This window comes from Furipterus horrens, unplaced genomic scaffold (assembly GCF_987537825.1).
Source record: "Furipterus horrens unplaced genomic scaffold, mFurHor1.1.pri manual_scaffold_8, whole genome shotgun sequence".
NCBI classification, from domain to species: domain Eukaryota; kingdom Metazoa; phylum Chordata; class Mammalia; order Chiroptera; family Furipteridae; genus Furipterus; species Furipterus horrens.
The window spans coordinates 81,742,891-81,864,786 of record NW_028327178.1 but is presented as its reverse complement, the minus strand read 5'-3'; the positions used below and the strand labels follow the sequence as shown (position 1 = coordinate 81,864,786).

Here is a 121,896-nt window from a genome sequence, read left to right as displayed (position 1 = left end):
CTTTGGTTTTTACTAACCTCCTATGAAAGGTAGCATTTCCCTCAGTTATGAACACAGACACCAAACCATTGTAGCACAGGAGGAGCTGTGTATTTGTCACCAGTAGAAATCACATTATACATAGAGAAATCTCAGAAAGTCATTTCCACTCCTCACTTTGAAATTATGGTAGACCTTCACAAGATTTTGTTATGAAACCATTCCCCCCGCTCTTCCCCCAAGAAAGAGTCCATAGGCTCCAGAGAGGTAAAAGGGTCCATGGTGTGAAATTAGGCTAAGAACTCCAGGGCTAATGGCTACTTCAGCTGCCACTAAAAGTGACCAAACCTGTCAGGTTGTCTGCTGAGGAAGGAGCTGAAAAGGCTCATATGGCAGATGAGATAAATATTTGGTAGCACTGATCAAGTGTTTTCTAGACCCTGGTATGGGTGCTGGGGACACATCAGTAAACAAAACAGGTAAATATCCCTGCCCTCAGAACTGAAATCTGTGTGTGTGTGTGGTCTGTTTGGGTTATGATTAATGCTAGGAGCCTTGGTTAGCACATTTAAGATGGATCATATAAGACCTTGAAGTTAGCCTTGACTGGTGTGGCTCAGTTGGTTGGAGCATTGTCCCATATAGACCGAAAGGTCACAGGTTTGATTTCTGGTCAGGGCACATAGCCAGGTTGCAGGTTTGATCCCCAGTATGTTTCTCTATCCCCAACCCCCACACATTTCCATTCTTCTCTTCCTCTCTCTTTAAAAGCAATAAAAAAATGTCCTTAGGTGAGGATTAAATTTTTTTTTAAAAAGACCTTGAACTTCTTTCTAGCTTTATATTTTTTAAATGCTGCTGCTGATGACACGTAATTATCGAAGCATTTACTACCTGAGCAAACCCTTCAAGATAAGGAATAACTTTGCTTTGAAAGTAGTATATTTTGATCCAGAAATCAGCAACTCTCATTCTCATAAGTCCTCACTTTGTCCTTCATTATCTATTTCTGTAGGAGATGTTATCAGGACCCCACCCACATTCCCTCAGCCCTTTCTGACAGTCACTTGTGAGTTTCCATGTATGCCCATGGCTTCCTGTGCCTCTCTCTCTTTATCAGAGAGAACAAACTGCCCATGTATCTGGCAAGATGGAAGCTCGAGGAGTTGAAGGAGCAGGAGCAACTCTCAACCAATGAGGATTAGGAGATGGTGGATAAATACTAAGCATATTCACCCCCAGAAGGACAATTCTGGAGTGTCTCTCCCAGCAGGTCTCCAGTGGAATTGAGCTCCATCATGGCAACCCATTCATTAAAACATTTTTGTTTTAGTTGTTTAATTTCTCTCTCCTCGTTGAACTCCCATTAAGGTAATATGTTTATATGAGTTGGAAATACAACTCAAAATGCACACATTTCAGACTCAAGTTGACCAACTTGACTGCACAATTTGAGTTTGCACATTGTCATATCACTTTCACAGAATTGTTCCTGCTTGTACATTTTGTACCTACTTGCACCAAATTTATCTTTTCTCTGCCTGGAATCTCATTGCCATCTCCTTGATGACACAGCACTGTTCCTGTAACCAGTTTGAGCTAGGAATCTGAACTCACTGAGTTGTGAACTTCATGCAATAACTTTATTTTTCCAGCAATGTCTACTGAGTGTGTTCTTCCCAGTGGGTAATGGGGGTACACCCATAACTTAGTCCAATTCTATCTGTCAGTTAAAAAAATCAATGTCATTCTAATTCAGAATAACCCCCCTCTCCTTTACTTGGGTTAAACTTGCATCAGAGAAAGATAAAGAGGTAGCAGTGGACAGGCAGGGGCAGTAAACACGGTATGTGCCCTTATCACCCTTTCTTTCTTCGAAATCCCTGTGCCAAGTCATAGGGTCCCACACTAATACATGGCCCAAATTCATAAGCAACAGTGGGAAGGGAGGTTCTGGTAACCCATCTAGCTGTTTTGGAGATGCTGTTGGAAGAAGGATCGATGCGTGAATTTCATTTGTGTCAGCCTAAAGCCTCGTTGTTTAGAGTGGTCCTGGTGTAAATGGTACATGTAGTTTTCAGTCAGGTTCACCTCCATCCTGACCCCTTCACCCTGCAGAAAAGCAGCCATATCCTCCTTTAGTTCCCCCCATGGTGCATGCCTCCAATGCACTCTCTAGGTTGGGCATCCCATAGCTTAGCTAAGGGGGTTGCCATGTTTCCTGTCCCTTCTCCATGATCCATCATAGCTGAAGGAAGCTGCTACCTTCTTCCATGACCTGCAGTGGCTCAGGGGACCTGCCTGGGGAAGGTTATCTCCATCCTTCTCTTCTCTGGCAGGTGATATACTACATCCTTCCTCAACATGCTATCTCAGGCTAACCTGAGGGTTTTCACTTTCGAATTTTCCAGATGAGAAATGAACTCTTTATAGACAAATGTCCCTCTCAGCTTCTTGAGTTAAATGTTAATGTCTCCTCTGTTACCCAAACAAGAAGGGGAGGGAGGTAACACTCTCTTCCATATTATCAAAGAACTCTCACCACACCTTCATGAACCCCAGAACATCTTCTCTTTATGTCTTTTGTTGATAAAAAGCCTTCATATCAGTTCAGGATCTTTGGAGCTGGGAAGTAAAATGGGAATCTTTAGCTATAAATCTGGCTTTCCTTGAACTTGAGCTTTCAGAATTTAATAATTACTTTTCCTCAGTAGTGGTATCTACACCATATTCTTACACTGTAATCTCTTGGGATGGGAACATTTGTCTTTGGCTCATGTCATCATGATGTTACATGTAACTTCATACCAACTCATTTGCACTCCCCAAGATCATAATGAAACCACTCTTGGTTACTCAAAAAAACAGATTTGGGAAATCAGTAGTTTCTAATAACACAATGGGAAAAAGGCAAACATTTATTTTTATTTGCAAGTGCAGTTTCTGCCAATAGTTAGCGCTCACAAAACCTTAAGCTACAGTAGCTTTTGGTAAACTCAACACATAGTTTAAAAAATACTGAGTGATAAGAAAAATTACAGAAAAATTTCCATTACACTGTCAAAAAATGTTTCGAATCCAAAATCCACTGTTTTCTGCAATGTTTTTGATATTTGTTCTGGTTAAAAAAAGATATTTTCTTTTCCTTTTCTTTCTACTACATAGTTCTGGCTAAATTCATAAATCTGTTCCAGGATCTTTTAGGACTGTCTTTTTTTGGATGTCTACTGTTTTTATTGTTACCTATTTATATTAATATTTTAATATTTTACATAAAACATTGAATTGCTGAGTTTTAGGAGATAAAATGACAGATTCTGTTTATGGTGAGGCATTTCCAGTTTGGGGGAAGACTGAAAATCTAATCAGTAGAAGGTCATTTTATGCCTTTTTTTCCTCTTAACTATAATAAATAATTAGCAACCTATTAATTACAAAAAATTCTTAATTATGCTTAGAGCAACCAGAGCACTTTCACAAATTTAAATTCATATTTGTTACAGTATGCAAAGTCATTAAGAAAAGCCTCTGGTTTTCCAGTTTGGTAACAAATGGCTTTTGTCTGATGCATAATTAATAGAAACTAATGATGACTATGTAGCTCTTTCAGAGTTTTAAAGGCAAATCTATATTGGCCTACAGTTAACATGCAAATTCATCCAACAAGCAACACAAAATGTATTGTAGTAGTCATTCATTTTTATCAACATTTGAGAAGATCTAGTCAGCAGCACAACTCTCCTATGTTGGAAACACATAACGTGGTCACAACTGAAGCAGGTCACACCCTTCCTAATTAACCCTCTAGAGTCAGTTCAGACTTCCAGCATGATACATGAACATTAGTGATTAATACTGTGGTACAAAGGTAAATACGGACAAGAGTTTGGTGTGTTAGCATCCAGTTTTAAAACCAGTGACCAACGAAACCAAACAACTTGCCCTGTTCTATCTCCTTTCCCTTTGTGAGAATGGAACATTCTGAAACATCCAACCTGGGGAACTGAGTCCAATGATCCTAGCACTGGAATTGTTCCTTGGGAGGGAAATTTGGCCACAAGGGGATGTCACACCCATTTGAGACAGAAACTGGTTTGTCACTAAAATACCCTTAAAGGAAAATGTGATTTGTCAAAATATTTTGCTTTATCCCAAAGAGCAGTTTGGTGGTATATTGTGGCTCAAATTTTTTTTGGTTGGATAAATGAAATGTGTACCACCATCACCATCACTCTTAATTCTTCCATCACATAAGACACTTGTTAAAGTAAGAAAGATATTCTACTAAAGCTGATGGTGATTGAGAGTCATTCAGTATTCAAAGTTCCTAAAGAATTGTTGGTTCTCTGAAAGGGATAAAAAAGTAGGAAAGGCTTTGTTCAAACTCTTGCTAGTAAACAAGTATTACCTCAACTGATACAATGGCTACGCGACATCAAAGTACTATAAATTATCAAAACTATCGTACAGAAAAATTACAAATTCATTGCAAAATACATTACACTGCTACCATTAAGAAAAAGTGCTTTTTGTTTTCTTTTTTTTTTTTTTTTTTTGCCAGAAAAGTATTCTTTCAATATAGAAAATCCTATGCATTACCCTGCATGTGGCTAGGATATATCATAACAGAGTTTGTACTGAGTCCTTCTGATATGCTGGATGAAGGGCTGAAAAATATAATAATGACTTATGAAAGCTGTGTTCCCAATGACCATGCCAGCTGTCAGTGGAGAGATGCCTGTTTAAGACACAAGAAGATGCCCTGGTCTGTAGAACCCTGCTGGTCATCACACTGTCCCACCAATCAGCTGATTAGAATGCGCAGGCCTTTTGCATGTTCTGTGGTTTCCTCTTATTCTCCTGAATTATTTTCCTGTCTTCATCTAGCTTTGTCACCCAAATCAATCCTCTGCTCAGTGATGCCTATATTGTCTCATGAGGGGAACAATGCAAGATGGCGGACCTGCCAGTTTCAAGAATGGATGTCCAAGGAGTTCCTGGGCTGTGGCTCTTTGAGAGGGTTCCCTCACCAACATCAGGTCTAGGAATCCCCGGAGCATGGAAGAAACCTGTGAAAACATTGATATCACACTCATTTATATTGGGTGTGACACTATTTTGACACAGAGAGCCAACTCAGTTCCCCTAAAATGGTTTCCCAGCCAATTCCCAGAAATGTCATTCTATCAACATCAAATTCCATAAAATCAGCTTGAGGAGAGAGATGTTATGGAAGCAAAAGCAGGTATTGCTTTTATTAACACATGATGTTTTCCTTACCTTCTTCAAGTTTGAAATAACAGGACTAAATGATAGTATGATGAAAAATAACAATTTATTTACTAAATAAAGTTATAATGATAATAGTGATAATAGCAGCTATTATAAGGTGCTTACTATGCACAGGCACTGGTCATACTTGTTTGATGAAGAGTGGTATAAACATAAAATAGTTTTATTTTCCTAACTACCACAGCCATTTAGGCTTTGTGAAATCCCCTTTTGTGAAGACAAACAAGCTTCTGTAAGAATATCTGACACAGATAGCATTTTTCCCCTTGTATTTCTTGTAATTTAATTTTGAGGAATAGCTTACATACATTCAAGTGCATAAATATTGAATATTAAGTGTATGTTTTATAGTAGGTATTTTTACATATATTTTTACTATTTATTCTCCATCTCTACACAAATATTGAACATTTCCCCATTCTTGGGTCCCCTTCCTGTCAATACTCATCTTCCTGCAAAAGGTCACCACTATCCTGGCCTCTAGTAGCATGAATTAATTTTGCCTATAATTTTCCTTTATAGAAATGGAGTCATAGGGTCATATACTGTCAACTTTTCTGTGTTCAGCTTCTTTCAGCCTTCATTGTGTCTGTGAGATTCATCCCTGTGTGACAAAAGTTTTATCCTTTTCATTGTTGTGTAGTATTCACTGTTGGATTATACCACACATTATTTATCCTCCATTTGGGAAACAACCTTGAACAGTTTCCAGTTATTGACCAGTTGGATTAAAGCTGCTCTTTTACATGAGTTTAGAGAACATCACACTCATTTATATTGGGCGTGAAACTACTTTGAAACCATACTATTTTAACCACATTCATTATTTAAACTTAGTCCAGTGCAGGAAGAATTTCAATCTCCTGTTCAATTCAAGTAGTCTCTTTTTTTTTTTTCCTTTGCCAGGCCCACATACCCTATATGAGTAATTCTATTGGGACTCTTCCCTAAGAATTAGGGGTAAGGGAAGAGAGGTCGCTATCATTACAAACTAGTCTCCCCTAAAAGACAGCCCCACCCCCCTTCTCTTATTGTCATGAGGGAGATGAGAGGAGAAGTGTGTGTGGGGTCAGTGAAGCACTGGTCCTTTCAGAAAGCCCTGCCCCCACTGGTGGTTGCCTCATTTTAGCATCACGTTTTCTGAGCTTGCCCTTACTTGTCAATCCTTGGAAAACAGGAAAGGTGTTACTTGGTCCTTTGACCATGTTCTTCATTGCCCTGCATGGTCTAGCCCCTGCCTGCTTCTCTGACACTAGCCTTTCTCCTCGCTCATGTTGTTCAGCCATGTAAGCTGTCCATCCTGACGTGGGGACTCTGCACTTGTTGTCTCTTTGCCTGGGACATGTTTCACCCAGATCTTTGCATGACTTGCTTCTTTCCATTCACATTTCAGTTTGGGTGATCCCTCCCCAGAAAGGGCTGTTTTCACTCTTCAACTTAAATGAGCTCCCAATTGCTTCCCCTGTACACTCCATCACATCACAGTGTTTTATTTGTTTCATGGCATGTACCAGTCTCTGAAATTATTCTGTTCATCTATTTGTTTGTAGTTTGTTATCTGCCTCCCCAACTAGAATGCAAGCTCTATGAGAGTCAGGAAACCTGTGGCCTTGTACAGTGATATCCCCAGCAATTAGAACAGTCTCTTGCATACAGTAGGTGCTCGATGAGGGAGTGTTGAGTGGGGCACCTGATTTACTCTTCCAGCAAACCCTATGAGAATACCTGATTGTACCCCCTTTTACAAATGAACTTCAGACATGGAAAATCTAAATTCCTTGGCCAGTGAGCAAACAGGAAGAGCAGAGATTTGAGTCCAAGTGACCCTAATTGCAAAGTCCCTGCCCGTAAACCAGGATCTACTCCTGGATGTGATATGCCAATTTTCAGGGAGATTGAAAAATCCAAGAAAATTTTAAACTTCAGAAACTGATGCCACTTCTCACCTTGTGTAGGTCCTTCACTCGTGGAGGTAAACTGTCCCGGATCCTCCTCATTGCCTGGAGGGGAGGCTCGTTAAAATAGGGGGGCTCGCCATCAATCATTTCTATCACCATGATCCCCAGAGACCAGATGTCCACCTGTTAGGCACAATCTTCTGGTTATTTTAGGCAAGGAGAACATTTTGCAATGTGGGATGTGTACAGGGAAGCAAATAGATTCATCCTCATTCACAAATTAATGTGGTATTTATAATCTCTCAATATTTACAACACAGATTTATAGGCTAAATCATGAGTTACCAAGTGTTTGCTCTGAGCCTTCATTTGCTCCTTATAGACAATGTCAGTGAATATTCTGACAATTAGAGACACATGGATATCCTAATGTTCTGAAGTTTAGAACTTTATGTTTTTTAACCTATTGACTTTGGTAGTTAGCTGTCTCTCAGAGTAAGTGAAAAAAACATTCAAACTTTTATGTTATGAACACAGAGAGGAAAGTTACAATTAAACTGTAAAAAAATAAGAAGAGTTTCTGAAATATTCATAATAAACTGCAAAGACCTACATTGCACAACACAGTATACTCTGATTCTTGTGCTGATTTGATTTTTAAAAACAGTTCTCCCCCACCTCTGCTTTGGGGTTCTTTCATTTGTGTTTAAAATTTTGAAGCAGCATGCACAAAACCCTGCTTTATAAAACCATTTTCAAGGAATAGAGAAAAGAAATGGAAGAGATGACAAGCAGTTCTTTCTGAGTAAAGAATGGGGAGTTGGGATGATGAAAGGCCCTTGCTGTGCTATAAATTCCCAGTTCCAGTCCTTTCCCTGTTAGAGGCTCATTACACTTCTTATCAGTTAGCTGCATTCCTGTTATAACCCTGGTAGTGACCTTCACTGAGAATTTATGTTCCTGGCACCATAGTGAGAAAAATAAGTTGAGCACTCATCCAAGGGCAAGCAAACAAGGGAAAGAGAGCAGAGTTTGCCTTAACTTATGCTGGTACTCACTGATCCATGTCACCTCTTCTGTGTTGCTTCTCCTCTCTTAGAATCACCTTTTGCACCATAACATATTGAAACACTGTACCCAGCTGGAGTGAGCTCCTCACCTCAATGTGTGTGGTGCTTGCATGCTTCAGAGTGTCTACTCACGCTAGTCTTTCTCTAGAAGGTCCCCATTTTCACAGATCTAAACCTTATCTGTAAAAAAATTATGAGCCATTGTTTCCATTCCAGAAGAAACAGAAATTGTGCTATATTCTGAAATATAATATTCACCTATGGTGTGTTCTATTGGAAAACATTACTGCTTATCTAATTATTACCCCTATTTCATGGAGTTTTCTCTGACCCTCTACCCCTGAATCATCACATCTGCTTGTCTGCGTGTGTCTCTGGCCACTTTGCAAGTTGTATTACCTTGCTCTGTGTATGTCTGCCACTGAGGGTGGGTTCAGAGTTTGAATCAATGTCTTCAATGTCTCGAAGTGTCCATGATAGGATCTCAATAAATTCCCCTAGGTTAGTGTTGTGGCAATATTCTCCCTCCTGCCACTACTTACTCTGTGATAAGTCTAGTGAATGGGAGCCAACTTTGGGGTCAAAGGTCATCACCCTGCTCTCTTGTGATCATTTACTATATCAGAACCACTGTGTCCCTGAGCCTATTTAGGCCCTGCCTTCCTCAAACAGTGGCTGTCATCCCCCTTACCTCTGTCCCATAAGGTAGCCTAGAAATCACCTCAGGTGCCATCCAGTAGGGAGTGCCAACCAACGATTTCCTCTTCGGTACCTCTTTGGAAACTTGAGCACAGAAACCAAAGTCAGATAACTTTATCTGGAAAGAAAAGGAAGGCAACAAACCAACAACTTTAAAATACTGGCTTGAGGATACAGAAATATAGAGAGAGAGACTTTCAAAGTCAAAACAAAAAAGTCTTTATGGGTCTTAGAAATATTGGCAAAGGGGTTGTCAAATTCTTTTATTGGAAAAGCATGAGCCATTAAAAAAAAAAAAAAAAAACTCATGGCTTCCCCATGTAAATGTTTAAACTCCTGCTGCTTGTATCTTTTATAAAACAATGAAACTGAAACAGTTACAAATTAAATATACTGCAAACAACAAATACATTAAAATTCAAACTCACAACTTTAATGAAACAGATGAGTATAAGTAAATTGCTATTCTCAGTGAGAGTTTTATACAAACTGCTGCAGTTAAGGTTCTTTTGCATTGAGCATATTTAGATTTCTAAGTACCATGAAATATTCAAATAACCAACCTTATTTCTGCAGTCAAATTATTTCAAGACCTCATTTATATAGGATGCTTTAAATATTGGCTCCCCTTTTCTTTTTGTTTTCCTCCTTTGTCCACAACAATCAAAAATTGTTAATGGGAGCATCAAAGTGGAAATAATGGGCATCGAAACTGAGTGTTAGCACTTGGTTACCAGGGGTGTGAGGTGGTGACCCTAATGAGCCAATGTATATGTATATAATTTACCTTAGATGTTATTTTTAAAAGCCTGAAAACTCTTGCACTGAGCTTTTAAGAATACTCGTAAGAATATGCTGCAGCTCTTAGGCATCCTGATAGTTTATATATTCCAGGTGACAGGGATTTACTTTATTTCTGGAAGGCATGATTCCTGTTCATGATTGTCTGTTATGAACTTCAGATGGCCTCACTGAAGAGGACTGCTACTTAGGGTTGTTGGTGATGTGATAGAAAGCATTCAAAGACATCAGTGTTTCAGGCAGTGGTTGGCAGTGGTTCAGAATGGCCATTTGAAATTCAAATTTCTATAGATCAAAGGTAAAGGTAAAGTCTCAAAGACATAAATTCTTCCTTTATTCGCTTCATACCTCTCTGAACATTTCTCAGCCTTTTGCTCTGGCTCTACCTATGCTGCCTATACCTTAAATTTGGGGGCTATCTAGGATTCATGTCCAAACTCTCACTTCTTCTCTTTTTTACATACTCTTGCTGGATACTCTTTTGCCTCCCATGCTTAATGCAGACTTTTCTCCCCCATTCTAAACCTATACTTCCTTTTAGTATATGTTTCCATATGGAGTTAATTTTTATAAAGAGTATAAGGTCCATATCTTTACCTAATTTTTGCATGTGGATATCCAGTTTTTCCAGCACCATTTGTTGAAACGGCCATTTCTGCTCCATTGTATTGTGTTTACTCCCTTGTCAAAGATCAGTTGACTATATTTATATGGATTATTTCTAGGTTCTCTATTTTGTTCCATTGGTTTATTTATCTGTTCTCTTGCCAATATCACACTGTATATAAAGCTTACAGTCTGAATTGTCACTAAAGTCAGCTAGTGTCAGTCTGGCAACTTAGTTCTTTAATATTTGCTGCCTATATATTGTGTTGATCTTTTGCCTTTCTGTGTAAACTTTAGAATTAGTTTATGAATATCCACAAAATAACTTGCTGTGATTTTGACTGGGATTGCATTAATTTATAGATTGAATTGGGAAGAACTGACATCTTGACAATATTGAGTCTTCCTGTCTATGAACATGGAATAGCTCTCTATTCAGTTCTTTGATTTCATTAATCATAGTTTTGCTTTTAAGATCTAGTACATATTTTGTTACATTTATACTTAAGTATTTAAACTTGGGAGGGGGCACTAATATAAGCAGCACTGCATTTTTAATTTCAAATTTCACTTGTTCATTACTGGTACTTAGAAAAGTGACTGGATTCTGTATATTAATTACATATCCTGCAACCTTGATATAATTGCTTATTAGTTCTAGGAGTTCTTCTTGTTGATTCTTTTGGATTTTCTACATAGACCATCATGTCATCTGTGAACAGACAGTTTTATTTCTCCCTTCCCAATCTGTATACATTTTATTTTTCTTGTGTTATTGTATTAGCTAGTATTTCTAATATGGTGAAAAGGATTGGTGAGAAGGGACATTTTTGCCTTTTTCCTAATCTTAGTGAGAAAGCATATTCAATCCTTCAGCATACTTCAAAGTTCAATCACTTCTCACTTCCTCCAGAATTTTTCTCAGGAGTCCATATTAATCTCTCCCCTCTCCCAATTCGAGAGAACGCAGCAGTCATTCAATCTTGAACTGTTTTCTGATGCTAATTTTGTTCCTCTGGAGAGAAGTGATATTCCTTGGAGGCAACAGCTCTGCCTTTTACTTGTGAAGCCTTACTGTGTTCCTTAAGAGCTGGGAAGAAAGTAGGTACTCAAAAAAACATGTTGCTAGATAGATTTTATTTTATATTGACATATATATACGATAGCAGGTCATGTAATAGACACATTGGTGCTCTTTCTGAAACCACCACTGACTATTGATGACAGCTATTTCTAGAATCAAAGTTAAACTGCAGATGAAATAGGGTAATGTTTTAGAATTTTTAATGTGTTTTTTCTTCTTCCATTTCCATGTTCATGATTTTCTCTCTGATCAGGAAAATGTCAGTGGTGGTGTGGTTTGGGGTGAAGGAGATTAGATTGCTCCAGATAAGTGCTAGAGAAAGATGGCTATTGAGATGACTTTCTCAATAGCTTTGGCACCTCAAGAATCAAACCCAGATTTCCATGTGGTGTGAAGAAGAGAGCTCTGGGGCTATGGCAGCTGGTCTATAATCCTTGGTGCCCTATTTTAAAAGGAGTCTACAATTCAGACAAGTGAAAAATCTTACAATGCCCTTTAGCCTGGGATTACTTGCAGGAGAGAATGAAGAGCAGTGATTTGATTACATCGGGCCTCAACTCTTTATTATGCATCACTTCCCAGCACCCCAAGCAGATGATGGTGAGCTTCAGATATATCTGAGTAGCATAAGTCCCTACACAAAGAAGGGAGAGTAGAAGCCACATGCGTCTGTCTTCAGAGGCCATATTCAAAATATTTAATAACCAGATTCATCTAGATCAATCAGAATCTACACCTAAAATTAAGTGGTATCCTGAAGTTATAGTGGGGGCATTACCATCTTTAATGAGACAAAGGGGTCAGATACTTCAATGACTTGAAATAGTAAACATTAACCAACAAGCATGAAAATATTGCAGTATTTTCACAATGAATATAGCTATACTAGTGACTACCAGCTGAACACCAGCCTTGGCTATACCGAATCTGGCCTCAATGAAGAAATGGCACAAACAGAGAGGATGGAAGTGGACTTAAGGCAATGTTACCAGTTTCCATGAAACCATGATTGACTCAATGAAGACAGCTGTTTTCAGAATCAAATATCTGAATCACATACAACCCCACACAACCAAGGGAGAGGATCTCTGTGTGGTGTGCAGGAAACCAGAAGCTCCATCAAATCTCGGTGAGGGAATGGGGAAGTGCCCAGTTCAAGCCTACAGTTGAGATGAGGAGTCAGCCCCAAGGACTGCTTGTGGCAAGAGGCTGGTACTGTGAGGTTCAACAGTGGTATACTCCTGAAAAGCCCAGCAGCTGATGGGACCTGTTACTCTTCAGTGGTCACCAGTCCAGGTAGCAGAATAGGCCACTTTTGTCAAGGCAGGGACCAGAGAGGAACAAGAAGATAGTCTTCTCTCCTTTAATCTGAGGTCCTTAATCCACATTTGTCCCTTATTCTCCCAGACTCCACCTTGAGAAAAATGGGGGTGCTAGATGCAAAAAGGGAGTAAGTGATGGACAAGTCTAAAAGACTGAGGTTTAAAAAGTATCAGTTAAACTTTATAATAATGTGGTTGAACTTCGATCGATAATGTTTAAATTATTTAAGCATACTAAAACTAATAGATTGAATTTTAAAAATTTTTGAAAAAAATCAAGTCAGTGGAACTTTGTGAAGAAGTCTAGGTAAGTTTTAAAACTCAGTGAAATAATAACTGTGCATGTGCATATGTGTGCAGCTATTTCCAGAACTTGATTATGAGTAAATCTGTAACCCTACTATACAGATGGTAGAGGAGGAACAATTTTGCTAATTTTGTTTGCCTGTAAATTTAAGAGACCTGCATGATTAAGGAGATGAATGTATTTGCATTTTGGTATTGACACTTTTTAATGCCAATATCTCTAGTGTGCTTTCTCTTTATGGACACACACATACCAGACTAATAATTATCTCCTGACAAAATGTAAGATGAGAAATTGAAACTCGACACTTGGAAGCTAGGCCTATTTTATTGTAGGAATGTAAGTGCTTCTGCATATATATTTTTTACTCATTCAAGTACTTAAAAGAGACAATTTTCTGAAAGGACATAATTGCACACAACATTCATCCAAATAACTCTGCAAGTAGATAATGAGAATTCAAGTAATGAGTATAATAAGGCATTGTAGGCAGATCTTAAAAGCAAATCACATGGACTAAGCTGAACCTTATTTTAGATAGAATTGTACAATGTGCCTGCTTAGGAAACCACTTCTGTCCCGCTAATGGAATTAAGCTAAGAGAACTGTAGCGAGCACACAGCCCGCTCCCTAAAAGGAGGAGATGGAACTTGTTTCAAGAGCGCCAGACAGGGAACTAGAGCTTAGAGCTCAGACAAAGCTGCTATTTAAACCTGAGATCCCATCCATTTCCACTTGTCCTGGCTAGGAATCAGAGGCCCCACAAAAACATGGGAGGCAGGGCAAAAGAGGCTATTCACAAGACAGCTATAGGTTTAAAATAGAATGTAAATTACATACACTCTAAAGAATTCTTGCTCTGTTCCAGGTTTTTGCATGGAGACTTTTGAGCCTGGTTGCTGAGTGCTTCCTATAAGGCAATGGTTCTCAAGATGTGTAGCATTGACATGCTCTGGGAACTTGTGAGAGATGGAGGTTCTTGGGTACCATCCAGACTGACTGAATCAGAATCTCTGGGAGTGGGGCCCGAGAATTTGGTTTTTCACTAAGGTCTCCAGAGGTCTGGATGCTCACTAAAGTTTGAGAACTGTTTTAAGAAGAACAGTGACTCAGAGACAGAGGAACTGAGAGAGGTAATAGAAGGAACCAGATAGATGATGATGCCCCAGCTCAAGGCCCATTTCTTCAGCTGCCACGCACAAGAGGAGAAGGAGGGTGTCCCAGTGGCTAAGCTGGAACAGCACCAAGGCTTCAGCCAGTCCCTGTGCCACCTGACAGAGTGAAGAGCAGTAGGAACTTGCCCAAGACTACAACAGTATTCGAGTGGGACTCAAATATGAGTCTCCTGACTTCCTGTGCTGCACTTCCTGCATTAGGAAAAGTAACCTCTGTGGAGTGGCAGTGCAGGGAGGACAGATAGAGACTTGGTGTATCTCAGAGACCATTGGAAAGAAATTAATTTAATTTGTTAATCCACAACCAGCCCTACAAGAAATATTAACTGAGCTTTTCAGGATGGAAGGACACTAGATAGTAACTTGTATCTACATACGTAAGAAACACCAGTAACTATAATTATAGATGCAAGTTAAAATACAGAATAAATGTAATGTTTGTAAAAAGAAAGAAAGAAAAAAGAAGGCAAGAAAGAAAAAAAAAGAAAGAGAAGAAAGAAAAATAAACTAGTTAACAGCTCCAAGTCTCTATTTAAGAAGAGCATTTGGGAAATAATCTTTAGGTCTTCTAATTATAAAATTCTAGTTATTTGAAAGACAACAAAACTCAAATGTCCAAGAGAGCCAGACAAATAATATCAATGAATTAAATGGTCCGTGTGAAAAACAAGGGGTACACACCCTTGGAAAAGAAACATTGACTTTCAGCTGACTGTCAGGGGCACAGCGAAAAGGGCATGGGACAGTCAGTCATAAAGTCCTGGTTGCCATTCTATGCCCCCTTACCTATTCATTACCACCCTCTTCAACTCTCATGGCCAATGGAGCACAGACACCTCACATTGTCTGTGGACATTATATTAGTTTGGGCTTCCCAGAAGCACACCCTGAGACAAGGATTCAGTGCTGGGGAGATACAGGGAACACTAGCCGTGAAATGGGGAAGTTTTACCAGGAAGGGAAGGCAGTCAGTCCAGGGTTAATTACCCATCAAGTTACCACAGTGTGAACTAGATCTTAATCCTGCTGAGGAAGTCTGGGAGACTGTGGAACACACTTGCCTCAGCCACTGCATCCCAGGGTGAGAGCTGCAGTATTTACACACCAACTCCCAGCGTCTGTTTCCGGGCTGTTCCTGGGGAGTATGGATGTTCATTCCCTGGAATTTCCAGCCTGCTTTGTACTAGGAAAAGCAGGCGATGGGTGGCCAGAGCAAATCCCTGGTAAAGAGCTGCAGGTGGTGGCCTGTGGCATTGGGAGGAGGAGCTGGTGAGCACCAGCACTGGAAATTATGGGTGGGGTACCAGCAGCATCTCCTAGGGTGCTGCTCACCCTCATCACACCACCTCCACTACCACCATGTGGGAATTCAGCCACAGCACTGTCAGATACTTTGATTTTTTTTGCAGAGAAAATAGAAATCTGAAATTTTACATGAAAGCTCACACTTTTTAAATTGTGGCAATCAATTTATAGTAAAAAAAAAAAAAAAGAGCATAGATTATTTGTGTGTGGCCCTATTTTGAGGGGTAGGGAAAGTGGGGGGAGAGAGAGAGAGAGAGAAAGAGAGAGAGATCACTTTGTTCTTCTACTTAAAGCACAAATATGCATCCATTGGTTGATCCCTGTACGTGCTTTGACCGGGATCAAACCCGCAACCTTGGTGTATGGGAAGGACTCTCTAACAAACTGAGCTTCCAGGCCAGGAGTGTCACTTTTTAATAAATGCACTTGGCTTATTAGGTTTGGATTTCATTTCAACCAATAATCAATAAAAGTTAATCACTCACTGTCTCATCGCCCCTGAGTAGTATCATCTCTCAAAGGCAAGCCCCAGGCCAAGGACAGATTGTGGATGAAGCTACTCAACCCTTAACTGCAAGGGTGGGGTAGGGCTCACCCTCTCTCTGAGAATCTCCCATGAATCTTGTTCACAGCTTACGGTTTTACACAAATTTCTTCATGTCATTCTTGCAACCACTCTGTGACGTGCTATTTATTTCCCCTTTCATATCCCAAACACCACATACCCCTTACTTAAGACAAATTAGTGACTCACTAGATATTATTTCGCCATGAACAAATAATGATCAATTTATTTTCAGTTGATAGCAAATAATTTCCCTTCTAGATGTTGAAGAGGCCAGAAAGAATTTATCCTTTTAAACCTGAACAATTCACTATCTTAAAACTTTTTTTGAAATAATTAGGTTTCAAAGAAACGTGCACCCAGCTCTCACTAATATTAGCATCTTATACAACTATAGTTCAATATCAACACCAAGAAATCATTGTTGGTATAGTGCATAGAGCTTATTCCAATTTCATCAATTATATCTGAAGTGTACGTGTGTGTGTGTGTATATGCTCTGCGATTATATTACATTGTAGCCTTGCATGAGCACAACCAGGATCAAGTACTCAATGGTACCCACACCATAAGAAGCTCTCGTGCTACCTCTGTATAACCACACACTCCTAATCCCTATCTCCTGGCAAACACTGATTATCTCTGTACATTCTATATTTATTTCACAAATGTCACATAGATGGAATTATGCAGCATGTATATTTAGATACTGGCTTTTTTCTCTCAGCATGCTTTCCTCAAGGCTCATCAAGCATGCCTTATTCATTCCCTTTTATTGTATTTCGTTTTTGGCTGAGTGGTATACCACAGTCTGTTTAACCATTCTCCCTTTCAAGGATATTTGGGGAATTTCTAGGTTTGGGTTATTATTAATAAAACTGCTGTAAACATTTGTGTGCCACTTTCTTGTGCAGAAATAAGTTTCCATTTTTCTGAAGTATATGTCACATGGTGAGTCCATTTTTAGTCCTGAAAGGAAATACTTATTTTTCAGAGCAGCTACACCATTTTATATTCCCACCACCCAATGTATGAATAAAGGGTGTTATTGCTATTTTTTATTTTAGCAATTTTGATAAATGTTTAGTGGTATCATCTAGTTTTAATTTGTATTTCTCTAAGGGCTAACGACATTGAACATCTCCCAACAGGAAGAGAACCCAAGACACCCTGAATGACAGATATTTCCTGAAATGCCAACAATATTGCCCCATCCATGAACTCTTCTTACCATACGACTCAATTCTTCTCACCAAGAAAGGTTCTATATACTGCACTGCCCGCCCCACCCCATTAAATCTGAAAGGGCTGTGACTATGGTGGAAGGGCACCTTATAACTTTGAGGCTAGGTCATAAAAATGTCATGCACTTCCACCCTGATTTCTTGGGACACTCAATTTTAGAATCTAGCCTCCATGCTGCCTGGAAGGCCGCATGGTGAGGCCACATCATAGGTGTTCTCGCTGACAGCTCCCGCCAAGTGCCAGCTCTCAGCCAGCACTAACTACCTGACTGTGATTGAGGAAGACTTCTAGATGCGTCATCTGACCACACGTCAGAGCAGCACTGGCTAGGTGAGCCCCGCCAACTCTCAGAGCCATGTTAGGATGCTAAAATGACTTTTGATTTAAGACTCTCAGTGTTGCGGTGATTTGCTATAATGACAGTAAATGAACAAAAATGTCTTCTTTATAAAACTCCATGTTCTAATAGATTAGGATAAACTGTGCTCTCAGTCTTTTCTTTGAGTAACCACATTCCCTCTAAAAAAAAAAAGAAAAAAAAAGTGTTCTTTCTCTCTAGAAACCAAAGAAACCCATTGAAGTCGATATGGTGCATTGTTCTGAAATGTGAACGAGGACACTCTGGCCGAAGGAGCAGGATCCGCTCAACATGCAGCCTGTATGCTCTTCCTGGAATAGTCACATCCCTGACAGCCACAGGCTCCACCCTCCCAGACGTCTCTGCTATAATGTCACCCCTTCAGAAGGGCCTTCTCTGACCCTCTATAACTGACCTCCTCTGTCCTATCCCACCCTCTTTATCTTGCTTAAATTAATTAATTACAGCAACCTTCACACTTATCACCGCCTGTCTGGTGGTGATTTTATTTGTGCATTTTCCTACTTGTTTATTGTCCCACCTCCATGCCCCTAATGAGCTTAATGATGTAGTGATTTTGCTTAGTTCCTTCTTAGGACCTAGAACAGTCCCTGCCCCAAGCTGACTTTCAGGTAGTATATATTGTATGAGTGACTGAACAAACAATAAGATTGAAAGCTGTGAATTTTTCATTGGCTGCATGGAAATGCAGGCAATGTTTGAAACACAAGTTCTGTCCTTGAAAATGATGCTGATGATTTAATAACCTTTAATACATTGTGGGGGGTGATATATTTAAGGAAGCTGATTAAATAATGAATTATTACCTTAGTCTCGTGTCTGATTTTGACATCTGATGTGTACTTACAGCAAGAAAGCCTTTGTCACCCATCTCCAGAAACAAGGAAAGAAAGCCTGGCTTGAAAGTGCTCTGTTTTGCTTTTTTTCTGCATGCACCAGTCCCCACAGCCAATTTGTAGACCAGTTTCAATGCCTTGCAAACTGCGCTCTGAGTTCGCGGGACCTCGCCTTGGCCTTTCCTGAGTCAGGCCAGGGAAGAGATACAACCGTTTTCCTATAGCTCTCCTGTTCTGTGGGAGATTGTGCAAAAATGGCAACATATTTGTCCCTTTCCTGTATTCACCTTCTTTTGCAGTGTGACTTTGCATCTTCTCCCATCAAGAGGGAAAATCTCTTTCCTCAACCATCTAGGCTTGACCTTGTGACTTTGGCCAAGGGACATTGGCAAACATGATGTAAGTGGTGGGTTCTAAAGTGTGTGTGCATTGGGGCTTGCCTCTGTTGCTGCTCTTGGGAACCTTGCCACACGCAGCACATGACTAAGCCTGGGCTGGTCTGCTGGGAGATTAGTGACATGTGGCTATTACCTCCAATGTCCTGGCTGACAGCCAGCCAAGCGCCAGGCAAATGAGCAAGGCCATCACCTGCAGACTGACCACACATAAGACAGATAGCTAGCTCTGCTGATGCCACATGGAGCAGAGATGAGCTGTCCCAGCTGAGGTCAGCTCATATGCTGCTGACTCAGAATTATGAGTAAATGTATGGTTGTTGTTTTAGGCCACTAACTGTAGAGAGTTTGTTATATAGCAAAACTGACTGCTATATACTTTCTTTTAAAATTTTTAGTTAGAACAATGCAAAAGGCAGGATTTAAAACTGTCTAGTAAACATAATCCCAACTTTGCAAATTATATATGTAATGTCTATATGGAAAATAATACAATAATTAATAAATAATACAAGAATGAACTCTGTGTTTTGCATACTCACAGCTGTAAATCTACTTAAAAAAATCTTTTTCTGTAATAAAATTGACAATTCTTTTTTAAACAAAAGAAGAAAAGCCAAAGGGCTTGGTCATTTTCCTCTGGCTTCCCTCTGACCATTCCTTGGCAAATTCTGATGTGACATGAATGTTTTCCACATGGCTGATGTTGCTAGGTTGTAGCAGACAGGTCATCAAAGGGACAGCTGGCTCCATTCATCCCAGGGCTGTTACCTCTGGTGGAAGTTTCAGGGATGTTAAAAGGACCTAAATATTGAAAATTTATTCTTTGAAACTCTTCTATTTAAGCCTTCTTTGGAATGTCAACTCATTCTTATTATGGCTATTGAATTCTATGTTCTTTGGTACCATGGTGTGGCTGATGAGTTTCAACAGTATCCCTGGATGGGAAATGCAGAAATCCGGGCCTGGAGATATGCTAGTGTGATAAGTATCTTCGGTTTGTCCTGGATCTATTCTCTTATCTTCTCTGAGCCCTGGGAGGCCAACCTGTGTTGACTTCACTGATGATTTCTGATTTGCTTTAGCCAATGGAGAGCACCAATAGTAGATTGGAAGGAAGGAACAGAGTGAGGTTCACATTGTTTATTCCCCCAGCTCCCATCCTGCAGGTTCACTGTGGTCTGGCTTCCAGTCAAGACCAGACTCCTGCCATGCAGCCCTCTTCACACAACAATGTCTATTTCTAGGTTCTAGTAGCCAGTTCCCCACCTCACCTGTTCAGGTAAGAGTGACACTCCATTCTTGAGTACCACACTAATCCTTATGCACTTTTCTAATCCTTAAGACTTTTCTGCCTCTGTCTACACCTTATTTAAACTCTCCTCAAATGGTCCACTGCAGTGTGACATCTGTTTCCTGTAGGGACTCTGACAGATACTGCAGACATGTATAGTCACAGAAGAGGGTGGAAAAAACCCTAGAAAACACCACCTACTCCAAAAAAAATAAGAACCTGGCAGAAAAAGAAATTTCCATAGTTTTCATTACTTCTTGCACTCATTGTTAAGGTGGAAAATTGTCCATCAAATTCAAGCCCCAGATAATTCTGACTAACAGGATGACACAGAGGATGGTGATTTCCTTTTTGTAAGATGTCTTGGAAAGACAGTGGGTAGCTTATGACTAAAAAATGAGAATTATGAGAAAGTGTTCTCAGGAGAACAATACCCATTGATGGACTAAGTGATGAGGTCAAGCATGGAGGGGCCAAACATGAAAAGCTTACCCGTCCATCGCTCGTCAGGAGGATGGAGTCACTCTTTATGTCCCTGTGAATCACTCCCTGATCGTGAAGGTAGGAGAGAGCTCTCAGAACCGACAGACACACAGTAGCTATCTGTTCTTCATTCATTCTAGAAAGAAAATAACATTTAAGAAGCAAGGACAGATTTAAGAACATCTTTGAAATGATCAAGAGAGCCAGCTCCCTTGAGTTCTGGTGAATCAGCCCATGTCTGGAAAACCTATAGGCAAGGAAAAGGAAGTCTTTGGGATCTGATTCACAGAACCTAAGACTGGGCATGAGGATGACAAGAGCCAAATATAAGCCAAAGGCCAGAGACCCTCATCTGCTGGTTTTTTGCTTTTTTTTTTTTGTTTTTTGATCATTAATGAAAATGTACTTCCTTTGACTCTTACAGGTAATTCCTTAGTTATTGCCAAACCTCCAGGGTCCTACAGAGAGAGTGCACTGAATAGCATCAATGTTCCAGGTATGTCTGCTAGGTGACCCTGAGCAAGTCCTTGAACTTCCACGGGTCTCTTTTTTCTTATCTTGGAAATGGGGACAAACCACAGTTCTCTCCAAGGCAGGACTCAGACAAAGTGGTCTTTGGATATCTGAGACTTGCCTTGCCTCTCACTAGCCTGCCTTCTCCCTCCTTCAAGAACTGGAGATTTCTTATGCTTCTGTCAAGAAGGAAATTAGACCTAGTTACTTCCTAATAACTAAGCGTGGATGGGTGATACTTTAATAGATTGACAATGGCAATGAGAAAGGCGAGTACAGCACTGGACATGTGCTCCCACATTTCATGGTTGCTCCCCTCCAGAGAAGGTCTTTATGGTTTCAGATGAGATTACACAAGTGATATATGTATTTATTTCTAATCCATGACTTCCTCAATGGAATGTATTTGAACATGATTCATTTGATACAAAATAGGAATTGAAAAGAACCTTGACAAATGGAGAACCCTGGAGATATGTGTAGCTTGAAATTTTGTCTCATTTTAGCGGGAAAACAATAGCATATTTTATTCTTCGCAGGATTTCCCAGAGCTTTCTTGCACCCTTGCATTCCCCCTATTGTTGTTGGATTCATTAATGAATTTTGTGCCATTTCAGTGACATTAGCTAATATTCAATGCTTCTCTTTCATGGCAATCCTCTCAACTTTTTGACATTTTATTTACCAGCAAGACTGAACTTAAATTATCCCACATGTAATATTTTGTATGTTTGTTCCTTAGAACATTGCTTCTCCAAATGTGGTCCAGGAACTATAAACTTTGGCATCACCTGTAAGCTTTTATTTATTTACTTATTAAATACAATTTTATTGATTATGCTATTACAGTGGTCCCAATTTTTCCCCCTTTGCACCCCTCCACCTGGTACTCCCATTCTCTCCAGCAATACCAACTTTTAATTCATGTCCATGGGTCACGGATATAAGTTCTTTGGCTTCTCCATTTCCTATACTATTCTTAACTTCCCCCGGTCTATTTTGTACCTACCGATTATGATTTATAAAAAAAATTTTTAAGTATATTTTATTTATTATGTTGTTATAGTAGTCCCGACTTTTCCCCTTTGCTCCCCTCATCCCAGTCCCCTCTTCCCCCAGCAATCCCACCCCCCTTAGTTCATGTCCATGGATATGCATATAAATTCTTTGGCTTCATCCTTTCCTATATTATTCTTAACTTCCCCTTGTCTATTTTGTACCAACCAATTATGTTCTTGATTCCTGCACTATTTCCCCATTTCTTCCCCTTCCCCTTCCCAGCTGATAACCCTTCAAATTATCCCTATACCTATGATTCTGTTCCTATTCTGGTTTGCTTAGATAGATTTTGTTTTTATTTTCTAGATTTAGTTGTTGATAGTTGTGAGTTTGTTGTCATTTTAGTGTTCATAATTTTGATCTTCTTTTTCTTAAGTTCCTTTAACATTTCATGCAATAATGGCTTGGTGATAATGAACTCTTTTAGCTTTACCTTGTCTGGAAAGCACTTCCTCTGCCCTTCCATTCTAAATGATAGCTTTGCTGAATAGTGTAATTTTCGTTGTAGGTCCTTGCTTTTCATCACATTGAATACTGCTCGCCAGTCTCTTCATGCCTGCAAAGTTTCTTTTGAGAAATCAGCTGATAGTCTTATAGGCACCCCTTTGTAGGTAACTTTCTGCTTTTCTCTTGCTACTTTTAAGATTCTCTCTTTATCTTTCACCTTTGGCATTTTGATTATGATGTGTCTTGGTATGGTCCTCTTTGGGTCTAGCTTGTTTGGGACTCTCTGTGCTTCCTGGACTTGTACATCTATTTCCTTTGCCAAATTTGGGAAGTTTTCCTTCATTATTTTTTCACATAAGCTTTCAATTTCTTGCTCTTCCTCTTCTCCTAATGGCACCCCTATGACTTGGATATTGGCATGTTTAAAGGTGTCCCAGAAGTTCCTAAACCTTTCCTCATTTTTTTCAATTCTTGTTTCCTCATTCTGTACTAGTTGACTGTTTTTTTCTTCCTTATATTTCAAATCATAGATTTGAACCCCAACTTCCTTCCATTCACCATTGGTTTTGTGTGGATTTTCCTTCGCTTTACTTAGCACAGCCTCCACTTCTTCCCTTATGCATTTGTCATACTCAAGCATATCTGTCAAGCCTGTGAGTATCTTTATCATCAGTGTTTTGAACTCTTCTTCTGTGAGGCTGGCTATCTCCTCATCGCTTAGTTCTCCTACTAGAACTTGATCTGTTCCCCCTTTTGGGCCATACTTCTCTGTCTCCTCATCTTGACAGGCTCCTATGTTTGTTTGCCTCTGTGTCTTAGGTAGAGCTGTCGCTTGTGTTACATTGTAAGGGGCAGAGCCTTAGGGATTCGTCAGTACAGGGTGACCCATTTCACCACTTTGTGGTGCTGTATGTGGGAGAGGGGTCTGAGAGGGAACAATGCTGCCCTCTCAGCACTTGCCCCTTTCCCAGGCACTTCTCCCACTTTCATATGGGACTGGCACCTCTCTAGCTGTTGCCCTGGCCATCATTCCCAGAGTGGGTGGGTCTGCGGATGTTCTAGGAGCATGGGAGCCCTTTAAACAAGCAGACTCTGCTGAGAGACCGGCAGTTTCTTCCTCTGCCCCAACCCCCACGGGTCTGCCCAGTCAGAAGCAATGAGGCTTGATTTTCCCAGGTGCTGGGACTGTGAGCTGCGTGGTCCAGTCAGAGCTGGGAATGCTCCCAGGTGTCCCTCCCCACTTTTTAAAATGTGTGACTGCACTTTCCGCCAGATTGCCATTGCCACTGCTGCAGCCACCACCACACCGCATCCACTCCACCCTGGCTCTGCCCATCCTACCTGTCTGGATGAGTATTTCTTCTTTATATCTTTGTTTATTGGACTTCCATGTAGCTTGATTTTCTGGAACTTCTGGTTAACTCTAGTTTTGAGGTAGTTGTATTCTTTCTTAGTTGTGGAGGGAGATGCAGCATGTCTGTTTAGGCCTCTATCTTGGCTGGACTTTTGTTTTTTAAATTTTTGATTTATTTATTCTATTACAGTTGTCCCACTCCCTCCCCCCATTTCTCCCCCTCCCCTACCACCAAGCCCACTCCTTCTCCCACAGTCAATCCCCACCTCATTGTACATGTCCATGGGTTATTTATACTAGTTACTTTACTAAACCATTCCCCTACTTACCCCCAATTGTGTTTCTTAATCCCTGCATCTTTTCCTCCATTCTCCTCAGTATACCCCTCCCCGCTGATAACCCTCCAAATAATCTCCATTTCTATGATTCTGTTTCTGTTCTGGTTGTTTGCTTAGTTTGTTTTTTTAGCTTCAGTTGCTGATAGCTGTGAATTTGTTGCCATTTTAATGTTCACAGTTTTGACCATCTTTTTCTTAAATGTGTCCCTTTAATATTTCATATAATAAGAGCTTGGTGATGATAAACTCCTTTAGCTTTACATCATCTTGGAAGCACTTTATCTGCCCTTCCATTCTAAATGATAGCTTTGCTGGATAGAGTAATCTAGATTGTAGGTCCTTGCTTTTCATCACTTTATTACTTCTTCCCAGCCCCTTTTTGCCTGCAAAGTTTCTTTTGAGAAATCAGCTGATAGTCTTATAGGCACCCCTTTGTATGTAACTCTCTTCTTTTCTCTTACTGCTTTTAAGATTTTCTCATTATCTTTGACCTTTGGCATTTTAATAATGATGTCTCTTGGTGTGGTCCTCTTTGGGTTCAACTTGCTTGAGACTCTCTGTGCTTCCTGGACTTGTGTGTCTATTTCCTTTACCCAATTAGGGAAGTTTTCTTTCATTAATTTTCAAGTAAGTTTTCAATTTCTTGCTCTTCCTTTTCTTCTGAAACCCCTATGATTTGAATGTTGGTATGTTTGGAGATGTTCCAGAGGCTCCTTAGTCTATCCTTGTTTCTTTTGTTGTTGTTGTTTTTTAATTCTATTTTCAGCTTGCTGTTCTGATTGAATGATTTTTCTTCATTATGTTAAAATTGTTGATTTGATTCTCAGCTTCATCCCCTCCACTGTTGATTCCCTGCAGAATTTTCTTTATTTCACATAATGTAAACTAAACATCTGCCTGGGTCTTTTTTATGCTGTTGCCATACTCAATGAGTTCTTTGAGCATCTGGATAACCAGTGTTTTGAACTCTGCATCTGGTAGGTTGGATATCTCCATTTCATTTAGTTTGCTTTCTGGAGTTTTGTTCTGTTCTTTCATTTGGGCCATATTTATTTGTCTCCTCAATTTGGCAGCCTCCTGTATTTCTTTCTGTGTATTAGATAGAGCTGCTTTTACTCCCTGTCTTAGTAGTGGGGCCTATGTAGAAAAGGTACCTGCAAATTATGTAGGGTAGAGCCACAGGTGATCACCAGGGTTGGGCAACCTGTGTCACTGCTTTGTGGCTCTGTATGGGGAAGGGCTCAGAGAGGGTACAATGCTGCTGCCTGGCCTCTGGAGTTTTGCCTAGGAGGAAGCTGTCTCCTGGCACTCACCCTGTTTCAGTCACTTCATTTTCTCCCCATATGCCACTTGTGCCCTTCCAGCTGTTGCCCTGGTGCTAAATCCTATAGGGGATGGGTCTGCATGAGCCCTAAGTCTATGTGGGCACTTTAAGAGGAGTCTCCTGAAAATCTGGCTGTTTCTTCTGCTGCCCCAACCATCACTGGTTTTCAGAGCCAGAAGTTTTGGGAATTTATCTTCCTGGCACTGGAACCCTAGGCTGGGTGGTCTGGTTTGGGGCTGGGATCCCTCGCTCCAGAGGTAACCCTCCTGATTTTTATCCACCACACTTGAATGTAGTACTGCCTGATCTGCTGCTTCTCTATGCTTCTTCTCTCCATGTCTGCTCCTACCCATCTCAATGAATGGCTTCTTTAAATCCTTGGTTGGCAGACTTTCGTTCAGCTCTATTTTCTGATGGTTCTGGGTGATATTTGTTTTGTAGTCTAGTTGTAATTTTTGACCAGAAGTCCTATTCTCTTTACTTTTTAAATCCTTGCCCGAAAATATCCTCCATCACAGCACTGGAGGCCCAAGCCTGGAGGAAGGGTGTGGGGAGAGTTTGCCCAGGAGAGCTGTTGGTTGCTCCTCCTCACAGCTGTTACTTTAGGCCGTACACACTGACCCTGTTCCCTCTCACTCATTCCTGTCCCCACTTTGGTATTTTTTTCACCACCTGGAAGCTTTCTGTAATGCGGAGTATTACACTCCTCTACATTGAATCAGGATTTGTATTTTAATAATATCCACAGGTGATTTGCATATTTAAATTTGAGAAGCACTGTCTTTCCTTTGCCTTTGATGCCCATTTCCTTCCACTTTCTGTCTTAGTAAACTCCTATTTATCTCTCAAAACCCACCTCAGATTTCACCTTATAATGGAAATCTTTTTTGAGTCTCCCTGATAAGAGACATTCAGGTATTCTTCTTCTTCTTCTTTTAATAAATATTGTATTGTTTATGCTATTACAATTGGCCCACTTTTTCCCTCATTGCCCCCCCTCCACCCAGCCCACCACTCACTTCCATAATCAGTCCTCTCACTGTTGTCCATGTCCATGGGTTCTTTATATATGTTCTTTGAGTAATACCTTCACCTTCTTTCAATCAGTCCCCACTTCCCTCTTCCCCTGTTACAGCTGTCAGTCTGTTCCTTGATTCTATGTCTCTAGTTCTATTTTGCTTATTAGTTTTTGTTCATTAGATTCCCTTTATAAGTGAGATCATATGGTATTTGTCCTTCACCAACTGGCTTATTTCACTTAGCATAATAGTCTCTGCTTCTCTATCCATGCTGTCACAAAAGGTAGGCATTCCTTTTGTCTTTATGTTGAGTAGTATTCCATTATGTAAATGTACCACAGTTTTTTATCCACTCATCTACAGATGGGCACTTAGGCTGTTTCCAAATCTTGGTTATTGTAAATAGCACTGCTACAGACATGGAGATATATAAATTATTTTGAATTGTTGTTTTGGAATTCTTCAGGTATATTCCCAGCAGTGGAATCGCTGGGTCAAAAGGCAGTTCCATTTTTAGTTTTTGAGAACACTCCATACTGTTTTCTACAGTGGCTGCACCAGTCTGCATTCCCACCATAGTGCACCAGGGTTCCCTTTTCTCCACATCCTCACCAGCATTTGTTTTTGTTTGTTGATTTATTAGTAATAGCCATTCTGACAGGTGTGAGGTGACATCTCATTGTGGTTTTAACTTGCATCTCTCTGATGGCTACTGATGTTGAGCATCTTTTTTATATCTATGGAACCTCTGTATGTCCTTCTTGGAGAAATGTCTATTCAGGTCCTTTGCCCATTTTTAATTGGATTATTTGTCTCCCTTGTGTTGAGTCATAAAAGTTCTTTATATTTGTGCTACTTATCATACCTTTCTAATTCTGCACAGGTAGTATAATATATTTCTAATCTGTGACTTTCTTGAGGAAATGTTTCTCAGCCTTATTCTTCTGTGACTTCTGCATCCCCAGCATATTGGAAAGAGCCCCACACATAAAAAATGATTGAGCCCTGGCTGCTGTGGCTCAGTGGATTGAGCGTCGGCCTGCAAGCCAAGTGTCGTTGATTCAATTCCCAGTCAGGGCACATGACTAAGTTGCATGTCAGGTCCCCAGTTTGGGGTGCAAGTGAGAGGCAACCACACAGTGATGTTTCTCTCCTTTTCTCCTTTCCCCTCTTTCTACAAATAAATAAACAAACAAATGAACAAATTATTTTTAAAAAATTGATAAACACTAGGTGAAACTAAAACATCAGGGAAGTATGTAACAATGGTAATTAACCATTGTTACTTGCCAGACTATTTAAACACAGAATTGAAAAATGTCTCTGTGTTATACAGATTTACTATTATGACATAAAACTTCAACTAATCTTCCACCTGCTTCTTCCTTCCCCAGGTACACTTTCTGTATCAACACATAGCAATGGCATGGCAACTCGGGAGAATGAAATTGAGTTTTAAATATCTATGTAGAAATGAAAAATTCTACTGTTTGTCACCAAAACTTCATTTTTAGATTTAAAATCAATAGGTATTAATGAACTTCTGGAAGGCAAGGAACATGTTAATTGAATAAATGAACTCTACATGTATGATGTTATAACAGCACTTTGGGAATATGAAAGAAGAGGGTAGCCAGGTCCTGGACTTCAAAGTGCTTACAATTTATGAAGAGTTCATAAAGATAGTCATTGAGGTATCCCCCCGGAGGAGAATAATAAATACCTTGAATTTTTTGTCTGGACAATAAAGAAACTTACCTGGTATGAGTAACGATGTCTGTCAAGGCACCACCTTCTAGAAATTCCATGACCACCCAGAGCTCATCGCTGACAAGGTAGCTATTGTACATGTCGACCACATTGTCATGGTGGTAATCCCGCATTATCACAACCTGGGCAAATGGAAGGATACTCTTTGACTTGTGACAGTGAAATTTGGCTTCTTGTTTTATTGGGATGACATTTGTGCTGTGAGTATAACTGATTGTGAGTAGCTAGTAGAGATAAAGGGAATCAAGTTAGTAAATTTAGAGAAGATGGTGGGTCAACCAGACATTGGGTGGGGGAAGAATAAGGAGAATGAACAGAACCATGACAAGTCAGCATCCACAGAGAGAGGTGAGTTGCCTGTTCTGGGGGTGTGTAATAAGATGTCCCTAAGGATCTCCTTTAGAAGGCACTTTCCACACTCTAAAGTTAGTTAGCCTGGTAAACGTATCATTAACTCACGGTTAATGAATAAATGGTGAGTCTTACAAGTGAATGAAGTAAACTGTTACTAGGGGTGGGTCCACATGATACCAACTTAACTTCTTGGGAGAAAGTCTGAGTTGAATTTGTGAGAGATGTGGGCTGACTATAGAGGATGGGTCTTGAAGGTAAAGACAAATATGACTTAGGCATAAAAAAGCCAACTGGAGTCTGTTCACTAGAGAAAAATTCCAGGAATTGCTGCTCTGCAGCTACTTCTGGTGACATTTTTAGAGTAAATGTTAAATAATAAATTATAGAGTTTTTTATTGAAATTATATTCACCCTGTCTGCTCTGGCACTGTGGGAAATAAGTTGCAGAAATCAGAAATTGTGGACTGGGAAGAAGCTGAAGCCCACTCACCTGGTGTTCTCTCTGAGGTTCAGAGCATGCTAAAGAAATGAACACCTTCAGGAGCTGGAGCTACCACAGAAGAGGGTCCAAAGTCACAGCAGACTGCATTTTTTAGTGTCTGTTTATTGCTCTGAGAGCTCTATGTGGGTGGTACATTCTTTGCTGAAGACTGACATATTATCTAACATTGGAATCCTAACTTGATATCTTTAAGATTTAGAGTTCTTATCCACAAAAGCTCCTCTCTCTCTTCAAGGCACCCACAAAATCATTAAACACTTCAAAATGTTTTGTCCCTGGACACAGGTACTCATTTGTTCCACCTATGTGCCTTTGAGAACTCTCAAGTGATAAGCAACTTAAAAATTAAAATGAGAAGCGGAAAAATAGGTACAACAAATATATAGAAAAGGGTTAGTTCCTTAACATATCAAGAGCTCTTACAAATCAATAGGACAAATGCTACCACCCTAATTGAAAACTGTGTAAAGACCATACAATTCAATGAAGAAGTTAAAAAATGGCCTATAAACATTTAAAAATAGATTCAACTTTGCTAGTAACAACAGTGTTAATTAAAGCAGTTTGACTTATTCATGTCCATCAGATTAACAGAGATAACATGATAGTATCCAATGGTAGTGAAGATAAAACAGAACTATTGGTGAGGTCCAAATTAGTACAAACTCTCTGGAAATCAAAACTATATATAATTTCTATATGTAGAAAAAATACAGAAATGAAATACTGAAATATCAATATAGTCTATTTCTTGGTTGTGGAATATGAGATTTTTTAAAAGAATATTTTCCATATTTCCTACAGGAAGAATTCATTATTTCTATATTTGGGGAAAAATGTTTTAAAGTTCCTAAAGAGTGATAGTCTGTCCATTGGTAAACTGACCTCTGTTTATTGTGATTTTAAAAACTTGGCTACAAAGGGTATACAGGGTAAAATGAATATACACCCACATAGACAGAATAGCATGAGGCTTTGGAATCTTCCATCAACCTGCTGTATGACTCTGGGCTAGTCATTTAATTTACATGAGTCCAGACTCCCTTGTTGCTATGGTGATGACATCTTTTTGTCTCTTACAGTTGTGAGAATCAAATCAGATCAATGCTTGGCACAGTGGCTTATACACATGAAGCCCCTTATAAAGGTAGCAGCCATACATGCATAGAGAGAGACTAGGAGGAAGGATTATGGGAAATGCTACTTTTGTATTTATATTTTTTCTGTTTTCTGAAGTCCTAAAATGCACATGTACTATTTTTGAAACAGTACATGTCATGGGAAATAAGTGTTCTATAGGCAAGAAAGGATGATCTGAACATGACGTCTACCTCGTTAAAAAGGAGTTCTCGTCTCTGCTGCTTTCGAAGGTCCATTTTCTTCACTGCAACTTGTTTCCCTGTGTGTTTCTCGGTGGCAATGCACACAATTCCAGTCGACCCTTCCCCAATTTTGATAAAGTTGTCCAAGTATTCTCTGGGGTCTCCCGGGCTGACTACCAGCTGCAGGGCAGCCCGAAACTGTTCGTGGGACACCCTGGAGGGCTGCTGGTCTGATGAGGAGCCCCAGCTCGGTGGGGGGTAGGTGCTAGAAGAGATGCTGAGAGAGCTCAGGTAAGAAGCTGTGGAGATGTACTGTGAGCTGGTCTGTAGGGAGGGGTGGTGGTACAGGGTGGCTTTGTGGTACCCAGATGGGTACTGGTGGCTGCTTGAAGAGTAGGCCACTTTGTTTTGACTTTGAGGTAGTTTGGCGGGGCCCCTGGGGTAGGTGTCGGACCCTGACAGTGGAGGGCTGAGGACCATCTGTGCTCGATCGTAATCCACCTGGGAAGACAGACAAGGATGGAGAATATTCACATGTTGCATCCGAATACCACAGCCAGTTGGTTGGTGAGCTAATACAGGGCTGGTATAATGAAGAGCACCACTGCACAACCTGGTCATGGGTGAAGCTTACCTTTCAAGGTTCTGGGTCATCCCTGCTTCCACCCTTTATATGACCTCCAAGCTCCCCATCCAGGCTCTTTCCTCCCCTTTCCCTCTCAAATTCCCCAGAAAGCAGACTCTAAGACCTGGATTTGAATGCAAGTAATGGAACATGATCTCTGGAGTTATGAAGTGAGATAGGGTAGAGGTAAATGTCAATAAAAAGTGAGTTTTTATAAGCAAGTTTTATAACTAAGAGTATGATGGTTAATTTTATGTTTTAACTTGGCTAGACTATGGTACCCAGTTGCTGGGTTAAACATCAGCCTGTTATTACAATAAAGGTAATTTTTAGATATGATTAATGTTTCAATCAGTAGACTTTAAGTAAAATAGATTACCCTCCTTAATGTGAGTGGGCTATGTCTAATCAGTTGAAGGCTTTAAGAGGAAAATTTGAGGTCACCCAAAGAAGAGGGATTTTTGCATCTAGATAGCCCTCAGACTCAAGACTACACCAACTCCTACCAGCATTTCTAGCCTGCCAACCAGCCCTGGATATTCTAGACTTTCCAGCCCCTACAATCATATGAACCAATCCCTTAAAAATCTCTCTCTCTGTACACACACACACATACACACGCACACCTTCCTGAACTCCCATGCTAAATGGTGGTATATGCTATCCACACACCTAACATAGTAGATGTATGTAAAAGGGAAAACATGACTCCTGTGCTAATAGGTTTGTAATAGTCCCCCGTCATCCATAGTGGATACATTCTAAGAACCCCACTGGATGCCTGAAACCCTGGATAGTACAGAACACAAGATAGACTATGTTTTTTCCTATGCAAATATACCTTTTCACTTAAAAGAAGTATTTTATGACTTCTTTTCAGTGTATTCAAACTGCCAGCATCACTAACCTTGCACTTTGGGGCCATTATTAAATAAAATAAGGGTTACTTAAATACAAGCACTGAGATACTGAGACAGTTAATCTGATAACCAAGATGGCTACTAAGTGACTAATGATGTGGAGGTGGTGGGGGTGGAATATATCCAGCATGGGGATGCTGGACAAAGGGATGATTCATGTCCCGAGTGTGACAGAGTGGGATGGCATGAGATTTCATCATACTACTCAGAATAGTTCAATTTAAGACATACAAGTTGTTCACTTTGGGAATTTTCCATTAAATATTTTCATATGGTGATTGACAACTGAAACCAGAGAAAGTGAAACTATGGATAAGGGGAGCTAGTGTATAGCAATAAAGTAAATATATGCAATGTTTTCACTAAGTACAAAATAGTTGAGCATAATCAAATTTTGCAGGAGCTTGTGTGTGAAAGGGAAATTTGGTCAGCCCTCAAAGAGACTCCAGCAAAGAACATTCCACTCTGATTTGAAGAGTAGGGAATCTTCAGGACAACAGGGAGGGCAGACACAGCAGGGGTAGGGAAAAGCCACCGAGAGGCTTATATGACACTAGATACAGGTTCTAGCAATCATCCCCTTCCTGAAATCAGGAAGGAGGTCCATTCACCCTTGGGATGATGGAGATCAGGGATGGTGAATATACCACATAATACTATGTTCACCTCATTGCCCAGGACAGGAAGTGCTAATTGAAACAATGAACTCTTCTGTAAAATCCTGATGACAGCACAGTGCAAGATACACAGAAGGTGCTCAAAAGCAGATTTGCTGATTGGACCTCATGCTCCTTCTTAACACAGTGCCTCAGAAAGTCTTTACCACTTTGCTGGGATGTATATGGAATGGGATTTGCATGCCTCCTCCCCACCTCTTCCACCCTAAAGATCTATCTAACATGATAGATACTGACCACATGTGGCTATTTAATTAGAATCAAATTAGGATAAAAAAATTCAGTTCCTTTGTTACATTAGTTACATTTTAAGTATTTTTTTAACTGTCATTACATCAGATAGCACAAATAGAGAAGATTTATGTCACTGTAGAAAGGTCTATTGGGTGACACTATTCTAGATAAATTAATTGCTCTCAGGTAGTACATTCATTGAATCATTTATTCTACAAATTAATACTTGAGCAACTATTATATGCTAGGCATTATTTCAGATGCTGTAGGAAGGTCAAGTTATAATAAAAATGTATGGTATTTCTGCTCTCCTAGAGCTTATATAACAGAGAAAGAGATAGATGATAAGCACGTAAAACAATATGTATATAGTATGTGGTTCAGTAGCAATACAAAAAATAAAGCAGAGTGAGGAGGGTTTGAGAGTGACAAAGTGCCATATTGGATAGGAAAGTGTTTTCTGCCTTGAGGGGTTGCCATTTAAGTAGAAACCTGGTTGAAGTGAGGAAATAAGCCTATGAGTGCATGGGGAGTGGGTGGTCCAGCCAGAAGCGGTACAGGTAGGATTTCGGGCACATATAGTCTTGAGAAATAACATGGAGGCTCCCCTGGAGTGGAGAGGGAAGAAGTTTGTAAAAAGCAACAGAGAAGCAGGCAAGGGCCAGGTCACGTAGACCATGGCAAGGATGCTGTTCATTGCTCTGAGGGAGGTGGGGGCCACTGGAAGTTGCTGAGCAGAGAGGAGTAGCATAATCTTGACTCCGGCTGCTGGAGGAGAAGAGACTTTGATGGTAAGAGTGGAAACAAGGATGCCAAGCTTACTGCAGTCAATGTGGGCTGAGCTTAGGGCGGGTGCTGCATACGGGGTGAAGAGTGGTGGGATCCAGGGTAGGGTCTGAAGATAGCGCTGACAGGAGTTGCTGATGGATTGGATTAGAATCTGAAAGAAAAGGATCAAAGATGACACCTAGGATTCTGACCTGAGCAACAGACCAGTTAATGATTTGAGAAGCATAAGGACAGGAGTAGGTTTGGGGATGCGGTAACAGCCTCTGCAATGGCTCCCAATGACCCTGCCTCCTGACATTTATATCCTTGTATCATCACTTCCTACACTGTATCAGGTGTCTCTGTGTAAGCAAACGAATATGGTGGTAATAATAGTAAGTACCTTCTGAGCCAAAAATGTCACTGTGGTTTCTTTACCTCTCCTCTTGGGTCACTTGCTCTAGCTTTCTCCAGCTGCCATGTTATGAAAACACTCAAGAATCCTATGGAGAGGACTTCCGGCCAAGATGGAGGCATAGACAGACACGCTACGTCTCCCCCTACAACTAAAAAGAAATACAACTACCTCAAAACTAGAAATGATCAGAAGTTCCAGAAAATCAAACTACATGGAAGTCCAGCAAACAAATTTTTAAAGAAGAAATACTCATCCAGACAGGTAGGAGGGGCAGAGCCAGGGCAGAGAGGACCCGGTGTGGTGGTGGCAGCTGCCGCAGCAGCGGTGGACTGGCAGAAAGTGCAGTCACACGTTTTTAAAAAGTCAGAAGGGACACCTGAGGAGCATTCCCAGGTCCTCACCAGACCTCGAAGCTCATGATCCCAGCACCAGGGAAAATCAAGCCTCATTGCTTCTGACTGGGCAGGCCAGTGGGGGTTCGGGTGAAGGAAGAAACTGCTGGTCCCAGCAGAGTCCACTTGTTTAAAGAGCCCACATGGTCCTAGAACGTCCAAAGATCCACCACTCGAAAGGATGGCCAGGGCAGCAGCTAGAGGGGCACCAGTCCAGTGCAGAAGTGGGAGAGGTGTCTGGAGAAGGGGTGAGTGCTGGGCTGGCGGCATTGTTCCCTCTCAGACCCCTCCCCCACATACAGAGCCACAACGTGGTGAAACAGGTCGCCCTGTATTGACAAATCCCTAAGGCTCTGCCTCTTACAACATAACAGAAGTGACAGCTCTACCTGGGACGCGGAGGCAAACAAACACAGGAGCCTGTCAGAATGAGGAGACAGAGAAGTATGGCCCAAAAGGGGGAATGGATCAAGGTTCCAGTAAGAGAACTAAGCAACAAGGAGATAGCCAACCTAACAGATGAGGAGATAGACAACCTAACAGATGCAGAATTCAAAACACTGGTGACAAAGATGCTCACAGGCTTGACAGGTATGCTTGAGTACAGCAAACACATAAGAGAAGTGAAGGCTATGCTAAGTGAAATGAAGGAAAATCCACACAAAACCAATGGTGAAGGGAAGAAAACCGGGGTTCAAATCATTGATTTGGAACAGAAGGAAGAAAAAAACAGCCAACCAGTGCAGAATGAGTAAGCAAGAATTGAAAAAAATGAGAAAAACTTCCCAAATTTTGCAAAGGAGATGGACATACAGGTCCAGGATGCACAGAGGGTCCTGCGCAAGTTGGACCCAGAGGGGACCACACCAGGACACATCATGACTGAGATGCCAAAGGTGAAAGATAAACACAGAGGCCTGGGGGCAGCAAGAGAGAGGTGGAGAGTTGCCTACAGGGGGTTGCCTATAGGACTATCAGCTAATTTCTCAGAGGACACTTTGCAGGCAGGAAGGAATTGACAAGCAGTATTCAATGTGATGAAAGGCAACCTGCAACCAAGATTACTCTATCCAGAAAGGCTATTATTTGGAATGGAAGGGCAGATGAAGCTAAAGGAGCTCATCATCACCAAGCCATTATTATATGAAATGTCAAAGGGACTTACTTAAGAAAAAGAAGATAAAAACTATGAACACTAAAATGACAACAAACTCACAATTATCAACCACTGAATCTAAAAAATAATAACAAAATCCAACTAAGCAAACCAGAATAGGAATGGAATCATAGGTATGGGGATCATTTGGAGGGTTATCAGCTGGGAGTGGGGAGGGGGAGAAATGGGGAAATGGTGCAGGGACTAAGAAGCATAATCGGTCGGTACAAAATAGACAGGGGGATGTTAAGAATAATATAGGAAAGGGTGAAGCCAAAGAACTTATATGCATGACTCATGGACATGAACTAAGGGGGATGGAATTGCTGTAGAGAAGGGGAGTACTGGACAGAGGGGGGCAAAGGGGAAAAAATTGGGACTACTGTAACAACACAATCAATAAAATATACTTTTAAAAAAAGAGTCCTATGGAGAGGTCCAAGTGGCAAGACCTCCTCCCAAAAACCAGCTCGAAACTGAGGCCTCCTGCCTACAGCCATATGAGCTATCTAGGAAGTAATCTTTCAGCTCTAGCCAAACCCTCAGGTGACTGTAGCCAGGTCTGACATCTTGACTACATTTTCAGGCCAGAATCACCCAACTAACCTACTCATGGAGACCTGATGCACAGAAAGGATGTGAGATAAGAATTGTTTGTTGTTGCTTTAAGTCATTAAGCTTGGGGATAATTGTTACACAGCAATAGATAACTAACACATAGGGGGAAATAGAGTTCTGTTAGAGTTGTGTTGACATGCTTTGAGTCCAGAGAAGGCTAAGGCTAAAGAAATGAATATGCTCAGTACTGAGTTGGTATTACAAGCCGTGATGTTGCATTGTAAGAGAAGGAACAAGGACACCAACAGGTAGGGACTAGAAAGAGCAGGAGAAGGAGTGGACAGTGACACAGGAAAGAAATGAAGGGTCTAGGGTGTCCTAGAGCCAAAAGAGTAAAGTATTTTGGGAAGAAAAGTAATGGAGCACGTAAAATAACCACAGAGAAGAGAAAGAGGCTGGCGCACGTTGTTCACTGGACTTAGCAACACAGTGGTCACCTGGAAGAATGCTCCTGCACCATCACACAGCATGGTTAGAAGCCTACTTCACTAGTCAGGGAGCAAGACCTGCACACAGTGGGCTCCTTAAAATTGCTACCATGGTGCCATTCTCAGTTCTTCTGCACTGTTTATTGGCTCCTATGTGAAAGCACTGCCCTGCCGCACAGCCAGTCCTGCAGCCCCTCTCGGCCTTGAGAGCACCACACCTACATGAGTCCACCACGCTCAGGTGAGCCCACCACTCAGCCAGCCTCCCACCAGGCAGTGGCGACCAGGGAGCTCCTAAGCCACGACCCTGTCATGATTGGAGAGCAAAGAGAACACAACCTTTTCAGGGACTTACTTAGGGTTGAATTCTGACTCTGATGGCTTTAGTCAAATCACTTTGCTTCTGTGAGCCTCAGTTTCCTCATTTGAAAAATGGGGATTATAATACCTCCCTCACAGGGCTTGTATGAGGCTTAACTGTGGCAACCTAGAGCAACCTAGTGTTTAAGAAATCAGACTGGACTCAAATCCTCTTCTGTGCCATTTACAGGTTTTATGACATTGGGCAAGTTATTTAAACTCCCTGTGCTTCAGTTTTCTCATCTGTAAAGTGACAGCAATAATAATATTCCTACTTCCTTAGGTCACTGTGAATTTTAAAGGACTGAGTACACATCAGAAGATTCAAACAGTGACTGGCCAATACATTCTAGGTGATGGTGTTATATAAAGCTCTCAGCACAGCAGTGGGAATAAAAGAAAAAGTAAATACTAACTACAGTATTAATAAAATAGTTAGCATTTATTGAAGATGAACAATGTACTGGTGACATATATATTCCTACACATTAATCCTCAAAACAATCAGACAAGGTTCCTTTCATTATAATATACTGAACACTGTATTATAATTAAAATGCTATATTCAAAGTCAAGTTGATCTTTTTTTCCAAGCCCCTAGATTCGGGCCATGCACAAGGAAAACTGGAATATATCTGATGAGGGTAGAGGGAGTAAAATGTCAGTATAAATTAAACAACTGGGTTCTTCATTTAAACTAAGCTTGATATTAGCCAAGCCCAGGCTAGTCATGGGCCAGCATGTGAATGGAAAAAAGGGGTGTATTATTTTTATTTTGAAAGTGTGTCCTAGGAGCCATCATGTGCCATCATTGTCCAGTGTGTCGTTGGAGCATTTGTTCCTCTACTTTAAGCAAAATTGAATTCATTCCCCACAAGCCTGGACAACTAATCTCTGAAGATATATTTAAAATAAAAGAATTGTATACTCTAGGAATCACAAACACCACTCCACACTGCATTAGGCCACCTTTCTTCTTCTTTGAGTATCAGCAGTATTATCAGGATCTAGGCTTAACAGCCAGCTCATGCCATAAAGAGGAGGTTGCTTGCCCGCATTGATGAGACCATTTCCAGTCATACAGAATGCAGAGTTGTGCACTGAGAGCTAGTTATTCACTTTGAATTAGGTCTTTTGAGACAAAACAGTGCTATTGTTTCTCATGCCTGCTGATAAATTGTGCAGGCTTATAAAAAACCAATGGATGAGGAGCAACCACTATCACAAGAGAATTTTTGGAACCAAACTCACCGTGTATTTGTCAAAGGACAATTAACTGACTGCCTGTCTCCAGTGAGGGAACACGTGATCTTCCCTCCAGGCTTTTATCCACTCAAGGAGGAGGTGGTGGGTAAATAGCTGACTACGTGGAGGAGAAATGCATGAGGGACCCTATTTGAGGCCACCAAGTCACTGACGCATTGCCCTCAGTTGGGTCTTAATGACCCAGTGGTGGGTTTCATGATGGCGAGTATTGATGGCTTGCACCTTTGGGGCAGGCCTCATTCCTTTTCACTCTGACAATCAAGCGAGGGGAAGTTTATCCCATTTTATTGTTAATAAAACTGAGGCTGAAACTGCTCCCAAGTAGTCTAAGACAAGTGGCCCCACAGCCCTAAGATTTCACCACCCAATTCTTTCGCTCAGGTCAGTCCTTTCGTCCCAGTGAAAGGGTATCTAGATGTCCCACATGCTTGGCACACTGGCACCACATGCCTTCTTTCTTCCCTGCTTTGGCATTTCTATCATTAGTTTTCATTTCCCCAATGTGTATAATCAAGACTGGACTCTGTCTTTGATAAAATGCAGGGGTGTTTTATTGGGTCCTTTTCATTAACCATGTACTCTGTTAGAAGTCTGTCCTTGCAGGATTGATAACATAATACTAATTTTAATTATGAAACTTGACATTTGTTGGGTGCTTCCATGTGCCCGCCAGGGGTGGTTCTAAGCACTTTATGTACATGGTTACATTTAATCCTATGATTCACTTTTGTCCCACATTTGATCTATGCAGAGAAAGCAGCAACCACTCTGGCTTTTTCATGTTGGAGATGAGCAGTCTCTTTGCTTCATTGTAACCTGAAAAGGTGCATTGGAGCATCACACATAAGCACTGGAACCAGCTACCTCATAGTTGCTGTTGACTTGGTGGGAAGCAGAAAGAGTGATTCTCCATCGTTCATGGAACAAAACTGTTACACAATTAAATAAGCCCCATAATTGTTCCATTTCACAGAAAGGAAAACTGAGGCATGGTAGGTGTAAGTGGGCCACACAAAGTGCTCAAAACTAAAAAAACAGAGATGGGATTCAAATATGGAGAGTGCTACTTTAGAATCTGGGCCCTGGATACATTTGTAGGTATCCTTCAATGATCAGAAGGTGGAGAGGGACAAGACAGAAGTGGGCACAGAGTGGAGTGACAACTACAGAGTTCAAGACTGTCAGAGTGTTTCATTGGGGGTCCAGATGTCTAAGCAGCCTGGCGTAGAATGTAAGAACTGGGCCAGAAAATGATGGATGATAATGTCTGGAGAAGGAAGATGGAAGAATAATTGTTGTTGTTTTTTAGCTGTGTTGGCTTAGAGTAATCGGCTCAAAATATACAAAAAAGGAATAATCATCAGAGCAAAATAAGTTGATCATCTATGCACATGAGTCATCACTTTCATTTTTGTTTTGGCCACAGCAGAATTTTGTGTCCAGCTACAGCAATGCCCACACTTTCTTCTGTGGATTTCTTCCAAAAAAGAAAGTCCAGCTTTTGTAACAATCCCTCCTGGCTCTCTTACACAGCTCTTAAACCATCATTATTAAATTGTCCTACTTTAAATCATCTTTCCCATGACATCTTATATTTGGAAGTGAATGAAACATAAATGATTAATTTGTCCATATAAACCGTTTCACATATACACACACATTCATAAGTGTAAGAGCGATTTGCAAAGGAGTAAAGCTTGAACTATGCAACTTTTCCTACAACCTGATTTACAAGTATATTCTAGAAAGAAAAGAAAAGTACATGTGAAGTCCATATGAGCAGGTCTGTAGTAGTGTGAGAGAGATATAAGGTTTAATCACTTACAGAAACCACAATGCAGTAGAATTGGGTGAGTGAAAGGTACAGATATTTAATAAACAAATCCAATGTACTCTCCCATCATCCAAACCATTTCCAAAAAATATAAGCATGTAGTTTACCTTTGAAGACCTATTGCAAGGGCACAAGAACAGAGTAGGGATTGGGAATCTGCTCTGCAGGAGTGAAAATAATAAAGAGAGACTAGAAAGACTTCTCCCCACTCCCCCGAAGAGAGCAGTCCTGTGATTTTGTGACAAACTAACTTCATAGAAATGAGACCATGGTCTGCATACTTTTGAGAAGGGTTTCCATATGGCAAGATGTAATAAGAGGAGACTGGATTGTTTTTGAAAATTATCACCCAAGCTGCTAAACTGCTTAGCTGCTGTTCCAAGGCCACTAATTGTCATTGAAAATTGGATACATTCCTAGAAGGAATTCTCTGTACAGGAGTCTTTAAAACTACTGAAAGAATGTATGAGCAGTCTTGGTTTCCTTTCTCTCTGAAATGGTTAAAGACAGCCATTCATGTTTTTAGTTTCCTGATGCCTTTCAGTATACCATATAAATTAATTCTTAAAGAAATGTGCTTTTCCATAGCTCTATTCAAACCCAATCAAAAAGAAGGGAAAAAAAATCTGTATTATATGGAAGTAAATAACCCCAAGTATCCCCAGTTAATGACTCTGCCAAACTACCCTTCAACAATGCAAACAACATCTCCAAGGATAGGGTCAGACACAGGCTTGTGAAGTATCAGAATTATACATAATTATAGCAATGAATTCATTTAATCAATCAATTTCACCACTGGTGCGCTGGGGTGAACAGGGCATAAAACTCCACACAGCTATCAATTGCTCTGATTACAGCTGGCTGTCAGCCAGAATTCCCCTGATCCATGTTAGTTAAATGCACATTAATCTGAATTTGGCAGTGTAATCAAGGACCTAACTGAACTGTGAAATTGAATTCTGCAGTAGAACATCATTTGACCATTTTATGCCAAGACTGTAGAAACAAGCTTGGTGGGGGGTGGGGAGCAGGGTGGAAAAAGAAAGGAAGGCGGGGGGAACCCTGCAGCAGCATCTATTTGTCACCATGGCCTTCTGTACAGTGACAGGGAGGCCATGGCTCGGTTGTCCAGAATTGAATGTGTGTGTGCATGTGTGTGCGCACAGGATGGGGACTGCGGATGTTCCATGAAGGATGGAGAGTTGCTCTTTCCACTTCCCACGGAATTCTGGGGGCTGTGAGGCAGCTGGTTCCAGTGCTTGACTGTGATGCTCCAATACACATTTTCAGGGTACAACAAAGCAAAGAGACTGCTCATCTCCAACACGAAAAAGCCAGACTGGTTGCTGTTTGCTCTACATAAATCAAATGGGAGTTACAAATGAATCCTAGGCCTCTGTTACCTGAGCAAGGAAAGGACATCTCAAATTGTCCTTAGTTGACTCAAAGGGTATTGCAACAGGACCATTCTTGGCTTTGGGAAAGGAAAATAATTCCAGAGAGAATCAGTAACTAGCTTTCTCTGGAGGAAAATTTTGCAGCCTGGTAATGAGGGGAAGGGGATTCATTATACCCTCTGACTCAAATATGTTTTCTTCATCTGTCCCTCCGGTTATGCTCTGCAATTAATTTCCCCCTGCCTCAGGCAGGAATGGGTAGTCCCTGCTGGCCCTCAGATGGGGACAGACAGCCTGCCCTGTGGCCAATGGGCTCATGTGCCTCCATCCTTGAGTTTCCATCCTCTGCTACTCCTTCTGAGGTGTTTGCTGTCATGAGCGCTCCAGTCTGTCTCTGGGATTGCTGGATGTTAGGGAATTGTTTCATCTCCAATTGCACCCTAATAAACAGTAGCTTCTGTCCCCGCTTGAGGCACAACTGTGACATGTGCCCACCCATTGTCAGTTTCCTCCCAATTACTTCTTTTCACTTACAAAATGGAGTGGCCCTATTAGAGTCGCTCTGGCCAGATGACGAAGGCCAGATGACAACACACAATTTGAGCTGATGTTCCATTTTGGTGAAAGAGGCAAGCATGCATTATTGCTGCCAATGAGTTGTGGTCATGAGCAGCCCTCGGGGGGACCTAATGCATCAAAGTGTCTCCCTAAGTCCCTAATGCAGAATGCTTAGGAAGTAGGTGAAGTTCTGGATGATTAGATGCCTGCCAGATTTCCAAACTGCACATAGCAGAAAGTTATGCACCAGACTTAATGTTTTTGCAAGTCCATTTCCACACCATGACATTGGATTCCTACTTAGGCACATAGGAATATATACCTTTTGACACGAAGTCGGAGTCATGTCATTCCCTGCCTTACAAAATATATTGAAAGCTCACACCGAGAGACTTCAGACAAGAGGCTCATGACCTGTACAAATAGGCAAACCTTAGTAATTTGAAGAAATAAATGAATCTGTGATCAGCAGGCTCAAGCATACAGTATTTCAGGCCCTTTCTCCACCCCTGAATCAGTTTATACAATTAACCCCCCAATGTTGCTGCTCCAAATTCTAAGAAGGCATCCTCCATTCAAGAGCAGATTACTTTGACCTGGGATCTGTCACCACCAGCAGTGACAGGAAACTGGAGAGTCTGGGAACCAGTTTTCTGCCACAGAATATGGTTCAAATGTGTCAGCATCAGGTTAGATTCATTTTGTCTTTAGTTTTTGGTAATGGGAACACCCACTTATAATGACCAAAATACACTTTGTGAACCAAAGAACATTCATGGGAAAATTAGTCCATTCATGGGCAAAGGACACCTAAAATCTCCATCAAAATAAACAGATGTTAGAGATATTGCTTTGAATCACCTCTATGGATATTTCATGAGCCTTATTGAACATCCTATAGAAGCCTATATATAAAGAAAAAAAAAAATTAAAGACAGTAATACCCATTGTTATATTAAGCTACTAAGCACTTCTTTCTCTCTTCCAATCTCTCTCTCTTTCACTCCTTCCCTCCCTTTCCGCCCCACCACCCCAACTCAGTCTTTTGGTACAGCCCATCAGAGTTCACCAGCAATGCCCTTTCATTACCCAGAGGCCCCTAGGATCTCTGAAAGGTGCTCAGCAGAGATCCTTAGTAGACAAGGAGCTGGACTTTCACTCGTGGAGTCTTGGCTAAATCTGGGCCTGGCAAGTGCCACAAAGAATGATGAGTCATTAAATTAATGATGCAGGAAGGCTGGGAACACTGGGCCAACTGCTTTTTCCTGCCAGGGAAAACAAAGTGATAGCTGAGCAGTGAAAAACCATTGCGCTGGTGACTTTAGAAGAAAGGTCTGGGGAATTATGCCACCATTTCTGTTGCATCCTCCATCTTCACTCAGAACCACTTAGTATGCCATGTGTTTGGGACATCCTGGGCTGCAGTGCTGGCCACTTCGCCTCCCTATGCAAAGGAGACAATGAAGGTAAAGTTGGGCTGATGGTTGGTAAAAACCATCAGAACTACATACCTGTGTTATGATGGTTCTTGTTTAAGGTTGCTAAAATGTCTATTTTTGTTTAGCATAAGGCTTCCATGTTAGGTATGAGAATTTCATGTCCATTCTAGAGAGCAGAGCAAGCACTGGGGTGGCAGGACTGGGGTCCTTGCACCAGCTTAGCCACGAAGGCTTTGTGTGGCCTTGAGGAAGTCACACGGCCACTCTGGCTTTCTGTGACTCTAGTCTCTAAAGTGAGTACACCAGTCTAGTTAGGCTGCACAGAGTAGCTGTAGGGGCAAAACCAGATTGACTTTATTCCCATACTTTGAAAATACTGTATATAAAAGATTATAGACACAGGATGTCTCTATGATTGGCATTTGGAGATATTGGTGACATGCCTCCAATCAGAAATATTCCTGGAAATAAGAGCTAACACTGAGTGCCTGCCATGTCCTAACTCCCTAACATTTATTAACCTTTTTAAATCCTCAGGACAAATTCAAAGTAGGCATTGAAATACCCCAATTCACAGATAGGGGAACTGAGGCACAGAGAAGATCACAAAGCTAGTTAGTACTCGGAACTTGGGAATCTGATTCTAGAACTTGTGCTCTTAAAAGCTTTCTGTAATGGATGAGAAAATCTGGATTGTCTTTTATAAAATCAAGTAAGACCACCACTCAAGGTAGAGTGAGTGTGTATGAGTCTCAGGGATCTCTACCCTTAATGCTTCCTTTGCAGGACTTAACGGTCCGGCTTTTACCCCAAATCACAGCCTGGGTAACACTAAGGAATTTCTCAGAAGGCTCTATCCTACCAAGAACAGACAGAATAAAGTGTAATCCATGTGTAAATCACCACCCATTCTTCACCAGCAAGGTATGGGTGGTCTGCAGCATGTGCATCTGGGCCTCAAGGCTTCATGGCCATCTTTCTGTGCCTTGGTTTTCTTTGTTGGAAATGGGAATATTCTGGAACACATAGACTTTGAAGTGAGATAAAACTAATTTTGCATCCTGGGTCAGCCATTTGCTCTCATATCCTTGGGAAGTCCATGAAGATTTAGTCTCTGAGTCTCAGTTTCCTGATGGTAAAAGAGATGATCCTGAATTTTTCCAAATTTGTTGTGTGGACTAAATTGGGTGATGTCTGCAAAATGCTTAGCACAGTGCTGGCACGGAGTAACCCCAGCACCATATCACGGCCACCATCCCTCCGCGTGCTGCACACACAGACTGATGCATAGAGACTCTGTGCATTCTTGTAATTATTAACTTATTAACCCTCACCCAACATGGTAAGGCAGGGATGCTTTTTATTCCCTTTTTATAGATAAAGAAGTAGAGGCACAGTTAAGTACTTTTTCCACCCAGATATCAGTGACAATATCAGGACTCAAAACCAGGGAGTTTAACTCCAAAACCTACACCCTTAACTGCCAAAAAATACTTGAGAAACAGTAGCCATAGAACAGCAGCTCTCAGCTGGGGCTATTTTTGTTCCCTCTGTCCCATGTGATATTTGATGGTGTCCAGAGATAGTTCAGTTGTTACAAGTGAGGGAGGGGTGCTCTTGGCATCTCGTGGGTAGAGGCCAGGGATGCTGCTAAATATCCTGCAGTACATAGGACAGCCCCCTACCACAAAGAATTACCAGGCACAGAATGTCCATAGTGTGAAAGCTGAGAAATCCTGCTATAGAGACAGGATGATGCAACCCAATGAGAAGGTGTTAAGAGAAACTTGTAAGGCTTGGAATCCACAGGTGCTATTTTTATGCCATTGGGTGATATGTCTGATATCTCATGAAGGGGCTGAGCCTAGAGAGCTGAGTCTCAGCTCTGCTCTGAGCTGACTGGCCTGGCTGTTGTTGAGCCTCTTAAAACTCATTTTTCTTCACCTGGACAGAGAGGGCAAGATAGCCAGCTTCACTGGGCTGCAAGGTGCAAGGCAACACAGAGAGCATGGAGTGAACTGGCAGAAAAATTGGTGATTTTGTTGGGGCCTTCTTAGGGGTTGAAGCCAGAGTAAGGAATGGATGTGCTGAGCCAGATGAGACGTTCCAGCCAGCAGCTGCCCGGTACCCAGAGAGCATCAGAAAGAGCAAACCAAATGCCTGGTGACAATACCTCCAGCCATTTTCCCTCTCTGTGAGACAGACTTGTCTGCAAATGAGGAAGGAAAGTGTTCTCCCTCCACATCTAGCCATTTTGACAGTTCTGTGGCATGAATGGTGCTACATGGATTTTGTTTGGCTTAATTTTTTCTTAATTTTTGCTTAAGCCCCAGGAAAAAAAAATTAAGTAGGGAAATGGATGTCAGTATCTACAGATTTCATAACATCCTTGATTCCTGTCACATTTATAGGACATTTAGGTAGGTAGATAACACTGAAGGAGGGATTTTTTTTTTTTTTTTTTTTTTTGGCCAAATGTAAAACTGGTCACACACACGCGCGCGTGCGCGCACACACACACACACGCGCGCGCGCGCGTGCACACACACACCCCTCCTCATCCTTGCTCTGTCTGAAGACCTACATGAGATTTGTGCTTTCTCTTATTATTTGAGATGTGAACATTACCCACAAGCCTCTAGGATTTTCCATGAAGCAAAGCCAAATTATGTGAGTCACGATTGTTATTTCTTCCCTCAGCAGGAAATCCAAATGTAGTTGGTAGATTTAAGAGTATAGTTCTCAAGTCACAGACACCTAAGTTTTTTTAGAGAGATGTTATATTTTTAAACAAGTAAACATTTTAATTACTAACATGGCTCCCACTTCCTACCCTCCCACAAAACCTACTTGTGAATTTCTCACAGGTCTCCTGTGAAACATGGAAGAGCTTGCTCCTCTGGAATCCTGATTATAAGGGCTGAACAGCTCTTGGTAGAGCTAAACATTACTTTCTTTTTTTTTTTTTTTCTGAGCCACAATAGTTTCTGGTATTGTTTCTGGTTTTGACAAAGCCAGATTTCAAGGCAGGTCTGCTCTGCCTTATATTGGAAAGTTTGCATAAAGAAGGAGCTGGCAAGGACTGAGCAAATTATTCCCTGCCTCCCTCTTTTCATCCTCTTTCTATTCCTCCACGTTGCCTAAAGTTCCAGTAGCCATGGAAACTTGGTGGGTTTGACCAGCAAATGCAATTAAGCCCCTGAAATAGTATATGCCCATAAAATGGTGAAAATACTGGATTTAGGAGAAATATCTAACCTGGATTCTTGTCCTTGTTTTGCAGCCAACTGTGTGCCATGTGACTTTTGGACCTCAGTTTCCCCATTGTGAAATTACTGTGTAGGGGATGCTGGTGGTTATATTAAATTCCAAATGCCTATAGGTATTAGGCTAATAGGGAAAAAAAAAAATGAGGTGGACTGACCAGGGCATGTCCCTCCTAGTGGGGTAGCCTTTACCTCCAGCCAATTCTATTTCTAATCCTTTATGAAAATGTGGACCCCAAGATACCAGATTGTCCCATTTTTCCAAGGGAAACCTTAAACCCAGAAGTTGAGATTTCTAAATAAAATATCTTGATATTTCAGGTGTTGGAAATGAGCATGAATAGGCTAAACATGTCAATGAGCCAAATACGACAGCTTCTGGACAAAATTTTCTCTAAGACGTCGACCTATAACAGCTCCCTAATACAAGTGTTCAAGTACATCATACATACAAAAGATTCATATTTGACCTAAAATAGCCAAAGCAATCCCAAGAAGGAAGAACAAAGCTGGAATTACCACATTTCCTGCTTTCAAACTATATTACAAACTATATTACAAAGAGTAATCAAAACAGTATAGTATTGGCATAAAAACAGATATATATATATATATATACATCAGTGGAATAGAACAGAGAACCCAGAAATATGGTCAATTAATTTATGACAAAGAAACCAAGAATATACAATGGGGAAAGGATAGTTTCTTCGATAAATAGTGTTGGCAAAACTGGATAGTCACGTGTAAACAAATGAAACTAGAGCCTAACCTTACAATATATGCAAAATCAATTCAAAGTAGACAAAAACTTGAATGTAAGACCTGAATCATAAAGCTCATTAAAAAAGAAAAGAAAAGAAAAGAAACACAGAGGATCAGCTTTTCAACATTGGTCTTGGCAATAACTTTCTGAATTTAGTACCAAAAGAAAAGGCAACAAAAGCAAAAATAAACAAGTGGGACTAAATTAAATAAGCTTCTGCTCAGCAGAGGAAAGCATCAACAAAATGGAGAGGCAACCTATGGAATGAGAGAAAATATTTGCAACAAATATCTGATAAAGAGTCAATATCCAAAATATACAAGGAACTCATACAATTAAATAATAACAACAGCAACAACAACAACAAAAAAAAACCACAAAAATCCACAAATAATCCAATTAAAAATGGGCAAAAGATATGAAGAGATCTTTTTCTAAAGAAGACATACAAATGGCCCTCAGGTATATAAAAGGTACTCAACATCACTAAACATCAGGAAAATGTAAATCAAAATCACAATGAGGTATCACCTTCATTTGTTAGGATAGCTATTATCAAATAGGCAAGAGATAACAATTGCTGGTAGGGATTCTGAGAAGAAAGAACCCTTGTATACTACTGATGGGAATGTAAACTGGTAGAGCCACTGTGAAAAATAGTATGGAGGTGTTTCAAGAAATTAAAAATAAAACTACCATGTGACGTGGCAATCCCATTTCTGGATATACAAGTATATCCAAAGGAAACAGAATTATTATCAGGAAGAGATATCTATACTCACATGATCATTGCACTATTAACAATAGTCAAGGTATGGAAACAAGCTATGTGTCCATCAATAGATAAATGGGTCAAGAAAATGTGGATCAAAAAATATATATATACAATGGAATAAGATTCATCCTTAAAAGAGATGAAATCCTGTCATTTGCAATAACATGGAAATACTTGGTGGGAATTATAAGTGAAATAAGCCAGAGAAAGACAAATACTGTATTGTATCACTTATACATGGGATCTTAAAAGAAAAAAAAAGTAGAACTCATCGAAACAGAATAGAAAAGTGGTTGTCAGAGACTGTTGGGAGGTGAGAAGGAGAGAGAAGTTAGTAAAGGCTACAAACCTTCAGTTATAAGATGGTCTGAGAACCCAATGTATAACATGATGATTATAGTTGATAAAACTGTACTGTATAATTGAATCTGTTAAGAGAGTAGAGTTTAAATGTTTTTATCCCCCTCACTTCAAAAATAAATATGTGAGGTGATGGGTGTCTCTATTAACATGGAGGAGAATTCTTTCACAATGTTTACATATATGAAATCATTATGTTGTAAATTTTAAATATCTTACAATTTTTGCCAATTATACCTCAACAAAGCTGAAAAAAATCACATTCTTTACTGCTACATAAAGTAACCACTAATGTTAAAAAGCCTGGGGATGTTAGTAGATTTCAGCTATGAAATTTGCTAATTCTCTTATTTCACTCTAGAACAACAAAGGGGTTCCCTCGGATGATTTATATGCACAGGAAATTGGATAAACTCTCTCATACATCATGATACTGCATATGGCTTCATGTTGCTTTTGTCTGTTGGTCAATTAGACATCTTTCCAACAATTTCCCTGTTTAGAACATAAGGACTAAAGGCAGTCATGATACCTTGACCATGGGAGTTCAAATAAGTAACAGTGAGATGCAAAACATTCTCAATATTTAAATTTTAACTGATGCCATATATTTCAGGTCTTTGTTTGGGGGAACTAAAATGAGGGCTTTTTTTTTTTTTTCCTTAAGTATGGCTTAAGTAATTCCCAGCATGTCCCTACATGACTTTCTCACATTGGGTAGGGTTTATGAGAAAGAGTAAGCAAAGATAAATACTGACTCTCTACAATCAATAAAGCAGATGAATGTAGGCAGGCTAGCCTTCTAGACTTTGCTGTGCAGCCCATAAAGCTGCTGGAGAGTATTTGGTACAAATGTACATGATCACGCTACTAGAAGCCACATTCCTCTCAACTAGTATGAGATCTGTATGTAATCCATAGCCCATCACCAAATGCCCCATTTTAATTTGCTATACAGGTGAGGTAACAAAAACAAAACATTTCTAAGTTACTACGGGAAAATAAACCACTTAGTTGTATACTCACCAAGGTATTTTGCAAAATCTGTACTTTTAGGTTCAGTAACTTCTCCAACAGTGGTCCCTGAACTTTGGGATATCATCACCAGTCAAATTTCAAAGCAAATTTATAGCAGCTAGCATTTTAAAAAATGTTTGTTTTTTTAAATCAAGAGATCTGTTACCACAAAACAAAATAAGATCACACAAAGAAAGGTCCATCAACTAGGTTCTATTTGTCATCTCAAAATTTTATACAAAAAAATGATATTTCAAGACAATAATAGTAAAAAGAACATACTTTCAAAATTAATATCCCTTAAATGGAATAAAATTAAGTTTATTAAAAACTTACTGCATTATCCTGATTTTTTCCCCCTTTTCAGCAGAGCTGCATGAACTTTGTCAGAATGCAGGAACCACTGCATTATTTCATCTAATGATCTACAATCATACACTCCTTAACAGAGGAGCTATGATAAATGTGATGTGCTCATATTGTACTAAGTTCTTTTTCAAAAAAACATTTTTTTTTGTCTTTTAACTAGAAACATTTAAAGATTCCCAGAAAGACTTTGACTTTAATGAATAAATGCATCTTGCCCTAAATTTTCTGCTCTTGGGGAAGGTGGTATGAGAATCTAACCATCGGGGGTGGGGGCTGGGAGTCCCACACACTGGAGGCAAGGAGGCAGTGGACGTTACCTTTGGAACGCACATGCTGGGCTCGGACAAGCGAGGGTAGGTGTAGGAGTTGTACGAGTGTCCCTGGGGGTGGGTTTTAAATGCACTTGCTCCGAAGGGCATCATCGGTTCCTGGAGCCCAGAGCCTGACCTGGACCTCTGTCGCATGGCGGGCTGTGGGCTTGTCTGATTCAGGTACGATGACTTTGGCCTCCTGTCGTAGTCATCCAGGCTGGGTCCCCATTCACTTTCGCTGTATGCCAGACTCTCCTTGGAGCAGCCGCTGGTCCCTGCAGTTCTAGAAGGCGTGAATTGGAACGGATAATCTAGAGGCGAGCTGCTCGAGGCTCTCTGGTACTCCCATTTGAGGTCACTGTATTCACTTGGTTTGCTCAGTGAGTCCAAGTGTGTGTAATAATCGACAGGAAATCTTGCAATATCGGATTTCAAAGGCTTCATATCAGAATAGTAAGTTTCCCCGTGTTTCATTTTCACTACGTGCCCATTTTGCTTGGCCGCTTGGCTGCCTTTATAAAACGGGTCCAAATCATCTCCATAGAGACTCTTTTCTCGGTACTTCTCGGTTGTGTAGTCAGCCGTGGTATCGGATTCGCTGGAATACTGTGAGAAGGTGAGGAAGCCGTTTTCTTCCCGGTGGCCTTGACCATGGCTGGAGGCCCCCTGGTCCGGGGTGGGTGGGCTTTCTTTCCTTAGGGAGTTGGAGCGAGTCACAGAGATGTTGTCGAAATCCTCCAGGAGGCCGTTGATGGACGATTCCTTGCAGGGTTTGTTTCCTCTAACGATTGTCTGGGAATAATAAAAGGAATACTGTTTAAAGAAAACATGTCAGGCTTTTAAACTGATGGAAGAATCCACGCCCATTTCATCCAATTTAAACCAGAGGAACACAGACCCCAGGAACATTTCATAAAAGATCACTAAAAAACAAACGGACAAATAAAAAAACGCAGAACTGTTGATTCACTTCAGTAATGAAATAAATAAAACATTTAAATAATAATCCCAAATTGCAAAATTTTCCTTACCTATCTCAGTAGAGAGATCAATTAAACATCAAAAAGCCATTTAGAAGACTATTTAGGCTATCATTATCTTATTTGCCAGTTTATGGTAAATCCTTCCCCTTGTTCCTCCACTTAAATATTCAGTCCTAACCATCTAACAGTAAGCTGATGGTTATGATTTTAACAGTCTGTTTGGTTATAAAGGGAGTATGCTTTTACATTCATTATCCACATTATTTGCAGACCCAGTAAGCATTGTTACTTGAATATTAACATACCCAGAAATTATTGCACTTTTTATTTTTTACTCTTTCAAGGAAGATGCATAATAATTGAAGTTATAAGATTTTTTAGAAGAAACAGGAGCTTTCTGAACTGTAAATAGGAGCAGCATGAAAATTACTTGTGTGATTTAATTCGTGATCAAATGTGATAATGTTCTTATTAAGTATCTAACTGTAATGCTTGTTATGGCTACACTTCTGTGTATCATCATCACTGAGTTTTGGGTGGCTAGGAAATGATGTAGGTGTATCTGAATCTTGGTGACAAATTGCCAAACCCAAATGTTCCCTTTAATGAGCCTAAATAACACCGGAATGCCAGAAACAGAAGGAAATCACAAAGCCAATCAGCTGCACCATAATGATGACAAGGTTTGCAGAAAAATATCACGGGGGTGGATAAAAGAACAAAGAACAAAGAACAAAGTGCGTGACTTCAGACTTCCTGGATTTTAAGAGAAAAATATCTTTGAGCAAGTAACAAGGAGTTCAAAACCATCTCAGTTAGTACAATAGAAAAAAATTTCAAACTGAAAAAAGTCAGTTTTCCTACAGAATGTTTTTCTAGATCAGTGCTTATAAAACTATCTATAATGAAAGACAAGATTTTGTCCCATGCTCCCAAATTAGTCGTGGACTAATACTTCTGGTCTCTACCCCTTTCTTTTCAAAAAAAATTTAACTTTGGAATAGTTTTAGATGAATAGAGAAGCTGCAGAGAGAATACAGAGTTCTCATATAGCCTTCATCCAGTTTCCCCATTGTTAACATCTTGCTTTACTATTAACTAAACTTCACAACTGATGCAGATTTCATTAGTTTTTTTTTTTTTTTCCTAGTGTTCCAGGATCCCAGCCAGTACACCTCATTATATTTATTTGTCATGTCTTCTTTGGTTTGTGACAGTTTCTCAGGCTTTCCTTGTTTTTGATGACCTTGACAGTTTTAAGGAGTACTGGTTAGGGAGTCTGCAGAATGTCCCTCAACTGAGGTGTCAGATGTTTTTCTCATGGTTAAACTGGGGTTATTGGTTTGGGGGAGAAAGACCACAGAGCAATTTACCAATTTTATCACATCATATCCAGGGTACACACCATCAACATGGCTTATCATTGATGATGTTCGCCTTGATTACCTGGCTGAGGTAGTGTCTGGCAGGTTTCCACACTGTAAAGTTACCCCCCCCCCAAAAAAAAAACCCTTTCCACACTGGACTCTTTGGAAGTAAGACACTAAGTGTAGCCCATACTCAAAGGAAGGGGCTCAAGGGAAGGAGAGGCAAGCCCTATCTCCTTGAAAGGGGGTATATGAATTCATCTACACAAGGGACTTGTCTATTCTTCCCATTTGCTTATTTATTCAGTCATTTATTTGTATTAGTATGAATGGAATCATAAGTATTTGTCTTATACTTTGGGTTTTAATCTAATACTATGTTATTTGCTTTGTTGCTCAAACTATTCCAGATTTGGATTGAGAGTTATTTCAGGCTGCCTGCTGTGTACCTTTGACAAGCCCCCATCCAGGCTCTTCTTGTATTGTCCCTGCCCTAAAATCAGCCATTTCCCCATGGATCCATTTATGAGAACGATATTAGAAACTAGTATCTGGGAACTGGGTGTGCTCATTGCAAATGGGGTGTCATTGCTTCTAGGCCCTCTCACAAACAGAACTATGAAATGTATGTATGTATAATTGTACTTGCCCACATATATGCACACATTTATAGTTATATCTACCCATCTTGTTCTATATTAAACTAAACACAACTTTATACTACTGTCTCTGAACCTAATCTAGTACCACATGGTTCATTCTAGCTTCCCCGTTAGTTATCTATAATGCTCCCCTGCCTCTGTGACAGTGAAAAACCTGGATCTCACTATCTGTTATTTATTCACTTATTCAATGTCAGTATTCATGTACAGAAGTTTCAGAGTATTACCCCATACCAGCATGGGAAACAACTTTGCCAACTGGAGTATAGCGCTTATGTACAGTTCTTTTTGACTTTGGTCTTATGGTTTCTATTCGAAGCACTGTATTCCATAGTTACTTAGGTCAGCATATTTTTTCTCACACCTCCTTCAGTGAGGTTGTGTCTGGTATGCTTCATAGTTAAGATTCTTTTGTCACAGTCTGCATTCCATCCTGGGGTCCTCTGAGCTCCTGGTTCACTTAAAAAATTGCATACATCAATGCACTCTTTGTACTAGAAAGTTCTGAGGGAATTGACAAATACAAGGCATCATGTATTTACCATTACAGTGCTGCTCACCCAAACCTCCTGAGCGTCCCTTAGTCAGACACTACCTTCTCCCCAGACCCCTGGTACTACTGATCTTTTTTCCATCCTTATATCTTTGCCTTTGTCTGGAGTAGCACATGAATGAGATCACACAATCTGGAGCCTTTTGTTCTGGCTTCTTTCACTGAGCATAATGCATTTAAGGTTCATTCAGGTTGTTCTGTGAATTAATGGCATATTTTTATGACTCCTTTTTATCACCGAATAGTGTTCCAGTATGTGCTATGTTGTGATTGTATGTGGGAAGGTATAAATTGATTGACTGATTGTCAAAGTAGATGATGTTCTGTTGGAGCATCACCTATATAAATATCTCATATTAATATACTTGGACCTTTTCTCAGAGCAACAGTGTCTATGCCCACCCCCAGCAGATGAACGTGGAGAAGCAATACCTGTGAACAGGGAAGGGTGAGCAGGCCAGGAAGAGGAAGAAATAAAATGGACAGCTTCTAATGTGTTAAATATGAATGCTAGTAACTCACCCTCAGAATTAGCATATCTATTTAAGCAGCTTCCTATTGCATTTCAGGTGTATTTTACCTGTTTACAACTTCTCTTTCTATTTGCTCAGACTGCTCTTCAAATCCCCTTAGACACAGGTACTGTTGCTCTCTATGGGTTTAAATTCTTGGTCTCCTCTTCAATATTATTTGCAGGAATTTTTAAGAAAATAGCGTCCATTTGTTTATATCATAGTATATCAACTAAAGGTATTTTAGTTAGGATTCTGGATAGAAATTACCCTCTGCTACTTCCTACTCTCTCTTTATGAACAATAGGTGGATTACTCAAAGAAAATGTTATAAGAAAGTCATGGTCCCCTACCAGTAGCTTTCAGGTACTTTTAATCCCAGATATCTGTGTTGACTGATGTGCCACATGAGTAATGACTGTAAGGTGTGCCTATGTCTTTAAGTACCTTCTGAATTATTAGACCTACATGGATAATCCTTTAGCAAAAATATTATGCAGACTTTCTCTGAACTTGACAAATAATAGTTAACTATATTATAATTTTTCATATTCAATGTTATCTTTGGGTCTATATCCTAGAACAAAAATTTCTCTAAATGGTATCTTTCTTAACATTTCAGTTAATCTTTCTTGTCTGCCTTCACCGTTCCCATCTCTGAATACATGAAATATTCAGCTCTGGGACCACAGAATATGTTCCAGCACATTAATGTTGGAAGGAATCTAGAGATCATCTAAGTCATCTCCTCCTTTTACTGAGCAAAACTGACTCACAGTTGACTTTGTCAACTGGTATGTCATAGACCTGAGATAGAAACCCAAGTCCTCTTTCACCCAGTCTAGCTCCCTTTCCAAGGTGCTCTTCAGTCTCTTGAGCTAAACAAAATAGTACCAGTGAGCAGTGCAAAGGTTTGGTGTATGATATCACAACCCATCAAAAATGGGTCATTGAGGAGGATATTTATATTACCTACTCTACCCTTAGCAAAATCTTGAATTTACAAAGTATTGATAATTGTAGGTTCTGATCTCAATTTCAGCCAAACTTGCTATGTGATTTGTCTTATTCTTTCATTACCCATTTTCCAATCTCTAAAATGGGTAATTTCATTTGATATTTAGTGACACTCCCCACCCCCCAAGAATTGTAGAGGCTGATGGGAATAGGAATTACAAACTTTAAAAACATACTAATCCGCTCGATGAACATAAATGAGTAAATATAAAATAAAGTATTTTAAACAACTCATCAATGAAGGCAAGTTAAAACATAAAAATTATATAGAAAAGATCAGAGAAGAACAAACTAAAAATGTGAGAAGTTTTCAGGAAGAGGAGAATTATTATCTAGTCCCAGAAGGAAATAATAGAAGTAATTGGATGAAGGGGAAAAAAGAGGTAATTACTAGCTCATCACTCACTGAATGACCGAGAAGATAACAGATGATCAGAACCTGTTAAGATGCCACCATCTTTAGGGCCGTGAGGGTAACTGTGCTTACAAAGAAAGGGTTTACTGCTCTTATCAAATTATCATCTGAATCACTTGTTCTTTAGCGTTTATATCAAGAAAACCTGTTTGTTCATCTTCCAGAAATTAATAAGTGGCTATGATGGGGGTTGGACTATCAGTCTTTGAAATTCACTACCAAGACACAGATATTGAGAAGAGAAAAAAATCCTTCCTTATGTGATTCCTTTGAGATCAGAGCATTATTGAACACTTCCTTTGAAATGTCTGGGTCCTTTAAATCTTCCTTAGTTTTCCACTAAAACCCTTCTAATTTCCTTAATAAGTTGAATGAACAGACTTGAAATTACTTCATTTCTGGGAATACTGGGGAAAAGGAGATTTAAATGCCAAAAAGAGGCATCTATCTATCTATCTACCTATCCATCCATCCATCCATCCATCTGATAATATCCACAGATAGCTATAGAAGACACCTACAATATCTATATATCTATACCCATACTATGTGTAAGTATTTTTAAATGACAAAGCAATAACATAATTCAGGTCTGTTTGGGAGACCTTTTTCTCTCATTAATTGTACAACAAATGTCTTACACTTGGAAAACTGAAATCCAAACAATCAGAAACAGCTGTTTCACAATTTTTGGCCCCCCGCCCAAGCATGTTCACTCAGATTTTTGAGGTTTGAGGGTTGCTGTTTCAGCATACACATTAATTAGTGGCCTCAGAGGTGGGGAGTCTGCTGTTTTGTGCACTTTTCATTGTGTAGCCAGAGAAGTATGTTCAGTTCACATGCAAAATTATAGTGGTAAACCCAATAAATAGAATTCTCTATATTTGTTAATGTGGAAGTAGAAATATTAGCATTGCTATGTGCTAAATGTTATTTAGAAGAAAAAATAAAGAATATCCACTGAGTAAAAAACATTAAAAAAATAAAACAATGTAATATTGGTTACCTTTGTTTTGAAACCTAGGTTCCCAGTATTCAGATATTGGGCAAGTTATTTGATGTTTTAAAGCCTTGGTTTCTTAATCCAAAAAATGGTGAAATCATAGAGTTAGTCTGATGATTCAATAACAATTTGTGTTAAAGTAGTCATGATACTCGGCATACAGTAAGTACTAATAAATGATAATTATTTAACAATAATCTGGGTAAATTTACTTTTAAATTAGGCTGATAACACAGGGGAACAATTTTTAATGTAATTCCTGTTGCTTGATTTTTCAGCTGTTTTAGACTTAAATGGGCATGCTGATTTCAAAACTGCAATTAGTTTTCTTCTATTACGTCAAGGTTTCTCTACAGCTTATCTTAATGTAACCACTCTAGGCTTAATCAAGCCTGGATCAAGGGAAGCACTAGTGCTCTCCTATTGGCTGAGAGCAAACCTCCCTCGAATTGGGAGGGGTGGGGGACAACCTTGGAGACCAGCGACATGTTCATACTTGTCTAGGCTATTCAGTTACACATGAGACAGTGTGGTGAGAGGTTGTGTGCCGCTCTATATAGTGAATCATATTCTGAAGTGTAGTCCGAGTTCTTGTCTGTATACAAGAAGTTAGCAGAATTAGTTTTTTAATTTATATATGTACTTATTTCCTTTCCTTCAGATCATGTCTGCCACTGCTATTTCTCATCGTAAGTGCCTAAACAACCCTGATTTGTTTTGTTATATCTGTGGCAGTTTCACCATTCCCAAGGACAAACATCAGTGCATTTGTCAGGCAAGCTTATTTTGCATATTTTAAAGTAAAACTTGGTGATCAAGATAAGTCTTGGGCCCCTCACAAGGTGTGCAAGCAGTGTGTTGAGAGTTTATGGATACAAAGGGAACATATGGTAAATTGCCACTTGGTATACCTATGGTTTGGTGAGAGCCCAGAGATCATTCAAGTGACTGTTACTTTTGTATAGTGGAAACATCAGGATATAACAAGAAAAATAAATGTAAAATAGAGTATCCTAGTCTACCATCAGCTATACACCTAGTGCCCCATTCAGCTGAAATCCCAGTGCCAGAAAAAGAGGAGTATGGTGAAGAACTAAGTGACAGCAGTAATGAAGACTTTGAAACTGAAGATGACTCAGTTTGTAAGGGATTTGATCAGTATGAGTTGAATGATTTGGCATGAGATTTGGGACTATCCAAAAAGGCTTCAGAACTCCTAGCATCGAGACTGCATGAGAAAAATTTGCTTGAAAGAGGAGTGAAGGTATCCTACTTTCGATCAATAGAAAGTGCATTTCTGCAGTACTTTCAAGTGATGGTGGCTTTGTGTATTGCCATAACATACATGGTTTAATGGAGGAACTGGGAATTACAATCTAGAATGCAACTGAATGGCGACTGTTCATCAGTTGCTCAAAGTGGAGCTTGAAGTGTGTCCTCCTTCAAAATGGCAATTTATTTGGTGCAGTCCCAATTGGTCATTCAGTTTGTTTTCATGAAAAATATGAAGACATAAAGATATCATTGATCTGTTGCAATATCACAAGCACAACTGGATCATCTGTGTTGACCTTAAAATGATCTGCTTCCTTCTTGGTCAGCAATGCGGATACACCAAGGATCCCTGTTTTCTGTGTATGTGGGACAGCAGAGCTCGTGAGAAGCATTGGGTGGAGTCGAATTGGCCTCCAAGATCTCACCTCAAACCTGGTGATCCAAACATTCTACACGAGCCACTTGTTGACAGAAAGAACATTATATTCCCACCTTTACACATAAAACTGGGTCTCATAAAGCAATTTGTTAAAGCTTTGCCAACTGAAGGAGACTCTTTCAAGTATCTCATTTTGGCATTTCCTAGAGCGTTGTTTGAAAAGATAAAATACCTTAATATGTATGTTTCATAGCAGAACTTTACTACTTATACACAATTCAACTTACAGTAACAATATATAGCCTTTATATGAATAAAATAACTCAAAATAAATAGTATATTCAGGTAATTTTTCCTTATTTTCCTTCGTATGTACATTTTGTATGATTTTTGGGACAAAGGGAGGATATCTTGTACCTTAAAAAGTTGACATGATAGAGAAAAACTGGGGTCATTTTTGGATTCAGATGCCAAAAGTTAGTCAAAAACAAGTGTCAGATCTAACTCAATGAAAATTGTGTTTCCCAGTGTAATAATTTAGGGTAAGAAGAAGCTGCAAACAAGAGACAGAAGAAATAAACCTCAGCTCCATATGCTGAAAGTAAAAGGATGATTGATGTAGAGACTTTAAAAAAGGACTATTAGTCATTTATACACCTTCCTTGACTAAACCCTAGGCATGGGCATGGAGATGGACATGGACAACGGGGAGGGATATGATTGTGGGAGAGGGGGTGGGCGGGGTGGGGGGGAGCAATGGGGAAAAATGGGACAACTGTAATTGAAAAACCAAAAAATAAAAAAGGAAAAAAAATACATCCTTATGGTTATAGTTTAATGTCCAATTAAAAATACTATTTTCAACAATAACAAAAAAGGACTATTAGTAACTTCAGAAACAAATGTCAACTATTATATATTCATACTACTCATTAGATCTAAAAATGTAATACTTTCAAATCATGATCAAGATTCTGTCGCTCTTTTTAAAAATATAATGTCTGAGTTGCAAAAATTAACAAAGTTAGACTCTCGATATTTAAACTGAAATATATGAGGTCTGTCTGGAGAAAATCCAGTCATTGTTAATATAACAAGAACCATTTGTGTGACATTGATGTAATCTGGCAGCCAAGAGGAGTGGACTGTAGTGTGCATGCATGAACAATGATGACTTCACTGTACTAGTCAATGAGGGCAATAGAGGTCACTGAGTGAGCCTGTGTATTGTGTGGCCATCACATTCAAAACAACTGAGCAAGTAGAGCAATGAATCTGCATCAGATTTTGCATTAAGCTTGAATATTCCTCCATGGGAACTATTTAGATGATTCAGTAGGCCACAGTTATGGGCAACTGGTGATTGGCAGCTTCATCATGACAAAGCACCTGCTCATGCATTTCACCTAGTGCAGAGATTTTTGGAGAAACATCAAATCACCCAGGTGACTCAGCCTCCCCATAGCCCAGATTTTGTACCTTGCAACTTCTAAATTTCCCCAAAACTAAAATCACCTTTGAAAGGGAAGAGATTTTAGACTGTCAATGAGATTCAGGAAAATATGACGGGACAGCTGATGGCAATTGGGAGAACTGTGTGAGGTCCCAACGTGTCTACTTTGAAGGGAATTGAGGTGTCATTGTCCTGTGTACAGTCTTTCTTGTATCTTGTATCTCCTTCAATAAATATCTCTATTTTTCATATTATATGGCTGGAAACCTTCTGGACACACCTCATATGTATGGAAAAGAAAGGTTAATAGATATACAGTAAAATATGGAAAGTAATCATCTCTAAGCGGGGAGATTAAGGGTGATTTATATTGCAACAGTTTTCAAACTTGAATGTGCAAACAAATCACCTGAGGATTCTGTTCAAGGGAGATTCTAATTCAATAGGTCTGAGGAGAGGCCTGAGATTCTGGATCTCAAACAAGCTCCCAGGCAATGAGGCTGCTGGTCTGCTCTTCACTAATGTACTCAATGGGCCATTGAAGAGCGTATTTCTATTTTTCCTTTGGAATTTATATCAATAAAACCTGTTTGTTCATCTTCAGAAATTTAGTAAATGGCTATGATGGGGGCTGGACTGTTAGTCTTGGAAATTCACTACCAGGACACAGTTATTATATTTTCTAGATTTTCTACAATCGGGGTTACTTTCATAATAAAAATGTTAGACTGAGGTATGCTTTTTCAGTATAGTAGGGTTTTGTATTTTATATACAGAGAGTACAGTGTTAAATATATATAATGTTTTATATATGCATATACAGGGTTAAATATATAAATACATATTATATTAAAATTATATGATGTTACAGTCGCTGTTGGAAACTACATTGTTCAATATTTTTCCATTCCCTATGAAGATTAATATTTATTATGTTTAAGCAAAATGGAGACTGTAACAGATTTCACTATTTTAATATAACTGCTTTTCTATATCATTATGATCTTATTATGAAGTTCTGAGCCTTAGAGTTATTCACCAATAAAACCTGAGTAGAAGTGAAGGTCTGGTTGCAGACATTTAAAAAGAAATTTTTTTTTTCTATAGTAAAAACTAACAAACAAAACCCAAAGAAACCAAAGCATAGTGTACCCAAGGCATGGCTTTTCTTGAATCTCCTTTTTAGCATTTGAAAATTTTTACTGAAGGTATAAACGTATTACTCTTTTGAAAGCATATGCCATTCTCTCTTTCAATGAAAACTATTAAATCAGTGTTAAAAAGAAGGGGCTTGCATAATGTAAATATTTATTACAAATAAATTGTTGTGGCCTATTCCCCCAAATTTTTAAAAAGAAGGGCATAATAGCCTTATTTAATCAGGAAGACCAATTAAACTAGAATTGAAGCAATATTTATTTCTCTGACACAGGCTTCACTTCAAGAAATCATAAACAGCATACCGGGTGCTAATGCAACCTAAACATGTAAAATTTTACAACATGGTTTAACCAGGCTTAAAAATGTTAAGAACCACTATTTATTACTGTCAGTATCTGATGCTTATTAAAGCAAGATTGTACAGTTTTATAGAGATCAATAATACAATAAGTGCAGAGTATCAGTAAATTTCATGCTGCGGAACAGCCAGGCATTAAAAAAAAAAAATCAATGTAACCCAATCTATGTAAGTTTGATGCCATGGTTCTCATTGTCTTTCCATTGTGCAGGGACTAGCTCTGGCTCTGGGTGACAGCGGCCATATTTCATGACGCTTCTTCCTCAGGCTGTCGGCTGGTGATAAGCTATAATGGATCTGTCGCTAAGAACAGCTGTCTCCCCTTGTTCCAGGGAAGAGATGAAAAAGTGCCTCTGCTCTCTCAGACTGTATTAACCTTGACAATAATGAAGTGTGTAATTAACAGCTTTGCCCTAATAAGACCTCACATATCTTTTTCAAAAACATTGTCTTCCATCCTCCTCAAGAATGTGTGTCATTTTGTCTTTCTGGGTAAACACTTCTTAGGAGGTCAATAAGCTAAATACTAGTCCCATGACTGGAGAGCAAACAAGGACTCTCTCAGAAAGCATCTACTTTTAAGCAATTTATCTAAATTCTTGCCCTGCTTGCAGGGAACCAATTCCCTTGTTTTTATGAAAGAATGTGGCTAGAAACAGCTGGGTACAGAATGACAACAAACCAACAGACCTGATATACTTGGATCCTTATGGGAAGAAAGATTAATTTGCTATTGAATTTTCTAACACTAAAGACCCCAGATCTTCTATTTTCTTTCAGTTTTCTACATATACTTTTTTTTTTTTTTTTGGTAACCATAGTGGGGAACTAATTGGGTAATTGAGAATCACATATTCCAGGAAAATATGACATCTCAGAGTGAAGGTGGTGGTGAGGATTTCTAACCATTAAGACCCTCTTAAATAAATTATATAATAATCTTAATTATGTAAAGTCCAAAAAAACAATTTCTTTACTAACTAAAAATATTCTGTTCTGCACAAATTATAAGAAAGTAGAATGTATTTAAGAATGGTTTTGTAGCCCTGGCTGGGTAGGTCAGTTGTTTGGAGCATTGAGACATACACCAAAAGGTCACAGGTTTGATCCCCAGTCTGGATGCATGCAAGAGACAGCCCATCAATGTTTTTCTCTCTGTCTCTCTGTCTCTCTGTCTCACACTCTCTCCCCTTTCCTCCTTCCTCTCTCTCTAAAGCCAATAAACATATCTCCAGTGAGGATTTAAAAAAAGTTTTTAAGCTCTGGCTGCTGTGACTCAGTGGATTGAACATCAGCCTGTGAACCAAGTATCGCTGGTTCGATTCCCAGTCAGGGCACATAACTAGGTTGCACATCAGGTCCCCAGTTGGGGGTGCATGAGAGGCAACCACAGAGTGATGTCTCTCTCCCTTTCTTTCTCCTTTCCCCTCGCTCTAAAAGTAAATAAATAAATAAATAAATAAAATTGTAAAAACAAAAACAAAAAACACCACACGTTAAATAAACTAATCTTGAAAAAAAAGTTTTTAAAATTTGTAGAAATCATTTCCTCATTAAGTTAATTGGGAAATGTTCTATTGTTTGCCATTTTCCCTGCCTCTTAAAGCAGAGAGATTTCAACACATTTAGTGACCAGTTCTATACATGGATAATTCCTGATGGTAACTTTCTACTTATTGTTTACTGAAAAAAACAAATGAGAACAGTTTATAGCCCTGGTTCTTGCTGCTTGAAATGTGACGTAGCCAGGCTGAAGTCAACTTGTCAGTGTTACTAGTGTTTTATATGTGTGTTTAAAGTCAAGATGAGATTATGAGTGCTGCAGTCAGAAATTTATCTACTATTCGCTTGCTGTTTCCTGGTTCAGTGTCTAGGGAGCAATGAGGTCTGTGGAAGTATCTCTGTTCACTAATTTATTCATTTAGTCAAACAAAATGTTGTTTCTAAGTGCAGGGGTCTCTGAGCTAAATGAAACAAGAGTCCACAATGTATTTCTTAACTTGGGTAGCAGATATAAGCAATTAATATTATTCTTTAAGCTTTCCATGTGCTATACTGCTTGTCTTAGCCGGGTTCCTCAAAAGCAGGGCTGAAACAAAAGGGAGGTCAAGGAACAGTAAAGATGGTGAAACAGGAAGGAGGAAAACCTGTTCCAGGGTGAATTATCAAGCTGGGTATCTAGGGCTCAATTCTTGTGAAGAGCTGTGAAGACAGAGTCTCAGCTGAGCATTCAAGGGAATGAAGATGGAAATATTCACAAAACTGCTCCCATCTCCTGCCTGAGTGGCTGAGGGCACTCCCACAGGTGTCCCAGGAGGTGGCAGTAAAGACTGCCCTGCCCGAAAGCAGAGGTAAGTGTTATGACTGAGGTGAGTAGCAGTTGCCCCGAAGATGGAGGGAGTAAAAAGACTGGCTTGAAAAATGTGAGATGGGACAAAAGAGGTGACTAATACACCTTTCCTAGACATGAGATGTATTTCACAATTTAAAAAATGAAGTACAGCAGGACCCCCTGCTCTTCCCCCACTGGACAGAGATATCAGTACTCTTAATCACTGTAGCAGACATGCTAGGTGACCACAAAGGAGTGTGCTCTCCCCTCCATAGTCTAAACTTATTGCTGCAAAGCTGCCCCAGCCAGGGGACACATTTACTAGCACTCTTTGCATCTAGATGGACCAAAGTACCTATTCTCACCCATGGAATATGGGCAGGATGTGATGTGTCTCCCTTTCAGGACAAAGTTACAAAGAAGCCCCTTTCCTTCTCTCTGTTCCCCCATCTGCCAGGGGATGGACAAGATCTAGCAGGATACTCTTAGCACTGGGGGATGCTAGAGCCACGAAGTGGAATCTGCATTGCTGGAAGACCACGTGGAATGCCATGGTCTGGCCAAGAAAATTCACATTGGTTATTAAGTGATTGAGAAATAAACTGATTTTGTTGAGCTTATTTACTGAGATGTAAGGTTTAATATGTTATAGCAGCTGGAATTACCTTAATTACTGCATAAGAGTGATTATAGTGAGTCCAGAATTAGAAAGCAGTCCAGGAATAAAAGAGAGAAAGCAGAGGCAGCCTTGATATTGGTATTCCAGTCATGTGTGCCCCGGCTGATTCTCCATAATTAGCATCGACCATGGAGCCCAGGACACCCACATGAGTTCCTGGGATACCAAGGGAGCAATTTGTGTTACGAAACAGACATGTACTGATAATGTGCTAATAGAAAAAAAATGGTATTGAGCACCTAAGCCTGAGACAGAGCACTGAGAGCTGTGGCTAGGACTGCATACCTCCACTTGGTTTTAGGGTATCAATAAAAGTTGAGCATGTATGAACTAATGTTTTATTTTTCCACATTTCAAGATGAGAAACAAACTCATGCAGGGGAGTGTATCACTAAAATGTATCACATAGGGGTCAATCCTGTAGTTTGACATTTGCCTCAGTGATAGATTGCTTGCAAAATGGACACACATTATCCTCCTCCCCATGCAATATGACTTTGTAGGTCTTCATGTTAGGAAGTGGTGAAATCTATGTTCCAACCCTTGAAACTGGGATGGCCATATGGCCTGCATAGACACAAGAAGGTGGCAGAAGTAACATTATACCAATTCTTAGTCTGGACGGCAAGAAGCCTTGCTAGCTGCCACCCTCCCTGTCCTCTGTCTCTCCCAGATGAATAAGCTTGAGCTGGCCAGCTGCAGGATCTGAGATGAGCCATGCCTGCCGAGGCTACCCTAGATCAGCAGCCCCATTTCATCTATGTACCCCTTTCCTCCACACTAGCTAGAGTAGGGAAATGCAGAAAAAAGGAGGCCTAAAACCAGGACCTGGGCCTATTTGTACCAGGGCAGGTGAACCTGCCACTCAGAGAGTGGCAAAGGCTTATGTGCCTGTGGGTGGGGATCGGAAATCCTTGATGTGGTAGAGAAAGAGACATTATATGAGTGGAAAATCACCAGCGATGGGTCCTGGGGTGGCAGGTTTCCCCTGAATTGTGCTTAATGTTAAGCACATTAAACCGTCCATCTGCTTTAGCCCATAAAAGATGAGTCAGCATAAAATATCAGCAGGGGTATGGCCAAGTCTTATCTTTGAGTTGGTTTTAGATTTTTTATGGCTAAAATAATTTTAAATTGCCATAGTCTTATGGTTAGAATTTAGGTTCTATTATAGTCTATATAAATGGGCATTTTAGTAATTATAAAAAGTTTCCTATCATCACTTAAGAATTCTTAATTTAAGTCATTAAATATTTCATTACTTTAGCAAATTTTAATTGTTTTTGAGGTAAGGCATCTGTCCTTTTGTACTCTAAGAGGTTTTTTTTATTCCATCTCTTAAAAGTCTTCAAAAATTGAGATGTTTTAATATATTAAGAACACTTAAAAATGTTGTTACTAAGAAATGTAAAATTAAGTATGTGGTTTGCATTATACTTCTATTGGACAGCATTGATCTAGACTGAGGGTTGGCAAACTATGACCTGTGGACCAAATACAGCCAGTTCTTGTAAATAAGGTTTTGTTGGAGCACAGTCACATCTATTTGTTTATGTAGAGCGAATAGCTACTTTTGCACCACAATTGGCAGAGTTGAATAGTTGAGACAGAAGCCACATGGCCCCAAAGTGTGAAATACTTACTATCAGGATCTTTACAGAAAAGTTTGCTGACTTGGCCTATAGTGTCACCAGCTATACAGGTTCCATTTTGGGGGGGGGGGGCAGGTATTAATGTCTTTGATTCATGGGCTGTGCCAAAAAGAGAAGAAAGCCTCTCAGTAAGTTGGGTGTGTGGTTTCAATGGATGCGGTCACTTGGCTACAAAGGACCACTGAGTTCATTTACACTCTGTGGTTCTGTAGCAGAAGGGACATTAAACACACGTCTCCCCTCTCCTGCAGCAATCTGATGTGTAGGCCACGTCAATCCAGTAGAACAGGAAGCCATATCCTATTCTCAAAGGAATTTTCAAGCAACAGCAGAGATGCAATTTCATGGAGGTCTTGCTGGGTGGTAAGCTCACTTAGGCATCATATATGTGATGGCCATAGACAGTTGTATTCCCCTCTTCCCTTCTTATGATCTGAGCTTTAAATAATTTGTAAGATAAAAAGACTACTGCCATTCCATGAACTGGTTTAAAAGAGCTTCTAGTCACTACCATTGACCTAAACACACCCTGTATGCCAAGACAATTAGAAGTGTTTTCAACATATTTAATGCTCACAACAGGACTATGAGATAGATAGCATTAGATAGCATTATTATCTTTTTCTACAGAGGGAAATGAGGCTTGGAGAGGCCAAGTAACTTATCCAACATCACTCGTCTGGTAGGGAAGAGTTTGAAAGCAAGTCCTACTCTTACCTATTATAAATACTGCCTCTGTCTCTATATGAAAATCACAGCATCCTCAACTTTAATCTCTGAGGATTTGGAAAAGACAGCAAAAGCATACAAGAATAAGCCCCACCTACTCTGTGATACAATGAAAGCAATGTAAGCATCCACCATGGCAAAATGATGATAAAAAATACTTCCAACCCTGACTGCTGTGGCTCAGTTGGTTGGGTGTTGTCCCACAAACCAAAAGGTCATCAGTTCAATTCCCAGTCAGGGCACACGCCTGGGTTGTGGGTTTGGTCCCCAGCTGGGGGCGCATACAAGAGGCAACCATTTGGTGTTTCTCTCTTGCATCAATGTTTCTCTTCCTTTCTTTCTCCCTCCCTCTCCTCTCTCTAAAAATATAAATAAAAATCTTAAAAAGTATTTCCAAAAACAAAACTTTCTTAAGAAAGGATGTTTAAAACTCAGGATCATGGGAACAGGGGTAAAATAAGTTGATGGCTCTTTGGAACAATTAGCCTTTATAATGATTTCAAAATTCTATCACTGAGACAAAAGAAAAAATCTTGTTACATCTCATTTGCTGGTGTTTCTGACATTTAAAAAATTAGTAACAAAACGTGTAGTCTACACATCAATTGCCACCTCCACCTATAAAAGCAACTGAATAAATGATTCTTGAAATATTAGTAATATGCAATGTTAAATGTTAAAATTATTTGCTTTCTTTTGTAGACTACATAAAGAAGCACAAGGCATATTTATTTTAAATTTGGTCAACAAAACTTTACATTTAAGTATCATAAACTTAAATTTCTGTTTTTTTTTTTCAACCTGACATTTTTTTTTAAATATTTATTTGTTTATTTATTTTTAGAGAGAGGGGAAAGGAGAAAGAGAGGGAGAGAAACATCACTGTGTGGTTGCCTCTCACTCACGACCCCAACTGGGGACCTGACGTGCAACCTAGTCACGTGCCCTGACTGGGAATCGAACCAGCGACACTTGGCTCACAGGCCGACGCTCAATCCACTGAGCCACAGCAGCCAGCTCTCAACCTGACCTTTTAAGCAACCTTAACAAACAAGCAAATGATGTCTTGGGGCATAATAAATGTTAAAAAGTTGTTAATCTAGAAGTAAAGCTGCTAGGCAGTTAAATAACATTGTAAAGTATAAAGTTAGGCCCTGGCTGGTATGGCTCAGTGGATTGAGCGTCGGCCTGTGAGCCAAGTGTCGCTGGTTCGATTCCCAGTCAGGGCACATGACTAGGTTGCAGGCCGGGTCCCCATTTGGGGGTGTGCGAGAGGCAGCTAATGGATGTTTCTCTCACACATCAATGTTTCTCTCCCTCTCTTTCTCCCTTCCCCTCTCTCTAAAAATAAATAAATAAATAAATTTTAATAAAGTATAGAGTTGGTACTATAATTATGTACTTTATATTTCAGAAATGTACTCGTCTGAGATGTCAAGAAATATTTATGCCCCTGTGGGAAAAAACGGGAGGGAAGCTAGCCTCCACATCTTCCAAACGTTTCAGAAATATGAAACTTCAAAGCCCATTAAATATTAAGGTCAGCTTTACCAAACATTCTTAGTTATTAGTTATCCATTTCCCTTTAGTAATCAAAGTTAGAATAACGATTAAACCCCCAGGCAAGGGTGTTCTTTGGGAAGAGACCCAAGAGACCTTTCTGAGAGATGAAAATGCTCTATATCTTGATCAGGGTAGTGATCACATGAATATATATATATATGTAAAACCAAACCAAGTGGCTACTTTTCCAGCAAATATGTAGCACCAGAAGGCAGCTTTGGCAAAGGTGGGGCACTGAATATATCGGAGGAGTACTTGCTGGGCATTGTCATAAATGGATGACTAGAGGTCAGTACTGATGAGGGCTAGAATGTGGATGAAGCATGGAGTTTAAGTGGGAAGATGATTAATAAAGAAGAGGGCTGATAGGTAAGGATAATGCACCAGGGTTGAAAGACTGAGGGTCCAAGGTGGGGAGAGGGAGAAGAACAGGTATTGGGGTTGTGGCTATGGGTGGGTGGCAGGGTCAGATAGGAGACAAAACCAGTCTAAGATAAGGGACTGCACATTGAAGAGTCTAGTAACTTAGTGAATGCCAAAGAAATGATGCTATTAAGCATTGGGAGGCTCCTTTCATTCTCAATTTCTTCCCACTAGTGTGGCCTGTGCCCCTCTAGGTACTAACTTGGCTCCCCAGAGAAAACAGCAACTCTGTGGTGCTTTCCTCCTATAGCAGAGATGCTTATTCTTCAACATTCCTTTGGATTATATAAGCTACATACAGAATAAAATCATGTGGTTTCTTTTTTCTTTTGTAAAATGAGACTCATTTTTTCCCCAAGGATGGATGGATATTTATTTCTTTTTCATTCTTCTTCCCTCCCTTTGTCCCTCCCTCAGAGATATGATTTGTTCACATTTAAATGATTTTGTCTGTTTGAAACCTAGTAAAAGGTTTAAAGAATGCACCTTGAGGTTTTCTAATAGCTCTTATGAAAGACCGAGGCAGTGAGAGCTGCAGCTCCAGCTGCAGTGGCCCTCAGCCATAGTGGTGCATTGGAATCACCTGGGAGCTTATGAACAGTCCTGAAGCCAAAGCCTCTCCCAGAGCAATGATAGTGCCAGTGGTTGTTCCAGGGGCCAGTCATTTCTAAAGCCCCCGAGTGAGCCCAGTGTGCAGCCGAGGGTGTGAACCATGTTACTAACACACCTTCTCCCCTGACTCAAAGCATGGTCCCCAGTCCAGCAGCATCAGTCTCACCCAGAAGTCTGTGAGGTACAAGAATCTCAGATCAACTACTGAATCAGAACTTGCATTTTAACAAAGTTCCAGGTATTCATATATACCCTGAAGTCTGAACAGCGCTGGTAGACCATTTGCCTGAGGTACCCTTTTCATGACTCAAATTATTTTAATTCAATTGAGACTTTGAAAATCAGTTAACTCTCTCTGCGACATATATACACTGGGGTGGGCAAAAGTAGGTTTCCAGTTGTGAGTAGGCAGAGAGTTTATTATTGTACTATTTTTTATTAATTATTGTATTATTTATTTGTGTTACACTGGAAATCTACTTTTGCCCACCCCTATATATACTTGTAATATTTGTATATTTACATGTGTGTGTATACATATATCTACATATATAGACATATATTATCAAAGAAAAGATATTCTCTAGTCCTTGAACTCCAGATTAGTAGGGTCATTCCTTTGTTTTATTAAAATAATGAAACAATCATCCAAAACAAAAAGGGGAAAAGGATTGATTCATAACACAAAGGGCAGCAGTGGGGTATTACGTTTCTAGAATTTGTTCTGTAATGTAATTCTGGAGCATATTTATTCTGTTATGGCTGTGTTCAAATATCCCAGAAGGCAAGTTTAAGTCTGGGATGCAGAAGTCAGAAAAGAGCTTAATAGATAATAACTGAACAGCAAGAGCCCTCACATCAGCACAGAGAGACAATCCACTTCTTTCTCTAAGGGGAATGAAGCAACTGGCCAAATTTAAATAGACAATAGTCTTACCATTCCCCTTTCCTAAGTTAAATCTTAGATAAAGCTACACGCACACCCAGAAGAGACTTAAACTATATTATTTTTCCCTTTTTCCAAAATTGTATTCCATCAATTGTTTTCATATTGTGACCAGAGATTTAGCAAAAAGATATTGTAAGAAACAGATGAAATCTAGTCTTGCTATTACCCTAGAAATTTTCTTGAAGACATGGTTCACTGTCACTTAGTGTCCCCACAGAAAGACCTCATGAATCATTTATTTACAAATAATTAGAAACCTTTGCTTTCCTGTAGGAAAGACTATTTCTCCCACTATCCTTCTCTATTGATAAAAATTCTGTAACTGTTTCAATTGAATTTCCAGGAGGCTTGAAAAAATCATATTTGTACCTGAACTCTATTGATTATGTTAATGTGCCGGGTTTAAACATTTATATTCTTTTTTTAATTGTCTTTTCTCTCTTCTGTGATTTATATATTTCTTCTTGTTCCTCAATCTTTTGTTGTATTTAAAATTGGTCAGACTGTTATTATGCAAAATTTCATGGTACATTAATTAGTACCTATCCTTTTCAGGAACAAAATCAGTTATTAAAATTTTTTCTCTCAATTACCAGTTCCCATATTTTACCTTCCTCCCTCATAGAAACACATGTAAACAGTCCACAGAAAAATGTAAATCCCTTACTCCTATGTCTGACCCAGAACACTAAAGCATGGTCATCATTTAGGGTCTTCTGAAGGTTGTGTTTACTCATGAAGAAAATGCCAGCCCACTGTACAAAGGAAAAACCTAATAAAAACTGCCAATATCTTTGACACATTCCACAGACTACAGAGAATTGGGAGCTCAAGGAGTTTTCAAAAATCCTTATTTCTAGACTACGAGCTAGTAAATCAGGATCTCTGCAGTGGTGCAGTACTTTTAAATCTGTCCCAGGTGATTCCAATGAGTGGCCAAGGTTGAAAACCAATGTCCTAACACACTGCATCTTAAGCTCTACTGTGCACACAAATCCCCCGGGCATCGTGTTAACATCCAGACTCTAATTCAGCAGGTCTGGCATGACGCACAAGGTTTTGGATTTCTAACAAGCTCTCAGGGAAGGCTGATGTTGCTAGTCTGCAGACCACACTTTAAGTTGCAAGGACCCAAAGAACAAATGAAGTCCTTGAATGGCTGAGCTGGGTTGCATATTTCAAGGAAAATGAGGCCATGGCTATGTCTTAGAGCGAGCACTGGATTGTGAGTCCAGCATCTGGGGTTTAGTTCAAATTCTGTCATTTGCAACTATGAAGCCTTTCTCAAGACTGCCTTGGTGAGTCTGTACTTCCCATTTGCACTGAGATGCCTGGTTCCCTTCCAGCTCCCAAATTCTGTTTTTAAAAGACTCTCTTCATGTCTCAGCTGCTCCAAAGAGTTAGTGTACCTACAAAGTGCTAAATCTCTAAAGTAGCAGGCTTGACTAAAAAATAATCTGACAGGTATTTAATGCCTGGGAGAGAAAATGATGTGCCCTAACAAGCACCAACCCTCTATTGTAAACAATTCCTAAGTTAGATGCATAAGCCCATCCCTGCCACAAACCATTTGGTGTCTTGACACACTCTGTGTTGATAATGTCAAATTGTGGTAGGTTGATGCAAAAAATGGTGCTGTTGCCTCTCTCCTGTCTGTATCCAGGTTCTTTGCAACGTGACTCTGCAGCTCCTCCCAGCAGGAGATGGAGTTTGTTTCCCTGCCCCTTGCTGCTGACTTTGACCATGTGACTTGCTCTGGCCAAGAGAATGCACCCAAAGTGATGCCCTGCCTGTTCAAACCTTGCCCTCTACAGGCTGTGAAGCTTTGACCCTTCCAACTGCCACAAGAACAAGCGTGGGCTAGCTTGGGGAATGATGAAATACTTGTGAAGCAGAACCAGGCAGCCCAGGTGAGGCCATCCTTGGCTGGCCAGCCTCTAGCCCACTCAGCACTGGACCAGAGATGCGTGAGTGAGTCCAGATGAGACAAGAAGAATTGCCAGCTGAGCGCAGCCTAAATTACCAATTTGGAAAATTGGGAGGAACAACACATGCTTACTGTTTTAAGCTCTTTTTAAAAGTATCGTGGTAAGGTATAAAATTAACCATTTTAACTATGTTTAAGTGTAGAATTCAGTGGTATTAGGTACATTCACATTGTTGTGCAGCCATCACTATTATGTACGTATTTCCAGAACTTTTTCATCATCTCAAACAGAAACTGTACTCATTAAAAAATAAATCTCACCCCACGTTCCCCTAGTTCTCAGTAACCTCTACTTCCTGTCTCTAAATTTGCTTATTCTTGGTCCCTCAGGTGAGTGAAATCATACAATATTTGTCCCTGTGTCTGGCTTATTTCACTCATCATAATGTTTTCAAAGTTCATCCATGTTGTAGCATGTGTCAGAATTGCATTTCTTTTTAATTTATTAAATGTACATACCATGTGGATGGATTACCTTTTGGTTCTTGTGAATAACAGTGCAGTGAACATCTGTGTACAAATATCTATCCCTGCTTTCAATTCTTTTGGGTATATAGTGGTAAGTGGAAGTGCTGGAGCATATGGTAAGTCTGTTTAACATTTGAGAAACCACCGAACTATTTTCTACAGCAGCTACATCATAGTACATTCCCATCGGCAGTATATGAGGGTTTCAATTTCACCACATCCTTGAAACACTGAAGTCCAGTTCAATAAATTTTTATAATAATAGCTATCCTAGTGGGTGTGAAGTGATATCTCACAGTGGTTTTGCATTTTCGTTTTCATTTCCCCAGTGCCTAGTTTCCTTAGGTATTTTTCAAGCACTTTTGTATATCTTCTTTGGAGAATGTCTATTTAAGTCCATTTCCTATTGTTGAATTGAGTTGTTTATTTTTGTTGTTGAATCGTAGGAGTTCTTTATATACTCTGGACATTAATACCTTATCAGATATTTGATTTGCAAATATTTCCTCCCATTCTGTGGTTTGTACTTTCACTCTCTTATCAGTGCCCTTTGATACATGAAGTTTTAATTTTGACAATGTCCATCTATTGATTTTCATCATTTGGTGTCTGTACTTTTGGTGTCATATCCAAGAAATCATTACCAAGTCCAGTGTTATAAAGCTTTCTCTCTATGTTTTCTTCTAAGAGTTTTATAGCTTTAGGCCTTATGTTTAGGTCTTTGGTTCATTTTGAGTTAACTCTTAAATATGGCATAAGGTAAGGGTCCAACTTTATTATTTTGCATGTAGATATCATCCATATCATCCAGTTTTCCCAGTATTGACCTTTCCCTAATGAATGGTCTTGGAACCTTTGTTGAAAATCATTTGACTATGTATGTTAGGGTTTGTTTTGGGGCTCTAGATTCTGTCTAGATGTTTATCATATGCCAGCTCCATACTCGTCGTCGTCGTCGGCAGCTGTCCGTCTCGAGAGACGATGGTGTAGCTTCTTAAGAGTCTATCTGCACCACCGAGAATGGTTGTGCAGTCCAACTCGGGAGTGACACGGTATCTGTCTCCTCCCGTGTTGAATCGACATCTTGCGATGACGCTGGAGTGTCCTCTCCAGTGAAGCTGAAGCTCCATACTACTTTGGTTTTTATTGTTGTTCTGTAGTAAGTTTTGAAATCACAAAGTTTGAGACCTCCAACTTTGTTCTTCTTGAAGAATGTTTTAGCTACCTGATAGCTCTTGAGATTTCATATGAATTTTAGGGTGTATTTTTTCTATTTCTGCAAAGAAGTGCCATTGAGATATTGATATGGATTGCATTGAATCTGTAGATAATGTTGAGTCAATATTAAGTCTTTCAATCCACCAACAGAGGATGCCTTTCCATTTATGTCTTCTTTAATTTCCTTCAGTGACGTTTTGTAGTTTGGGGTATGTTTTCACTTCTTTCGTTTTGGAGCACTTTGCTGTACAGCCTTACTTGCGATGATAGATAACTTGATCTTTATTGATATTAGTCCAGGTCACTGACTCTAAACCTATTGATTTCTCCACAGACTAGAAAGTTTCCAGCAAGGGATTAACCTTTCTTATTATAAAACAGATTGTCAGGGAAATGGCTTCTGCCCTGGCCCCATGTTCCCATGAGGTCTTTCACTGGAATAAAGCTTTTGTCCTTTCTTGCCTCCCCTACTCACTTGTCTGAGAGTGACAGGAACATGATCTATCTGATAAGGGAGAAAGAAGAAAGGTTAGGGCACATGAATGGCTCACAGATCCTTCTCTTCCTTTTTCTGGACAGTCGTGTATATTCTTGACTGCAAGGCTTATGTATTCTTCTGCCTGACTTTCGTGTTCTTCTGCTTGCAAGAACCCTGAACTTCTCTTCTAGAGGTCAGCAGTCCCACTCTGAGCCAGCACTAGCAGGTGATAAGTGTGTGTGCAAGTGATTCTCCCTGTAGCAAGTTGGGTCAGTATCAGCTTTGCAGAGCTCTTTCTTATATTTAAGCTGGAAGGTAAGATGGCTGTGATTGTTAGACAGCATTTTTGCCACCATAATTGACTTAATACAGTGATTAGGTCAGGATAAAATTCCAGGAACGTCTTGCCCCTAACTCCCCTAATATACAATCTAAATAATAGCATTGCCCATGACTAGCCCCGTTGTAATAAGGTGGTGCAGAGCCCTTCAGGGATGTGCCTTGTATAGATCCTCACTCACCATGCCGTAATCATCTTTATGGATAGAGCTTTAGGCTGATTTGTCAGTTGGGTCCTGAGAATCTTAAGGTTCCTTTTTCAGTTCATTCGGTTCCTATCATTTTGCACTGCAGGATTTTTGCAGGCTAGATTGGTAGCTGTTAAAAATTTTTGGTTTACATGTAACATTTGACAGAACTGAGATTCAGAGCTGCTCAAAATCAGTCAAATGTGACCACAGCAGCTGAGCAAGATACAGAAAGAACCCTCTTTATCAACCAAAGTCATGTTTCCTCTCAGGGAATAATTTGAATGTAATCCAAGGAATTCTTCATCTTGCCTGAGTGTATATGTAATAGAGCTTGTGCAGGCAAACAGACTCATTTACTTAATCTAGTCTTTAACCAAAAAACAGCACAACAAAGCAACAAAGCAAAAAGCAAGCAAGCAAGCAAACCAAACAAAAAATAACATGTATCATCAGTCATGTATTCTAATTCCTATTCCGCTAAATCACAGATGGTTGAGACAGAGGTGTCTTTGATGCGAAAGTCAAGTTGATTTATTTGGCCCCATTTTGTCTTGGCACAGAACCCAGGAAGATTGGCGGGACAACTCTCAACACAGAAGCATCGTCAAGCACAGCAAGCTGGTAGGCACAGTGACCTGGAGAGGGCATGTCGCAGATGCCTCTTGATAGAGAAGCAGCCAAATTTCCAATAAACTACCTGTTCAATGACACAATGGCTTTCTGAGTAGATGGAGCTCTTACGGAGAGATGCAATTTGTTCTCTCCTGGAAGTGCCTCTAGGTGGGGAGGGAGGACATATAAGCATCAGCCAGGTACCTGGTGGGAAAGAGGCAGACCTCCATTTTTAAATCTCCATCAACTCCATCTCCTCTGTTTTTCTCCCCCTGCTTCTGTGAATCCCTCTTACTTATGCCATCTTGTTCCCCAAAGGCTTTAAGTTCTGCTCACGTTTAATCAGAGAATTAGACTCCTGGCACTTCAGGATTTTGGCTTCTCCCTGCCTGTTCTCCAACCCAGCCAGGCTTCTGTCCAGAGGAAAATTTAGGACTGTCTTTTCACATTGTTTCTCTTGACCAGCTAATGTCCCTCCAACATGTTAGCCAAAACTGTCTGGATCCATACTCCATGACTGCACCTTCCTTTCTCTAAACAGCTTCTGATTCAAGTTGTTTTTCTAGATTTATGTCTAACATTATAGTGCTTTTGATGTGCTACACACTGTTCAAAGTTTTCTCTCGCACTGTCCTTATCTCCCTTCCTCCCTCCTTTCCCAAGCTCTGTTTTTCTATGTTTAATCTCATAACAACCCTATGAGGCCTGGATTATTATTCTTATTTTACAGATGTGGAAATTGAGGCCTGAGCCAATAAGCAGAAAAGCTATGTATTTGAACCCAAGCCATGTGGCTACAGAATCTATGTTTCAGCCAGCACAGCCACATGGCCAAAATTAAAAAAAAAAAGGAATACATACATATATATATCGCCGTCGGCAGCCGTCCGTCTCGAGAGACGATGGTGTAGCTTCTTAAGAGTCTATTTGCACCGCCGAGAATGGCTGTGCAGTCCGACTCGGGAGTGACACGGTATCTGTCTCCTCCCGTGTTGAATCGACATCTTACGATGATGCTGGAGTGTCCTCTCCAGTGAAGCTGAAGCTACAGAGCCTGGGCAGGGTGATATGGAGGGTCTGCTGTTGCCCATGCAGCAGACCCCCCCTCTCTTCGCAGCTGAAGGATCCAAGGGAAAGACGGAGTCAATACAGCTTGGCTTCAGGTGCGCCGCAGGAGTTGCCGGTGTTGACTACAACGTCAAACCACCTTAGGGACTCGGGCTCCGGATTTTCTGTCGGGGTTTACTCCCTTAGCCTTTCCCCTGAAGAGGTATGCCGCAAGGCAGCGGAGGTTTTTTGGAGTCAGAGTTTTCCTTCAACAACCCTATAAAATTGGCTAAATTACTATCACTGTGCGGCATGAGAAAACTGAGGTATGAGAAAGTTAAGTAAGTGACACAGTTGAACTTACACAGCTAATTTCAGGGTAAGAATCAAGTTTGAAGACAGGTTTCTTTACATCCAAAGTTTTTGCTCTGAAACAGTTATTTATAAATTTCTATTCAAAACTGTTGCATCCAAACTTGGGGCCTCTGATGTATCCCCCCGTGCTTTCTGAGTCTCTTGGATCTGACCTACTCTGCCCCTTTGCCACCCACCCACGAAACACCACCTCTGCCTCCCTTCTCCTTAGGAACTTGCTTAGAGGGAAGAGAACAAGACAGTGGTTGTATTGACACTGCTTTCCTCTTTCATGGGTGCACTGAGTGCAGAAGGCCAGGCATCCTGTGAGAGGCAGGGTAATCCCAGGGCTTGAGTAGCTTGCCTCTGGGGAGTAATCTGGAATGTGCCCCATTTATAAGCATTAAGTATCCCATCACTGGGAGCTGCAGAGAGAACAGGTGGCCTAATTTGGGTTCTCCTGAAAGCAGACCTTAAGGACTTTAGAGCAGGTTCTTTATTTAGGAGGAGATTCCAGGAAGCCATATGAGACTCAGGAAGTGCAATGGAAATGAGAGAAATCCAAAATGGGTACATTAATGAGCTGTCTACTGTGGGCGCCTGGGGCTCAGTCCTGCAGAACCCTCTGAGGATGCACACGGAACGTGCAGCAGAATTATCCCACGAAGGTCCAGGGCAGTAAAGGTATTTACCCTTCCTTCCCTTATTGGTTAAGGATCATCTCTGGGGACATCACTACTCTGGCACTTCTGGGCTGACCTGTCATGTCAGAGAAAGGCCTTAGACACAGAGCATGAGACCAGTCCACCGATGGTGCAAGTAAACTGAGGGGAGTTCATGGAATATGAAACAGACATCCATGTAGTCACATACAGGCAGATGTGAACTCTAAAGCCTTGTGCAAATCGCAGAAGCCTCTCTCAAAGCATCAGATTCCTTGTCTGCAACATAGACACAATGGTATATTGCTAGATTGACTAGAGGGAGGATCAAGTGAGACAGACTATTGTGTAAGTACCCGGGACAGTGCCAGCTACAGAGGGAACAACTACTGTTTCTTCCTCATTGGGTTACAAATGGAGAGAATGTGGGCAGGCCAGATGGTCAAAGGTGTGTCTATCACCGCCAGTCTCTGCCTAATGTTCTGGATGCTCTGTAGGTGTTTGTTGAATAAACAAAGAAATAAAAGACTGCAAATCTGGATGGTGGCTTGGGCGACACAATAATGATAATTATATATGATGGGACAGATAAGATAAATCTTATCATAACGTTAACTGAAAGAAGCCAGGCACAAAAGAGCAGATTCCGTACCATTCCATTAAAGCCAAGTTCAGAAACTAGCCAAATCTATGGTGGATTGGGGGTGGGTACCTTTGGGGATGACTGAGAAGTGTGTACAAGGTAGGCATCTTCCAGGATGGGGGCAGGTGCAATAATGTGGGGATTGTTGATCTAGTGTGTTCTGTTTGTGAAAATGCATTGGGCTATTCATTTATCATTTGTGTACCTTTCTGTACATATGTTAAATGTCAAAACTTTTAAAAAGTGGAAGTGAGGGCAGGTAGGTCTTAGAATCTGATGGAATAAGAAATACAGAGACACCAAGAGTTAATTTCCCTCTATGTGCATCAGGAATAAAAACTTTAAAGAGCCAAGCCTTTTTAGAAAATTAATTAAAGTCTGGGATCAAAAAATCTTTTGCTGATATATGTTTTAACCACGTCTCCCTCCAATACTTATTAATTATTATTAATTATAAGGAAGAAAAGAGTAGCCTTACTGTGGAGAAGTCTGGCAGACACTACCTTTATTGAGTGATCAAAGTGTGTGCCAGCAGCAATGGGACACATTGAAACCGACCAGATGCAACAGGAAGGCTCAGCATTGCACCTCTGATAGGCCTGTAAGGAAGCATCACTTGAACCCAATTATGAGAAAGTAGCAGAAAAAAGCAAACTGAGGGACATTCTACTAAATAACTGGCCTGTACTCTTCAGAAGTGCCAAGCTCAAGAAAGACAAAGTAAGGCTGAGGATGTATTTCAGACTCAGGGAGACTAGAGACATGACAACTAAATGCAACATGTAATTTTCAGCTGGAATCATTTGCTATCAAGGTCATTATTGGGACACTGCAGAACCTTACGGGGGCCTGAGGGTTGCTATAATATCTCCGTGTTAGTGTCCTGATCTAATGGCAGCATGTGGCTGTATAGAAGAAGCACCTTCTGGTAAGAAATACACACGATGGAATTTGGAAGTGATGGAACACTGGGTGACAACTTAATCCCAACAGATTCAGGGCAGAGAGTTATTTATATGGTACTTAAAACTTTTCTGTAAATTTGAAAGTATTTGAAATACAAATGAAGAGTAAAGGACTTTCCACGAATGCTCTAGCCAAGAGAATTCCTGTTCTCTGAGGACAGCCAAGCAGTCCAAGAAGACAATGCAGGAGTGCTGCTTCCTGGAGTAGATTTAAGCTGATCAGCGAGCCTCAGTTGCTTCTGTGCAATGAGGTTCAGACATCCTTGATCCCCAGTAATGTCCTTTTGCTTGATTTTTAATCTCATTTTCAAAATCAGAGAAAAAGTATTTTAAATATCAAATATCTTCTCTGTAAGACCTGACAGGGTATTTTAAAAAGAGGAATGTGTGTCTAATGTGCACATATTCCCATATTAAAATAAGATTAATAGGGAGGCCTCTAACATGAATTCATTTATAGGAAGCTGCTGAAACACCATTTGAATCATTCCGATTAAATCTGGACAGGTCCACTTCCACTGTGTTCTGTTATCGGTGGTAGATTGGCCCTGACAATCCTAATAAATTAACTGTCCAGCTGCTGCTCCTTCATCTGATGCCACTGGTAATAGAATCAAGAATGAAAGGGAGAAAGGGAAAACTCCTGCAATGGAGACTATGCAGTGTGATGAAGAATAAAGCAAAACATCTGCAAAATGAGCAAATTTAATGATTCTTCTTCACCATGTTATACCCACTGTTCAGAAAATATGAACTCCATCCTCTTCCCAGGATATGAGAAAGGCTTCTCTTTGCAGCCAGACACCAGGCTTTGTGTCACTGGGTCCTGGCAACCGCATGGTGCTGGGGGTAGGAGGGATTCTGCTCTGCCCAGGCCAGTGGCTATAATTTGCCAGCTGACTAGTTGGCCTTCAATTAGATTTTGAGCCATGGGAGTGAGTCAGATCAAGAGGCACCTGCACTTGGAGCCCATTCATGCCACCTAAGCAGCCGATCTAGCGCCACCTCCTTCCAGATCGATGCGAATCAGAGAAGCACATTAACTCTGCATAGACACCCGAACAACCAAACTCCTAAGTGTGAAAACACTGCTTTTACCAGGTAAAGACACTGCAGGGGGCTGAGCAGACGCAGATGTAAACCATTCATTCCCCTCTGCAAGGCAGGCGTTTATGGTGAGGGATAGCCGGGGCAAATGAATCACCACTCTTGAACTCTGAAGCCAGCCCTCTGCCACCAGCAAAGCCACCAGAGGCCAGGCCCTTGCAGCTCTTCTGCATGTGGCCACTGGGCATGCGCCACTGAAATATCTCACACTAACAAAACAAGAACCAATCAAAAACGACTGATTTGGGAAAAAAAAATTTTCTAGGAGTTTGGAAACTGTAGCCCTACATTAACTGATGGTTTTTTGACACAGATAGTATATCTTGTTTGAAATTCAAATAAATCCTCAAAAATGGTCCCAAATGGAGTAGAAACACAGGACAGATGGACAGTGACACATTTAAATCCAGTCCACAGAAGGTCTGTAATTAGTACATGATTATGAAAGAAGTAAAGTATCAGATGGTGATTTTCCCTTGTGGTAACCAAGTGTAGTAGGTTTCGCCTCTTTGTTTTGTTTTCTTTAAAAATTAGTCACAGCCATTGTTTTGTAAGAAATACAACAAATTTCAAACAGATTCAAGTCTGCCCCCTCGTGTTGGAGACAGATAAAAGCTGCAGCTGCTTATGGTGCTTAAAAGTCATCTTATTCAAGTATCTTGGTGATAAGGCTGAAATCATTACTCTGTTATACACAAAAACTAGTGTGTGGGGTAGGCTAATAAAGTCTGTCATTGTTTCTGCATTAAATATATTCAGAGCCAGGCTAGCTACCATGGGGGACATCAAAGGAATGGAAGAATTCGTTTGTGCCTTTCAGACAATCAGACTATTATCAAACACCTTCATTACACACTGCCTCTGTAGATTTTCAATGTTGCTTTGCATACAGGGCCTGTACTATCAGTTTTTTTCTGCTTTCTCAAACAAAACTGCTTCTGTCCGGGGTGGGGTGTGTGTGTTGCTTTGCCATCCCTGACTGGAGGTCCAGCATGCGTGGTGCAGTGTGCTTGCAGGATTATCAGTTAGCATCATATGTTTAATGTATTTAACCAAACGGAATACAGAAAGTGTGACTGATATTTGAATTACAAATAGGTAACTATAATGTGCTGGCATATTCACAAGATCCTAAGGTATTGCCTCTTTGATCAGGTAATTGTCCCTCTGGTCTTTGTAACAGACAATGCTGATAATCTGTTTGGCTCCCGGGCTCTCTTGTGGTGTTCTCACGTGTTTCTCCCCGGCTTCTGTGTGCTCTGCTTCCAATGACCAGTTCCCATAGCTCATCGTTGAAGGACAGCCCTTCAGCAAGGCTAGCTCAACATCCAAAAATCAATTAATGTAAACTATCACATCAACAGGTTAAAGGAGAAAAATCACATAAATCATATAAGCACAACAGTAGATGCAGAAAAAGCATTTGACAAAATCAAAAACCCATTCCTGATAAAAACTCTCAACAAATGAGGAGTAGGAGGATCTTCCTCAACTTGATACAGAACATACAGAAAACCTAAACCTAACCTCACAGTTTATGGTGAGAAACTAGAATCTTTCCTGCTAAGATCAGAAACAGGTAAGGAGGTCCCTTCTTACCACTCCTTTTCAATATCTTATTGGATGTTCCAGGATGACAGTAAGACTAGAAAAGTAAATAAAAGTATACTGATATAAACTGAAAAAAAAAAAAAAAAAAAACAACCATCTTTGTTCACAGATGACATAATTGTCTCTGCATAAGATCCAAAAGAATCAGCCCCAAACCCTCCCAGGTTGCAGGATAGATAATTAGTATACAGAAATCAGTCGCTTTCCTATACAGCAACAACAGACACATGGACTCTGAAATTAAAAATACAATACTAGTTACATTAGCATTCCCTAAAATGAAATACTTAAGTGCAAATCTAACAGAATAGGTACTAGATCTATATGAGGGAAATTATAAAAGTCTGATGAAAGAACAAATAATTGGAGAGATAGCCCATGTTCGCAGATAGCCTCAATAGTGTCAAAATGTCAGTTCTTCCAAACTTGATCTATAGATTCAATGCAATTCTAATCAAAATCCCAGAGAGTTATTTTGTAGATATTGACAAATTAATTCTAAAGTTCATTTGGAGAGGCAAAAGACCCAGAACAGCCAACAGAATTTGAAGGAGAGGAACAAAGTCAAAGGACTGACACCACTTGACTCAAAGACTTATTATAAAGCTCTAGTAATCAAGGAGTGTGGTATTGGCTAAAATATAGAGAAATAGGTCAATGGAACAAAATAGAGCCCATAAATTTAGTCCACTGATCTTTGACCAAAGACAGTACAAAGAAGCAAAAGAGCCACTTCAATAAATGGTGCTAACCAAGCACGCCATTGTCCGGGGACAGTCAACTGACCTGGAGTCTGCACGATCCTTCCCCATGTGGGAAGGCCACCCTCACCTCCACACCCCCACTATTATTAGGGTTTTCTGGACCCAAGGATAGGTAGGACGACGACCATGTCCAGCTTGAAGCAGCTAGAGGAGCTTGAGACCTTTGCCCATTGTCCTTTACAAGATTACAAAGGATCTTAATATCTGAGAGGGAGGGATAGTTATTTTTCATGAACCATGGGTATGGACTTGGGGGGGGGATTGCTGGAGGAGGGAGATGCTGGGGGGAGGGGAGTAAAGGGGAGAAAATTGGAACTATTGTAACAATATAATCAATAAAATACAAAATAAATAAATGGTGCTAGAACAATTGATCATCCATATGCAAATAAATAAACAAACAAACAAACAAGTCTAGAAGCAAATCTTACATCCTTCACAAAAATTAACTCAAAATCTCCCTGGCTGGCATGGCTCAGTGGACTGAGCACCAGCCTGTGAACCAAAGGGTCACTGATTCGATTCCCAGTCAGGGCACATGCCTGGGTTGTGGGCCAGGTCTCCAGTTGGGGGCACATGAGAGGCAATGACACATTGATGTTTATCTCCCTCTCTTCCTCCTTTCCTTTCCCTCTCTCTCTAAAAAGAAATAAATAAAATCTTTTTAAAAAATCAACTCAAAATGTATTACGAACCTAAATATAAAATGCAAAACTATAAAATTCCTAGAAGATAACACAGGGAAAAACGTAGATGACCTTGAGTACAGAGATGACTTTTTAGATATATCACCAAAGGCTTGATCCATGAAAGAAATAATTGATAAGCTGAACTTTATTAAAATTAAAAACTGCTGATCTGTGAAAGAAACTGTCAAGAGAATGAGAAGACAAGCCACAGCCTGGAAGAAAATATTTGCAAAACATCTTAACAGACACCTCAGCAAAGAAGATATATAGATAGTAAACAAGCATATAAAAAGATGCTCAACATTATCAGTCATTAGGGAATTGAAAGATTAAAACAGCAACAGGATACCACTACACACCTATTAGAATGACAAAATCCAGAACACTGACAACACCAAATGCTGAGGAAGATGTGGAGCAACAGGAACTGTCATTCATTGCTGGTGGGAAAACAGTTTGGCAGTTCACAGAATTAAACATATTGGGTTGGCCAAAAAGTCCATTTAGTTTTTTCCATAAAATAGAAGACACATTTTTCATTTCCACCAATGACTTTATTTATTTGGATATTCTGAGTATGCTGGCTGTCTCCTGCTATTGGCTTGTAGTGGGTAGAGGCCAGGGGTGCTTCTAAATACCTTGCAATGCATGAGACAGCCCCATAGCAAAGAATTACTTGGCCAAAATGTCAATAGTACCAAGAAACTTCACAGACCACTTCTGACATGTTTGAACAGTCACAGCACCTTCTCCATACACTGCACAAATATTTTCTTGTGTGTACTTCAATTGTATTTTTACCTTTCTTGAAATAATAAAGCATAATATGCTGAAAATGTTGCATATTTTCTTTCATCTTCAATATTAAAATGGCTGCACAAAAATTTCCAGTTTTGATAAGTTTTTTTAAATGGATGCTGATATGACAGCTGTCACAACACAACCTAGCAAAATTGTTTCTAATGATGTTAAAAAACAACGAAGCACTTGTAGAGCCATCACACAGAAAGAACGTAATGGGCTTTTTGGTCAACCCAATACTTTTACCATATGATCCAGCAGTCGTGTTCTTGAATAGTTGCCCATATGAGCTGAAAACTTACGTCTTCACAAAAACCCGCACATGAATATTTATAGCAGCTTTATTTATGATCACAAAACTAGGAAACAACGAAGATATAGGTGAATGAATAAACTGTTGTACATTCAGACAATGCAATATCATTCAGTGCTGAAAAATAAGTGACCTACCAAGACATGAAAAACATGGGGGAAACTTAAATGCACACTATTAAGTGAAAGAAACTAATCTGAAGAGACTACATGCTGTACTACTCCAATGAAGAGACATTCTGGAAGAGGCAAAACTGTAGAGATGGTGAAAGGATCAGCAGTTACCAGAGGTTAGCGAAGAGGGAGGAAGGAGTAGGTGGAGCAGAGGATTTTTAGGGCAGTTGAACTCTACTGTACGTGTCACCGTACATGTGTCGGAATCCATGGAGTGTGCACCACCAGCGTGAGCTCTAATGTAAACTATGGACTTTGCATGGTAATGATGTGTCAGTGTAGGTTTATGAATTGTGGGGGTGTTGACAGTGGGGAAGGCTGTGCAACTGAGGGTAACAGAGTATATGGGAAATCTCTGTCCCTTCTGTTCAGTGTTGCTGCAAACCCAAAACCGCTCTAAAAAATATCTATTAAACAACAATAACAGAGAGAGAGAGAGAGAGAGAGAGAGAGAGAGAGAGAGAGAGAGAGAGAGAGAGAGAGAGAAGAGAGAGAGAGAGAGAGAGAGAGAGAGAGAGAGAGAGAGAGAGAGAGAGAGAGAGAGAGAGAGATGGCAGGCTGCATTTGGCAAGTAGATTATAATATGCTGACTCCCGGCCTAGGTCCTTTGTTGAAGTAATAAATGAAAGAATAACGAAGTGTGTTCCAAGTACTGTTGATGCATAAATGACCCCCCCTCAATGTTTTATTTGCTCGTAACTGTGTGAATCAGGACTTTGAGAAGGGTGTTGCCAATTGTCTGTAATTGTAATCACATGTTGGCTGGGGCTGTAGCACAAGGGACTAGACATCCCCCCTACTCACTCACATAGCTGGTAGTTGATGGTGACTCTTAGCTGCAAGCTCAGCTGGGCTGTCCACCAAGCACCTCCCTGCACAACACCTCCCAGCATGGTGGTTCCTTACACAGTGGGGCATCCCCCAGAACAAGCATCCCAAGAAAACCAGGAGGAAAGAAGCTGTGTGGCCATCACTCATCCAGCCCTGGGAGTCTGCAGTGATACTGTGTCCATGTTCTTCTGGTTATGAGGGAATCGGAAGCCCAGCCTGAGCCAAGGGGAGGGAAGACAGATACCACCTCCAACAGCAAAAGTGTCCAAGAAATGATGCGACCAGTTTTAAAAGTCACCACACCAAGAAATGTTGAGACTATACTCAACTATGCTTTTACCTGGAGGTGAGTGGATAGAGAAAGGAATTAATATTTATCAAGGATGGTCTATGAGACAAGCATCACACCAGGCACCACACATATGTCTGCCCACAACCTTTCCCTGAAGTTAGTATCAGAGTTCCCATAATCCAGCCGGGAATGAGAGACCAAGAGAGATTAAAGAGAGAGCCCAAATCACGTGGGCAGTGACAGATTCTGCTGCAATGCCAGATTTGCCTGATGCCCATCCTTCCAGACTAGATACACTTCTGAAAACCTAGCAAGAGGAAGCAGTACATTGAGAAGGACATCCAAGTTTTCTGCTGGCTAAAACCCTGTGTTTTCTAGGGTGGTGCTTCTTAAATGTTAATGTTCACATGTATCACCTGGATGTCTTGTTAAGGCTCGGATTCAGCAGGTCTGGGCTAGGTCTGAGATTCTGCATCTACAAGCTCCCAGGGAATGTTGCAGCTGCTGGCCTATTGCCAGCCAGTACTGTGGGAATTGAGGATTTATGGTACAATATGCTGGGGTGCAGTGCCCAGACAAGGCCCATGACCCAAGAAAAGCATGCCTCCTTACTCAGGAGCCTGAGAGTTTTCATTTTCTGTTGGCAGTTAGAACCTAAGGATAGAAATCCAGGGCAGGTGGCAAGTGGAGATGGAACAAACACTGTTGAATTTCTTAGCAGTCTGTTGCTTGTTGCCAGAAGAAACAAGAAGGGGTAAGAAATGATCATTTTCCTCTGCAAAAGTCTTTTCTTTCATTCCTTCACTTGGGTCTCCCTAGAGTTGTGTAAAAATAGAGATAATTGCAAAAAGCTGGGTGACTGCAATTGCATGTGATTCAGATACAACAAGGCTGAGAGGCGTATGCCTGAGATCAGAATAATGGCCCAGTCATAACTCAAAAGGGAGGTCGAACCAATTATTCCAAGTGAGTTGATGGATAACATTTGTTTCTGTCACTAGAGCATTGGCTTCCTTAATGAAACGCAAATTCGATTGCATTTATAACTGGAAACACTGACAAGTTAAAGCTTCAATATGTTCGTACCAGGTGTAGCCCCACCTGCTGTTGTATCCGTTCAGTTCACGGTGAGTACGGCTGCACAAACTATTCATGGGCACAAGGTGGCACTGCTGCATTTTTCTTAACAAAGACAGAATTTGGAGCTGAAGCCAGGGGAAAGAAACCTGTTAGTTGGGTGGTTCTGAAAGATATTGACTCAAACACTGGTGACTGAGCCCTGGAAACCTGTAGTTTAAGTAATCCTTCCCATATGATTTTTCTTTGGGCTGGCATTAGAAATAGCTGATAAGTCAAAACTTTACTAAAAAAAAAAAAAAAAAAAAAAGGAAACAGGCTGAGATTTACTCAGTTTGTAGGAATGAGACTCTGGGACCCAGGAATCCTGACTTCTGTTTCAATGGCTTTTCTACCGAATCAGGAAAAACAAAGAGTCAAACATTTAAAAGTTTTACAGTCAAAGCATCAAAGAAATCTTTAAACATCTAAATTGTGTTCCAAAATTGAAGAAGGAAAATAGAGGAAAATTGTGAAGGTCTAAAAAATTATGCCACTATTTAAACTTCAATCGAGCTAATATTAATATAATGAAAAATAAACATTTCATAAGTACTGTATAAAAAGTGGTTAGTCTTGTAATGTGGCCCCAATACCACTAGATGGCAGCATACTCTGTCAAAGGCACAAAGCTGGCTGACGCCATCCAGAGTGAAGGAACAGGTCAATGGAATGCTAGGTGAAGCAATAGATAATATAGCAAATACTGTATAACTTTAACAGATGAGGTAGATACCCAGTGCATAAAGTTTAAAGTTACTTTATGTACATGTACTAAAAAACATCAGGTACCTCTCGAATTTTTTCAGCCTACCACATTACAATCAGATTAAAGAAACAGCTTTACTCCATGTGGCTGCAGGATTTTCTGTGTTAAGATTCCCCTGCCCTGAACTATTTCTGAGGCATATGTTAATACACATGAAAAACTATTATGGGCTGGAATGTAGCTGAATTAATACAATCATCAAATATTTATTAAGCACCTGCGTGGTGACAGACGCAATTCTATAAGTAGAACATACAAGCAAATTAAAGAAAGCTTAAATGAGTGAATATATTCAGAACATAGCATATATTTCAGGACTGAAGGTTTTGAGCAGAGATATGAAAGGTAGACTCTATTCTTTATTGTTGCTTCACTTTTGATAGACCAGAGAGAAAAAAAGAAGAAAGAAAAGTTTAGAAGAAAAGAAAGCATGGCTGTCACCTAAGACCTGGCAAGTTATAATTGAAAAACAATTCTATCCTTTGCTGACTTCTCCTTGAAGGGGGCACAACTGGCAAACCATGGACACACTTCTCGTACCTCCAATGCCCTTTCCACTCCTCCCAACACTCGTACTGTGTACAGATATCCTTGCCCTCTCAGGCACCCAATTCCCTATCAAACTTCTCTCCTCCAGCCCTTCCTGGCTTTCCCTCCTGCCCCATCTGCTGTGCCCAGGTGCCTTTTATGAGTAGTTGGGTCAATACTGGAATACTACTAATGGTGAGGATCTCAATACTCTCCCAGGAGGCCACTTCCATCTCTGGAGAACACACATTGTTTCCAAGTCCTGCACAGGACTGAGGCCCGTCTGTGCTTTCTCTATGTAGCTCTTCCTGTTTTTCCTTCCTGGGGATTCCCAGAGGATCCTGAATGCTCCTGTTGGGCGGCCATTCAGCAGTTGAAGAAAGCCACTGTATACCTCTTCCCCTGACTCTGTGACAGGGAGATTACCAGTGTTCCCGACCAGCTGTCAAACTGCCTCAGTTCTAGATTCTCCATTATGTTGTCCCAGGGTGAAATGGAATGAAACCGACACAGGGCAGGAAGTTTTGCTGTGACAGCTAGGTGGGAACTGAGAGCAGAAATGTTAATAAGGGCTCACTGCCGTTCCACCACATCTTTTTTTGCCCCTTCACAACACTCTACAACTATATCTCTGGATCACATCTATATTCATCTCTTCTGCGGAGCAGACATTCCTGGAAGGAAGGACTCATGCCTCAGTTATTCACTGTTGTGTCCCTAGCATGCGGCACTGGGCTTGGCCCATGGCAGGCATTTGTTGAAACAAAGTGACCTAAATGGAAGAAAAGTATTTGAATATGGGTCTTTTTTTAAAGAATGCAGAGGCAGAAAGAGGACCATGGCAAGAAAATATCACTAGAAAAGAAAATAGCCAATCGAGACATCAATAAACTGGAATATGAATGCGTGCGTGAGCGTGCGTGTGCGCGTGTGTGCGTGTGTGTGTTCCCAGCTAAGGGAGTCCATAACAGCCAGAGAAAGAGAGAAAGATCTGTTGGCTAAGAACAAATTAACCTCATACCCAGCAAAACAGAGCTTCTGGGAGAGACAGATGACAACCCAAATGTGAACAGCAGCAAGAGCATCTCTGATCATTCAAGCATGGCACCAAAGTGTGTCTGAACTCGAGAATTCAGTGTCTGGACTGAAGAAGAGGATGGTCAACTGCTGTGACATGACATAGAACCTGACAAGTGGAAGAAAGGTCTCAAAACCTGCAAAAATTCACAGAGATCAAAACCATAAGGTAGGGTGGGGGGAGACAATATGCAAAATAATAGGAGTGCCAAAAGAACAAAAAGGAACAGATGGGGGACCTAGCAATAATAGATGAAGCTAAAGAAATGTCTGAGTATGCATCTTAAAAGGGTTGGGTTCAAAGCAGGACTGATTAAAAAAAAAAAAAGAAAAGACACACCTCAGCATATCCTGAAAAATTCCTTAACTCCAAGAATAAAGGAAAACTTATATACATCCAGGAAAGAAAGAATAATACCAATAGGCTTATTTTCTAAAAATCGGAAGTTTAAACAGCATGAAGCAGACATGTTGGAGCTTGACCAGACCCCCTTTATGAGGCTACAGTGCTGGCGGCTCAGGCCCCAGCTGTCCTGTCTCCTGAGAACTACCTAGGTTTTCTGGAAAGGGCTCCCAGTCTCACCTAACAGGGACTGGGAAGCCACGCCCTTCTTTAGGGTGGCCTGTAGCCAATGACTGGTTGATAAAAGGGAATAAGAGCTAGACCTGTCACTTCAAGGTGAGAAAACCCTGCACTGTCTGTGGGGCAGGTCAGAGGCCAGAGTCCAAATGGTGCCAAGTCTTTGCTCAGCTTATTCTTCCTTCCTATCCTGCTTCCCTTGTTGTTACAGGTTCCTCCCCAGCGCTCCCCTTCAATTAATCACATGCACGAGAATCCCATCTCAGGTTCTAGGGAACCCAATCTGAGAGAAATGAGCTGAGAAGCCTGTCCTTAAACAAGATATAAAACTATCAGCAAAACCAAAACCAAATATATATGTGACCATATGTTAGAATTAATAAAGCATATATGTACCTATTTTAGAGATAATACCAAAGTCAATATTCTATCCAAATAACAAATAATCTTGATCTGTCTTATTCAAAAAGGTGGCCACTTAATCTTAATTTAAATTAATTTAACTTAACTAAAATATTTAATTTCTGAGCCGTACTCTCCATATCTCCATGTAGATGGTAGTTGCCTTATTGGTAGCACACATATGAAGCATTTCCATCACTGCAGCAAGTTCTATTTGATGGCACCGACCCAGAACATCGACCTCAAAATGACATCAGCATGAGGAGGAGAGGAAGAACAGTTGAGCACAGACCTGGTATGTAGTCCGTTTATATCACTTTGTCTCCATCTCTATACATATGTGTGTTAATTCTGAAAGAATAGAGAAGACTGTCTAGCCATGGTGTATCATAAAATTGCTAAGTAAGGAGTTTTGAAATAATGTAAGGGGAGTTATAATAATAGTTTAGTGCTAGAAATTTAAAATAATTTCATCAAAACTTAAGCATTTGGAAGGTGTTAGAAAAATCAAAGTATTTCCAAGTCTCTGGGTCACAAAAAGTGACTAAGGGGAAGAAGGGAAATAGATTAACGTTTTCTAAATGTGTTGTCTTATTGGAGTGGGGTACAGAGAAGAAATACAGCATTTTGGGGGGGGACCCTGTACATCTTTTGGGGGGCATTAGTTAGGATTTTATTTACAAAATATAATAGGAAGGAGGTATTTGACACCAAGAGCAGAGAAAGAGGAGAATCTGTTGATGGAATAGAAAAGTGGGACCTTTGAGTAAAGAAATGAAAAAAAAAAAAAAAAAAAAAAGGTAACATGATTACAATAGCTATAAAATAAGGAAAAGGAGAAAACAATGTACATTAAATAAAACATTAATGTGCCAAAAATAAAGTAAATATATGAGTTATGACACTGAATTCTTCCAATAAATGACAGAATGAGTGAAGACAAAATGACATAAAACCAAATGATATGATGTTCACAAGAAAATGCTGACACATACACACAAAGGAAGATCTAGTCTTAGACAAAGATATACCAGGTAAGTGTAAGCAAAAACAAACCAGCTTTGAAAATATTAGACAAGAGGGCATTTATCATTAAATGCACTAAATAAACTCTTACTGATGCAAAAAGAAATCCTGCAACACAACTGGCAAGACAGGAAAACCAACAGAAAAACTGGCAAAGGATTTGAACAGGTAATTCACAGAATGAGTAGTGCAATAGTTAACAATGATGTGAAGAGATAATCAAACACATTAGCAATCAGAAAAAGGAAATGAAAACCACAATAAGACCCTCCTTGGATCAGCAAATATTAGAAGGGCTTATAATGCCAAGGTGTGGTCTGAGTGTAAGGAGATGCACGCACACCCTTGTGCTTCACAGGTGGGTGGACTGGTATTGTCATTCCAGAGAGCCATCTGGCAGAACTCACTTAATTCAAGGATATATATGCCTATGACCCAACAATTCCACTCCAAGGTGATCATACATCCTGTAGTCAAGGAAAAATTTTAACTTAATATTGCCATGTGAAGTCATACATTAGAGAATAAACTGTCACAAGGAAAATATATTAAAAATCACAATCCTAAAGAGGGACTTATGTGTACCCTTAGCAGAAAGAGAGAGTTTTTGCTATAAAAATAAATAAGGCATGGGAGAATTGTATCAGGACATTCAAATCTGGTTCAATTCTACACAAATTGTAGCCTCTGCTAATTAGCAATGTCTCAGTTGGGGACGTACACATCACACAGCTTAAGCAGGCGCCCGCGTGGCATCTAGCTTGCTGAATGAATGAAATGTTGCAAACCTAACAACGGTATTGCTGTGGTGAATGAATTAGAAAACAATGGAATTTGAACACTTAGAAGGTGGTTACAGGAGGACTGTCCTGAGATGCCTAGGATTGTGTGGAAGTAGTATAGAGATAAAGCAAAGTTTCTTGTAACTTATCAGTTTTCTTGAAATTAAGCTTTATGTTTTCTCCTCAGAGCCATGGCTTGTAATATGCTACTGGTGCCACTATACCCTTAGCAACCACCATCTTAAACATGTCTTTGGTGCCTATAAAGGACACAGCATCTTAGAAACTGGATGAGCACATGTTCTAGCTCTGCTGTGTGATAGCTGTGTGACCTTTGGTAAGCCCCTTGTGCTCTCTGGCTTCTAATTTAGCAACCTGTAAACTAAGGATAACATTACCTATGCTCATATAGTAAGGCTCAGATGAGGTCATGTCTACTCAAATGTATCCAGCCCTGTATCCTATAGAAAAAAACCAAGCTGTGAACCTGTTACCAGCAAATTTGGAAGGAAGGAGCATACATACCTAATATTTACATTGGTTTGTAGACAACTGAACTTTATAACTGGGTACAAAATAGTTGTGGATCTTTTGCATCTAGAGGTAGCATTCCATGAAGGTTTAAAAAGTTTTATTCCTCCCGCTCCACCCCCACAACTTTTACCACCTCTACCAACCTCCGCAACCTCCATTACCTCCACCAACCACATCCACAATTGCCTCCATCATTACCACCTTAAACTTGCAGACAACTCTTTTATTTTGAAGTTCTTTCTTTTTTTCTTGTTTAACTTGATCCACATGACAACTTTACAGGCAGGGATACGTAGTTTAGAGCTGAGGGAATGTCAACTCAGCACAGGGAAGGGATCTATTCTTAATGGAAGAGGTAACTCCAAAGCTGAACTGCTGTCTAGAACACTATGCCTGAGGACAGAAACAAAATGCCAGGTAGCACAATGATGTCTTTCCTTGTAGAGCCAAGTTCACCAGTGGGTTAAGAGACAGTGCAAAGCCCAGGTTTTTGGTGTGAAATTATCAAAAAGCAGAGATTTTGAAAGTTGGCTTATTTTAAATGTCTGCATTTTTTCAGTGTTCTAGGTTAATTTCTCTTCAGTTGTTGCTAATTTACAAAGTCTTGCCAATTCCTTGGCTTTGTTTTTACTCATTAACTTGGAAATCAGAGGCATAGCTGATGGCTTAAAAATTGTTTCCTGTTTTAGGCTTATTGTTTTTAAAGCCAAATCAAAACCACAAACATGAGATTTGGAAGGTGGAAAATGAGAGCATTCAAGACTGTAGGAGCTGCCTGCTAACTGGGCTCTCAAACCGAAGATGAGAATATAAACAGGCCAAATAATAATGGCTAGTAGCTATGCATTCAAAAATTTCAGATTTACATAAAATAATGGAACTTCTTACCATTTGAAGGCAATGAACTTGTCAATAAAAAAAAAAATGAACTAGTAATCAACAGAAATTTCCAACACTAGAAGGGGTTTCAAGTCATGGCACATCTGTTCTAATGTGGCCCTAAAAACAATGTTGCAGACAATGTGACAACAGGTAGGGTCATGGTTCTCAAACTGCATGCCAAGTGGGCAGAGGACCACTGTGAACTCACAGGGTGTGGCAGGGTCATTTCAATTTTAGAAGGCAACAGTAATATCTAACCTCTGTCAGACACCTTGTCAAGGTAGTTCAAGTTTCTACATTCAATTGTACCGCATGCCTTTTAATGATATTATTGAATGCAAAGCTGTGTTTTGGTAGTGTGATGACAAAAAGAGAAAAAAAAAGCAAGTTCTGTTACAGCCACTGTGGTAAACAGTATGGTGGTTCCTCAAAAAATTAAGAATAGAGATACCATATGACCCAGCAATCTATCTTCAGGGTATCTACCTGAAAAAACTGAAAACATTTATTTGCAAACATATATGCACCCCTATGTTCACTGCAGCATTATTCATGGTGGCCGAGACATGGAGACGACCAAAGTGTCCTTCAATAGAAGATTGGATAAAGAAGATATTATACACACACACACACACACTGTGGAATACTACTCAACTATAAAAAAGATGAAATACCTCCATTTGTGACAACGTAAATGGCCCTTGAGAATAGTATGCTGAGCAAAATAAGTCAGTCAGAAAAAGCTGAGACACAAATGATTTCACTCATATGTGGGCTATAAAACAAACTCATAGAAACAGACAACAGTATGGTCGTTCCCAGAGGGAGGAGGGTAGTAAAGGGTAAAGGGGGCCAAATACATGGTGATGGAAGGTGATGTGACTGTGGGTGGTGGGCACACAATACAATATACAGATCATGTATCAGGGAAATACACTTGAAACCTGTATGATATTAGCCAAAGTCACCCCAATGAGTTTAATTAAAATGTTTAAGTTCTCTTTAAAACAACATGGAACAGGACACGAGGCTGTGGTGTCCAACCTGGTTCCAAGGCTGAAGAAGATGTGCAATGCCCAACAGATGTGCAATTTCATTAGGGTTTTCTTTAAAAATAACAACAAAAAAAATTTTTAATCCAAATTATCTGTATTACTTGTTAAATACTTAAGTTGTTTGGATTGAACTACTTAATGGAGGGTGGTATGACAGAATTACTGAGACACTGTGTGTTGTGAATCAGGAAAGTTGGGGAACTACAGCTCCAGGTAAAAAAAATGAAATAAAACCTGCATAGACATCATAATCAATCTGGCTGTGTGTGTGTGTGTGTAAATGATCGAAGAAAATACATCAAAATTCAACAGATACAATAGATTTTCCTTACCCACAGTTTCCTATAGTTCAAGTATTACTCTCATAAGCTAAAAAAAAAGGTTATTACAAATAATTTCCCAAAGGAGCACATTTGTTTCTATGAATAAAAATAAGTGTTGACCAAACATTTTGGGAGAAGGGTTCATTGTACTTTGCTCACTTCTCCAGTTTCCTGCTCCACAAATTCAGGATCTGGCTTTAGGATATTGAAGTTCTGAAGAAACATGTTTCTATAAGCATCTCTCCTTGGCACTGTTTTAAAAAAACATCCATTCCCCACCCTGCAGCCTTCAGGAAGTGAAGCCGGCATGGGGTTTCCAGCAGATTCTGCTTCTCAGCCTAACAGCTGGAAGATTTAGCAAAAATGAGGGGCAGGATTGGGGGGGGGGTGGCCTGCCAATGTCACAGGTGCTGCTGCTTCCTGGTGGAAGGAGTGGCCTGCAGCAGCCTCCTGGGGATGTGAGGTGGGAGAGATCATTGGAAACCTGCCCAGGGAAACTCACACTTGAAAGCACCCTGGAGCGAAAGGTATCGGGCGTGTTTGCTGGTCTCTGCTGTTCTCAGGGGCCCCACTCTGAGAACTCACACTTTGTATAACTTAAGAGAGTTAACTATAAAATTGAGACATCCAGTCTTTGTTATATTGGTTGTGAGAGAAGGCAAACCCAAAACAGTGTTCTTTTCCTAAAAAAGGCAATTTTTATTATACTTAGTACTTGCAATAATTGGGTTTGCATGAATGAGCAGTGGACATGGGCAACAGCATGGGAAGTGACTGTGGGAGTTGGGTGGGGGCAAGTTGGATTGGTGGTGGAGGGCAAAGAGGGAAAATGGGGACAACTGTAATAGAGTAACAATAAAAAATTATTAAAAATTTTATTGACCACGAATATTCTAAATGTATTAGACTGTTTAGTTCTCACACCAGCCCTTTGAGTAGCACTATTATACTACTTTTAATAGATGAGGAAACCGAAGCACACAGAGGTTCAGTAACTTGTCCAAGGTCCAAAACCTGAAACAGGTAGAACCACGATTCTGGATTGATCTTGGATGGTCTGGCTTCAGAGTGCTCTTAAGCAAGACACTGCCATGGCCTCTCAGTAAAGTTATTTTCTCATGTTGGGGTATCCTTTCATTAGGCATGAATATAAGACTACATTCTTCCAAACTCCAAAATTTCATCTTCCCTATATTTTTTAAGTATAGCCATTCTGCTCTTAAAACTTTCACAACAAAATGTTTATATATCTCTTGTGTTATCTATTCTATTGTAACATTTATTATATTTTGTCTGTACAAATCTATCTCCCCCACTAGATTGTGTACTGTGTAGAGATGGAAACCAAATACCATTCTTCTCTAGACCTTCATCACCTAGAACATAGGAGGTTCACAGTCAATATTTAATTAAGAAATGAAAGCTGACATTGCACTGATAGCAGTTGTCACTGGTGCTGTGCCTGTATCCCCTCAGCCCACCTTGGAGGTTACCTGCAGGCAGGTCCTGTCCACTGAAGGTTTCCTGGTTCTTCTTACCTGAAAGTGCTTTCTGGCTGCTAGGGAATACCTACCTGGTCAAGGGTTGGGGAGGTGGATTCTACCAGGAGATTAATTCCCAGTTCCTGGGAGACACCTGCAGATGCAGACAGTGAGGGATTAGAGGTGGTGGACAGATGCCCCGGCTTCCTTGCTGGGACAAGTCTGAGGTATGTTCTAGAAAGTCTCTCAGGGCATCCTCAGCAGGACTCAGCCCCAGCTGCCCACAGCAGTTACTGTTCATCAGCACACAATTTCTTGACTTCTCTTCGTTCCTGGTCTCAGTAGATGGAAATTAATTCTGCCAATGATGGAAGTGAGCTTTGGATGGGAAGGCAGGCCAGTTGACACCTTGATCTCAGCCTTGTGAGAGCCTGAGCAGAGGATCCAGCTAAACTGTGCCCAACTCCTGACCTCTGAAAACTATGAGGCTTATTAATAAATATATGTTGCTATATATTGAGTTAATGGTAACTGGTTATAAATTTTGGTATCTGGATGTGGGTGGTGCTGTAACAAATACCTAAATATGTGCATATCAGTTTGCAAGGACTGTTATCAAAATACCACAATGGGTGGCTTAGACAACAGATTTAGTTCTCACAGTTCTGGAGACTATAAATCCAAGATTCAGGTGTCAGCAGGGTTGTTTCTTCTAAGGCTTCTCTTCTTGCTTGTAGATGACCATTTTCTTGAGCAGTCCTCACACAATGTTTTCTCTGTGACTACATGACCCCAGTGTCTCTTCTTATAAGGACACCAGTTCTATAGGATTAGGGCTCCAGCCTTATGACCTTGTTTAACCTTAATTATTTCCTTAAAGGCCCATCTCCAAATGCATTCACATGGGGTAGGGGTTAGAGCTTCAACATATGAATTTTGGAAGGACACAATTCAATCCATGATGATACAGGAGTGTTTGTAACCAGGAAATGAGCAGAGGCTGAAGGAATTTTGACAAACGTAGCAGAAAGAGAGTCAACATTGCCATTTCTTAGGAGAAATCTGGTCTTTGAGGATGATGATGGTGAGCTCAGAAGCAAACGAGGAACATGTTATTGGAAATTAGAGGAAGGGGGTCCTTGCTATGCAGTGACAGGAAGTTTGGCAAAACTGTCTCCTGGAGTTTTGTGGAAAGTGGAAGCTGGATGTGATAAACATGACACATGGAAGGAGGTTTCCAAGTGTGCAAGGTGCTGCCTGGTTTCTTTCTGCTTACAATAAAATGCAAGAGGAGAGACAGCAATTGAAAGAAGAACTTAAATAAAAAAAGAAAAGAAACCAGAATCTCATGTCTTAAAAAATTCTAAGCTTCTCCAGATGGCAAAGATGCAAAAACGAAGAGCTGGCCTCTCAGGAAACACATTCTGAGGGTGTGACAGCACAGCTGCTAAAAACTCGGAAACACTGAAGGTCAGAATAGGAATCACACAAAGGCCTTTTTAAAAAATAAAGGGTGTGCCTCATGGATCTTCTCAAACCAGAGACCCTCGAGGAAGTTGAAGGGCATTGTCCCTCAGCCATTTCAGCAGGAGGCCAAAGGACAGGAGGGTTTATCTTAAAAAGATAAGTGGAGCTATTGTGTTTCAGTTGCTTGGAGCATTGTCCCATACACGAAAAGGTTGTGCGGTTTGATCCCTAGTCAGGGCACATACCTGGGTTGTGGGTTTGATTCTCAATCAATGTTTCTCTCCCTCTCCCTTCCTCTCTCTCTCAAATCAATTTTCAAAAAATGTCCTATATATATAGATAGATAGATAGATAGATAGATAGATAGATAGATAGATAGATAGCTTTTGCCTAATGGAGTGCACCACCGTGAAATCCATATAAGTTTTGCAAAGTAATTGAGAAATTGTTTAAAGAGCAATATTGCTAGCTTGACTGCAAGGGACAGAAATATTACAAAACTAAGAGGCTATGAGACCCTTCAAATTCTACTGACAATAGAAAGTAGGCTGATAAAATTACTCTGCTGCACATGCCAGCTACCTTTCATGAAAAAGAAGAGCAGAACTGAGAACCCAGAGGTTGGAACCTGAGACACAGGATTGTTCCCAATCCCTGAAGCCTAATCAAGGAAATCTCAACATCTACCAGGTTGGGCTTCACAAGAGCTCTGGACCAGTGACTCCTTTTCCCCTTCCATTTCACCTGTGTTGACTGGAATGTCTGTAACTACTCCCCTGTACCTGTTCCACCGTTACATGCTGGAAGGGTTGGTGGCAGACACTTGTCTTTTAGTTTCACAGGTCCACAGCTGGAGAGAAGCTGTGCCCCAGCAGCTGTGATTAATAGATTACATGCAAACCCTTTATTCATACCTGACCCCGATTTAACTTTAAGATGACATCCTAATGGGATGACATTCAGGTAACCTTGGGCTGGGATGAATGTGTCTTGCATGTGGGAGAGAAAATGGGTACCAGAGTGAACCAGCCCTAAGGTGATGCCCCCGTCCTGGTGCCCCTGCCTTTGTGTAATCCCCTCTCCATAGAGCAGGGCAGGACCTGGGCCTTGCTTCTAACCAACAGAACATGGAAAAGGTGATGGGATGCCACTCCTGTGGTTATGTTTGACATGCTATGGCATCAGTGCTGGGATGTCAGTTAGTGATTCTGTTGTGACACATACAAAAGACTCCTGTGGTCTTGAAGAAGCAAGCTTCCAGGACTTCCACCGCAAGGAAGTGAATTCTGCCAACAACCTAAAGGGGCTTGGAAGTGGATTCTTCCCCAGCAAAGCCTCCTGAGGGCATCTTGTGAGACCTTGAGCAGAGGGACCCAGACAAGCCCTGCCTAGACTCCAGATTCACAGAAACTGTGAGATAGCAAATGTTTGTTCTTTTAAGTCATGAAGTTTGTGGTAACATGAGGTTGTGGTAACTTGTTATGCAGCAATAAAATACTAATACAAAGATTCTTGAAAGGCATGGACGGTGTGTTGATGGCAAATGCTTAGACTGGTACCATCTTGGGCACTGCTTTTTTCATTGAAATTTTAATGTTATTGGTAAATAGCAGTGGCGTCCAATGAGTTGGATAGTGATATCCTGCTTGGAAATGATCAAAGTATTGTTAAACTACTTTCTCAGTAGTTTAAACAGAGTCAAGAATATAAGGCATATATTTAATATTACATGACAAAAAAAATGATTAAAAAAAAAAAACTCTAGGATTTGACAGCGCCACAAAGAAGTTGCCACCTTAGTGCCCCAATTTATGTAAGATGCTAAATGAGAGATAAAATTAAATCTTTCAAGTTCTAAGCATGTGTGGGAGTCACAGAGAGCCACATGCTTTTTTCTTTTGGTTTAGAAGGATTATTTTCAGTTAGGTCACCCCCACCAGGAGAGAAGAGCTGGGGCAAATACGGCATTCCTGAAAATATCATCTTCCTTTATAAAGAATTTTCCACTTATCAAAGCACCACCATCCTTCTTTGAGGAGTTCAGCTGACCATGGTTCAGAGCAGACCACTCAATGGGAAACCAATAGCAGTCTGGACAGAAGCTGTGCTCTGAGGGTTCACTGTTTGACCTCCAATAGGATCAGTGCGAGGAGCAGCCAGGCCACCCTGGGGACAGAGTGAGCAGCCTGCATTTGGTCATTTACTCATTTGCTTCTTCGTGCACACTTTCATTGACATTTCCTCCTTAAATATTTGGCCTAATTCACTTGAGAAGACTGTATGAACTACATGCATAATGAAAGGCTCTGCAGAAAGCTCTGAATACTCGACAACTAGAAAATAAAGTCATATGGCAGTAATGATAAGAAATTGCAGGGAGGTAGGCATTTAAATGGTAACCCTGTCAGATATTCAAGCAAGTGCTAGTTTATGAGCTAACTCTAGGCTTTCTAAATACTTTAGTCAGAAGCATCCCTACACCTAGAAACATTATCTGACATCTGACATTAACTTGCTCTGTGACCATAGGAAAATTCACTTGACCTAACTGGGTCAGTTGTGTCATCTGTCAGACTCTGAAAAGGCAGGATTAGGTAAGAAGGAAGTGACTTTGTTTTGACTTAGCAGCACTTATGAATAAAACACTCATGTCCAAACATACCCTTATCATCAGGAGGCGGGCTGGTATGGTGGTTACAAGCATGGGTTTCTGAATCAGGGGTTGGGGTTTGAATCCTGGGCCTCTTCCAGTTACTAGTTAACCTTGCTAAGTCTTGCTTTCCAGAACAGGGGTACCTCGGATATATTGTGTTTAGTTCCAGACCACTGCAATGAAGTGAGTAACACAATAAAACCAATTGTAAGCTTTTTGTGGCTGGAGGGTTTTGCCTTCAATTTGTAAAAAGCACAACATGTTTGATGTGTAATTAAGCAAAGCTCAAGATGAGGTATGACTGTACCTAAAAGGTTAAGTAAATACCACTCATTTGTTAAGAAATGACAGCTGAGGTACTGTATCCATCAGTTGCACTGTAATGCTGCATAACACTCCCCCCACCTCACACACACATTCAGTGTCATTTGTACAGAGGTCTGCCTGGAGAAAGTCCAGCCATTGTTAATATCATGAGAACAGTTTGCAAGACACTGATGCAACCTGGAAGCCAAGGAGAGTGAACTGGAATGTGCATCATGAATGATGACGACTTCACTGTACTAGTCAGTGAGGGCAGTAGATGCCATGGAGTGAGCATGTGTACTGTGTGGTCATCATATTCAAAGTGACCGAGCAGGTAGAGCAACGAATCTGCAGCAAATTGTGTGTTAAGCTAGAACATTCCCCTGCAGAAACTATTCAGATGATTCGGAAGGCCACAGCTATGAGTAACTGGTGCTTGGGAGCTTTATCATGATGATGCGCCAGCTCAGGCATCATGTCTCATGTAGAGGTTTTTTGGCGAAACATCAAATCACCCAGGTGACTCAGCCCCACTACAGCCCAGATTTGGTGCCCTGCAACTTCTGGCTTTTCCCAAAACTAAAATCACCTTTGAAAGGGAAGAGATTTTGACCATCAGTGAGATTCAGGAAAATATAACGGGGCAGCTGATAGTGATTGGGAGAACTGTGTGAGGTCCCAAGGTGCCTACTTTAAAGGGAATTGAGGCATCACTGTCCTGTTTACAATGTTTCTTGTATCTTTTATCTTCTTCAATAAATGTCTCTATTTTTCATATTACATGGCTGGATACCTTCTGGACAGACCTCATACAATGGACCTGGGACTGGGGCGACTGCTTCAAGCTATAGGGATGCAGATGGGCCAGGGTAGTACTCGCTCTTCTAGAATCACTGAACTATCCAAGGCATGTTCTTATGGTGATGGTAAAAGCACTAAGGTAAATCTCAGCTGTACATTTCAAGCCTTTGTTCACATCACCCCATTGGCCAAAGCAAGTCACATGGCCAAAACCAAGTTCAAGGGGTGGGGAAGTACTTAACCCTCCATGAGGCTGTGGCAAGAAGAATGAAGAACTGAGTTAAATAACTTAGTCCACCAGATGGTATAGGTGAAGCACCTATTCAACCATGCCTGATCAGGGTCATAATTGATCACCAACATCTCTGATTATTATTGTTGTTTTTCGCCAAACTTCTCTAGGCCAATCAATCTTTCTTATGCTATTTGAAGGAAACTAGAAAATTTCTCCTGCTCAGAAGTACCACTTACTCTACTCACCTATCTGATAATGCAAAATGAGGTTCTCTCCTTTGAATTATTATTGTATTTTCCCTGTCAAAAGCACATACTTTGGAGGTGGAAGGCACACAAAGTAATCACTAACCCTTTTGGGAAGAAATGCACATGGGGAGGGAAGAAACATGTGGGGTAATCAAAGGCAGCTGAGTCTCTGATATTATTAGATCTAGGTTCAAATCAGAAATTGAGTGAATTTAAACAAATTAGTCCACTGTGTTGAGTCAAGGTTTCTTCATTTATATTAAATGGTTGTTATGAGAATGCCACAAAATAATAAATATTAAAATTTTGTACTTTGTAAAATGCTATCCAATGTCTGATAACAATAATGTGGATTTTGTTCAGACCTGTTTCAAGGGATATTTCTGAAAAATCTGCATATTACTGTAGATTTGATGGCTGCTTTGCTTCACACTAGCATCTGTGCTGGGAATAGAATTGGGGGAAAAGTCAAAGTGAGGTGGTCACAGAACCCCTGCCTGTATTCTGTCACTATGTGGAGTTAAAGCAGGAGACCACAGTCACTGCAGGAATGCTGGGCAAGGCATGTTGATTACTGAGAGAGAGAAAGCCTTCAGAAACAGATCTAACCATCAATTAGTCATAAATTATTTTCCAATATAACCTGTTGTTGACAGTTGCTTTAAAATGGTACATTCTATTTATGTTTACCTTGGTCTTGAGGTTGACTGCAGATATTAAACTCTTGAGAGAGATTGACTGAGAGCATTTACCTGTTCATGGGGTCTTAGTGGTCCACCTTTGAATGGAACCATAGGCTCCATCTTCCAAATTCCAGGATCATGAAATATGAAAGTCTAATTATTTTCTACTTGTCCCAGTGAGCCACAGGTGTGGGATCCACTCATTTGTGATTACAGAATTGTCACACTGGGTGCCGGGATGAGCCATCAACCATTCTGGAGAAGGTGTGTGATTGCCCTGCCCTCCTTCAAATGGAAGAAGGGTGAAGACCTGCAGTGACAGGTTTCTTGTCATGAATCCCTCTACCCTGAAAACATCAGCTTTTGCTTTTGGGAGGAACAACTAGATCATTTGAACTTAAGGCTGTTCAGTTTTTGAAAGGAAATGTTAGTGTATCTTAAGTGAAACACTAGAGTAAAAAAAGAAAGATGGTACTTTTAAGTGGGTAATATCAATTTTCCTTTTTTTTTTTAAATTTTCAGAGGGGTGTGTGTGTATAAGAGTAATAGGGAAAAAAAGAGAAGAGCAAGGGAAGGAGAGAGAGAGAAAGAGGAGAAAGTGTTGGAAGAGAAAAGCAGGAATGGGGCTCATCATATACTAACTTCATTTATACAATAAAAAACTGCTGTTCAGAAGTTTCTAGATATGGTTGGGTCATAGAAATGACATATAATAAATCTGGCTTTGGTTTTGGCTTTGTGCACTCCTTTGGAACAAACGTTACCTTGCCCAAATCTCCCGAATTTAGGCAAGTGTGAGAATCTGGGGCCAGTGTGAGGCTTTTCCTCCAGTCTCCATGGCATTGGCAAAGCTGAAGGGCATACTAAAACAGAAGGAGGGATTCCAGGCACTGAGAGTTGAGAGAGTCCAAGTCTGCTTTCCTCACTGGTTTTGCAAGTTTAGAAATATTAGTGATAGCTTTAGTAAAAGATTAACAACCTGCCCTCCTGGTGAGAGCCTTGGTTCCAGTCACCTTAACGGACACTGTCATAGGTCTTTCCAACGGGTGTTTTTGACAAGAGGTTTTAAAATATAGGTAATCTACTCAACAAGTTTCATTTTATAATTACATTTTCCTCTGTAAAAAATTAACAATCTTTACAACACACTACTTCTTCTGTAAGGCTTATATTTTTTCCTAAATATCCTTTGACAATTGTAAACTCAGAAGGTCTCTCTGCATCTCAACTATTCATACCCATTTAACTGGTATGTCCCTAAAACTTTCCAGATTGCGTATAAAATCAATATGGTTGGCACACTTTAAATTGGATCTGACCTGTAAATGGATCAATTCATTTTGTAATAAAACAATTTCTTGATCTCAGACCTGTGTCTTCCATACATCGGGTTTAACCAACAGCAAACTCGAGTGTGCCACACATAAGCCCCACACCATCCAGTCCCTCTTACCATCTAACTCATCCTACTATTTGATCATTAATTAAACACAGCTTTCTCTTGGGGGAAAAATATATTTAATAGTAAAATGTTGCCTAATATTAACCAATAGAGTTAATTGGTTAGTTTCTATTAAATATCAATCAATACCTGTTTAAAATAGAAAGTCTTTTTGTCCCTAAAGATTTATCTTCTCAAATATTCATCTTTTGTGTATTTTTAATTTTAGCTGGCCTGAAAAGTTTCAAAACCCTATCAGAAAATCAAATTCACAAGACAAAGGATTAGAAGACTTTGTTGATCTTTAGGCAGAACTCACTCACATGCTCAACACCAGACCAAAATGACCAAGGCAATGCAGAAAGATGGAACTGCAATTCTAATGTAGGCAGCTCAGTGGTACCTAATAAGAATTTCCTCTAATTTATTAGCTATAGTCCTTGTTTGCACCCTTTAAAAAATGCATCCGCTTTTGTTTTTCCTATCATTTAAAGACAATGTAGTCAATATTCATGTTAACATACAATAAGGTATTCATGCACCTCAGATGTCTACTAATATAATAAACAAAAGATGCAGAATATAATCTGATCTATTACAAGATAATGATAAACTTCAAAAATGTTTAACTACTATATGGAGCTTTGGGGGCAATTATTTGATGGTCTGTGAAACTCTTATTCTGAGGTACAGAAGAGATCTGCAATGGCTGGATTTTTTTTGTAGAAACTTAATATATCTGAAAATTATTTGGTCTGATTTCTGCTTTAATGTAATTATTTCCATGAACAATTCTTGCCAACAATCTACTAGCCATTTCTTTAAGGTAATTATATCCAATTCCAGGACTCAAATGATTCATTTTTATTTGAAATAGCTATTTCTTAGACTATAAAGACAAATTTGAATATACATGTATGCATACTTATGTAAATATATGATTACATAATAAAATCTGTATATGTATGCATGTGTATATATATGCATATACATAAAAAGTCTATTGTAAAATATGTTAATAATAAATTTTAAATAAAAGAAAAGTTTAAACATTCTGAGGGCAAATGCAAAACAGCAAAAGGTTGTCTAATATAATGTTTAAGTAAGGGTTATTACCAATATTTACCAGAAGGGGTGAATAATATTCTTCAGTATAAAGATTAGCAAACATCATTTGAAGTGAAATAAACATTTCCTATTTTGTGATTGCATTTTATGTGTCTGATTTTAAAAAACGATCTCACATCTAAAAGCTGAGGTTCCTTTGCATGTGCCGCAACTTATTCTAAGTGGTGAGCATTATAATCATTGAGGAATAATTGTGGCTGAGCTGTGGATATTTAAAAACAAATATACAACTTAGGCATTTTATAGTTTGCCAGTAAAGATGATACACTTCATCAAATAAGGACATGCTCCTTAAGGCAACTTCAAGACAAAGCCCTGCCATACCTTCATGGGAGCCAGCTGGATGGGTGTGATGCACGAGGGGTCCACCATGGGCTTCGGCCTGTTGGCCGTGTCTGCGAGCAGACTGTGCCACTGCTGGGGCAGGCCTGTGAACTTCTGTTCTTGTGGGTCAAACCCGGTGTGAACCCTGTGCTCAAAGTTGGATGGGCCGGATATTTCAATCTTTTTCTTTTTCTTTCCAAACATGATGCAAAATCCTGGGAAATGCAAACAGAAAAGAGGCAGCTATTTACATTTTGCCAGGAGAAGACCACAGGAAAATTAATTCATTCACAGTTACAGCTTTTCATTAATTTCTCTGAATCAGCAATTTTCTACCTTTTTCATCTATTGGCAGACATAAACTAATAATTAAAATTCTGTGGCACACCAAAACATGTTTTTTGCTCATCTCACAAAATAATAGGTATAATAATTTTGATTCATTCACACTGGACGGCTATTGTTGTGTTGGTTGTTGTCATTACCTAAACTGACCACCTAAGGGAAAAGAGGTCAGTGCCCCCGACTAAATAGTCAGGCATTGCCTGTTTTAGAAATTCTTCAAGCACTGTGAGCTTTACAGTACAGCAAACATGTTAGAGAACCTGGGCTTGAATGCCAAGGGAATCACTTATTCTCTGTGATCTTGAGTAACAGTTTCTCCTTCTCTGAGTTACTGTGAACAGGGCAATCATGATCATTTGGGAAATCCTCACCACACTGCTGTGGGCATCATATAAGATGATGTTTTGGCTTCAATGTTGCTTTGTTAGGGAAGCCTTATCTTAGCCCTCAGACTTGAATAATTGGGCTATACACTCCTCTAGCTCTATGTACATATTCTCCTCAGCTCTTATCCACTTGCTGTCAGTTACTTACAGTGACAGCGTACCCAGTGTCTGTTTTTCCTACTAGAATGTAAGATCTACAAGAGAAGGGATGCTGCCTGCTTGTTCATTACTATTGGCCAGTTTCCAGCATATAGTAGGACTGAAGAAATATTGGCTGATGGACTAAAATCACCAAGAATACATTTATTCAGAGAATAGCACCCGGGCTCAGAGCTCTATATATGTTAACATCTTCCTTTGCTGTCTCCCTTCTCCCTTCTCCTCCTCTCTTCCCTTTGCCCATCATTAAAATTTCTGTTTCTTCTTTATACACTTGGCAAGCGGAACCTTCCTGTTGCCTTCCAGTTTTGTCAAGCTCCTGTTACATCCTCTACATGGATGTCTAGTCTGTTTGGGCTGCTATAACAAAATACCAGAGGGTGGGTAGCTTAAATAGAACAGAAATTTATTCCTCACAGTCCTGGAGGCTAGAAGTCCAAGATCAAGGTGTTAGCAGATTATGTGTGGTGAGGACTTGCTTCCTAGATGGCTGTCCTTTTGCTGTAACCTCACATGGTGGAAGGGACACAGGTACTCTCTCAGGCCTCTTTCATAAGGGGCAGAATTCCATTCATGAGGACTCCATCTCTCAAGGCTCCACCTCCAAATATCATCACCTTGTAGGTTAGGATTTCAACATAGGCATTGTGGAGAGTCAAGTTCAGATCACAGCACTGCATATATATTCTCTTGATAGTGATCAGATCCTTCACGGCCTTAACTCCCAGACTCTACCAAAGTCCTTCCTCCCATCTACCCTGGCTGTTAGTTTAGAAAACTAATATAAGGTGCTAACGAAAAACTAATAATATATGATAAGAGCTCAAACACCTTGATGTTGCTTCTCCTAGAAAATGTAATTACATATATATTTCTATTCTTTAAGTACTTTTCTTACAGTAATTAATAAATATTGATCAACTGATTTAAAACGTTTGAGTGCACCTAAGCCAAAGTGTAAAGCAGCGAAGGAAGCCAGCTGTGGCAGACTGTCTCAGGAATGACGCCTGGCATTCATGCCTCCCTGTGCTCATGCCCTTGGGTGGGCCTCTCCTACACTGATTGGGAACCTGAACACGTAATTTGCTGCAGCCCCGGGCAGAACTGAAACCATGACACAACCCCTCCTGCTGCTCTTGGAACGAACAGCCAGCACGAGAACCAGGCTATCCTGCTGGAGGATGACAGACCACGTAGCCCAGCCACCTGCCAGGCCAGCCAACAACTAGCGCTGCAGGCAGAGCCACCTCCTGACCAGCAGCCACCTGCCAGGGGAGCCCAGGTAAACAAGCAGGAGGAGCATCCAGCCGAGCTGGACTCAAAGTGCTGACCTACAGAATCAGGACACAAACAAATGGCTGTTGCTTTATGCCATTCTATTTTGGAGTAAATTGTTGCATGGAAAAAAGCTTACTGTCACAGAAATGCAAAGACCCATTATTATCCCATTCCTTGCATCTTCGGAGGCCCATTTTTCTCTGTTTTTGTTGCTTCAAAGTCTCAAGTAACAACATCCAATCTGAATAACTATATTAGCTGCTATACAATTGTGTTAACTTAGAAGAGTCTTGATTGTGATGCTACGGTCTGAGTGGTTGAGGGCCTGGAATGTTTTCAGTGGCCAGGAAATTATGCCAAATAAGTAAGTGGCTCTATATACCATCTCTCAGTGTTATTTAGTGAAAATAAAAATAAACTGGAAAATATAATTTGGTCATGTGTTGGCTAAGTCCTCTTGACATTTTAATAAACTTATAACCATTTTTAAAAACAATCATTTAGAAAAATCATTTTAGAAGAGTTCTTTTGCATGTGTTTATACCTGAACAAGCACTGAAAATGCAAGGCCACATATTTTTAGAACCAGAATAGAAATGTCTTACTATTCTCTTCCTGATTGTGAGTTTCCCAGGGGTTGCTACAGCATTCAAGTGAAAGTATAACAAAGAAAGCTATTAATGAATTAATGTTGTTCTTGTTTTTAAATAAGACAGCTGTAGAGAGAAAACCCATGGCTGAATTAGTTTTACTATGTTGTATCCTGTGATACTATACAACTGAAACCTAAATGGTAATAAATACAGTCCTATAGTCTAATAAATTTCAATTAAAGTGTTACAGAGGAAGCAACTGAAAAGGAAAATAAAAAACAGCTCCAAATCCTAAAGCAACATTCCTGTGATGCTCACACCCAACTAAATGCAGAGAGAGAATCTCTGTGATGTGTAGTGATAGTCCATTAGTGATAGTCATTACTCTGATAGCAGTGAGGAGTCCCACGCTTGGGACAAAGTCAGGGTGCTTTTTAGCACACTGAGCAGAGGGACACATAGGGAAGTGAAGATCTGCTTGGTGCATGGTCTCTCCTCTATGATGTGTCTATGCTTAGTTGGTACCTGGCATGGTGCTAAATGTTCAATGTGTGTGATCTCACTTAACATTCACAAGACCCTTACATTTGGGGTCCCTAAGACCACCCCCAAGTTTGATTTGTGAGTTCTCCTAGAGCTCACAGGACTCATCATATAGTCATATTCATGGCTGTGATTTATTACAGTAGAAGGACACAAAGCAAAATCAGCAACGGGAAAAGGTGCACTGGACAGAGTCTGAGGGGAACCAGTCGCAAGTCTCCTGGGGTCCTCTCCCAGTGGACTCACGCAGGATGTGACTAATGCCTCCAGCACTGAACTGTGACAACACGTGTGAAGTGGTGTCTGCAAGGGAGGCTCATTAGGGACTTGGTGCCTAGGGAATTTATTGGGTACCGGTCACACAGGCACCCTCTGCCTGGTCTGTGCCCAAATTCCAGACTCCAGCAGGAATGCAGGGGTTCAGCATAAACCACGTTGTTTGCATAACCTGTTTAGCCAAAGCAAGCCATTCTTATGGGGAAATGGTGGGAACCCACCTATAACCCAAGCTTCCAGGTGCCAGCCAAGGGCCAACCTAGCAAATAAGGCTTTTCAAGGTAGGCAGTCTCAGGCCTGCTGTGGTAGCGGCTTCCTTCACAGGAGGTATTACTATCACACCTCCATTTTACAGAAGCTCAGAGCCCAGGTTTGAAAGTGGCAAAGGGGGAGACTCAGAACCTCAAAGCACATGCTTTTCATCACGGGGCAATGCGCTGCACCCTGCATTTGCCTTCTCTACTAGATATACCCCTGCCCTTCTTAGAAAACCCTATTCCCCTAGAAATGCAAGTTGGTGGATACCTCTCATGTCTCTCCAGAGATTTCAGCCCTTTTTCTGAGACTGAGTAGAACTCTGTCACTGAGCAGGTAAGGCTGGAGGACTGCTGATTCCGATGAAATTCAGGGCAGCCCCTAACGTTCAAGTAAACCAAAGGCATGGAATACTGCCTCCTGCTCCGGAGTTCCAGCAGACCTTCCAGAAGCATCTGGTAGTGTGAACAAAAAGGGGCCACAGGCCAAAGTCAGCAAGCTCCGTTGAGACCTGCATGGTAGCCTTACAAACTCCGAGACTGCAGGTTACCACATAGGATGGTCTGAACATAAAACTCCTTAACTAATAGGAGGTCGTGGCAGGTCGTCATGTCCCAGGCCGGTATCTTCCTTGACAAAGGTCAATCTTTACCTTTACTGAGCCTGTCTATTTATTGTCTTTTTGCATCTACAATAACATGCCTTTGGAATGTCAGAATGATCCCTTTTCCAGACCCCTCAGGGCACAACCTCTCCACCAGAGCAGGACACCAGGAACCCCTCGTTGTTCTCTTGGTTCCTCATATTACCTGTGTGTGCTGTAAATGTTAACAAACTGTCCCATACCCACCGATGTAAAAGAAGTATGTGTCTCTCTGTTTTACTCTCTATCCAATCACAGAGATTTCCCTGCTTTTCTTTCTCCCACCTCCCTAATCTACCACCAATAGATTTCATGTAACGTTCCTTATGCCTCCACGTTTGGTTGTAATATATAAAATACGATGCAAAACTGACATTCTCTGGAGCATCTTCTCAATCCATTCAGATTTTGCTTTATCGCAATTTTCAATTTGTCACAAATAAACTCATAAAAATTCTCTAAGGGTTTGGACTTTTCTTATGCTGACAGTAGACATGCCTTCGTAAAGAAAATCTGCTACAGGTTTTAAGATTAGACATTTCAAGACTTAATACCTACTACTGCCTAATCTCCTTGTTTCATTATTACATAGGATGTGAGCATTCACCTGCTAATTTGCACTAACTAAAGTGTGTTCCTGGGAACAGCAGCTCTCTGAAAGGGAAATTGGAAGGGGGTTGAGGGATTGATTCCTTAGTCAAATAAATTTGGGAAACTATGGGTTACAAAAATTTCTTTTATGGGACTTCTCAAAGTCTTTATTATGCTAATGTTAGTTACATTCCTAGAGGAAGATAGTAAACAGATTTTAGTTGCACTATTTCTAAAAGTTTCTTGCAAAATTTAGGACACATGTTGCTTTGAGGGATTATTTCTTTTGTTTTTCATCTTTTTAAAAAATATATTTTATTCATTATGCTATTACAGTTGTCCCAATTTTCCCCCTTTGCCTGTGTCCACCCAGTAACTGCCACTCCCTCCGGCATCCCCCCTTTGTTCATGTCCATGGTCATGCATGTAACTTCTTTGGCTACTCTATGTTCTTAACATCTCCCTGTCTATTCCGTATCCACCAATTTGTATTTCTTAATCCCTGTACCTTTTCTCCCATTCTCCCCTCCCCCCTCCCAACTGATAACCCTCCAAATGAACTCCATATTTATGATTCTATTCCTGTTATGCTTGTTTGCTTAGCTTTTTAAATTCAGTTGTTGATAATTGTGAATTTATTGTCATTTCAGTGTTCATAGTTTTGATCTTCTTTCTCTTAAGTAAGCCCCTTTAACATTTCATATAATAATGGCTTGATGATGATGAACTCCATTAGCTTTACCTTGTATGGGAAACACTTTATTTGTCCTTCAATTCTCAATGATAGCTTTGCTGGATAGAATAATCTAGGTTGTAAGTCCATGCTTTTCATCACTTTGAATGCCTGTTGCCAATCCCTTCTTGCCTGCAAAGTTTCTTTTGAGAAATCAGCTGTCAGTCTTATGGGAACTTCTTTGTAGATAACTCTGCTTTTCTCTTGCTGCTTTTAAAATTCTCTCTTTATCTTTAACCTTTGGCATTTTAATTATGATGTGCCTTGGTGTGGTTCTCTTTATGTCCATCTTGTTTGGGACTCTGTGTATCCTGGACTTGTATGTCTATTTCCTTCACCAAAATAGGGAACTTCTCTCATTACTTTTTCAAATAAGTTCTCAATTTACTGCTCTTTCTCTTCTCCCAGCAGCCCTATGATTCAAATGTTGGGGACTATGTGTTTCCTGGACTTGTATGTCTATTTCCTTCACCAAAATAGGGAACTTCTCTCATTACTTTTTCAAATAAGTTCTCAATTTACTGCTCTTTCTCTTCTCCCAGCAGCCCTATGATTCAAATGTTGGTACATTTGAAGTAGTCCCTGAGACTCATGCTATCCTCATTTTTTTGGATTTTTTTACCTTGCTGTTCTGATTGAATTTTTTTTTCCTTATGTTCCAAATCATTGATTTGATTCTCAGCTTCATTCGTTCCACTGTTGCTTCCTTGTTCATTTTTCTTTATTTCACTTAGTGTAAACTTCATTTCTGCCTGGGCTTTATTTTTTTGTATGTTTTATTGATTATGCTGTTACAGTTGTCCCAGCTTATTTTCCCTTTGCTCCCCTTTACCCAGCACCCCTCCTCCCTCCAGAAGTCACACCCCTTAGTTCATGTCCACAGATCATGCATATAAGTTCTTTGACTTTTCCCTTTCCTGTACTATTCTTAACATCCCCCTCTCTATTCTGCACCCTTAATTCCTGCACCATTTCCCTCCTTCTCCCCCCTCCTCCCTCCCAGCTGACACCTATTTACATGCTCCCCATACCTGTAATTCTGTTCCCACTTTGGTTGTCTGCTTAGGTTGTTTTGTTTTTATTTTTTAGATTCTGTTCTTGATAGCTGTGATTTTGTTGTCATTTTAATGCTCATAGTTTTGATCTTCTTTTCCTTAAATAAGTCCTTTTAACATTTCATATAATTAGGGCTTGGTGATGATGAACTCCTTTAGCTTTACCTTGTCTGGGAAGCATTTTATCTGCCCTTCCATTCTAAATGATAGTTTTGCTGGGTAGAGTAGTCTTGGTTGCAGGTCCTTGCCTCTCATCACTTTGCATATTACCTGCCAGTCCCTTCTTGCCTGCAAAGTTTCCTTTGAGAAATCATCTGATAGTCTTATAGGTAACCCTTTGTGGGTAACTCTCTTCTTTTCTCTTGCTGCTTTTAAGATTCTCTCTTTATTCTTAACCTTTAGCATTTTAATTATGATGTGTGTTGGTGTAGTCCTCCCTGGGTCTAGTTTGTTTGGGACTCTCTCTGCTTCCTGGACCTGTATGTCCATTTTCTTCCCCAAATTAAGAAAGTCTCCCTTTATTAATTTTTTAATTTTTTGCTCTTTCTCTTCTCCTTCTGGCACCCCTATGATTCAGATGTTGGCACATTTAATGTTATCCCAGAGGTTTCTAAGCCTCTCATTTTTTTTATTCTTGTTTCCTCCTTCTGTAGTGATTGACTGTTTATTTCTCTTATGTTCCAATTCATTGATTTGAACCCTGGTTTCCTTTCCTTCACCACTAGTTTCATGTGGATTTTCTTTCATTTCACTTAGTATAGCCTTCATTTCTTCCCTGTCATGTTTAATCTTTTCTGTCAAGTCTGTGAGTATCGTTATCACCCGTGATTTGAACTGTGTGTCTGTTAGGTTGGCTGTTTTCTCTTTACTCAGTTCTCCCATTGGAACCTTGATCTGCCCCCTATTTTGGGCCATACTTCTCTGTCTCCTCATCTTGACAGCTTTCTGTGTTTGCCTCTGTGTCTTAAGTAGAGCTGTAGCACCTGTCATGTTGTAAGGAGAGGAGCCTTAGGTATTTGTCAGTGTTGGTGACCCCTTTTACCACATTGTGGTGATGTATGTAGGAGAGGGGTCTGAGAGGGAACAATGCCACTTACTCTGCACTCACTACTTTTCCAGGATCTTCTCCCCCTACCCATACTAAACAAGCTGCCTCTTTTGAGAGACCAGAAGTTTCTTCCTCTGCCCAATCCCCCACTGGTTTTCATAGTCAGAAGCAATGTGGCTCTATCTTCCCTGGCACTGGAACTATGAGCTACATGATCTGGTTTGGGTCTGGGGTCACTTCCCAGGTTTAAAATGTATGACTGCACTTTTTGCCTTGGCTACAGTCTCCATGATGCGTTGCTGCCACCCACCACTGCTTCAACTAGCTGCACCACCAAGCACCACCCCCACAGCCAGAGCTGCAGTGCCACACCTCGTTCTCTCTGTCCCAGCTCCATCCCTCCTCCCTGTATGGATGAATTTCTTCTTTATTTCTTTGTTTGTTGAACTTCCATGTAGTTTGGTTTTCTGGATCTTCTGGGTTTTTGGTTTTTATTTTTAGTTTTGAAGTGGTTGTAAATTCCTTCTTAGTTTTGAGGGAGATTCAACATGTCTACTTATGCCCCCATCTTGGCTGGAAGTTGCTGCTTGGGTTTTTTTTTTTTTTTTCTTTTTTTCCTTTTTTTTTTTTTTCTTTAATGCTGTTGAAGTACCTACCCAATGAATTCCTTGAGCATCCTAACAACCAGTGTTTTGAACCCTGGATCTGATAGATTGCTTATCTCCATTTTGTTTAGTTCTTTTTCTGGAGTTTTGTTCTGTTTTTATCTGGGACATATTTCTTTGTCTCTTCATTTTGGCAGCCTCCCTGTGTTTGTTTCTATGTATGAAGTAGAGCTTCTTTGGCTCCCTGTCTTAGTAGCATGGCCTATTGTAGAAAAGTGCCCCTCTAAGTTGGATGGGGTGGAGCCTTAGGTAATCACCAGGGCAGGGCAACCCATGTGAACCAGGTTGATGGAATAAAAGATATGGTATTGCTAGTCTGTGGCTTTGTGTGGGAAAGGGCTCAGAAAAGGGACAATGGCCTCTGCCTGGCCTCTGGAGTTTTGTTCAGGAGGAAGCTGTCTCCCAGCACTCATTCTGATAACAGACACTTCAGTTTCTCCCTGTATGCCATTGGTGACCTTCAAGCTGCTGCCCACCCACACTGGGGAGGGCCATCTGCTTTATTCAGTTCACCAACTGAAATGCCAGTCTCTTCTAGAAACATCCTCATGGACACACCCCAAAATAATGCTTATCATCTATCTGGGATCCCTTAGCCAGTCAAGCTGACACATAATATTAAGCAACACAAACATATGGAGGAGATTTGATAAGAACATTCTTCATATTTATGTAGAAAATGAAGCAATCTTGCAGGAAGATATTAAAACTCTACCCGACTACAAACATGCTTACTGGGCCAGAAAATCACCACTAACATTTTTTTTCCTCCTGAATACTTTTTGCTCAAGAAGTCAGTTTCCGGACTATGAATTCAATTTTCAACTTTCTTGATCAAAGTCTAACTTTATATATATATATATCTCCCCCCCGGCAGCCGTCCGTCTCGAGAGACGATGGTGTAGCTTCTTAAGAGTCTATCTGCACTGCCAAGAATGGCTGTGCAGTCCAACTCGGGAGTGACACGGTATCTGTCTCCTCCCGTGTTGAATCGACATCTTGCGATGACGCTGGAGTGTCCTCTCCAGTGAAGCTGAAGCTACAGACCCTGGGCAGGGTGATATGGAGGGTCTGCTGTTGCCCATGCAGCAGAACCCCCCTCTCTTCGCAGCTGAAGGATCCAAGGGAAAGACGGAGTCAATACAGCTTGGCTTCAGGTGCGCCGCAGGAGTTGCCGGTGTTGACTACAATGTCAAACCGCCTTAGGGACTCCGGCTCCGGATTTTCTGTCGGGGTTTACTCCCTTAGCCTTTCCCCTGAAGAGGTATGCCGCAAGGCAGCGGAGGTTTTTTGGAGTCAGAGTTTTCCTTCTCTGATGTGCCCTGACTGGAAGATCGAACCAGCGACACTTAGCTCGCAGGCCGACGCTCAATCCACTGAGCCAAACCAGCCAGGAGAATATATATATATATATATGGTAATTATATTTATTTTTACAATTTGCAACATGCTTTATTAATTTGTAGAGCTGGAATAATCAGTAATAATAGTGATATACTGATAGGAAATATCTCTACTTTTCAAAATGTTGGAAATGCTCACAAGAGGTTTGAATGGGTTACAGGATACAAATTCAAAAGGCATTAGTCTTCTACTGCACTCAAAATTATTAAAAAAGGTCTTTGGGACACATGCCACAGTGTAGGTGAATCCTTAAGATACTATGCTAAGTGAAACAACCAAACACAAAGGGACAAATATTGTACAATTTTACTTATATGAAGTACCTAGCATAGTCAAAATCATGGCAACAGAAAGGAGAATGGTATTGCCAAGGCTGGGGGGAGGGGAAATGGGGACTTATTGTTCAATGAATTTCAGTTTGGGAAGATGAAAACGTTCTGAGGATAGATGGTGGTTGCACAACAATTACGCATGTATACTTAATGCCATTGAACTATACACTTAAAATGGTTAAAATGGTGAATTTTACATTGAGTATATTTTATAATAATAATAATATAAATAAAGATATACTTATGGATTTTTTAAAAATGATTTCTCCATGGAGGGTAACCTCACAGGGTGGTCTAATAATAAATTCCTAAATGGGGCAGGTCCTGGTGGGTATCCCTACCTCCAAGCCTATAACTTCTTCAGTGAAAGGCTTATTGTTGCCTCAAGCAAGCCCTATCCATTGTTTCTGTGCATCTAGGTTAGCACACTTTTGAAAAATGCCTCTTTTCAGACCCCTCCTAAAGCAGACCAACCTCAAGAGCATATAATCTTAATTAATCTGTAACTATCCCCATCTTGCTTTCTCCCACCTTCATGTAACCTTTCTTACATTGCCTCCTTAATTTCAAAGGCATCAAAGAAACTACAAAGCAGTTATTCTCCAGAGCATTTGAGATCTTGCTCCCCAACATATGTTGTCAGTTTGGCTCAAATAAACTGATAAAAATTCTCTATAGGTTTGGCCGTTTCTTATGTTGCCACACTTCAGGAGCTTTGACTGGGAGGAGGCAGTTCAGAGAGGGGCCATGGTCAAGATGGGTGGGGCAGGGACATGATGAGAAGTGCTGGAGCTAATCTTTCTGTTCATATTTTCCCTCACCATCAAAATGGTATTGCTCTCACCTTTGTCACTGACACCTACTTAGCAGTACACCTGCAAGCCATATAGCTGAGGTGAGAAGTCAGTGTAATTACTAGACTAGTAAGGTTTTCAGCCAGCAGGACAGCTGGATTCTTACAATAAGAGCACAGAATTTTTTAAAATGGTGCCTTTAATGTATATCTCAAGAGTGATTCTTTTCTCATTGACTCCCTCCTGAGGAGATTTTTCTCTTCTTACCCTCGGATCTATTTTGAAGAACTTGGTAAATGTAATAATGGATATTTAAGTACTTCTGAAACACCTACCTGTGTTGAGGTAATTTAGGTTTAATGATGGGCCTGTCATAGATCGAAGAGGGATGAATGTTTGAGAAACCGTATTGCAGTAGGGATAGTACCAACCACACTATCCCCTTGTTGAGATGTCATTGCTCAAACATGCATTTGTCACAGCCTCAGAATCAGGAACAAAATGCTTCATTGGGCTTTTAGTTATGCTGCTTTTAGGTAAAATATAACTTTAATCATACACTTTGGATTTAGAGAAAAATATTTTAAAGCTGTGATGGGCTCATAAAATAATCTAAAAATAAAGTTATTTTCTAAGAAAAATAATGTCATCACATCCAAAAAGATGTAAATGACATGGTTTCCCTTCCTGAAATTCTTTTATGTTCCTTGAACATCACCCATGGGATAGTCACTGGGTTCCACCAGGCACTTCCCAGTTCAGAAACACTGCTTCAAAGCATGCTGGGTAAGCAAAGATTACTCTTTCCCTGGCCCCCCATTTGTATTGCACTGGCACTTGTGATCCAGTTACTCTGTGCTCTGTGCCTGCTCTTCTGACCTGACCCTCATCCAACGGCACCTGCTTTCTCAAGAGCTAGAGTTCCTTTCTGCTATTGTGTGTCTGTCTCTGGCTTCCAATTTCTATCCTTTGGATGTGAACTCAGCCTTCATACCTGACTTCTTACTTCTTATTTGTCATCTACTGTGTGAACCTCTCAGGCACTTCCCACTGATCTAGTTGGTTGGATCTCACCTACCTGCTGGTTCCTTCTCATCTATGCTAACTGAGCCCATCCTGATTCTAGAATCTGTGGCTTACTTAGATTTATCATATCCATTCACCCAACTCCACACCGTCTGAACCTTAAACATTGCAAGACCACTCTGGCCTAACTCAACTATCCATCTTGGCTTCTGCTCATCCACCTCATTTTTCTACCACCCAACACACAGGACTGACAAAAGGCATGCTTTGAGGAAAACATACTTAAATTCTGATCATTTTCATACTGTCCAGAGTGATAACAGTGTTTAAATAGTAGCAAGAAGAAAATCATGGTTTGTAAACTAGCACTCAAAAAATTTCAGAAAAATGTGTTAAATGTTACAGTCAAAGTTCCAATTTCACCAGGTCTTATCGTATAGCACAAGTTTAGGTCCTCCTTATGCCCATGACCCAGATATGTTCCACAGCCCAGACCCCTCTCCTAAGCTCCAGATTTGTGCATCCAAATTTCTTCTAAGATTCTTTTCACTCTTGAGACTCAGCATCTCCAAAATGTAAGTCATAATCTTCCTATTTGTTCAACTTGTTCCACCTCTAGATATCTCAATCTTACTATATAGCACCAAGTTGCATCAAACTGCTGAAGCCAATTCTGGGACTCCACTGCAACTTCCCCTTCTCTGTCATCCTGCACATCTGACTGCCACCAATTCCTGTCCATTCTGCTCCTTAGGTGTCTACTACATCTGTATACCTGTTAGAGTTCCTGTTCCCACTCTCTTAGTTTCCTATTGCTGCTATGACAAATTACCACAAACATAGCAGCTTAGACTACACAAATTAATTATTGTACAATTCTGAAGGTCAATAGTTTGACATAGGTCTGACTGGGTGAAAATAAAATCATCAGCAGAGCTGTGTCCCTCTCCAGAGGTTCTAAGAGAGAACCCACTTCCTTCCCTTTTCCAGTTTTAGAGGCCACCTGCATCCTTGGCTTTTGATCCTTCCTGCATATTCAATTCCTGCATCTCTCTGATGGTTCTTCCTTATACACCTTCCTCTTCTGCTTGGCTCAACCACTTTTAAGGACACATGTGATCACATTGTGCCCATTGTATAATCTATTTTAAGCTTGGTTTATTAGCACCTGTAAGTCCACCTGCAACCCTAATCCCCCTCTGCAACGTCACCTAACATATTTACAGATTTCAGTAATTAGGACACAAACGTCTGAAGGGGACCATTATTATGTCTACCACACCCACTGCCACTACTGTGCCACCCTCATCTTTCTCCTAGGCCACTACAAAGTCATCTAGCCAAGTTTTCCTTCAATGAAACTTGCCCCCTTCCAGTAGCCCTTCACGCTGTAGGCAGACCCACCTACCTAAAATGCAAATATGGTTGTGCACCCTGCTCTCTCTGCTCAGCCTTTTCTATTTCTCATTGACCTTAAAAACAAAATGACACTCCTTATCACAGCTCATAGGGCACTCTGGGTCCACTCCTCGAATACCTCTCTAATGGCATTATTTCCTCTCCCCTTCATTAAACTTTATTTCCTTACACCTCCATTACCTTAAAGGCCCTCTGCCCTCCTCCAGCTTCTGCGTCCCCCTGCCCCAGTCCCACTCATCTCAACCCTCACCCTAAGCCTCTCTTCTGGTCTTATATCAAGTGCCACTCCCTTGGGGAGGCCACTTTTAAACACCAGAATCCCTCTCTTCTCAACTCTCCACAGTCCCTTGTATAACTATTATGCTGAAAAAAAAAAATACTATTTCAAATTACAGAAGTAATATGCGAACACAAGCAAGCTGTGAACAGTTCAAACAATAAAAAACACATACAGAATAAAGGCTGAAAGTCGACAGCTACACTTGTTCTCATTGCAAAATCCTAAACCTGGACCTTTTCCTGTTTTTTCACAAGAGGGGACCCCCTAAAATGGCACTATCTTTTGGAGGGTGGGCCCCTTATTGGTCAGGCTTCCCTGATAAGTGAGTGTTCTGGGAACTCATCTGTATCTGTGTACCAACCGGCGTTATTGTGAGAGGCTGTGTTTGGTTTCACTGGATTTTTTTAAAGATTCTTTCACCACATTTGCCCATTTCACGATGGGTGATTTACGAGAACACCTGCCCGCCCACACCGCAATGAGTGTTCAGCAGTTTTTGATCCCAAACAGCGTGATCCCTGTGTCCCACCCTCCCTCTTTACCTGATCTCTCCACAAGAAACTTTTTGTTTGTTTCCTGGATGAAAAAAGTCCTCAAAGGGAAATGGTTTCCCAATGTGGAAGAGGTGAAACGAAATATGGCAGAAGCACTAAAAGGCATAAAAATCAATAAGTTCAAAAGCTGTTTTGAGTGGCAGAAAAAAAATGCCAATAGGTATTGCATCAAATGGAGAGTACTTCGAAGGTGACTGAAATTTAAACATGTGAGAATAAATACACAACTTTTTATAAGTAAATTCTAGGTTTTTTGGGTTCACCCCTTATATGCACACCTGAATTTTCATACATAAACATGACTACATTATATTCACTGTTGTGGGATTAGGTTTATGTGTCATTTAATCTATTTTGGCTGTTTTTTAAAAAACAAACTTAGGCTATCTTTCCATGACACAGCACATATCAATACTTGCTTTTAAAAGCATTAGCATTTTGTAAAATGGCATGTACTATAATTTATCTATTGATTCCTTTATTGATTAACATTTATGGGTTGTTGTTTTTTTTTCACTCTTGAAAACAGCATTCCAGTGAGCATCCTGGTGTATGCATTATCCTGCATGAATATGAGCAGTTCTGTGCCACAGAATGTCAGATGTGGAAATAATGTGATGAAAGCCTTATGTATTCATTTGCTAGGGCTGCCACATAAAAGTACCACAAACTAGGTGGCTTAAATAGCTACAATTTGTTTTCTCATGGTTCTGGAGGGTAGAAGTCTGAGATCAAAGTGCCAGTAGCATTATTTCTTCTGAGGCCTCTCTCTTTGGCTTATAGATGGCTGTCTTCTCCTGTCTTCACATGGTCTTCCCTCTATACCAATGTGTGCCCAAATGTCCTCTTCTTAAATATAATGATAAAATCATATGCAATAAAGCCCACACTAATGTCCTCATTTTAACTCAAATACCTCTAAATGCTATCACCAAATATAGTCACATTCTAAGGTACTGGCAGTTCAAACTTTAACATATGAAATGGGCAGGAACAAGTCATATATAACAGCATGTATGTTTAAACTTTTTAATGTTGGCAATTTGGCTTTCAAGAAGCCTGGATCATTTTCTTCTTTTACAAATATTTTCAAAACACAAATTTAGTCTTCCTTAGTAAGTCCACAAACCTCCTAAGTTGATGTCTATCTTATCTGTGCCTGGCATACTCATATAGTAGGTGCTCAACAAATATTTGTTGAATAAATGGTCCCCGGGACAAAATATTTCCCTCAATAAAAATAATTTGTGGTTTAACTAGACTGGCAGCCCACAGGGTAAGATTTGCAGCCATGCATCCAAATCCCTACCTCAGGCTCTGCTTTGAAGGAACCCAACTTAAACATACAGCTGCCATTGGA

General features: G+C 40.3%; 1 protein-coding gene across 1 annotated transcript; it reads right to left on the bottom strand.

Annotated features, from left to right (window-relative positions):
* Positions 1 to 4,552: 4,552 nt before the first annotated feature.
* Positions 4,553 to 110,603, bottom strand: PAK5 (p21 (RAC1) activated kinase 5). The gene is made up of 10 exons (XM_090285026.1): positions 110,543 to 110,603; positions 106,158 to 106,372; positions 104,029 to 104,127; positions 50,701 to 51,486; positions 30,747 to 31,238; positions 28,548 to 28,681; positions 20,745 to 20,871; positions 8,931 to 9,056; positions 7,218 to 7,352; positions 4,553 to 5,048 (listed from the first exon to the last, which is right to left on the bottom strand). The coding sequence occupies exons 1-10, from the start codon at positions 110,601 to 110,603 to the stop codon at positions 4,893 to 4,895; spliced, it is 2,331 nt and encodes a 776-aa protein (XP_090141152.1). The 3' UTR covers positions 4,553 to 4,892.
* Positions 110,604 to 121,896: the final 11,293 nt, after the last annotated feature.

Excerpts from the sequence above, each read along its gene's own strand:
- PAK5 (XM_090285026.1), bottom strand. The coding sequence starts at position 110,603 with ATGACGACCTGCCACGACCTCCTATTAGTTAAGGAGTTTTATGTTCAG. Across the intron at positions 104,128-106,157 it reads TCCAGCTGGCTCCCATGAAG|TATGCCCTTCAGCTTTGCCA; the intron begins GTATGGCAGGGC and ends CTTCTGTTTTAG. Across the intron at positions 20,872-28,547 it reads GACATCGTTACTCATACCAG|AATGAATGAAGAACAGATAG; the intron begins GTAAGTTTCTTT and ends TTTTCTTTCTAG.